At 39.1% G+C, this 144,179-nt stretch overlaps 5 protein-coding genes across 10 annotated transcripts; 2 read left to right on the top strand and 3 right to left on the bottom strand.

Annotated features, from left to right (window-relative positions):
• Positions 1 to 5,840: 5,840 nt before the first annotated feature.
• On the bottom strand, positions 5,841 to 8,295 carry fjx1 (four-jointed box kinase 1). The gene has a single exon (XM_080874870.1). It carries the CDS (start codon positions 7,878 to 7,880, stop codon positions 6,582 to 6,584), a length of 1,299 nt encoding a protein of 432 aa, XP_080730996.1. The 5' UTR covers positions 7,881 to 8,295; the 3' UTR covers positions 5,841 to 6,581.
• An 18,073-nt stretch (positions 8,296 to 26,368) lies between these two features.
• pamr1b (peptidase domain containing associated with muscle regeneration 1b) lies at positions 26,369 to 51,450 on the top strand. Of its 4 annotated transcripts, none has more exons than XM_080875173.1 (15): positions 30,534 to 30,939; positions 31,365 to 31,466; positions 36,497 to 36,673; positions 37,730 to 37,855; positions 38,396 to 38,510; positions 42,209 to 42,426; positions 43,105 to 43,212; positions 45,534 to 45,704; positions 45,880 to 46,071; positions 46,263 to 47,108; positions 47,201 to 47,377; positions 48,142 to 48,208; positions 48,361 to 48,590; positions 49,789 to 50,147; positions 50,220 to 51,449. In XM_080875173.1, exons 3-15 carry the CDS (start codon positions 36,544 to 36,546, stop codon positions 50,793 to 50,795), a joined length of 3,315 nt encoding a protein of 1,104 aa, XP_080731299.1. In that variant the 5' UTR covers positions 30,534 to 30,939; positions 31,365 to 31,466; positions 36,497 to 36,543; the 3' UTR covers positions 50,796 to 51,449. The 4 variants fall into 4 exon arrangements, with proteins under 4 accessions (XP_080731296.1, XP_080731299.1, XP_080731297.1 ...); XM_080875171.1 differs by having other exon boundaries at positions 31,365 to 31,481; XM_080875170.1 differs by lacking the exons at positions 30,534 to 30,939; positions 31,365 to 31,466 and adding an exon at positions 26,369 to 26,543 and having other exon boundaries at positions 50,220 to 51,450.
• A 10,066-nt stretch (positions 51,451 to 61,516) lies between these two features.
• LOC308391566 (excitatory amino acid transporter 2-like) lies at positions 61,517 to 90,442 on the top strand. Of its 3 annotated transcripts, none has more exons than XM_080874214.1 (11): positions 61,517 to 61,756; positions 76,989 to 77,128; positions 78,881 to 79,033; positions 79,284 to 79,534; positions 81,155 to 81,302; positions 81,914 to 82,040; positions 82,266 to 82,499; positions 82,593 to 82,787; positions 83,510 to 83,644; positions 83,781 to 84,045; positions 86,510 to 90,442. In XM_080874214.1, exons 2-11 carry the CDS (start codon positions 76,999 to 77,001, stop codon positions 86,579 to 86,581), a joined length of 1,710 nt encoding a protein of 569 aa, XP_080730340.1. In that variant the 5' UTR covers positions 61,517 to 61,756; positions 76,989 to 76,998; the 3' UTR covers positions 86,582 to 90,442. The 3 variants fall into 3 exon arrangements, with proteins under 3 accessions (XP_080730340.1, XP_080730341.1, XP_080730339.1); XM_080874215.1 differs by lacking the exon at positions 61,517 to 61,756 and adding an exon at positions 74,371 to 74,628 and having other exon boundaries at positions 83,781 to 83,969; XM_080874213.1 differs by lacking the exon at positions 61,517 to 61,756 and adding an exon at positions 74,371 to 74,628.
• Positions 90,443 to 92,858: 2,416 nt separating this feature from the next.
• cd44b (CD44 molecule (IN blood group) b) lies at positions 92,859 to 104,704 on the bottom strand. Its single transcript, XM_080875255.1, has 8 exons — positions 104,355 to 104,704; positions 98,032 to 98,197; positions 97,490 to 97,632; positions 97,310 to 97,369; positions 95,710 to 96,006; positions 94,924 to 94,998; positions 94,714 to 94,792; positions 92,859 to 94,588 (listed from the first exon to the last, which is right to left on the bottom strand). The coding sequence occupies exons 1-8, from the start codon at positions 104,425 to 104,427 to the stop codon at positions 94,396 to 94,398; spliced, it is 1,086 nt and encodes a 361-aa protein (XP_080731381.1). The 5' UTR covers positions 104,428 to 104,704; the 3' UTR covers positions 92,859 to 94,395.
• Positions 104,705 to 111,454: 6,750 nt separating this feature from the next.
• On the bottom strand, positions 111,455 to 143,771 carry pdhx (pyruvate dehydrogenase complex component X). The gene is made up of 11 exons (XM_080868817.1): positions 143,608 to 143,771; positions 139,175 to 139,258; positions 137,003 to 137,103; positions 132,150 to 132,358; positions 130,800 to 130,898; positions 124,612 to 124,777; positions 124,005 to 124,152; positions 121,882 to 121,940; positions 119,356 to 119,514; positions 113,176 to 113,240; positions 111,455 to 112,347 (listed from the first exon to the last, which is right to left on the bottom strand). The coding sequence occupies exons 1-11, from the start codon at positions 143,741 to 143,743 to the stop codon at positions 112,092 to 112,094; spliced, it is 1,482 nt and encodes a 493-aa protein (XP_080724943.1). The 5' UTR covers positions 143,744 to 143,771; the 3' UTR covers positions 111,455 to 112,091.
• Positions 143,772 to 144,179: the final 408 nt, after the last annotated feature.

Below are 144,179 nucleotides of genomic sequence, written 5' to 3'. Positions count from 1 at the left end.
AGTTCTTGAAATTGTCTGTCAGAGCAACACGATGTTGAAAAGATCTGCTTTAGTAGAGTGGGATACAGGTAGGAGAACTGAGTAGTGACAATGAAAAAGAGGAGACAAAAAAAGTTTCACAATTCATTTACATTGTGCTTGATTTGAAAAGAGTTTAAAGAAACCAAATTTTCTTTGGATAATTCAATATAGTGATGCCTTTAAGTGATACTGCTGTCAAGGACACAGAGAAGTTAATATCTGTAAGAGACATGATTGCTTTGCTTGCGTAAAGAGTGTTTGGTGGTATTAAAGAGTAAAAAAATCAGAATTTATGCAAAAAACATAAAAACTTTCTGAAAGAAAATCGGCCCCAGGCAGTTATAAGAGCAAAACTAGAAGTGATAATAAGCATAGTAAACAGAATAAGAGAGTGAAATGTTCTCACAGCTGATCTGGCTGTACCAGATGGCCAGGAGCACTACATAACCTACAGTGTAATTTTTCTTTCGCTCAGGCATGTCCAATCTTGTGCAAATGACAATGATACCGCAGAGTCAGCCATAAACCTCCCCTAATGTTTGTCTCCAGTGAGCTCTTCCCTCTTCCCCCATGTAAAGAGACACGCAAGCACCTGGATGCAACCCAAAAATGGCTGCTTGAATCTTATACCTGTCTTCAACGGCACATGGCTGAGTGCTTTCCTCTTCTTTCTATACTTATGTTGACCTATCTACTCAGCTGATTGACTGTCATGACATTTTCTCACAGTTAGCTTTAATCATTTCATTGTAACGGTGGACCATTATGGGATGAGGCAAGCCGCTGCATAAGCGAACAGAAAAGCCCACTATGGTGGCACAAAGCCCAATTTACATAGAAATGGCCAGATTACTGAGCCCAGCACAGGCAATAAGTGCTATAATTCAAAATGACTACTGTGAGTAGCCAAGTTCAGATCTCCGACAGGGTATAGCCTCCAGCTAACACTAACATTCAGAGAGCAAGTGGTCAGCAAGCAGGAAGGAATGTGTTGTTTCAGCAGGTTGTGGGTATTTTGTCATCAAGTATCACACGTCCTCGTGCCCTTCTGCGTATCGATTCTCCCTGTGCTTCAGGCATGGCAACTGTAAAGCCCTTATGGCAAGGTCACAACACATTAAAATACTCAACTGACAAAAAGTACACAAAGTAAAAAAGAAACGGCTACTTTAGGAGTAAGTATGCGCTTTAAAGTCTGAACAATAAGATACAAAGTTTGTTTGACGTGTTTCAGCATTTACATACAGCTTTGCAGAATTAGAAAAAGTCATCCCTCCCATTCAAAACATATGTCCAGCTTGCTAATTAGTCCGGTGCTGGGGTTGATTCATAGCCTCCCCATTTATAGCATTTGCACAGAAATATCTTAATTATGGTCAAAGCCTGAGCTAGGCTAATGCACATTCACTAACAAAATGATAGATTATCACCCCATGGATATGATCAGTTATTCCTTCCTAGCAAGAGATTGGGGTGGAAAGAAGTCATTTCCATGAGCATACTAATTCACATTTACATAGAGATAGAGATGAATCCAGATGCAAATGAGAAAAGCTGCATGTTACTTAAAACTGGTCCGCTTTCTGTACTGACAAGCTTCACTAATATCGACTTTTATCAAGGATGTTGATCAAATGCTATGCAAGAGGGGAGAAGCAAAACAGTTCAACACAACAAGGCCCCCTACAAGGGAGCCAATGTCATGCCAAAGTAAACGAAAGAGATTAGAAATCTTAAGTTTCACTTCCTGGTTCGAAATTAAAACAAAACTCGCTAAAATGCTGGCATAAAGCATCATGGTGAAACTAGTTTAATTGCTTTTTTCCCATTTTGCACATCTGCTAAGTGAAGAAGGGAAGAAACGTTTATGATAAATGTGCTGTAGATATGTTGGACAGTAGACTTTCCTGCCTGTTCTCATATCTGTAGACATAGTGTTTATGATATCAAATAGAAATGTTGAACATGAAATCAACTCAAGCTTATGACTGTCTGCAGGCTACGGTGTGACATTCTGGAGACAGAGCTTGATGAGCGCAGCATGACAAACAGGATGGATTTAAGTGCTGAAATTAATCAGGATTTATTTTTACGTATCCTATGACTAGCGTGAAGCAAATCGCATTAAGGGAAAATAGAGGGAAACCAAATTGAGGCTAAACAGTTCTTGTTTCTAAAACTTTTAACGGATTATTTGCAGATCTGCATCTGTGTTCTGTAGGCTACAACATTGCTCCAAGCCTTATACTATCATTATATATAGACAATGACTTGTCTATATTTCTGTCTACGTAAACTATTGAGATCAAAGATTTGACTTAGGGTTTGTCATCACAGATTGAGGGGGAAAAAAGATGTTTGCAGTAGCGGTAACACACTTCTGTGATTGAAAAAAACAAGTTCGCTGTAATCTCTTCGACAATCTGCACGGGTGGCAGCTGCGGGAGAGTACAGAGATGACTGGAAAGGGACAAAGAATCCTTGTCTTTCAGCACCTGGGAGCCTAAAGCTCAATAGCGGTCAATGGCAGTGGTAATGTATTTTAAAAGTGTGGAAAAACAACAAGCAGGATCAGTAAACTTTAGTAAGTAGTAGTAGTAGCAGTGTGCAGCCACCATGGAGACACCAGGGATCACCTCAAATTGTAAGTCAGTGCCTTGGTCAAGGGCACAGTGGCAGAAGAAATTAACCTGGCATGGTTTTAATGGTGGGAAAACCTGGACAGAGGGGTTATAGCTTGGATCTGAGGTCTCATGAATTGTTACCCAAAGAACTTCAAAATCATAGAGCAAATTAAGACATTTTTAACTAGTGATAAAACTAGCAAATGTTCAACATAACATAAAATAATATTTAACTTTTACTTCAGTTAATTTGCACATTCTCAGGTATTTGACATATTTTTTCTCCATGATGCATGTGCATTCCCCTTCTCGCCTTAGTTTGTTTCTCATTACTTTCTGCTGTACAAGAATGCACAAAGCCTTTGGCCTCGCACTTCCAGCCCTGGATTGGACAAATTCAGTCTTTGTGCCAGCTCTTCAGGCACACCACAGCCTGCATGTCCAGTGCTTGCATTGTCAAAGGCCCTCGAGTCGTTGCCCCAACCCCCCCCCCCAGTTTAACCATCATGGCCCGAATCCACTCAGCTGTGACTAAGTGACTCTTCCTGAGTTTCATAATGAAATCATTCAGTCATGCGCAGGAAGTTCCTTGTACTGTGTAGCTGTGAAACAATGCAAGTTGTGTTCTTCCACTCACGGGCCACCAGTCAGTTTGTCACCTAGTGTCTGGGAAAATGCTCTTTTTTTGGCACGGTCTGACAAAAGCAGTCCTGTTTTCTTGAAATAAATAAAATAGAAAAAACATCTAAAGTCTATTAAATAACTCCAGAAGTCAGTATCTGATATGTTACGCCTTGTTTTTACTCTTAAATGCACAGCTCAACAAGTGTAGAAACAACAAGCAAATTTACAGGGTAGTGTGTGCCAGAATATTTCTTGGCAGGTGTTGTCATAGTCTTGTTGTCACCATAGGTTCGCCAGGCAGTTGGCTGAGAATTTGGAGGAGTCACTCCTCTTGGCCAAAAGAAAAATTTAATCTTAAATCTTATTAAACCAGCACAGTCACATCATTTTACTCTTTCTTTAATGTATATGGACTCAGCAGACAAGATACAGTAAAAGGTTTATTTGTGAGATTTAGAAGAGCTGATAAGTAGATTTTCCTTTTAGTTAATAAGATTGTGGCTGTATAGCCTCCTGACGCCAAACTGACTAGACTCTCACTTACCTTACAGCAAGAAAGCAACAATAATTAGCATCTACTGAAATGTCTTTCTGTTCCTAATAAAATGTAGCATGCTGTAATTTATTTTTAAAAAAAAAAGATGAAAAAGGATCTGAGTCAACGTTGACAGCGGTTTGTGTACACAGCTGGGACGCTTCAGTGCCTGAGAAGTGTCTGTGTGTGCCGGTGTGTCCGTGGAGATGATCCTCCCTCAGCTCCTCAGGAATGTTTGAAATTTGCACAAAGAAGAACAAGATTGGCTCGAGTACCTGGGGTCTGTGCTCGGGCGTGCTGTTAGCCCCTGGCTGTCTGTACTTACACAGAAAAAAAACGAACACATCTGCAGGAAACAGAAGAAAACTGACACGTATTAACTTGTAAGTAAAATAATCTGCTGCACTGATGCCACAAGCTAGGACGGATTCCATTCATTACACAACTACACAAACTTATCTGTATGAAGATTTTGTTGGTGTTGGGTGGGGAAAAAAGACCTCATGAAGTCTGTGTGGTTATCTGAAATAAGCAAGGCAGTAAGAGTGAAGGAAGAACATATGTGAACAGTTAAGGGTGTTTCAACAACCTCTTTGAAATACCCCATTAGTGTGATTACAGCTGGCAGGAAACCCGGGTTAAAAAATGACTTTCTTGTGCAAAGGAATCCACAAAAAAACTAATCAGGAAAATGAAACTTTCATTTTCAATTTAGGTAATAAATGAAGCTGACAGTGATGTTAAGAGCAAAGACAGATGCACAAAAAGATGGGCATGGTGTGGATGGAATACGGAAGGGGAAATCATGCGAGGCAAGAAAGGAGGAAAGGTCACAAGTCTGTCTTCGACATGCAGACCTTAGCTTTGCATTGTTTTTAATCCCCAGAGCCTGCAGCCGGTTGTAAATCTCTTTGCAGTGTTTGGTATTAACAGACATGCCTGGAGCACCATACCCAGCTGCAAGTGTAGATTTTGCAAGGGCCTTGAAACACATGTTCCTATTTTAACTGAAAAGGCAGCACATTAACATGACCTTCTTTCGCCTACACACCAGTCAGTGCACATATTGATCCCCAAGTCCCTATTACAGCTGAAGCACAGCAGAATGCCTCCAGTTACACCTATTTACACCTTTGCTGCCTGTCTCCCTTTATGCAGTGACCTAGCAGGCAGAAGAACAATTCACTGAAACATGCCGTAAACCATGAAATAAAGTATAAGTACAAAGATCGAGCCACTATTTTACAAGGTGCATTCATCTCTCTTCGTGGAGTCGCGCAAACAGTTTGTGGCATGTCCTGGAGTTGAACATATATAAAGAAATTTTAAAAGAAACCAGATGGGCTCTAGGATAGCAAAAGGCTGGAAAGAATTAGTCTGTCAAAAGTTTGATCACTGTCTTTCCCTTAGATGTGCTCATAAGTCTGGAACCAGAGATCAGACACAGAAGTAGGCCTGTAGTGGAACGAATAAGAAAAGTATGGCTCTATAAGGTTCAAATTAAAAAAAATTATGTGCTGATGTAAAGTGACAGCACAAACTATACAGCGAAATAACGCAGCTGGCCTTGAGGTTTTTCTCTTGAAAACCTTTCACGGTTACATTTCCAACCCATAAAAAGCCGTAAACAAGTCTCTCCACTGAGGGCAAAACACTCATTAACAGCACATGCAGCACATGCAACCAGTAAGGCAGACTGCTTATAGGTTGACCAATTTATATTATGCGAAAAATATTCTGCAATATACGGTATAGCTATGAAATGTCATAATATAGTTAGGGAACAGCAAATTCCTTTTCAAATGATGTCAAATAATGTCACTCGTCTCCTTCAGTTCATCATTCTGGGTGAGATTATAAAGGGGATTAGAGACGCCTGTTGTAGCGTGCCTGTGGCTGACAGAATGGCTCCTGGGGAAGTGTGCCAGTGCAAGATGTTTCTACAGTACAATGAGAGCACTGTATGGGAAAGTACAGAGGCAACAGAGGCTTCAAAAACAAGGAAAAAAGAAAAAAAAACAGCACTCCACACAAAATAGGTAAATATTTGATGCGTTCTAATAAGGCAGTTAAGAACAAACTGCATACAAAATACGCATTAACAGAGAAGTTAAATTACAGCATATTTATAAAAAAAAACAAGAGTTTTTTGGAATGTTAAAAAGCACATTAAATTAGTTTAGCATCAAATTTCCAAAACAGGTTGGCAGACAGTATTTACATCAGACAAATGCACAAATGAATATGCTCCACCTGTGAAATTAAGGCTAAGTACGCTATCCAAACACAATTACAAGAGTGCAGGTGCTGGCAATGTGTGTGCAAAAGATCTTCTCTAAAAGAGCGAGCTGAACGTCAACAGAAATACAATATTCAAGAGTCAACTTACATTAAGGCTTAGGAGTTTATCATTGGGATTATTGAACACAAATCAACAATCCAAACCGCACATGAAGGGGTAGTTTATGATACCCACCACGCATAGTCTACTCTTTACATTTAGTCATATTCAGGTGAACATCAGAGGGGTGAAGTAAAGACAGGGTCATTCTTCACAGTGAGGCGAACAGTGAACATCTCAGCTTATAAACGTGTCAAACTGATTCATTGATAAACTAGGAAACACATTCTATTCACAGGAGGTAGTTCAGCTGGATATTCAAGACATTTTTTTCTGTGTAATGCGCATCAGCTTAGCACAGGTGTGCCAGCTGCGTTTGCAAAGCTCATTACTGTGCAGGCAGACAACAAATCCATCACCTGTGCATGCTGAATGTTCACAGCTGGCCGTATTTTCCTTTGCAATGCACAATGTGTGTATATAATCTGTCTATCCTGTCCTGGAGAACACCGGCGTGCTCATCTGAGAGAAATCCTAATTCCTGAGACAAAGGCTCGCTGTCTCTGTAGAGCTCCAGCAGCCTTTGCCTGGAGTCTCTGCGCGTGTGCAGCTCTGCCACGCGCTGCGTGGTCCTTTTTCTAAACACGCACACAGAGCTCAGGACTGTATTGTGATATTTCTCCCACATGTTTAACACTCGAAACCCGTGCACTAATCCGGCCTCGTTGTCTATGAATACGAGGTCACCGCGAGGGGTTTTCAGGAGATTGTTCGTGTCTCTCTCCATTACACGGGAGTCCCACTGCAGACTAAACAAATTGCTGACGAGCCTGTCAAAGTTTGCCGTCAGGTAGTCTAATACGATCAGGTCTGTCCACTGCATCAGCTCCAGCAGCTCCACCGCTGTCTTGTTCCAGAGCTCCTTGAGCGCAGGATGCAGCCCGCTGCTCTCCTGTCTCAGCGGCGCAGGTGTGATGACCCCTGTCAGGTTGGAGATCCACTGAGTTAGAGAAACCACGGCTCGGTCATTCCACTGTAAACCATCTATCCGCGTCCTCACACTTTCCCATTGCTCACTGTCACTGTCCAGCTGGGACAGTACGAGAGGGGGCAGGTTTGTGATGCCAAGCAAACGTGCAAGGTAATAAGTCAAAGTTTCACCCTGCACCTGGTCCGCGTTTATCCCGTAACGCACACAAGCTTTGGTCCCGTCTGCAAACGTGGCAAGCTGATTGGATATCCTGCCGCATCCCGGCTCCAGCTTCACCACCCGGTACGTCCTCGCTTTCTTTTGCCAAGCCAGAGCATATTCCTCCGTGAATCCCGCAGGAAGGGTATCTTCCAGCCATTCGTTCCAAAATATTCCGTCTTCCAATGGGGACAACTTGACCGGGCCCTCCCGCGGGGCTGACCTCTTGTTATCCCCATTCATATTGTAATCTCGATTTCCTGCAGAGACAGGTTGATTGGTGAGGTTGAGGCGAGTCTTTAGTCTGTCTCCAAAGTGCAGTCTCTGTGCCGCTGGGACAGCAAGCAATGCACGGAAAGTTTTGGCTGAAAGGTCCACTGGGAGAGCTTGGTGAAAGGACCCTGCACCTGGTACTGAGAACCTCCGTTTGTGTCGCTCCAAACGATCCTCCAGTGCGCTCCAGACGTAGAAAACACTTGCGAGGGCGCACAGGAGGAGCAGAGAAAACAAGTTCGCTGAAAGAACCCTCATGGTGACGGCCACCATTCCTCTTGGCACACAGTACTCCAGCAGATTTTAATAAGATACAGGCAGAAAAAAAATTCTCCGATCCGCAGTTGAGCTGGAGCGGCTTTGTGCGGTGCGCTTTCTGTCCTCTACACGCCCGAAGCCCTGCGGCTCAAAGGCGTACTGGGTAAGATCACAAGGAGAAGAGGGTCTCCGAAACTGTGTGAAGCTCATCTCCCGTCCTGTTCACACGCCTTGTCATATTCCTACTCTGTGGGAAAAAAATGAGCGCATTTCGCTTCACCCCGATAGCCGCTATTGGACGTTCTCCGTTACAGTCCACTGGCGTCGTAAGGGCTTTCTGTGCGTTCACGCCACACTCTTTCCCATCTGCCTTTATCTCTCCACCGGGCGCTGGGTGAGTTTGATTTGTGGTGGAGTCGGTTAGCAGAGACACACTAGGCGGTGAGACACGTGACTTTAATCCCGAGATGGTGGGCGGATCGTGGGAAGGAGGGTTCCAAGAGGAGCGGAGCAAGTGCACCGCTGTGCGTTTTATGTGTTTGTGTGATGTCAGACGATTGTGTGTTATTACAAAAAAGGTAGCCATTATGATAATTGATATCCAGAGTATAAATACTCCGCATTTTAATACATTCGTATTCCGTATGCTGTGCTTGCATCGGCGAGGCAGACAAGAATGGAGTCCAGGCGAGAGAGTTTGCAGACCTCACTCTTTTTGCATAGCATTTTTCACTGTTTTCGAATTTATCTTCTAATTTATGTCCGTTAAGGAGTCATTATGAATAAGAGAAACCACTAAGTCGTGTCATCATATTTTACTTTGTTGTTTTACTTTGTATTTTTCAGCAGATTTCAGATTAAAGTCAAGGCAGTACTGAATTTCAGCTTTAACGCTTTTTTTTTGGAGTATCTATATCTACATTGGCCACAAGACTCTTTGTTCCAGAGCATACAAACTAAGCAACAATATATGAACAAATAAACCAAATGATCTGATCAGGATGATTTGATTGCCTCTCTGCCAAGAGCCAGAGTAACACAAAAAGCAGATACTTAAACGAAAAGCCTGGCAAAGGATTCAGTATATTCCAATTTATTGACTCAAGCAGTTTGTTGGGAGCCAAATGCAGTCTCCTTCTTTAAGAACAATGCAATCACAAGTAATAAACAATTTGAGCCTATTTTTTACATTCTGTTTTAATTCAATTGTGCTACAGTTCCCCCAGTTTCTATAACATACAGTTTTAACAATATTCCCTTAAGAGAAGGCCAAGTCCTTATTAGCAGATGAGACTTGCTCAGTTATGCATAGCAGATACAAATACACTATTCCAGTATTTTTAATAATTTCCACTCTTGATGAATATTTAAAAAGAGCACAGTTATTTCAATTTGTGCTGCTAAGCATTTGACCATTCTCCTATGAACACCAAAGGCACACTAAAGTGAACCCCTGCTTGTTTGCTCTTTGTTCATGGTTTTTGTTAAACCAGATGTAACATAAACTCCTTTATACACTTCTCCCTCACTAATATTCTCTCTCATTAACATCCCACTGCAACCTATACCATTCCACTCATGTTCTCACTCTCTGTATCTTGAACCTTGGTTTCCTAATCAAATTAATTGGGTCATTTTTATAGCAACATGCTGGCATGCTAAATCGCCTGAGTCGAAAAGACAGCCACGGACAAGAATACTCAATTACAGCCAGTAAACTTGATGTCCACTAATGTATGCTCGAAATGCCCAGAGCGCTTAAACTCTTATCTCCACTGACATTCATATTATATCATAGCTTGAACAGAGAAATAGTGAATTACAAAATAATAAAATAAATAAATCTAATTTATCTTTTATAATCCTATATAGAAGAAAAACTCCTACAGACAGGCAGGCGAAATGATTCTGATTGGGACATGCTTCTTGTGTGCTTTCATTAACATCAGCAGGATAATTTCCTTTCTGAGAGCATGTTTGATTCTGCATTGCAGCTTGATGGAGCAGTGTGGAGAGAGACTGAAAAACCTCTCGATTCTGTGCAAGCAAAGAGGAAATAATGAATGCAACAGTCTCAATAAATGGTTGTGTAGCGGTGAGTGGTACGAGGCTGTTTTTTCTGACATGTTGACAAAAGAGTCACTCCTGGTAAAAGTGAGGCTTTTCCACCTGCTGTGTAGAACAAATTAGCCTTTCTTAATTGCATGCCGCCAATTGCTCGAGATTGCAGATAGTTAGGGCACTCAGCAGGTTTGCTAAATATATACAACTTTATAATTACGTTGAAAGGGTACCTTGAAGTAGTTTGAAATATCTCTCTCTTTGATCTCCAGTCATAACAATCCTTCACCACCTTGCCACTTCCCTTCAGTTCCACGTGAAAAGTGAGTAACAGCAAGATTTAAGACTTTCAGTGTCTAGACATAGAAAATGAAGAAGGCTTAAGTGCATTGCTGGAATTCTGTCTGATGGCTGTTACTTAAAAGGAGTGTGGACTAACAGTAATGGCTGGCTCTTGGTGTCGCTTTTCCCGAGCACAAGTGTGGGCATGTTCACATATCAAACCTATCTGTTTTCTTGCTATGTGTTATCTGCAGGTCACCTAACCCCTATGTCTCTCTCCTCATTACACCCCCATCCCCCACCCTCTTCCACACACACGCACACACAGACATCCCACTGCTGTCATGCCCCCTGCTGCTGCATTCCTCCCACACCAGTCTCGGGGGGGCTGTAACTTATGGAAACCTTTTCTCCCCTTGGTCATGGCTGTCCGTAGTCAAGTGCCGCAGTGACACGGGAGAGCTCAGACCGTCTGTCATTCTGTCTGCAGCAACACAGTACACCCATCACTAGTCGCCTGACAACGCCACAGCTGTGATACAATCTCGTGGTGCCTGTGTGGTGCCTGTCTGCCAGCGCAGATGGACGCAGGGAGGGAAAGGAGATATTAAGGGACGGAGACAGTGGAAGAGAGAGTGCAGTGAGCTTCTATCACTTCCCCCGTAGTCTTAGGTTGTTCATGCTGAGTAATAACTCATGGGTCCCTTGACACTTTGTGGCACTCTGTTTCCTGGACTGAATAATGAATGTGCAGGACTTCCATTAGTGTTGAAAGCTACGATTATTTCACTAGGCCTTACAATTACTCATGCTCTGGGATTTGGGGACAGGGCGGAGGAGATCCATGGGGATGAATTTGTGTCTCCTGGTTTATGTATGTGCAGAGATGTCTGCATGTGGATGTATGCTTACAAGTGTTTATTCTAAAGAAGAGAGTGGAGCAGATAATACCAAGGGGATTAGAGGCTCACGTGATTATGTAATGTATATGTATATGTGAGGTGTCAATACTAGCTTTGAATCCAGGAGGAGGCACATTTTTATCTGTTCAAGAAACCCAACATGGTCTTCTCTTTCTCTCCCATCACATTAATATAGAATATTTTTGCAGAGTATTGTAATGAATACTTCAGAGAGACATAACACATTTATTTTATGTACTGGAGACACAGATCTTCTCAGTACTTGGTTCAAGTAATGCTTTGGAATTCTGCATACATTGCCCAAAATTGATTTTATCGTCAGCAGATTATCCTGACTTCAATTAGCCGGCAGATGTTGCTGGTCTTAATTCTCGGCTAGAGTCTTCCCAGAATCATGCCATTTTTAAAAGCAGTTTCACTCGTGGTTTCATTTAGACAGAAGTACAGGGAGTGAGCAGAAACAAGTAGCCTGTGCAGAATCAAACTGAAGCTGTTGCTACAACAAGCGATCCACTGCATTGCTGAACATGGCACACAGCCACCAAACGGCTGCCTTTTTTCCACTATTCACTGCAGTTTCGCTAGCCTGCCTTTGCCAATTTCCTGATACACAGGCCCAAGGTTTTTAAAAGAGTGGTTGGTTGCCATTTGCTAATAATGAATGGGTTATTGTTAATAAATGCTGAATTTATCCAGTAGTCACAGAAGAAAAGATGGTTGGGTTATTCATGTACTGCACCCTCGTCTCCGCCCGGCTTCCATGCAGCAGAAGTTAGAGAGGGGAGATTTGAACGAGCAGAGGAGTGGGCCATTGAAATTCAGCGCTACACAAGGGAGACCCTCTTACAAGAGTGAAATCAGGAGGGGAGGAAGGAGATGTACTGTGGAGCCACTTGATTAAAGAATCAGTGTCCAATCTCCTGGATTACACCCTCTGACCTGCCATGCCAAATCCCCTATTAAATAAGTCAAGAATTGAATTCTTTTTCTTTCCTTTCTGCTAACTGGCTTATTGACTCAAGTGTGCTCAGTGCCTTGTGGTGAGGTCCGCCTTTCAATTGGCTAAAAGGAGGGTTTAAAAACATCTGATCATTATTTACAAAGTCATGACTTTCCAAGCCTTGGTATTTTTTCAGATGAAATGCATGTGATGCTGCGATCTGGTTCCCCTCCCCTCCCCAGTGCTCGAGGGGGTCATATGGTCAGTTAAGATTAGAGATGGAGGTTGAATGTCTTCCTAGCATTTCAGCGAAAAATTTAGCAGCTTCAAATTTAATGGGCAAACAGCGTGAAGTGCTTGCTCTCATATCACACTGGAATGAATCTGCTGCATGTGTGAGGGAAGAGTGCAGCGGTCTAAATGCATCTTCTCTCCTAACTCCTCCCCACCCTCCCAGGATTTCAAACCAGTTTAAAGCAACCACTAATGAAAAACATGGGACCTTTTCAGCTGTTTGTACTCCAGATAGAGTACAAACAGTGTTTTCAATTACTTATTTAAGCTCAAATTCAAAGGCTAAAGTCCACAGGACAGTGCAGATCTGTAATGTTATTAATTTACCATATGGAGCACACTGCAAACACACATACACACTTACACAGTAACTATAGCTTGCACATTTATTTCATCTTGTCACTTCAAAATACACATTAGATGTAGCAGCTGGACATTGGGCAGAAAGAAAAATTGCAATATGCTACCAATGTGTGAGGTTGCCACAGATCTGCTGATCACAAACTGCCAGATTCAATGAAGGCACATTAGGCACATACTTTAGTTGAATACAAACCTTGTGGTCAGTAACATCTGAAAAAGCTTCTGTTATTTCAACCTTATGTTTTGCGTTTCCCAGTGGTAGTCTTGTTTTTATGGTTCCTCAGCTGTAGTAATAGTACTGTTGGGGCATTAAGAGAGGGAAAAGGCCAAATACCCAGGCACGAGCTTGACCCCTTTGCATTTTGACCTTTTTTTTTCTACCCATGAGGCTGGTAGTGTTGACAGGACGCTAGTGGGGGAGGGTAGGCAAACAAGCCACATGGAAAAGGCTAGCAGGCAAGTGCTGCAAGGCCAACAAGACTATGGAAAACCTTTCTCAAAGCTGGCTCAGTCCTCTGCTCTAAATTAGCATGCATTATAGGCTGTTTGCAACTTGACTCAAAGGACTGGCTGGTTTTGTGAGACTTTTCACAGCACAGGATGTCTAAATCAGGAATAATCCCTTTACTGTTATCTTGTAATCTTTGTTCTATATTTTTACATGTGCTGCATCAACAACTATTTGGTAGAACTGAAAGAGATGTTAGATAGTTTTTGTCATTTTAAACTACGAAGAGAAGGCTCAAAATGCTGGCAATTTTCTCTGAAGCTGGCTATGGAGTGAAAGCCTGATCATTTATGGCTGTGGCCTTGCAGAGCGAGTCTTTTCCACAGGCCTTGATGCTCAGTGTATTTTACTTGCCTATGCTTCACTGCTGCTGGGAATCACTAATGTAGCTGATAGCACCCACCACTGATAGATTTGTGTCCCTCAGGACAGGTTTGTATCACTGCTGGCTGTCAGCACATACATTATGTGGTTTAAAGAAGAATGATCACTGCTATTAACAACAAAGCAGGCCCAATTGAATAATTTAGCACAGTGGGTATTCACAGTGGCTCGCTGCTGATAAAGAAGTGGAGAACTGATCAAACAGCTCTCACGCAAGGCTTGGAAATAAAAATAAGAAAATAAGATCAGAGTAATTAGTTGAGGTGCCCCGTTCCAGTCCAGTGCCTAGTGCTTACATCCCTCTCGCTCTGACATTTAGTCAAAATTGTGATTCTGCTTTTCTGCCTGCAATGGCAAATCAATATGTTCCATAACAGATGGAAGTAGGAATGATGGGATGTGTTTTCTGTGTAATGCAAAAGCTGATGTTGGTTCTTCTTCTCTCCTTGATCTGGTTTTTGTGATGTTGCTGCAGAAGTTACAATAAAATAAAAAATAAATAAATAGAATAAAACACCCTACATTTCCTGTTAGCCTATTATGGGCTACTTGAGATTGATCTCATCTTCTTGGAGAAGAAATAAATAGATTTGCAGGCTCTGACTCCCTCTAGAGGCCCTGATGATTAACAGCAACACACACATTTTTGTGATGGACATTAATTATTTTGTACTCATATTTATATCAACACACTAACATGCTGTTGCTAAGAATTCAAGTGCTTTAAAAAATATATCAGTTTACTGCTGAGTTCAGTATTGGCTTGGTGTTCTGGGGGGTTTGGCTTACTTTTGCAGCTGCTTCTGTCTTAAAATGTATTCATAAATTAATTTTAAACACTTTTTCAGTGACACAGTGGCATTCTACCAATAAGTTAAGTCTCATCCACACTGGTGACTCAATTTGCACAATTTAGACATCTGAAATGTCCTTTTCTATGGTCATGCTTTGAGATTATTTGCAGCATTTTTGTCAATTTGCTGTCACAGTCACAACCGAGTAAGTGATGAGAAAACAATATATTTGCATCAACATCAGACGGCTCAGTCAGACCACAGCCGATGTTGCACGCTCTGTGCTTCAGCTGCCTGCACTGTAAGAGCTTAGACATCCGCATGAGCAACACATGATGTAACAGGTCTGTAAGGATAACTTTAGGGAGAAACAGATCCTCAGCTATCAGCAGGGTTTATCAGGATCATGGTGCTTTTTTTGATTAAAGTCTTAAAAGTCTTAAAATATTTTGATCCAAGATCAATGATAGATAAGTGATCTTCTGATATTTTACTCATTTAGATCTAGCCTTTTAACATTATGGAGTTTTCTCTCCAAAGTTTGCAGTGAGAGACAACACATGTGAAGATCAAAGGTCTTTTGAAGTTAAATAGTAGAATGACACCAACAGTTACAAGTGCAGAGGTACGAACGTTAGAAAATAGAAGTGCAATTTCATTTTTTTCAGCAACTTACACACGTTTTCACACTTTTTGTTCTTTGTTAGATTCATTTTTAGATTTTAGATGTGTTAATTATGCCTCATTGTTCTCACAGATCCTTTGTTTTTTTTTAATTGACCAGGCTCTCTCTCTCGCAAGCACAGTCTGTCTCTTTCTGTTATGTCAGTTTTATTACAAATATAATACAGATGCTCCAAATGTGCCTTGCTTTTTATTTAAATAATGGTGGCCTTGAAATCATTTCATATTCTTCATATTTTACTAGGATAATGTGAAATACGTGCAGTAATTTTTTGGAAGATGTGCAAACATAAGTAGAAATACAGTATATACTGAAAACAAAAAACAGTTTGTACAATTCTAACAAGCTTGAAAGTCAATATTTGGTATTGCCACCTTCATTCTTCAACACAGCGAGAACTCTCTGAGTTCAGGCCTGAGGTGTGTTGTTATTTATTTAGGAATAGTTCTGCAGGCTTCTTGATGAATATTCCAAAGCTCTTCCTTGGATACTGGCTGCCTTTGATTCCATTTTCAGTCAAAATCCCACACTTTTTGTACAATGTTGAGGTGCACTTTCTGGGGAAGCCATTATGTGTTTTTCTACCCAGGTATGCAGGTATGTTTGGGATGACTGTAATGTTAAAAACATATGAAGCTGTTGTCAATCAATCCATGATAGTACTTTTAACTTTTAATAGTACTTTTAATTCCACCAGTTTCATAATTTAATGAATTCTCACAAGATCCCCAACACCAAAATGGTAAAATGGTAAATGCCCTGTATTTGTATAGCGCTTTACTAGTCCCTAAGGACCCCAAAGCGCTTTACACACTCAGTCATCCACCCCTTCACACACACATTCACACACTGGTGATGGCAAGGTACATTGTAGCCACAGCCACCCTAGGGCGCACTGACAGAGGCGAGGCTGCCGGACACTGGCGCCACCGGGCCCTCTGACCACCACCAGTAGGCAACGGGTGAAGTGTCTTGCCCAAGGACACAACGACAGAGACTAGCTGAAATGCTGTCCCAAAATATGACAGAGTCTCCACCATGTTATATAGATACATGCAGACAGTTACTGCTGTGCCTCTCTCTTGATGACCTCCAAATGTATTAATTTGGAGTCAACATGACTGATTTTCAGTCAGGTTTTTCTAGAACTTTGTATAGCTCAGCCCTTTATCCCTGTTCATTCATCTGCATATTCAGTTTTAATTCTCTGAGTGGAGAATGGAGAGCCTATTGTTCCCCACTCCTCCAGTTTCCGAAGGTTTTTTCTTCTTCTTTTTTAAGGACTTATTTGACACAATTTTTTTTCTTATGTTTTATGTATATAGATTTTTATTTACTAGGTCTTTGGGAATAACATTCATTGTCCAAAAATTCTATTAGATGATTTAACTAAAGAAATCGGAAACGCTATGAGTTTTTTTATGTTTAGGTTATAGTCTGTTAGTAACATACAATTTAAAATAGTTTATTTTTCTAAGTTGTCTGTTACGTGTAGACACGGCACTAGTTCATCTCCTGAATTACTACATTGTAACTGAACGTACACACTGAATATACACACACTTTTCCCTCGAGTACAAGCATGCTGTGCACTTTCCTGTCTGGCCACACGAGGCCGCTGCACACATGTATCTCAAGAAACTGATTTAAAGAACACAGTTGCTCTTTAAGCTATTGTGCTCCTTATTTATTTATTTATTTTGCAAAGATAAGTATAGAAAAAGAGTGGACATGTCCATACACTACCAGTCAAAGTTTGGGCATGCCTTCTCATTTAATGGTTTTTCTTTATTTTGACTACTTTCTACATTGACAACATCAAATATATGAATATATATATTACTAAATATATGGAATTGTGTAGCAAAAAAAAAAAAGATAAATAACTCTAAATTGTTTTATATTTTAGATTCCTCAAAGTAGCCACCCTTTGTTTTGTTGACAGCGCTACAAACCCTTGGCCTTCTCTCAATGAGCTTCATGATGTAGTCACCTGATATAGTTTTCACTTGACAGGTGTGCCTGTCAGGGTTCATTTGTGGAATTACTTACCTTCTTAATGGGTTGGGACCATCAGTTGTGTTGTTTAAAGGTCAGGTTGGTACACAGCTGATGGCCCTATTTGACAACTGTTAGAATTCATATTATGTCAAGAACCAATGATCAAAGTAAAGAGAAATGACAGTTCGTTATTACTTTAAGAACTGAAGGTTAGTCAGTCCAGAACATTGCAAAACTGGCTCACATGAGGACTGCCCCAGGAAAGGAAGACAAAGAGTCACCTCTGCTGCTGAGGAAAAATTCATCCGAGTCATCAGCCTCAGAAATCACAAGTTAACAGCACCTCAGATCGGAGCCCAGATAAATGCCACACAGAGTTCCAGTAGCAGACACATCTCTACATCAACTGTTCAGAGGAGACTGTGTGAATCTTGCCTTGATGGTCAAATAGCTGCTAAGAAACCACTAGTAAGGAAAAGCAACAAGCAGAAGAGATTTGTTTGGGCAAAGAAACACAAGGAATGGACATTAGACCAGTGGAAATCTGTGCTTTGGTCTCATAAGTTCAAATTTGAGATCTTTGGTTCCACCTCTTTATGCAATGCAGAAAAGGTGAACAGATGAACTCTACATGCATGGTTTCGCCATGAAACATGGAGGAGGAGGTGTGATGGGGATGCCTTGCTGTTGGGAATTTATTCAAAACTGATAGCACACTGAACCAAGGTGGCTACCACAGTATCCTACAGCAACGTGCCATCCCATCCCATTTGCATTTAGTTGGACAATCATTTATTTTTCAAAAGGACAATGACCCCAAACACACCTCCATGCTGTGTAAGGACTATTTGACCAAGGAGGAGAGTGATGGAGTGCTGTGCCAGATAGACCTGGCCTCCAGAGTCACCTCACCTAAACCCAATCAAGAGCAAAAGGGCCAACAAGTGTTCAGCATCTCTGGGAACTTCTTCAAGACTGTTGAAAAACCATTTCAGGTGACGACCTAATGAAACTCATCGAGATATGCCAAGAGTGTGCAAAGCAGTAATTAAAGCAAAGGGTGGCTTTTTTGAAGAATCTAAAATATAAAACATGTTTTGAGTTATTTCACACTTTTTGTTTACTACATAATTCCATATGTGTTCATTCTTAGTTTTGATGCCTTCAGTGAAAATCTACAAAGTAAATAGACATGAAAAAAAAAAACATTAAATGAAAAGGTGTGTATATATGTATATTGTATGAAAGAACAATGGCAACAAGAACACTTCTTCTTGTGTATGATTTTGGGAATGGGATGTTGCTAATGGATCCTTTGGGCTAGGTGTTGGAGTGGGTGGGCCCTCTTTGGATCAGGCTTGTTCCAGCACATCAGAAATTTGGTGCATTTGAAAGCCGGGTCAACGCCTTGTGCTCTGTGTCATGTTCTTGGGTGCTTCGGAGCACTTTCTGGGACGTGGCATGGTTCATTAACCTGCCGAAGGAGACTGCTCCCATTAAGGTGTGCTGTTGCTATTGTTTGTGATGTGCTTGGACTGCAACAGTGATTAGGTGGATGAAAGTCATAATTTATGGTTTAATAGTAGAATATCTGTGTGTAAGCACAGAGATAATATTTTTCTCCCTATGCTAAATCTCTTTAAGTGTGCTCTTGCATGATACATGGTAGGTTCATATTTAGCTCAGTGAAAAAAGATACCAACCTGGTCCACTGTTATGATGATGGCTGCGAAGCAACAAACCCGCCCATAAAACATAATGCCAAATTAATACCTCTATAAATACACACGACAGATCAAGTGTTGAGAGTGCATAGCTTCATGTCCATACCTCACCCCCTGACTGGTAGCACCTGTTTCTTTTTCCCAATAAGAGGTTATATTTTATAAAAATCTAAATTCCTCTTGTCAGTTGTTCCTTTCCTTATATAAAATCCAAATTATGCCACTGAGAAGATGTTGACATCACGAGCTCCTGTCTGGAGACTCTTCAAGCACTATAACCAATGGAAACCGACAACAAAACACTGAGAGATCAGAAGGAAAAACTGCTCTCTAAGCAGCAAAGCTGGAGAGGAGGTGCTGTTAAATGTTGGGCTGTCTCTTAATGGGTTCTGGGTTGCTGTGGTTCACTTTAAAGTAGCTTAGTGGTTCCAATTGTGGTGTCTCATGCTGACCTCATTCAGCCTCACATTTTGAGTCTGGCCTCTCCTTTCTCTTGCCTCCCCTGTATCTCGCTGACCAAATTATTTCCACCGTAGTGGCATAGACTTGGTGCTCCACTGAGTGCACTGACAGGAAGGGGATAAAAACAGAAACCTTGTTTCCATGGCACACCAAAACAAACTCTCAGCGTGAGACAGTTGTGTGGCTATTATTTAGTGGCAATGACACGACAAAGGTCACTCCAGGGAAACACAGATGAAGGGAAGGAAATGCAGTTGTCTAATGCAAAAGGCAGAGATGTCAGAGAGACTTCAAAATTCCCACTTGGAGCCCAGAATAGATTCCTTCCTTCGGCATGCCAAACTTTCCTTCTTTCTCTCCTTGCATGTCCCTCTGAGATTTCCATTATATGATTTCTTTTAATTTATTTATTTTTCTTTATCCCAGCTCTCCAAGCAGGAGAGCTTTGTCTGCAATTACTGGATAAGCTTCCAGTGCTACTGCCACCAGCTCCGGTTGTTCTTCCCCATTCAATAATTCAGTTGTCACGACATGAAACTATGATCAGAAGAGAGCGTCTTCAGCCTTCCTATAAACTTAACCGGACAGGATTTATGATCTTGAGAGCCATTTAGATGATGGTGCACGGCCCTTTGAGAGACAACTCCCTCTCAGAGCGCAGAAAGACAAGGTGACCTTGTGGAAACCTAGTCAGCTAAAGATTTATTATTAAAAAGAAGCATCTTTGCTTTAGTAATTAAAATGAGGGATGAGGTGATCTGATTGATAGAATTCTGTAAGTTATTAAAAAAAGAGGGGAATAAGGATAATAATAAAAATTAATGCTTAGTATCACACAAGCACACACTATATTCACATAATATAAATCTAATGACATGTAACACATCCAAGGACATGAATGGGCTCAGCCAAAGCCAAAGCTTATTAAGGCTGCACCAGATTTTCCCTTATTTGAGCATATACAGCATCTGGTTTCAAGTTTTTAAATCTTGAATAAATAGTTAAAGATCGAAAGAGTATGTTTAATGCTGCTTTATAAGTAATTACTAGCAGATTTTATATTCTGCTCTGCGTGAGTTAGCACAGAAAGCTGAGGCTTGCAGATATTTTTCATATGCCACAATTTAGATGGTGTTGTTTTCCATTAAAATAAATTGCTTCTTTTAAAAACATCACCAGTACGGCTCAGCTTTGTTCTCGTTCAGTAAAACAAAAAAAATCAACACCACCCCCCCCCCCCCCCCCCCCCCCCCCCCCCCCCCCCACATATGGGAACATATGCATATGCTCAGACAGGCATCCACCTTTCCAGCATTCTGTCTATAGATGACTCTAAGTGTGCTGTAATGGTATTAACTTTAATGTAGTTCCTTGCTATTACAAATATCCCACAGATGGATCTTTTGTTCTGGGATTAATAAGATGAAATCCAAGTCTTTGTCATTTACAGACAGAGCAGCTATAGCTGTATAACGTCACTGGGTGGAGACTAAAGAGGGCAGATTTAGAGCTTCATGTAAAGTCGTGTGTAAATGTTGACCTGAAATATGGATTCAAGTAAATCAAAAACAGACCGTGACAATTTGGAGAGTGACTTAAACGCAACAAGTAAGAATGTGTGAGTCAAAGGTATGTTAGATGTGTCTAACATAGCTTGTATGCATTTCAGTCATGGAAAATGCTGAAGTATGAATCAGACTTTGACAGACATTAAAGCACTGAATCTGGTATGACACACATGTAGTTGATCAGATATTAGAGTATTGGCTTTATGGACTTCATGCAAGCAGAGAGTGAAATCAGGAAAATGTACACATAAGCATATATAAATGGGTAGGGCACTTCATTCATTCAAAATGCTAACTAATCCATCCATCCATCCTCTTAGTAATAATATCCATGGGTTACTTTTCACCTATTCTTTAGCTGAATATATATTATATAAAAAAAGGAAATGATCGATAAGTGAAAAGAACAGAAATGGCACTGCTCCTTCACAGCAGCTGTGAAGAGTAGAGTGCTTAACATTAAAAGAGTTCACAAAAAGTTCAGCAAATACATGAGAGTGTATTTTTAAAAGGTCATGTCCTCAAACTGTTCTGCTGCGTTAAGTTACTAAACTGCACCTTATTATTACATTCTACTGGAAAACATTGTCACTAGCTTTGCGTAAAAGCTCCTACTGGCATCTTGGCCTACCTGCGAAGCAGATGGCTTAAATTCCACATACTGAAAGTAAGGTAATGGACATGGCAGGCTGGGACATGATAAGGCCAGACAGTTAATTGTTGGGGGGATGGGAGGGCTGTCTTTGTCCACTGCGTAACCATAGAAATGAAATGTGATGTCATGATTAAATCAGCTCATATTAAAACCACATGTCTCCGTAGTCAGACACCTTCCTAATGTCTGACCTCACGAGAACCCTCAGACCTCAAACACAAGTTAATGCTACTGTTAATAAACCAATTAGACACCAGTCTGAGACTGAACTTTTACAAATAACATTGAACAGATTTAGTAACATAACTGCAGCCAACATGGGAATTCTCGTAATGCCCCCTAGAAAAAGCACCCCCATTACACTGCTTCCTTTATGTACTTGGTAATGAGATTTTTCTATGTGCTGTGGGCATTCATAAACAACAATCACTGTGGAGCTACCTGAGAAAAATGCAGCTCAGAATAAACTTAGGTCATGAGAAATTGTTTACTTTTGTGAAAATGCCTTGACTACAGTAACATGACGGATGGAGCAGGCTTCTGTTTGTCAGGCAGTGTGACCAAAATGAAATTAAACATATCACCTTATCAAATTTTATTTTATTTTATTTTTTACTGAAAGTTTTTCAGTGGTTTCAGACTCCAAAACGTTTATACAGGATATAGCACAGAAGGAAACATTTTAAATGTTTTCTACTGCACTGTAAACCCAAACACTCAGAGTACTTTTAAGTAATGTAACTTTTTAAAAACAGTCTTACCAACTCAATTAGCTTAAGTTTATCTTACATTTTCTTTCATTTGAGTTAGTTCAATTTATTATTTTTGATCAATTTCAAATATTTTGCATATTAAGTACCTACTACTTAAAAAATATTATTACTCATAAACATAAACAATCATAAACAAACATAAAAGATATTTGTCTTTGATCTGATATAACAGCTGACATTATTTAGCTTCTGAGAAAAGCCAACAGAGTAAAAGTAAAATGTTCTTGTCTTTTATCGGTTGCTCACAGGTTGTTGCACTAATATTATGCATAAAGTTTAACAAATTCTTTTTGCTCTTTTTGGTTGATTTTATTTCTTTGTGAAATATTACATAAATAAAATAAAAAAACATTACAAAATCTGCATTATTTTCAAGCTGTAAAAACAATCAACTGGCCTTTAGATTTTTAATTTTGTTCATGTCCAGTCACATATGAAGATCCGCCCTGCACGTGGTTTGATTTTGAAATGTGAGCAAGTGGGATTAAAGACTCATTGAAAAGCCAGAAACACCAGCTGTCAGGTGGCTCAGTCTTCATCACTGTTGACCAATAATGACATCGTTTGTATCACAGTAAATATTCTAATTTTCTTTAGATTTGTCTTTTTTCCAAGCCATTATGGTGAAAAGCAAAGCAAAGCAGTTCTCATTCTCATACGGTTAGCAAACAGTTAATAAGCTAACATGGAATAAGCTAATGAAGCTGCTTCACTAAATTAGCTGACTGAGTTAGCAGCGGTAGCTGAGACAGACTACTAAATCTACTTTGCCACTATCCCTCCTCTGCACATATCTAAACCATCTCAGCCCGTTTACTTGTCACTTGGATTCGGTGGACACAGAACAGGTTACTGTCTAGAACACAGATAATCTGTTTATCTGTTACCTACCCATATATAGTTTGTTCTAAAAAACAAAACAAAAAACTACAAAAATACAGAGTTATAACTAAAATAATACACAGCTTTCAAACATAACTCTTGCTGGGTGAGTCTTAAACACACAAAAGTGTTATAATGATTTGCAGAATCAGTATTATTCAGTATTAGACTTGAGTTATTTTCTTTATGTAAAAAAATAGTAATTTAAATACCACATCTAGTGTGTGCTCTCTAGAGAGAGAAGACTGCAGCTGTAGTAGGTCTCTACAATCAAAGCCTTGGGTTTCACATAATAAACTATTATGCATCTGGATAAACAGAAGAGGGGTGGTGGAAGGTGGATAGAAACTGCACTCAGGCAAATACATTTCCTTTTACTCTCTTCTCCTGCTTTCCTCCTTCTGCTACTTTTCCCTCTTCATCCCACTGCCGTTATACTTTTTTCTTCACAAACTATTTCCATTTCAGTCTTTATTCAGTTTTCCTACCAAAGAAATACATAGACTACAGTTTGTGTGCACTCTGTGGTTTAAGCCCTGCTGTTTCAGGAAACTGCCAGAGATATTTGATTCACTTTCTCTGAGTTGTTTGATCTGTGCTCCCCAAGGGCTCTCACATGCAGCTTTCCATGTGGGAAAAGAACAACAAATGAATTAATTCCAGTGTCACATCCAGCAGAAATAAACACACCCACCCAGCAGACCCAAATAGATACAAAATAAAAGCAATGGTAAACAGACACAAAAAATGTTTTCATTGGCTACCTTTCTGTTGTTTTCAAGTGTCAAATAAGGGTATTTGCAACCTGATTTAAATAAAGTTTATTTAAGTAATCCTGTAAAAAACAAATTACAACCTTACTGATTTTATAGGAAGCAAGAGAATAAGTAACAACAAGGTTTTGCTAATCAAATACACTCCATTAATTAAACATCAGCAAGTGTGACCACCTCTGTAAAAGTAGAGGTTTTGGCAGTTTGCTGGTCTGGACCATTGAAGTGTGTTAACACAATGTTACAGTCTTACCAGGAGTAGATTTCCTGGCAAATTCACCCCAAGGTCAGACCGTGCAAAGCTCAGAAACGGCAAAAAACCCAAGAACTACATTTCAGACTCCACAGGCATCAATTACTATGTTAAATGTTGAAGTTCATTGTAGTGCAATTAGAAGAAGCCTGAAGAAGTATGCTTTATTTGGAAGGGTGGCCAGAAGGAAGCCTCTTGTCTCTCAAAAGAACATGCAAGCATGGCTTCAGTTTACAAAGTTGAGTTTGAACAAACCACTAAACTTCTGGGACAAAGTCCTTTAACCAGATGAGACAAAAGTAGAGATGCCTGGCTCATCCAAGTAACTTGGGTTAACTCTGAAGAAGGCAGTTCACTTCTAACTGAGGTATATTGTCATTATACTGTGAACCTAACCTGCTCCAGAGTAGGCTCTGTTCCAGATGGGAAATAACCTTCAGTTCTCCAGATAATAGCATCACCATTCCTGTAAGATCTCTTTTGTAAGTATCTGCACCTATACTGTATTTGCATACCTCATATCAAATTTGTATGTACACCAAGCCTATTTTTGAAACCTGTTTTTATATTTAAACTTTACTCTCAAACTGCAGAGGATAGTAAACCTTGATGCTTAAATGTATCCAAAAATAAAGATTTAAAAGCTCTAATCATCGCAGAAATAAACAACGGCGCCAAGAGGGCACTCAGTGATAAAATAAGTAATTCATTAAAATGTTTATTGAACAGGTCTGTACGTTAAATAATCAGATTATTAATTTTCAGTAGCATTAATGTGTCTTTTTGCAACATTGTCGCATTTTGCTCTTTTTTATTTATCTCAATTTTATCATCATCTAACAATGTCTCTGACAGTAGTTGGAGTAGGTGGCACTCAAAGGTATAATTTTGTGTTGAAGAAGAGTCGTATAAACTGTCAGACATTAGACGTTGCTAACACCACCCATTTCATATGAATGCGCAGGGCCAACTTAGCACATTAGTAACGAGCTTGATGTGATTGTTTTTCCTGATTGCTAATGTTAAGGTAAGTGAATCCTGATAACAGAAAGATAACCTGAGTGTCACTGAATTGGTAGTACAGGCCCAGGGAACCTTGTAGTCACTGAGTTGACCATTAACTCTTCTGTATTCCACAGAAACACACCAGCAAATCTGGAGGAGAATTTCTGTAAGAAAAAGTCCAGACCTCAACCTGTGTAAAATGCTGTGGTGGGACATTAAGACAGCTGCACATTAACAAATGTCCACAAACCTTAATAAAAGTAACAATGGAAGTGGAGACAGCTTCGGCAAACAAGCACAGGTGAAGGCAATTAATACAATCAAACACTGGAGGAAGTAAAACTGAATACAAGAGGTGGGATACAAAAGACTATCAAAATAAAACCAGGAGTGAGAATAGCACTAAAGAGGAAATGTAGATGCATAAATTAAAACTAGGGGAACTGACACATGATAAGACTGAAAACACTCAGGAAACAAATGCAAATGGTACTAAAATATAATCAGAATTGAAAACTCAAAATGTTAGGAATAACTGAGAATGTAAAACCAAACAACACATGAAACTAAGAACAGTAGACTCCGAATAATTTCAACAATCAGAAAGTTTAAAGTATGGAATGTGTAACAAGATTTATCCTGCCCAAAAACAGTATTAATATGGGCCCAATATTCCAAACAACATAGAAATGGGATGCTTGTGTTTGGAATATTTAGGGTATTATTGTGTCACAGAAGTGAAATTTCCCTTCAATCACATCCTCACACTCACAATCCCACACTCCCTGTTTTTCCCATTTATTTAGGTGTGATAATAATGACATCAACATTTTTTAAGCCTGAGCCTGAGTGAAGCTGACATCAATTGTAGCACATAACTGATCACTACTTTGTTTGTCACATTTCATGCCACCAGAAAGAGCAAAACACGCTCACTTTCATTCATGAGCAGTGACGTCATCTCCCAAGTGCGGCGAGGGGAGTTTTCAGGAGACCACTGGTAGTGGAACTCCTTGCAAGGCTGGGCTGAAACCTGAAGCCTAAGAGAAGTGAGAGAGGGAAATTGAGGAAGAAAGAAAGTTAAGAGAAAAAGAGAGAGAGAAGAATGGAGGGAGGGGGAGGAATGAAGGGCAGAGAGAAGGTGATGTCAGCTGAGTTCAGAAAGTAAACAGAGTTCCAGACTGAAGCATGCTTTCTGCGGGACGGAGATTGCAGCTGGGGAAAACCTATGGGGGTATCCAAACAATCCCCTGGATCACCATCTTTGTCTTTGGGAAGGGGCACTGGCTTCTCTTCATCTCTGTCTTCATTTCCATCTCCTTGCCCCAAGGGACAGCCTGGCCCTACGGTAAAGAATGGCAATTAATTTACCTTCACCACTCTTCCGTTTTACTCCCTCTCCTATCTCTGTGTTTGGCGCAGCCTCTTGGCTCTTTGTTCTTAAAAAGCCGGCATCAGCACTCTTGCCATCCCCTCTTCCTTTCCGAGTGCAGCGGCGCTCAGCAACATTTGTTGAACAGTGACAGAGAGCAACCCAGTGATTTATACCGTTTTTTTAGGCAAGCAAAGAAAAACACAGCTGATCAGCTTGTGTAATGTTTGTTTTTAAAGTTCTTGTTATGAAATACAGAGGAAGGCACTGTCCTGTGTGGCTTTGTTTATTGTCTCATAAAAAATGGGAAACTCTAGGAGTCTTCATATATTTTCCTTCTCACTGTGGTTGTTGTTTTGTTACTAAATAAAAACAAAACAAAACAAGAGTTGCATGTTGCCACACATTCCTTGTGGTGAAGGGAGACTGTTGCAGTTCTAATAGAGCAGCTGAATCTTGCCAACATTTTCTCCTTTGTGCAAAAGCTTCCCTTTAACGTGTTATCTGAGGGAGTTCTCCTAGAGACTGAGATTTACTCTGCGTGTTTACCCTTGAACTGCTGCAGGAAGACATGAGTCATGTTTGAGACAATCATGCTGACCGTGGTAATGTGTATACCATACGCCGTCTCCAAGGCTCCGAAACCAAACCTCTGCCCTCTGTTTGATTCTTCGTTGCGTGGCTCATGCAGTAAAACACTCCCTTCAATTTGTAATATTGGTAAATGTGGCAAAGGGCTTGGCAGAGTGCAACTGCATTCTGCTGTAGTGATTAAAAGAGTTTCCACTGACTGATTTACCAACTTTGTTGTTGTCAGTCAGCTGAATCATTGTCAGCACGGCCTGTTATATAATCGTGTCTAATCAGCTGATGAGAGATGTTTTCTACTGAGAAACCTAAAATAATTTCAAGATTTTTGCATGCAAGTCCTGTCTTTGTGGTTTGTTTACACTCATGCTCGCATGCGTGCGTGAGTGTATTTTTTATTTTCGCATGTTTTGGCGTTCCCTCTGAATGTTTCTGAATTGTGCAAGGCTTCCTGTTTAGGATCTTCTGCCCACCAAACACCCTCCCCTTACTGTGTGTTAAGCTAAAACATACAACATTTAAGAGCTTCTGAGTACTGGGCAGTAGGACATAATGGTGAAAGCAAGCAGTTGTAAAACTCATATTAGTGTGTGTGTGTGTGTGTAGGGGTGGGGGTGTGGTGGGGGGGATATGGCACAAACTTCAAATTACATGATGAAAAACACTGGCCTCTGGCTTTGGAAAATTAGTGTGACATGTCAGATTCAAGTTTCATAGTTAAATGCTTAAAACAAATGTGCACACCTCAGACTCCATTCACCACAGTTGATGACAGGATTGGGCTATAGTGCACGAGTTGTGCTACAAACTACCAATTACATCATGCTGGAAAAGGTCAAACTACAACAAAACTACCCCAAGGAGTCCAATTTTAGAAAACTATTTGGAAAAAGGAGAATATCCATCTATTCGTAAGTGCGTGTTCAAAACGTGTCACTGTCGGCTATTAAGTGGTTCTTTCTCAGGCTGAGATGGGCAAGTTTGGGGAGCAAATGAGCAACACCCACCCTTTTTGCACATGTACCATACAGTGTGTGTGGTAGTGGTTGCCTGACAACTGTATTGCCTGTGCATGCCTTCACAGCTGTCTGGATAAAAGAATAAAAGCAGTGGGGCTTGTCAGAGAGGGCTAAATTAGATTAGGTAAGTAATGGTCAAATCTTTTTTTGTAGTTGCAGTAAAAAAAAAAGGACTAACTGTATAGTTATAAATGTCTTTGAACTTTCAGGAAACTACTGTTGATAATAGAATAATAGTGTATTTCTTTGGGGTTGTGGTTTCCAATTATAGGAAAGTTTATTCAAAGCTATTTCCAGAATGACCACTGGGATCAGCACTCCAGGATCAGGATGTATTCAAGGTCACAGCGACCACAGAGCTCCCCAGGGAGTTTCCTTGTTCCATGATAGCTTAATGCATCCAACCTCAAAATACAAAAAAGACAGCTGCTGTGGGCAGTAAGGAAATGAATTACACAGTCACAAATACTGTACATACACATACACTCACAGCTGAAGTAGAAACAACAGTTATTACCGTGTGAAATAAGCTCCATTTTGTCAAGAGGAAACTAACTATTTACTCTAATACTGTCACCCTTAAACACAATCAGCACATTCTATCTTCTTTACATTTTCTCAAATGTTAAACTATTCTATTAAAAAAAAATCTGTCAAAACATGAGAGTAAAGATATACCATGTATAACAGATGTGACTAACCCATATTATTATGCAATGATTTTCCTAAGCATGTCAGATTCATCCTGAAGTTCCCAACTGGTGTCCCGTCTGTATTGTGGTCCTGCTTGGTTTAGAATGAAAACAGAGTGAAGCAAGACTCAAGCTGATAAGAGTTCCAGAGTAGTAAACAAAAGAAAAAAATAGACAGTAATTGGCTTAAATTCCACAGCTAGCATTGTGCCCAGTTGCATCTATGATAGTGTCTTGAGATCAGATTAAATCTTTATTGGATAAGTTATCTGAAACTCTGAAGGCAGCAATTAATTTGTTCATGTCAACGAGAGTATAAAAAAGTGCTGCAAGAAACGCTTTTAATGCAACAAATGCAGATGCTTTTATTTTTAGCTCAAGTCAAAGGAAAATGCTTCCAAAACCATGGAACAGTTTAAGAGCAGATGGGGTTTCTGACAGAGGTGTGGACTCGAGTCACATGACTTGGACTCGAGTCACATGACTTGGACTCGAGTCACATGACTTGGACTCGAGTCACATGACTTGGACTCGAGTCACATGACTTGGACTCGAGTCACATGACTTGGACTCGAGTCACATGACTTGGACTCGAGTCACATGACTTGGACTCGAGTCACATGACTTGGACTCGAGTCACATGACTTGGACTCGAGTCACATGACTTGGACTCGAGTCACATGACTTGGACTCGAGTCACATGACTTGGACTCGAGTCAGACTCGAGTCATTAATTTTATGACTTTAGACTTGACTTGAAAAAATGTTCTAAGACTTGTGACTTGACTTGGACTTTTACACCAATGACTTGGGACTTGAATTGGACTTGAACCGGTTTACTTGAAAAGACTTGATATTTTACCCCAAATATAAAATTTAACATGCATATTATATAGAGATTGAAAATGTGACGTCATTCACGGGTAGAACCGCAAAGGATTCTGGGAACTCGTGGCAAGCGGTACTAGCGCACGCAGGCTTTCAATTAAAATCAGTTATACAGCGATAAAAAGAAACACAAAAATGTCAAGAAGCTGTTGTATTATTAACTGCAATAGCCGGTCGCATGACAGCCACGGGAAGCCGACGGGTAAAGAGATCGGTTGTTATCGGATTACGTCGTTGAAGAGAAATTGTTCAAGCCATGTTTCCGAAGTAACAAAGAGGCGACTGGATTGCAGCCATTCAAAGATCAAATATAACGTCCCAGAACCCTCCAGCTCACAGGTTAGTCTGCTCCAAGCATTTCCACGAAGGTCAGTGTTTTTTAGTAGTTAATACGTTATTTTCATAACATAATTGGTGATATAGGTTACAAGCAAGTCTGGCGCTGAACAGAAATTGTCGCGCTATGCTCCTTTATTTATTGTGCATAAATAGTGAATTGTCCTGACACAATATTGCGTTTCGCTTCTGTTATTATGGTACATTGACAAAAACATATGCTTTTATTCACAGGATAAAACAGGTTTTTTGTATCACTAATTGCCCAGTACGATTACAGCATACAATATTGTTGTCACTGCTACATTTCTGTGATGCTACCAGAAATTATTTCCACTACTAATTAATTACCGTTGAGCTCAAAGGTCCTATTAATAAACGGTTAAGGAATGTGTATTTATGACGACGATTTGTGAGACTGGTAAACTTATGATACTGTAAAGTGTAGAAGTAAATTTAAATCTATTTTGATATACAAAGAGGTGTTTACAAAGGTTATAAAGCTAGTTATGTAGCTATTTGGTGGTTACGTGTTTTGATATTTACATGTTTACATGTTTGAATGTTTAGACATGCATGTTCAAACCAGTAATAAGTATGTGTTATATCTACCTGGTTGTTTTCCCTGTTTTGATCTGAGTATAAGATTTCCTGGCTTCTGAGAGGCCAGTGAAGTATTCATGAGGGCGGCACACAGGAAGTGTGGGTTGTTGTTGCAGGGTGCTAAAAGTAAAGAGGCTGCTAAAAAGTTATCCGTCTCCGTCTTGCTGTTCCTAATTATTCAGAGAGATTCCCAACCATCTAGTGAACCCTCACGTTACATCTGATCAAAACAGGGAAAACAACCAGGTAGATATAACACATACTTATTACTGGTTTGAACATGCATGTCTAAACATTCAAACATGTAAACATGTAAATATCAAAACACGTAACCACCAAATAGCTACATAACTAGCTTTATAACCTTTGTAAACACCTCTTTGTATATCAAAATAGATTTAAATTTACTTCTACACTTTACATTTTACACTTTACACTTTACTCATGCCATAGCACTTTTTCCTGAGGTGGGCATTTTTTCATACGCCAGTAGGGTGGTTTCTGACCCTTAGCTTTCCAGCCAATGACTTCTGACAGTACAGGATCTTTTTGTTGTTCACTTTTGAGATCATCTTCAGGCAGCTCAAGCACAAATGTGGATGAAACAGATAGCGCTGCACACTGCAGTCGTGGATCAGGAAGGTCATTGCATGGAATGTGTTTTTGGTCAGTACTGCAGGGACTACGGTTGGGCGGGCCTGCAGGACCTTTCACATTGGCTTAGGGCAACGCACCTGATAATGCAGTCAACTGTGGAATCTGGGGCTGTACAGGTATGTCACCAGCAGGTGAGTTGGTTCCACCTTTAGGAACAGGTGCTTTGTACGGCCTGAGACAATTGTAGTGAACAATTTGAGTCTTGTCTGATTGGTCCAGGAGGTAGCGAATCCTGTACGTGACACCAGGGTTTTCTCCATCTGTTCCAAGGCACTCCAATATCTCAAAGGGGCCCTTCCAATGTGGAGCAAGTTTCTGCTTTGCTGTAGTGGGGTCATTTAACCACACCAAGTCACCCGGAACATAAGGAGTGTGTTTGATGCCCCTATCATACAATTGTTTCTGCTGGTTGTGGGCACAATCTCTGTTCCATGCAGCAGTGCTGAAGGCAGACTGAAGTCTCTGAGTCAACTGGGTGACGTAGTCAGCAGGAGAAGCAGAAGTAGATGATGCTGACATGTTGGTAGGCAACAGCATATTAGCAGGCATCCGTGCCTCATGTCCATGTGTGAGAAAAAATGGCGTAAACCCCGTGGTAGAGTGAGGACTGGTGTTGTAAGCCAAAGCAACTTGATTGAGGCAGTCATCCCATTCGCCAGGCTGCTGAAGGAGTAACTTAGCTAACTGGTCAATAAGTGTTCGATTGAACCTCTCGACCATCCCGTCGCATTGAGGGTGATATGGGCTGGTCCGTGTCTTCTGGATGCCTAGCAGCTGACACAGATGTTTCACCAGGTCAGATTCAAACTGACGTCCTTGGTCCGTGTGTAGCATTTCAGGGACGCCGTGCTGACAGATGAAGTTGTCAAACAGGCATTTTGCAACTGTTGTGGCACGTTGGTCTGCGATAGCATAGAGATTGACATATTTCGAGAAATAGTCTTGAACAACGAGCACGTACCTGTTGCCACGACTCGTAATGGGGAGTTCAAGTATGTCAGCTGCCACCTTTTGAAATGGCTCCGCAGCAACAATTGTTTTCATTGGAGCTCTGTGATGAGGTGTGGGATTCCGTCTGGCATCACATGGAGTGCATTGTGTGCACCATATTCTGATGTCACGTGACATGAATGGCCAGTAATATAGCTGCTGAGCACGTTTCAGGACCTTATCTGCTGATAGGTGACCGGACACTGGGTTGCCATGCAGCAGCTGTAGGACAGTGTCTTTTAAAGATTCAGGAACAACCAACTGATGCAACACTGACTTTTGGGACGGGTTGAAAGCTTTACGACAGAGTAAGCCATTGTGAAAGGTAAGTCTAGAGTAGGGTGGTTTCTGACCCTTAGCTTTCCAGCCAATGACTTTTGACAGTACATAAAAAGTTATCCGTCTCCGTCTTGCTGTTCCTAATTATTCAGAGAGATTCCCAACCATCTAGTGAACCCTCACGTTACAATACGTACGATGGTCTTTCGTTCGACACGGTGCGTTTCAAGGTCCTGCACCCATCTGTCGGTAAACTGTACCTGGGCTTGTTGCAGTGACCGGAAGTTACTAAACTTCATGAGTGTGTGCACTCACTCCAAGAACCGTATGATTATAAATATGCATATAAATATGCTACGATGAGATAGCTGACTTCATCTAACTAGCAAATGTTGTCCAGGCTATGTTGGTGATACAGTTTTTTTTAATGTGTATGATATTTTTGTCATGCGATTTTAAAGCCGGTCCTACAACCGCATCCAAGAATAACATGCAGCTTATCTCAGAACTGTCGGTGAAAACTATTCTTGGAGCTAGGTTTAATTGAGCTGCATTTTAAAGAGGTGCAATTTCACAATTTGTGTATATTTTCTAAGTTCACTATTTTGTCATGTGTTGAGAAAAACACAGATTTTAAAATTACATGGTCTAATATTTACATTTAGCATAACTGCAACATTATTTTTTCGTTTGTTTTTTTTTTAAAGACTCGAAAGGACTTGAAATTCAAAGTTTCAGACTTGTGACTTGACTCGGACTTTTACACCAGTGACTTGAGACTGGACTCTGACTTGCCTGACATTACTTGAGACTTGACTTGAGACTTGAGGATAAAGACTTGAGACTTACTTGAGACTTGCAAAACAATGACTTGGTCCCACCTCTGGTTTCTGAGTCACTTGCGAGCCATCAGTCTTGCTGGTTCTGCATTTTAAAATCTGTGAATATATTTTTAATATAAAACATAGAATGAAACTGAACAATATCATCACAGTTATATATTTTCTAAGTGGCAATAATCACAGGTTGTTGTGGATAAGCCTCAGGTAAGTATGCCAGCAGGGCATTAAGTCCAGACGCAAGGTCACAGGAAGGCTTTCTACCCCTGATCTTACTGCTGTCACTGTAAGGATACACATAAATACAGTGAGCAGCAGAGTCAGCTTCCTTGAAAATGCAAAGCACTTGAAAGTGCCATATGACGCATAAAGTTATGACTGTTTATTGTTATAACTATTACTATTTTTATTTCTGTAGCATCGCTAAATGTTGGAGAGTACATTTAAGAGCCTAACATATGGGATGGAAAAGACAAATTAAAATGTCTTTCTATGTCTGCATATCTTCTGTCACAGAAAATGCTAGTTATGCACAGGGAAAATATGTAACAATGTAGAAATGTTCGAAAATACCATAATACATATTTGGCACGCTGGATGAAAATTGTGGAAGGCAGCCTTAAAGCATTACACAAAAGCAAACCTTGTTTTCAGATAGATTTCTTCTGAGCCTTCCTACCCTCTCTGACAACTACTGTCATCACCTACAGTTTGTGATTAGAGACTAGGGGTAGATAAAATAACCACAGTCTTGGGTTTAATTATAGGGGTCTTTGCATGTTGCAACATGCATTGCTTGTGTTTGTGTAAAACAGCTAGAGGAGACAGGATTATGCAATGGAAGACATTAGTAAAACCCTTCCAAACCTGTTCAGACCTTCCTAAACTGCTGTTAAAAAATAAAAAAACACATTAAATTTTTACTCTTGAGTCTTTGGTTCCCTGCTAAAATGAACAAATTCATCTCAGAGCCATGTAAAAAAATAGCTTTGCTAAATGCATCTTAAAGAAAGGACATAGCAGTCCAGAAAAATATCGATGCTTTCCAGCATGTGTCCTACCGCCGCGGGAGATTCCTCGGAGTCATGGTTCAGTGAAAACATAACAGCCTTATCAACAGAGCTGGAGGTCAGCAAACTGAATTCAGTCACAGTGTATAAACACTGAAAACATGGCTGCCCGAGTTTAGTTTCCTCAAGTAGGCACAGAAAGAACACAGCTTATGGAAATCTGGGAACCGATCCTGTCATAAATGCATGCACAGTGATGTCACTGGACTGCTGAGGTGAGAGGGAGTAATGTTTTCCAGACTTGGCTGAAGAAATAAAAAAATATTTTTGTTGTATTCCACTGTAAATGATTGTATTCTTGTGAAAGTGCGCTAAGGGCAGATGACGGACGTTTCTACAGTATATCAAAGGCAAGACAAATGGCAGTGATCCATGTAATGACATTACCAAGACCACTCATAAGTGCTTCTGTGTCTTTTATGTTTATGTCCTGTGAATCAGATTTCATGGTCTTTTTGGCCACTGTCCTTAACATGAAAGCAGAAAAGCTGTCCTGTAAGAGGGAGTGATAGTGTCAGCAACTCTTAATCTACACGTGGCAGGCATTAAACTTTGACAAATCCCAGTGTATGAATTTTGTGGTCTCACATTTGGTCAAAAGAAATCCACAAACATGTCAGTCTGAGAGGAAAGAAGGAGACTTTTTCTTTTTCCCCCTTTTCTATTTTTTTCTTTTTGTCTCTGGGTGACAGTCCAAGTTAAACAAAGAAGATCACGCATAAACATCAGCTTTGATTTACAAGGACAGTGTTGAAGGGATGGAACTTGGCATTCTTTCCTCAAGAAAGCTTTATTGGTAGCTGGAGTGGTAACACAATCAAAGGACTGATTGAAAATGAGCCCAGTGGCCCAAACATTTTTATTATCTTTGTTTTTAGATCTGTAGCAGTTTAAGTAGGCCTCAGAAGACCATGTTCTTTCAGGACTTTTGAACATCCTTTCACTTCTAATACACAAATCCAGCTGAGCCCATATACTAAAACATAAAAGAGTCAAAAAACTGCAATGGCTTTATAAAGATGAAACTCTGTCCTTTAAAAACGTCCGCTGGGATTCCACTGCCCAACCTGCTTTCTGTTTGATTAATATCACCATGTATGCCATATCTCTTCTAGTTGGAGAGGAAGCCAGACCGGTGATGGACAGAGCGACATTTTATGATATCATTAGAGAAAAGAAAGTAGAGACGAGTCTAAACATCTGTGCTTCTTGCCTCTCGACTGCCAGCCACTGAGAGATTAAACACTTGTAGTTGCTTTTGTGTGTCTGTGCACTTAGGTCTGTGTATTAGAGTCCCGGTTTGACATATAAACAACAATTAGAGCCAGTGTTCAGCTATCACTTTATAAATAAAAAGTCAGTGATTGAGAGCAAAGAAGCTATTATGACTGCAGGCTGGGGAGAGGGCACAAAATGTTGTAGTGACAATGTGCCAAGTTTAAAGTGCAGCTTTGGTTTGTTCTCCACATCTGCCACAAGAGAATTTCCACTTGTCTGTTTCAGCATTTAAATCCACTATTACATAATCATAACCGCTCTAACTCAAAGGTCTTTGAATCAGTGTTTTCCAGTCCAATAAAACGTCACATTTATTAGGTAAAAACTTTACAAAGAAGAAGGCTGTTGTTTACACTGGAGTTAATATATCACTTTCTGATTAATGATTTGGTATTGTTTTCCATGACAGTGATTTAACCATTTTGGCATGTCGTCTGACGTAATAACACACAGTGGTGGTAAACTGCTGAGACTTTTGTGGTTTCCTAAAAAGGAGCGAGAAACCGTGTGACAGTGGAAATAACTAGAGAGACAGTGGCTCAAATAAACACTAAACTGAATCCTTCCAGTAACCCTTTTCTGCTCACATTTTGCAAAAAGGTGAACTATTAATTTTGACTCATCGTCACTGCTAATGAAATGAAGGTTACACAAACAAATTGCTTTTTGCTGAGATATCGTCTTCTTTAGATTACAGGCACTTGTACAACCACTGTCCAGGTCCGGAGTGGAATGTTATGTGCAGAGGATGCTGCGAGTATGATGTGATTCGCTGTAAGTGTCCCCTCCAAGGGACTCCAGTAGGCTATGCAGTACCCTGTTGCCGGAATGCCATCAACGAGTGTGATCCCTGCATTATCCACCCAGGTAAAACCAATGTCATTCTGATTAAATAATACTATGAATCTAATAAAATCTTGAATTATTTCTTTTCACTGAAAGAAGCTGTTAAAATATCGAGCATTGCCTTATAAGTATGCATCTGTTGGAGCGACCTTCGTGAATATCTTGAGTATCTGCCATGTTGTTTGTGCAAGACCAAGTGCTATCTATCATCTGTGCAGCTGTTTGCACTGTAGCATGACAGCGTGACAGAAAGACTGAAAAGAACTTCTGTATTTGTGTGTAAAATAATTTGTTTCCAGGCTAGCTTCACACTGGCTTCTTCTCTTGACTGACTGGCAGAATCCTCTGAAAGCTGACAGGATTCAGGAGTGAATGAGCACACTCAAAGCTTTGATTTGTGAATGAAATCAGACTAGAGCCTTTTGTTTTTTATTCACATAGATGAGTTTGCATTTGCTGCAGCTCCAAATCCTCTTTTTTCCTTACATGCCATTTGCCTGTAGAGGTATGTCATGCCTTTTTTCATAGTTCAAGCATGCAGAGTTTTTCCTTTATGGGGAAGAAAGCAGCTGTTCAGAATTAAATGGATGCCTGTACATTACTTTTTAACTGTTGAACACACACAAAAACTGTTCCAACCTCAGCGTACGACCATAAATCTCCACATGCACATCCCCGGCCCGTGCGTTGTTAAAATCCATGCCTCCGCTTGGGTCAGATGTTGCTCTTCACAACCCCATGGACGGGACAGCTTCTTAAGTGAAAATCCAGCCTCAAAGAAAACTGTTTCAACAGGTTTTCTCCACATTTCTATTTCAGGAAGCAGCGATATGTTTTCACATTCTATTGCAGTGAAAGAGGACCTTAACGAGTTCAGCAGAGTTGATGCAAAGGGAACATTTTAGGGGTTGGTGGGTTTGTTAAAATTCAACAATACAGCATAAGCCATTCAGATAAAGGCTTCTTTATTCTTACATACAAACACATCTTCGGGAGATAATTAATGTTATTTGCTTTCATTTATCCACCTTTATCTTCTACTTTACTGTAGTTTTGTTTCTGGCTCTCGTCTTTCAGGTTGCAGCATATTTGAGAACTGTAAACGCTGCAACAATGGGACATGGGGCCCCAGGGATGATTTCTTCATTAATGGCAAATACTGCGCAGAATGTCGACCTGGCTGGTCTGGTGGAGACTGCATGAGTAAGTTTTTTCATCCTTCCCATTAACAGATCCTACGGCTTCACTCTAAATCATTTGTTTTACTTTAAGTGAAATGAATACCACGTACTATATGGTTTTTCCATCTCTGCTGATTTATCTCCATCTTGGGAAAGCTGTGCCAACTTGGAATGCAGTCATGCCCAGGAGGTTTTCCATAAGGAGCTAAATGACAAGTCAGGAATCCTATAGAACTATTTAAGATGTTAGTTTTGGACACTGGGTCTAGCTTTTAAATGCAAATATTCTACCAGCGGGCACAACAAACATACATTTAATTAAAAGCAGAAACCTTCCAAAGCTGCTGAATGCCTTTGTTCAACTTGTGTGTGTGTGTGTTGTGATCATCCTTATTTATGTTGCTTGTAGGCTCTCTGCAGTGACTTTGAAAGTCTAAATGCAATTACTGTTGTCTTAATGCTAAGCAAAGCATTTGAAAGTGGCTCTTCAAAACAATAATTAAAGCAACTGAAGTAGCTGCCCAAATCAATATTTTCAAAATTAACTTTCTGTGTTTTCCAGAGTGTGGAGGGGTGATCCATAAACGACAGGGCCACTTGGTCCTGGAGAGCTACCCCAACAATGCTAGGTGTGAGTGGACCATACAGGTGGACAGGCCATTTACTATTGAACTCAGGTAAGATATTAAGATACTTTCCTCTGTAGGTAGTTACTGGTGTTCATTTTCCTCTGTGTTATTTTAGAATAGTTAGTAGTACCTTTGTTATAGAACTATGCAAAAGCCTTAAGCTACTCTTCTTTGTATTTTGTGGCTAAGTTCTTCAGGCTTTCTGATGATCATTTCAATGTTTTCTTTTGACATTGGCTACTTTTTCATTTTTTCGGTCCAGTCACTCGACCTAACTATTTTCAGTTCAATTCAGTTTTTATTTATACAACAACATTCTCCTCAAGGCACTTTACATTGTCCCTATAGACCCTATGATAATACATACAGAGAAAAACCCAACAATCATATGAGAGTGGTGACAGTGGGAAGGAAAAACTCCCTTTTAACAGGAAGAAACCTCCGGCAGAACCAGGCTCAGGGAGGGGCGGGGCCATCTGCTGCGACCATTTGGGGAGAGAGAAGGAAGACAGGATAGAAGACATGCTGCGGAAGAGAGACAGGGATTAATTTTCACAGGAATGTTTTTATGAATCATTCAAGTATAAAAAGGCACCAGATTCGAGAGATGCGTCTGGTGCCTTTCTCAAGTTGTCTGTTATGTGTTTATCTATAACAGACAACTTAGCAAAGAAAACATTTTAAATCGTATCTTATGGCACCTACTAGCAACCTGCTGCAAAAACACACAACTGGTTTATTTAATTGAATATATGAAAAATGTCAAAGATAACACAGTTTTCCAGTCATAAGCTAGAGCTTCTGAACCAACTATAGTTGGTTTAGAAGTTGGTTCATTGAGAATCAACTATGAGATGTTTACAGAAAACCTGGCAAACCTCAGCATGATGCAGTGTGTCCTAAAAAATGAGGAAACTGGACAAGTGGAGGGCAGCAAAAGAAGTGGCAGGCCTAAAAAGAAATCTCTCTGCAGCAGATGAAAAGTATCTGGAAAGTCCATGTCTTAAGGGATAAGAACAAATCCACTAAAGACCAGACACGTGCAACAGAATGTGGAAAACATCTGACTGGCAATTGTTTTGAGCATTTTTCCTAAACAGAATCAATACAGTAAAATCATACCTGGATAAAACACAAAGAAACACTATTAGTCACAGATTGGCCCAGACCTCAATTTTATTGCTGCAATGTGATCATCTTGACAGAGAAAGGTAGCCAACATCAAAAAAAAAAAAATATGAATAAAATAAAAGCTTTCAAGTGTCTTTCAAGAAGCCTGGAGAACTACTCTCATTGTTTTTGCCTTATACACTGTATTTCCTTATACGCTTGTACAAATTTCAATAAATTGCAGCACCTATTTTCCATTTTTCTAGCCACTTAAAGGGTGGCTCGAGACTTTTTCAGATAGGTTGTGATTATATTTTGTGATGGCAGTCTTATTCATCTGAAATAATGACCTGTAAATCCACCGGTGGCCCTGGTTTTAGCTTCACTTCCATAAATACTGTATCTGATAAATATAGTGACATTTTTTTCGTGAAGATGCTAATATGTTGATTTTAAGCAGTTAAAATTTGTATGATGTGCCAACATTAGTGCCAAGCACAGTAATACATTTTAAATGAAATTCTTTAGAATTGATGATTGTTGGTGGGTCATAATTACCCTTCCTAGAGACAGCCTGCAGCAGTGCTACAATAATAAATTTAAGGGCTCAAAAGCAAAGGTGTTAAATAGCAAACAACAAAACAAAAAACAATGACCCAGTTATTATGAATAATTTTCAGATTGTCAACAGTAGTGAAGTGCTTCCTACCTGAAAGTCCTTGGAAAACCATCCTACTGTTGCACACCAGCTTGTAAAAAAATAATTAATATCAATTTAACCATTGATTATAAATACAGAAAAGCTTTGAGTCTGTCAAGTCAAGTCTGATTGGCTCTCAATCCTCAGTTATCTTCATTGTCCATCTGCAGTAAATATTATCAACTGGCCTGGTTAAGTCAAATTTCCACTCAGCTGGAAGATGTATGTTGAGGATTGATGGCAAAGAGTTTGGAGGTTTGGAAACCATAACACCATTTTTTTTTGGTAAGATTATGGCCTCTCAGTCCTGTGATAAATTTCTATTTCTGTTATTTTCTCCATTACACATACAGATTTTATGGGCAAGTGTTTGTGCAGGTTTTTAGAAGAACAAAAGCTCCATACAGCTAGGTTCAGACCGAGCATGCAGTTCCTGATGTCTGGGCTTGAAGTGTGTGTGAAAGAGACTTAATGATTGCAAGGATTTTTTTTAAAGCTATGTATGAAGTGCTTCATTAAAATTTACAGCCATGATGCATGTGACAAACTAAAGAGAAGGGCCAAATCCTTCTTGAAGGGCAATATAAGTGCAGCCATTGTCACATTTTAATAACTTTAACCAAAGTGCGTTTCTATTTTTAAACCGACTGTTGGAAAATGTGTTTCTGCCTGACCAACTTAGTAATTTCCTCTCTGAAAAAAACAAACAAACAAAACAGTATGTTGATTTGAAATGGAATGGGTTACACTGTTTATTAGCAATACATCCTGCCTATTACAATAATGAAATGGCACTGATATATGCAAATAATGAGCATTCACAATACACTGAACTTTACTATTTCAAACATTCTTTAGAGGTTTCAAGGCTCACCCAAACCACAAAGTTAATAATAGGCATCTCATTTGATTTGCTTTTGCCTGTATCTGACATGACCTCTAGTGATCCCTTTACTTTAAAATCTTTTTTTAGTTATTATGCATGAACACAAAGATGAAAACACAAAAATAAATTTTAAAACTAGCCTAAAGATAATTCAAAGCAAATGCCACAGTGATTCTACTGTATAAAAATGAACAGGAAGAAATGTAGGCTGTGAGCTCATTGCTGCCTCTGCTGCCTATTGAAGTTCAGGCTCTGGCTGCTGGGCTGGGGTCAGCACGCACTCAGCTTTATCATCAGTCTGGGTTCTTGACTAGCTTTGTGTTAGCATGCTGTCTGTACAGAAGCTCGCAAAGAGCTGAAGTTCTGTTAGCAGTACAATGCAGTTGCTTCTGCCCTGGATGTGGTTTGCACTTTATTTTTGTTGCACTCTGGTCCTGATATCAGCTGACTGTAGCAAAAATGTGCAGGGAGAAAAAAGCATGTTTGGTTGATTTTTCTTCTTTCTATCTGCCGGGCATGCAAATAACTGAAGAAGATTTTTCACACAAGATTGTAACACAAGTAGCAAGATTTGTAACTGTAATGTGATTACTGAATTCAGTACAGCAATGCGTTAAATTACTGTATTTATGAAAAGTTAAATGTAAAACACAGTAATGTGTTACTTTGGAAAACGTTAAATCCAACACTGGCTACAACAAAGCTTTTTAATCTGACTTAGCTGTATCTGACAACAAAAAACAAAACAAAAACAGTTCAGAAATCTAGCTTTCTAAATGCTGTGCTACCTTGTAAATATAAGATTCAGTGAGATCGAAAGGAAAACCATTAAGAACTGTAATTATTTTGTTAACTTTATTCACATCATCAGCATCATGTGGACACAAATAGCATCAAGACAAAAATAATGAATAGCAAATTTTAAGTCTAATGTTGAAGCAAATCCCGACCCTTGATTGGATATGCAGTAGAGAATAGATGGTTGGATAGCCTTGGGTCATTTGTTCTACTCTCTGCCATTTCAATCTGCCACGATTCTTGTATTTGCAGGTTCATGATGCTGAGTCTGGAGTTTCACCATTCTTGTCATTATGACTATGTGGAAGTCCGAGATGGAGACAGTATCCACTCGCGTGTTATCGGTAGATACTGTGGGAATAACAGACCTGCACCAGTTCACAGCTCTGGCAACAGTTTGCATGTTCTCTTTGTGTCTGATGGTTACAAGAATTTTGATGGATTCTTTGCCACTTTCCAAGAGAACTCAGGTAGGTTACATAACAAAGTAATATCTCTTCTACTATAAGAACAGTGCTTTTCTCCTTTGCTTTAAAGTACCCTTGCCAATGTACCATACTTCCCAGCTGCAAATCTTAAGCCCTCTTAAATGAGTCGTCATGAAAGAAAACTATTTTCTTTAAACCTAAAACAAAATCTTGATATTTAGATTGACCTGGAATCTTTGCTTTTGTATAGGGAATAGATAAGAAGTTGTTTATAAACCCTTCATGAACAATGGGGTTCTTTGGAATCACAACAAATACAAACAAGAAAGACGTTTCCATGGTATTTAGTGTCCAGTACCTAATAAAAGCTCCTAATAGTGCATGACTAGCACCTACATTTTCTGGCAAAAGACTTTGTCATGAGTGTTGAGTCTGTTAACAGCCTGTTTACAAACCAAAATGCCCTCACGTCACAGAAATGCCCTCGTTCTCAAGGTCTAGAACTCAAAAACAGACACACACACATGTTACCAATGCCTAAGCCAGATGTAGTAAAAGTAAACAGTGGGCTTTAGAAATGAAGTTTTAATTATTTCAGCTTTGAGTATGATTCCTGGATGTAGCCTGACGTCTGCAGCCACACATTTCAGCTTTCTATGTTTTTATTTTGATAAAGACAGTCTTTCTGTTTGTACCCTAATGTTGTCTGTATGTTCACAGCTTGCAGCTCTTCCCCTTGCCTGCATGATGGGACATGTATCCTAGACAGTTCTTACTCTTACCACTGTGCCTGTCTGGCTGGCTACACAGGCAAGAGGTGTGAAAATGGTGAGTCTGTAACATAATAGGGGACTTTGGTGAGCAAAATACTGATATTTTGGAGAAAATATATTAAAGTTGGAAATTAAAATAAAATCCATGCATGTTTTAATCACAGGAAAGACTAAACCAGTCTATTTTCCATCTTATGAGGCATTGGAAAGACATGCGTCTTAATGTACTGAGGCTTACAAAATCCCTAAATTATTTCAGTAATTTTCATCTGAAAATCGGCACGCCTAGTCACAACAAATTTACAGAGAATTGATTTCTTCCCTGAGGCTTTTCTTTACTGTTGTTGCTGCCCCAAAGCAGGCAGTGATTCATTTTCACAAGGGAGAGGTTTGTGGTCTGGACTGAGATCAGGCCAGCTGCCTGCTACAGTCATACGGTCAGGACTGTCTGTGTTCATATGTGTTGATTTCAAGTTTCACTGGAAGAAACAGCAAAACCCAAATGGCCACCTAACACATATAGATGTGCAAAATTAAGCAATTTTCTTCTGTTGACAGATAAATAGGGTAAATGACAAGAAACTAACTGAGGAAAGAAGGCAGCAAGAGGAAGTGGACAAGGAGAAGAAACACAGAATAGGTTTTGTCGAGTGGTTATTGTCAAGACATTTTGTTACTGTACTGCCACTTTATACCACCTAAGTTACCAAACCTTAAGTTTGCCTACAAGGCACTACAAGGTCTTTTAGTTATAGATGTCTGGTGTGTTTTTGTATTCAATACACCTCTTTTAAGATTCTGCAAAAGCAGACTTGGTGAATTCCACATTTTTTCCTTTGGTGTTGTTTTTCAGGGCTACATTCAAGTCCATAAAACTAATGGTGAAACAATTCGACTTATATAACAACAGAGAGTATTTTCCACTGGAGGAGACACCCATTTTTTTTAAAAAAAAAGGCTGTTTGATTTCACACAGCATGCATTCATCTGTATTCTCACGAGGAATCCTCAGCTGTTAATTTGAATGGAAAAGAGCTGCAGCAACGTTAATGCCTTACATTTTGTGGTGATAATGTAGTCTGTATTTCTGCCTGAGTCAGATGGAGAATTTCAAATATGAACCTGACCTTAGCCATATTTTATGCCTTCTGTAATCACCCTGTCATCTGTCGAAAGCTAAAAACTCATTTGGTACGAGACAGTGTGACACTTTATCATAAAAAACAGGAAATGCTTTCTCTTCTTTTTCTTTTCCCTCTCAGCGTCAGTTGAATTTATCTTTGACAATAATCAGTTTCAGTATGCAGTAAGTAACTCAGTTTCCAGAGAACTTGTGAAAGAAACGATGATTTACTTACAGTACATGTTGTGATGTGTAATATGTTAGCATTCCACTCTAATGACTCCACATTTATTTTGATTTGTCTTTGAAAACATTCGTATATAAAAGACATGGGAAAAGAGCAACAATGCACACGGCACCTCTGGGCACTTCATGGTTTTTTATACATATTCAAAAGAGGTCAGCTACAGTTTATTTCTCTACTTTTGGTTTGCCAAACGCATTCCTTATCCCCTAAAAGACTGAAGGTTGGAAATGCCGTTCAGTTATAAAGATTATAGGGAGGGTTCTTTGGTTTGGAGCTTAAAAACCACAGACAGTGCCTTTCATGGATCTGATCCCACTTAAAGTCAACAACATAACAAATCTCCCAAGACAGCCTCATAGAGATATGATAACTGTTGTCTTAACACATGCTTTGCGAACCCATTCGCAGGCCTTTATCACAACATTTGTGTGCATATGTGCAGCTGTGCTTAATGATTAAGGATTACAGTGCACATGCAGAAGAGTTTTCCCCAGACTGTTTTATTTTTGCAAGAGGTTCTTCTATGGGACAGTTGCACACAGTATTCCACAAACACATTACCAGTCTCTACTATCCGACTTCCTAAAAATCTCTTTTACGGCAGTGGAAAATTGAACATTTTGACTAAAAGGGCTTTTATTGCATCTATTTCTTCCTTATTTACAAGCCATGTGTTAAAGTCATGCTGTTAACTGTTCGCACTTTGCGATGATGAGTGAAATTATTTATTAATGAGTCTCTGAGGTAGCAGGCAGTGCTTTTAAATCTCAGGAAACTTTTGAATTAGAAAAATTGAGTCTTTGCTTTATGGACTACCTGTCTGACCTGTAAATAGATAGGAAAAGAAAGAACTTGCTGAAACTGTTTGTGGGGTCTCAACTGATTGTTGAGGTATGTTTGAGATGCCTCCTATGCGTTGTAATTTTGATGACTGGACATTTAGTTCGGAAAAAGGGAAACTTTGTGTGTATATAAATAAACCCCACATGTCTGTATTTCTCGTCAGTGGTGGGCTGCCGCAGGCCTCCGGTGCCCACCCACGGATCTACAGAGGGTCTGTTTCATCACTCTGGTGCACGCATCACTTTTCGTTGTGACCCTGGGTTTGAGCTGAAGGGGTTTCGTCATGCCATCTGCCTGAGTGACGGAACATGGAGTGCGCCTGCTCCAGACTGTGGTAGGATAATAATACAAATAGGTTTTTTCCCTCTTCAAAATAATTACAATTTCATATCTGGGAAAGTCATACAGTATGCGTGTCTTTAGCTTGCATCTGGATGCCATACATATTGCCTCAAAAATGGTTTAGCTCATGGAAAATAAATATGATTTTTTTTCCTTTCTTCCTTCAGTTCCAGTGGAAAGAGTCTGTGCTCTGCCACCCAAGCCAGCCAATGGGGACCACTTCTTGGTTTATGGGCCCAATGATGTTCTCATCGCCTTACAGTACTTGTGCCACCAGCCATATGAACTCAGTGGGGGCTCTCAGAGAACCTGCCTCCCCAATAACACCTGGAGTGGGACTTCTCCTGTTTGCATTAAAGGTTGGAAAATATGTCTTAATAACTGTAGACTGGAGATGGATGAGTCATTTTGGGGTTTTTTTAATAGTAAGCTGTTAATAGATGAGAGAAAATGACTCAATGCCTTAGAGCTATTCATTGTACAGGCCAATGTACAATGAATAGCTATGACTATGAGCTCTTAATAATCTCTTTTATGTTTTTCTTCACAGTGAATAACACTCTTAATGAAGCAGAAAAGGACAAAGTAAAAGAAAAGGGCAAAGAGACAGATATTTACAGTAACAAAGATAAAAGTAAAACTAAAGAGAAAGAAGAAGAGAACACAACTAGCGAAAACGAAAGTGTTGCCGGAAAAGATGTAAACACTGAGCAGGAGAACACAACAGCAGTCGACGGGGAAGATAAATATAATGGGACCACTCCTGGGAAAACTGTGGTTGAGGGCAGGAATGAAGGAGAGGTAGATGAGAGAAATACTGGCCCAGAGAAGCCATCTGGAGGTGGGGAAGATAAAGTGACTAGCGAAAGCCCAGATAACAGCCTAGATTACATGGTTGAAGAGAAAGAACCAAAACAACCTGAAAAAAAAGAAGACACAAACTTTGACAAGGGAAAGACAGATGTTACAGAGGTCCCTGTGACAAAAGACAAAGGACAGGAAGAAAGTGAAAGAAAAGAAAAACAGGTGAATGGGAAAAGAGATCCTGACAAAGTGGGCCCCAATGACACCAAGCTCAGGACGGTCATATCTGAGGGTGAAAACACAGTGGAAATGCCTGAACTGGAAATGACAAAGAACAACACTGTTTCACATGATACCGAGAGCACAAGTAAAGAAAATAATACCATAGGGTCTCTACCGCCAGGGAGGAAAATAATTCCAACTCGTGTCAACATCACCCTGTACAGAGCCGAAAGTGGGAAACCGAAGGAAAAATCAACAACTGCGAAGGATGAAAAGGAGAAGGATTCAACTGAGAAAACAAAGGAGGTGGAAAGAGAGAAGAAAGAAAAAGAGAAAGAAAGGGAGCGAGAAGACAACCAAAGCTTCACCGGTAAGAGAACCAATGACGACACTATGAATAATTGAGTGAATGATTATCTGCTTTTATTTGGCCTTCACTCTCACCCACTCTCTGTTGTCCAGAAAAAAGCTGCCCAACTCTACCTCGCCTTTACCATGGCTACCACCAGGTGGTGCCAGGTTTGGAGCCTGAAACAGTAGAGTTCAAGTGCAATCAATCTTATGCGCTCAGTGGTGATGACCGACGCACATGCCAGCCGGATGGCACATGGAGTGGCAAACAGCCCCTCTGTGTCAGAGGTACCAGTGCCTGCTTTGCCTTTTTATGGAATTAATTATTAAGATTTTGTTGTTTGGAGATTTGTGAAAAAAATTTTTTTTAAGCATATACAAACAGCATTTTTTCTTTCTTTTTTTACTGGACTGGTGTGTAGGTTTCAGACATATTGAAGCATTAGAGGACACTGTAGTGTTTGAGAACAAAATGAACAGTTAATAGATGGTTGTGGATGTTATATCAGTCTATTAAAGTTGTAGATATACAGGCTTGTATGTCAATAATCTGAAACTGCTGAATAAACGCTAATGCTAAATGTTATTAATGAAAGGGTTCTGGCAGTAAAATGATCCATCAGGGCTAGAGCTGTAAATATTAATTAGTTCTTAATAGATTTTGGCCTGGGTGCCCTGTAGCTCTTTGCCAAGAGGTAAGTGGAGAAACTGTCCACTGGCACAGCTTTAATGAATAAATTAAAGAAACAAGCACAGCCAAAGTAGGCCATGTGAAACAGCATGCAAAACATGCCTCTATTAATACAATTTAAAGGCTTTTAGGTGAAAAGCATTTAGAAATGAATTTCTAAGAAGATGGTTTAACATTGTGGGAAAAGCTCCTATTTTATTTTTGGCTAAGTGTTACATATACAGATAGATTCCACATGCATCTTTAGCAGAAAAAATACTGCAACCAGCAGCCGGTTGGCTTGCATGTAGTGTCACTTTTCCGAATTTTTTGTGCATATTTCATATGAATGGGTTTTTTAAACATATTTGTTTATTTGCAGCATGTCGTGAGCCCAAAGTCTCAGAGCTGGTGAAACAAAAAGTTCTGCCCCCTCAGGTACCATCCAGGTATGATTATTAAAACATCATCTTATATAGAATAACTGACAACCAGAAATATATAGTATTGTGTAGGTATGTATGCCATTTAGCTGAAGAATTAATATTAAGGACTCATATAATGCATTTACTACATACCTTTGGCATATTTTCCCCCTCAGAAAGACACCCGTGCACAAGCTCTACTCCTCAGTCATGGGCCAGCAGCCACAGTTGCACAGTCCCACTAAAGCCCCCCTGGTGCTTTCGCAGTTGCCCCAGGGTTTCCATCATCTTTACACACATATAGAATATGAGTGTGCATCTCAGTACTACCACCACTTTGGCAGTCCACGTCGGACTTGCTTGAAGACAGGGAAATGGAGCGGGCGCCATGTCTCCTGTTCACCAGGTGAGGGCAGCAGAGGACCACTAGTTGTCAGACATTTTTAATACAGTGATTTACACCCACATAACAATCCTGTGCAGACATTAAAAATGATGATGTGGTAACTTAGACATAGCGTTTTGATGGCAATTTATATAATGAAGTAATATTTGATGATCATATACAAAAGCACCTTCTAAAAGCATTCTTGTCTCTAATTGCTGACATTGATTAAAGCATTTTTGCACAGCCTTTTTACTCCTCAGTGAAAGCTTGCTAAGAAGCTAAGCTCAAATTCATAAGCTGGTATGTACAGCACAGCTGTGACATCGGTGCAATGACAGAATTTTCAATAAAAGACGTCAGATGTAGCACTAATGCCTCTTGTTTCCATAAACAGTTAGAGTGGAGAAGACTATAACAGCAAAGTTAAAACACAGCTGATGTAATGTTGCTATCTACACATTATTATTTCATCATATTAAACAGTGAAGATGAGCTGGTTATATTAAATATATATATATGTATCATGCATTATTAAAGTTGTTAATATTTCTAGCTGTTAATTAAATACTGAATATAGTGAATATACGCCTATATAAACAACTTATTATCTTACTATTCAAGATTATTACTCTTTATTTTCTTTACTGCATTCTTAAATTGAATTCCCTCTCTATGGGATATGAGATTTGTACGGTAACAATCACAAAATGGACTGCCCTTTTTTAAAACAACTTTCCTTATTACTAATGTGAAAAAAAGCAATGTTGTGAGCACTGTTAAATAAAACACATCAATAAATACTGGAGGAAGGTTCATTTTTATATGGTGCTATATGGTACTGAGCTAAGAAACAACACCAGATCAATGAATAAAATCCTTGAATAGTCTGCTTCTTTGGTCTGATTTTGTAATTCTGGTGAATTGGTATTAGTGTTTAGTGTTTAAGTGTATACAGACAAGGTACCATTCTATGTTATGTGCAAATTGTGTACTTAAAGATGACGTTTTCTCACTTCTTCTTTCAGGGAGTCACATTTCACATGGCTCTGTAGCCTTTAAGTGTTTTATATTCTGCTCCATCAATGCTACTACTTTAAATAAAAGCAGTCCCACAGCTCAAAATGTTGACTTAACCTCAGTGCAATTTCAATTTCTCCTGTCTTGTTTTTCCTGCTGTCCCGTTGATAATGGTCTCACCTCTCATCCTCTTTGGCAGTGTGTGGGAAGCATCCAACCTTTGACACAGAGAGGCCAGAAGAGGCTCACTGGCCTTGGCTGGCTGCCATCTACCGCCGCTCCACCAAGGGTACAGAGACCAAGGTGACCAAGGCAGACAGCCAGACAGGGTCCCTGAAGAAGGATGGTGGAGCAGGAACTGGCAAACACAATCAGGCTTTTCACTGGCAGCTGGTCTGCAGTGCAGCTCTGGTTAACCAAAGGGTTCTGGTCGTAGCTGCTCACTGTGTGACAGATCTGGGCAAGGTTTTTCCCCTGGACACTGCCACAATAAAGGTGGTTGTGGGGAAGCACTATCGTGATGATGACAGGGAAACCAAAGGTGTTCAACACCTGCGGGTAAGCACTTGGAAGTCTTGTTATTCACACAATCCCTTTTGATAAAACTAAGCATGTCTTTTCTCCTTTCAGGTGGCCTCCATTGTTATTCATCCAAACTATGACCCCAATATTCTTGACTCTGACATTGCTGTGATCAAATTACTGGACAAGGCAAGGATTGGAGAAAAAGTCCTGCCTCTGTGCCTGTCAGAAAACCAGGAAGAAGATTTGACATCAACTCAAGGACTTGTGACGGGCTGGTCTCCAATGCCCGAGTCAAGTTTAGGCCCTGATGAGAAGGCTAGGGTTGGGCTCGTTCACCTTGCTGATGTAGTCCCATGTGAGCAGCAATATGCTCGTAATGGTGTGCCAGTCAGTGTAACAGACAATATGCTGTGTGCCAGCCAAAAGCCCGACTATGGACCATCTAACATATGTCCCTCTGACACTGGGGGAATTCTTGTCCTCCCTGCCCTCTCTGAGAATCAAGTCAATGATAACCGAAAGCCTGGTTATACACAGGCGCAAGGGGAGAGCAAAAGGCTGTGGAGACTCCTGGGACTGGTGAGCTTTGGCTATGACCAAGGGGAGTGTGATCCTGACCTCTACACAGTCTACACACATGTAGCCAGCTTTAAAGACTGGATTGAGAGCAATATGAAATAAACATCTTACAGTCCTCTCCTCTGCTTAATCTCTATTTTAGTGAATTCATTCTGTCTAATCTATTTTTATGCACAAGGGCATTTTCCTACTAAACGCAGAACCAACACTGGACATCACAGTGCTCAAACTGAAGGGGGTGCTAGCACATTAGATGTGCTGATGCATCGGTCCTTTATCTGAAGACTTTAGTGTTCAGGTCTTTCAACCTGAGATTAAACACTTGAAACTGATAAGAAAATCATTCATCTGAGTATTTGACTGTTAATGGTTTAGACTGTAACCTCTGTTATGTATATATGTTGTAATGTACTGAATTATTATATCAATTCAAGTGACTCCAGAGATGTACATATTTTATTGAAAGAGAAAAATCATGACATTTTTATTAAAGGAAAGGTTGGTGTGGTGAAGCTTATGAGACTGGTTATTCTTATCCTTTCACACGGTGTAAAAGTCTTTATGACAAATATATTCCATAGACAGATTCGGGTACATTGAAAAAGCACCTTATATTTGCTTCATGAAGTACACAATGGAATGAATCTGGGTCAGAGCAGCACCATTTTCACAACCATAAACATAACAAGTTATTCACAGATCATTTCCCAAATCAATTACCTCCATTGTGACTTTTCTCCATTATACAACTTCCAAGTGAGTTTGCATAGAGAAAAGACCTGCAGCTTATAATGAGTTAGAAAACGGGACAGTAAGCAATGCATTACTGTAGTTTTATTCCATTTATGCACACGGTGAAGCTGGTGAAACACTGCAGTCTTACAGCATAGACAAAAATGACCTGAGCTTTCATTTCCAGCTGGCTGCAATTGCTTTGTGTCATTCCACCCAATATAATGTTTTAGCAAACACGTTTGTGTTTAGTATAACATCTACTTATTACTTTTCAAAAACTATTTGGCCTTTTACAGTTCAACAGGAGATATTAATAATGCAAGGTCACAACTGGAATGCCGAACTGGTGGAATTCCCTTTTTCTCTTCACAGGAACATCTTCTATCAAAGACTTTCTGTTTTCTCTTCAACCATTTACCAAAGCTGAACAACAGCTTAGCAATAGTCCCATGTTTCCCAGAGGACAGTCCTATCCACTTGTGCTGGGAGACCGTCTGTTCACAGGCCCTTGTAAGCTCACAGGGCATCATCAATAGAGAGACAGGCAACGTTGAACCATAAGCTGACTGGCCTGGGAACAGAGGTGTAGCTCTGAACAAAGTACTGGGATAATGATGAGAAAATGCTACCATGAGAAAATAGTTTACACTGGAGAGCCGGAGGGGTAAAATACTTAACACCAGACTTAAAGAAAATGTTTAGGTGTTGATCCAGTTTCCCAGTTAGGCTGATGAGCTTTCTGTGCTTGCTTCTCAGCATGAGAGGAAGCCTTTGAGCTGAAAAGGATGCCCACATACTCCACTGTTAGCATTGTTGTCATAACAAAATGGGACTTCTTCTGTAATGTCCAGAAATGTCTTCTGCATTTACAGTTCAAGCTTTGCTCCTCACATTTTTCTCATAGACCTCCCTAGCTCTCAGTCGTAAAGCTTATTTGCTGGTACTAAAGGTAAATTTGAAAAATGTTTGTCAATGTTTAAAACAAATCTTGCTAATGTTACACTATTATTAATTAAACCGTAATTTCCACCTGTATTTATGATTTACTCAGTCTAAACTGCAGTGTCCACACACTACAACAGTTACATGTCAGTCAGTGCAAACATTGAACTTCTGTGTTTTTTGTTATTGTATCTGTAACAATAATAGATGCATAAAGATGGAAAGCTGAATTGCGCTTACTTGTCTTATTGACTCAATGTTGCACTTCACAACTTACCATGCTATCTCTATCAAATCTTATTTCAGCTTCAGCCTAAATGGTCAATACAATACTGTGTACAGGGTAGTTAACAAATCATTGTATTTAAAGCATGATACAAATAAATAAAAATAAATTACTTAAACTGTTCCATAAACTAGCTAATATGTCATTCCTTGAGGTCACACTGAAGTCACAGTCGAGTAATCTTGGGTAACAGATTTGTGCAGAAATATCTGTACGTGAAAACCAAGCAGCTTAAGAAATTCTTAATGTAAGACCCAGACTGAGACAAGTTAAAAGGACAGGGTGGGAAGGCTGAGAGGACAAGAGACATTCAAAGGAAAAAAATTTAATTCCAAGCTCTCGTCCACTTTCCTTTAAGATTTTAAGGACACAACAGTACTCCATCCTGAGATATGCTAAGTTTTCAAATAATAGATTATTAGGAATCACATCACTCATGCAAAAATAATATTTTATGTTGGACTAATTGTGTCATCATTAGCATTTTTCATAGATTTGGCTGAAGCAACATTGGTTCATTCCTTGAGTTAGGAACCTTTTCAATAGTACATTATTGAAGCAGCATGTTTTCATCGTGACAGAGAACGGAAAAAAAGTCAGCAAAAAGGCTCTCTTCAAAAAACTTGGAAACGATTCATATACTTTAAGGAAGTACAAGAAAGCCTGCTTAAGAGAGTTTAGGCTGTGTCAAGAAAAAAGATAACCATACCAAATATGACTCGGGATAATCAATTTTTGGGCCATTCCTAATGCTGAGTAAGCCTTTGAGTTTGTTTATTTTCTATAAGGTATATTGCACTCACAATCACACCTATGGACAAGTTAACCTGACATGCATATCTTTGACTAAAGGAGAAACCTTGAATACCTGGAGATAACTGGCAATGCCACACAGATGGGCATTAGCTGGCTAGTGAGTTTAAGCCAGGAATCCCTTACTCTATGCACTGTCATGCCTTCCTACATTACATAGGTATAACTCAAATAAATGGCATTCCTAGAAACCAACAGCCCACAGCTAGTAGAAGTGGGGCTAATTTCAAAAGGAAGAATACCATATTGCAGATAATCTACATGATGCATGTGTGAAAGATTGGTGAGTTTCTTGCGGTAAGCCCCTCGATTGTCAATATCATCAATGGCTCTCCCAAAGAGACAAGCTTCTTATTATTTTTCTCAAAGCTATCACCCTGTCCATACCGCTCATTCTGTTCCTGTCAGCAGTGCTGCTCATCAGACACCCCAGACACATTTTCTTTTCTTGTCTGCTCTCTCTTTTTTATATCTACACAATAGAAGAGATAATACTGATACAGTCTTGGTGTAACTTTGATGGTTTTCTGGTTTACATTGAATTTTCCAGCAGATCCCTCTTTTTGATCTTCAGTTTTCCCTAAACTTTTCAATTTGAAGATGTGAAAAGCGAAACATTAAAATTAAGACTACCTGTGTTAAAAATCAAAAATGTATTTCTGTTATTTCCATTCAATTAGTCTTTACTTTTCCACATCCATGGTGGCAAAGCTGCAAATAGAATTTGTAGAGACTAATTAGTGCTGCTCACACAAATGCCTTTCTGTTTCCAAGCTAGTGGGCTGCTGCATACACACCGAAAGGGTCCCTCAACTGAAAACATGCAATCATTGTATTGAGTCATGTGTGCAGAAGTGTGGAGCACTTTTTCAAATCAGTTGAAAAAGTGCTCCACCAACCCCTCATACCTGACAATTCTTGGTCAGCACTCTGCGTTTGGGATTTTTCTTGCATTACGCCACATGCACTTATTTGTTGCTTAACCTCTTAAGCCTCAAGCCTAACTCATCTCCTGCCTTTTCCCCCCGTATCAGGGAGCATTGGGGCTTAAGAGGTTAATAAGCTTTAAATGCAAAGACCATATTTATCTAAATGTACAGTAACTTCAATGATAATTCAGTGTGATCTATCACATGCTGTCAGAGAAACAGTAACCTTAAGCACTGCTTCATCACTATGTCCCCACTCAAACTAGAGTATTCCCTAACAGATCAGCTTAAAGGGGATTTATGGATTTCAAGGGCTTTGAACTGACAGGAAACAGCATGCAAACAGCACTCTCATGAGTCAAATCCCACTCTTTAAAGATCAGTCCATTGATCGCAAACTCATCTCAAAGGTATTTTGTAGCCAGTGAATTTTGAAAGTTCATTGGCTTTGAAAACAAACTTGTTACAAAGCCAGTTTTTGACATCATGTTTGAAATATGCTACTTGTACTCGATCAGGCAAGCCAGACCTATGGAGGGGTGAAAAGCCTTCTCTCATAGAGTCCTGTTGAAGCTGAGCAAAGAAAAAAAAATCTAAATAAAAAAAAAAACAACCCTAAAAATTGTACATGAAAGCAAGAAATCTTGATAAATAAACAGAAAGACAGAGTTTAAGAAAAATCTGTTTTCAAATTCCAGAGTGAGAAAGGTTGCTGTTTGACAGTCCCACAGAATCATTAATAGCCCATGGTCTGGAACACTGTAACTATACGTCTTTATCAGCTACACTGAGGCAAAAACATTAAATTGAGGATGTGTCACGATGCCTTGTGAAAGTAAAATATTGACCTACTTACTTTATATTTCTATAATGTCTTGTCTTTCAATGGAATCAATAGGAGAATTTTATTTTAGCATTTCTGACATTTTAACTCTTTATTCCTTTCAGAAAAAGGTCTCACACCACCTTGCATAATCAAAACATTTAGAAAGGTAGAATTGTTTATGCTGTCTGGGTTAAGTCTGAGATGAGTTATTTAACTTCTTTAACTATGTTGTAACTTTAGAGGTTTATTTTAGCATTGAAAATCAGTGTGGGAGATATCACTTTTACAACACTGTGCCCAAACTGGAATGGTTCATGAATAATTGGAAACTTGACACCTTTGTGGGCTTTAACCTCCTAGGACCTGGCGTCCACATATGTGGACATCACATTTTGGGTTATTTACACCAAAATACTAAATTTTGCTCTACAAGGACCTGATATCCACTTACGAGGACATTATACTGCTACTGTTCTATCAAAATTTTAAACGAATATCTTCATATGTGGCTCTCATTTTTCTTAGAAACAAAAATTAGGTAAAAAAAAATCTGGTAATTCTTTGTTTTTACATTCATCAGGTCCCAATCAGCCCAAATATCAAAGATAAATTAAAAATGCATGCCGTGAAAGAGTTCGGGTCTTAGGAGGTTAAAGCAGTTCAATCAGGTCATCTCAGTATAGAAACAATGTTAGTGAAGGTCACAAATGATATTCGTATGGCCTCTTATCTTTGTGTTTGTCCTGCTAGACCTCAGCACAGCATTCAATACTGTTGATCTTGATTTTTTCTTACAACCATTAGAGCATACCATAGATATTAAAGCTATTACATTGCAGTTGTTTGAATTATATCTGAGACTCAAATTTGTTCATGCAAATGGCAAGGCAAGGCAAGGCAAGGCAAGGCAAGGCAAGGCAAGGCAAGGCAAGGCAAGTTTATTTGTATAGCACAATTCAACAACAAGGTGATTCAAAGTGCTTTACAGAGACATTAGAAACAAGAACAAATAAAAAGCATGATTTAAAATTGATTAAAACAAGCAAATAAACTAACTAACTAATTAACAAACAAACAAACAAACAAACAAACAAACAAACAAACAAACAAACAAACAAACAAAACAGTATATAAAATCAAAACAGATAAAATCAGAACAGTAGATAAAATCAGTAGTTAAATGTAAGTTTTGAAATTTAAGCTTAAAGTGTGGATTTGGTGCTTTATTCAAATGCAGCTGAGAACAGGTGAGTCTTCAACCTGGATTTAAATAAACTGAGTGTTTCAGCTGATCTGAGGCTTTCTGGGAGTTTGTTCCAGATATAAGGAGCATAAAAGCTGAATGCAGCTTCTCCGTGTCTGGTTCTGACTCTGGGAACTGATAAAAGACCGGATCCAGATGACCTGAGGGATCTGGAAGGTTCATACTGGGTCAGGAGGTCATTGATGTATTTTGGTCCTAAACCATTCAGAGCTTTATAGACCAGCATCAGAACTTTAAAGTCTATCCTCTGACGGACAGGCAGCCAGTGTAAAGACCTCAGAGCTGGACTGATGTGGTCCACTTTTTTGGTCTTAGTGAGGACTCGAGCAGCAGAGTTCTGAATGAGCTGTAGTTGTCTGACTGATTTTTTAGGTAGACCTGTAAAGATGCTGTTACAGTAATCAAGCCTACTAAAGAATGAATGCATGGACTAGTTTTTCCAGGTCCTGTTGAGACATCAGATCTTTTATCCTTGACATATTCTTGAGGTGATAGTAAGCTGACTTTGTTATTGTCTTAATGTGTTTTTCTAAGTTTAGGTCTGCATCCATCACTACACCCAAATTTCTCGCCTGGTTTCTGGTTTTTAGATGTATAGATTGAAGTTCTCTGGTGACCTGTAATCGTTTTTCTTTGGCGCCAAAGACTATTACCTCAGTTTTGTTTTTGTTTAGCTGGAGAAAATTGTGGCACAACCAGTCATTGATTTCCTCAATGCATTTACCAAGAGCCTGTACAGGGCCTCGGTCTCCTGGTGACATTGTGATATATATTTGTGTGTCATCTGCATAGCTGTGATAGTTTATTTTGTTGTTGTTTATAATCTGTGCCAGTGGGAGCATGTAGATGTTAAACAGAAGGGGTCCCAAGATGGAACCTTGGGGAACTCCACATGTGATACTTGTCTGCTCAGATGTGAAGTTACCTATTGATACAAAGTATTTCCTGTTTTCTACGTATGTTTTGAACCAGTTTAGTACAGTTCCTGAAAGACCTGTCCAGTTCTCCAGTCGTTTGAGTAATATGTTGTGGTCAACTGTATCAAATGCTGCACTGAGATCCAGTAAAACTAGGACTGACATTTTTTCCACTGTCTGTATTCAGACATATGTCATTAAACACTTTGGTCAGAGCGGTTTCAGTGCTGTGGTTCTGTCTAAAACCTGACTGGAAGGCATCGTAGCAATTATTCTGTTTTAAGAAGTAACTGAGCTGTTGAGAAACTGCTTTTTCAATGATCTTACTTAAAAACGGGAGATTTGAGATCGGCCTGTAGTTGTTCATTTGTGTCTTGTCAAGATTGTCCTTTTTCAGTATAGGTTTGATTACAGCAGTTTTTAGTGATTCTGGAAACACACCTGATAATAAAGAAAAGTTGACGATCTGTAACAGGTCTGACTCCAAAGTCTTTGAGACCTTTTTGAAAAAACTTGTTGGCAGGACATCTAAACAGCAAGAGGAGGAGTTCAGTTGACCTAAGATGTCCTCCAGGTCTTTGCTGTTAATAGGTTGAAACTGTTTCATGGTGTTTAAACAGTTTTTTGGTGGACACAGTACATATCCTGGATCTGCTGTTGATGTACCAATTGCTTGTCTAATTTTTTGGATTTTTTCAGTGAAGAATTTGGCAAAGTCATTGCAGGCCATGGTCGAATGAAGTTCAGCTGCCACTGACACAGGAGGGTTTGTTAGCCTGTCAACTGTAGAAAATAAGACCCGAGCATTATGGCTGTTTTTAGTGATGATGTCAGAGAAGTAGGACCTCCTTGCATTCCTCAGTTGTAAATTATAATTGTGAAGTTTCTCTTTATAAATGTCATAATGAACCTGGAGGTTTGTTTTTCTCCATCTGCGCTCAGCTTTCCTACACTCTCTTTTTTCTTTTTTCACCAGTGTGGAGTTTCTCCATGGAGACTTTTTCCTTCCAGAGATAACCTTCACCTTAATGGGAGCAATAGTGTCCATTACATTTAACATGTTAGCATTGAAGCTATTGACGAGCTCATTGACTGACCCTCTGGGCAGGTCAGGTGTTAATGGGAAGACCTGGTTAAAAATTGCACTACTGTGTTCAGTTATACACCGTTTTGTGATCACTGTTGTTGATATATTTGTGTGGGCTGAGATTTTACTTTCAAAGAAAACACAGTAATGATCAGACAGGCCCACATCAGACACAGTAACCTTTGAAATGCTCAGGCTCTTGGAGATCAGTAGGTCGAGAGTGTGTCCTCTATTATGTGTGGCCTCTGTTACATGCTGAGTCAGCCCAAAGTTGCCCAGAGTGTTACTCAGGTCTTTAGTCCCTTTGTCCTGAGGGTTGTCCACATGAATGTTAAAATCCCCAGCAATAATTACACAGTCAAAATCAACACAGATCACAGACAGCAGTTCACTGAGGTCATTAAAAAAGTCTGTGCAGTATTTGGGAGGCCTGTAAACATTAAGAAACACAACTTTGGATGGGGCCTTCAGCTGTAAAGCCACATATTCAAAAGACTGAAAACTTCCAGGAGATAGCTGCTTACATTGAAATGATTCATTAAATAAGACAGCAACCCCTCCTCCTCTCCTGCTCACCCTGGCCTCACTGATAAAACTGTAGTTAGGAGGGGTCGTCTCGATGAGAACAGCTCCACTGTTATTTTGGTCCAACCAAGTTTCAGTTAAAAACATAAAATCAAGGCTGTGCTCAGTGATTAAATCATTAATTAAAAATGTTTTCCCAGCTAGAGATCTGATGTTTAATAAAGCCAACTTAAGTGTTTTAGAGGTATTACTTGTCCCCTCGTGTTTGGGAGCAGTCTGTGGCACACAAGGTATGTTTACTATGTTTAAAGATCTTTTAGAGTGCAGCTCTCTGTGTTTTGACCAGGCCACATGTCTCCTGTCACCTAAAAGTACAGAAATTTTAAAACCTTCTAGTAAACACGGTCCCAGCTTCTCCTGGGAAAAGTCATCACTGCCATAATCCTCACAGCCCGGACCCTTCACACATCACGCATCAGACTGCGGAGACAGGGCATGAAGAGGAACTAAGGGGGGCGAGGCTGGGCAATGTGACTTCGATTGCTCTGTTGAGGGTGGGGCTCGATGGCGAACCTTTGGCCACGCTGGTGGGGGGTTTATGGGGGACAAAAAGGGATTGGGACGGGGGGTAGATCTGAGCCCAGCATTGACCCGCTCCATCATCTCCTCAGTGAATTTCAGGTGTGGGGAGGAGGGAGAAAGGGAGGGGGAGGAGGGTGATGGCCTGTCAGGGGTTTGGGGGACTGGGGAAGGTCGTGGTCCCTTGTCCTGGTCGTTGGTGTTGTTGAGAGAGTTGGAGGCAAATAGGGACCCCTCTTCTTGCCTTAGATGTCTCTCCTTTCTGAGGCTCTTCCTCAGATGCCATGGATGTCTCTCCTTTCTGAGGCTCTTCCCGGGTGGGGGCAAATGGAGCTCCTCCTCAAGGTTTCTGCTGGGCTTTGTCTGTTCTTGGAGTACTGTTTGTTCCTCTTTATGAGATAACTCCTCGTTTATCTCAGCCTTGGCACCAAGCATGGATGGATGATGTATGGAATAAAACAAGTTGGAGGTGAACAGTTTCACCCCTGACTTGTTAAAATTAAATCCATTTGCTTTGAACAGATGCCTGCGTTCCCAAAAAATATTAAAGTTGTCGATAAAGTGCACTGAGTGGTCAGCACATGCTGATATAAGCCATTTATTCAGTGTAAACAACCTGCTGAATCTCTCGTCTCCTCCTCTGACCGGCGGTACAGGTCCACTGATGAATACAGCTGCATTCAGAGAGTTTACAGTATTTAATAATCCAGTAAAGTCCCGTTTCAGAACCTCCGACTGTTGTTTGGACACATCGTTTGACCCTGTATGCAGAACAATGTTTGTCACAGTTGGATATTCATCTGCAATTTGAAGAATTCTCTCCTTCAGGTTGTTGACCATATCGTTAGGAAAGCAGAGGACTTTAGTGTTCTTACCGCACATCCTTTGTACATCCTTTACGGCAGAGTCACCCACAATCAGAGTTTCAGGCCTAGCCTTTAGCTTTCCCTGTGGTGAGTCTTTCTCATATGCTAAGGTTCATTATGGAGTTCCACAGGGTTCCGTGCTAGAACCAGTTCTATTTACATTATACAGGCAGTATGAAGGCGAAATATACATCTTCACTTCTATGCAGATGATACCCAGATTTCATCCATGAAGCCAGATGACACACACTACTTTATATCCATCACCAGAATGAAGGCAGTATTTTTGATTTGGACTTCAGGGTAATCTTAAATGTATTATCCCACTCAGAATTAATGGACTACTTCTTTGCCAACAATTGATCATTGCAGTCATTTTCAAGAGAAAGAAAATGAGAGTTCATCGTGTACTCCATTGTAAAGATTGTATACTTTTTTTTCTCATACTACTACCGTATTAAATTTAATTTTAGCTTTGGGTTGAAGATTCTCTGCGTCATTCTTTGAATCTTACATGAAGCTAAATACTAACTAATAACACCTTCTTCTTACTTTAGACTTAGACTGGATATATATTTCACTTTTCTTTCATTTATCTAATAAATATGCTGCAAGTTAGACCGACAACATATAAAATGTAGTGCAGGTCTAATATAACCTCGAGCCTGTGTAAAAATAGGTAATAAAACCTCACATCACCAATAATGCCATTGGTGTAGATCAGAAAAATCCGCAGATCACCTCATGGCTATCAAAGAATGACTTAATTAGGACACTTTTTGAGGTTAGGTTGGTATTAGTGGGCTTCACTTTAAGGAAATCTAGCTCACTTAACCAATGTCCTTATGAGGAAGGTTTTGCGTGTCCTTGCCGGTAAATCGCGCGCGTGCTCCTATGCATACGTGTGAAAGAAAACTAGAGACTGAGTGGGGTAGAGAGGGTCACAGGGAGACACGGAGAGAAAAAGGGGTACGGTACAGGCTGCATCTTCAGCCAACGAGAGTTGGCATTCCCATGCAGAAGGAACAAAGAGGGGGGGAACGGGTGGAGGTGGGTGGGGGAGTAAAGCGCCGAAGAGTGAGGTGAGGCAGAGCTCATTCAGTGGGATCGTTGAGCTGCGGAGCTCCTCGGATTTTACTAACAGAAAATCCCTGTTTGGTCTGTGAAGCGCTCCTGTCTTGGAACGCGGTGCGCTCTGAATCTCGCGGTGGCAGCCCCTCTCTGAAGCTGATGAAATAAGGTCCTGTACGGGGACAGCACCAAAAACTTTTTTTCGCCGCGATTTGCTGCAAAGGTAAGACAATGATTGGCATTTATTTTAAACATGCAAATAGCATACGTAAACACAAACAGGTTGATTATTAACGAGTGAGTGGCTTTTCTTTGGCGTCACATCCAGTTGGTTGTTCATCACCACAACTTACAGGTAAACATAAGTAATTGCTTTGAGAAACGATTACAGGTGCACCTGATATACATGCTAGTAGGTAAACCATTTCAAAAAGCTAATTGGTTGACAGATTTCCATCTCTCCCCCTTTTCATTAACATTTTTGTTTGTTTGTTTGTTTGTTTTTACATTCATATCGCAGCTACTCCAAAGGTAAACTGACAACCTGCAGTGAAAAGTCCCACAAGGCCGACCGTCAACAATAAGCTTGAGCTGCAGATTAAATTGCAGCAGTGAAAAGGGCTAAATATGCTCATATTTCTCTTCGGATCGCGAAAATGCCAAATGTTAAATGAAAGTCGGTTGGACGAGATGTAGATAAACGATGTAAAGAAACATTACAGTGGACGGTTAAAAATAAACCCGGCTTTGCGATGGTCAACACTTTGATACCTAACATTTCTGGACACAATTCTGAGGATGGCCCGTGATTATTCTAATAATAATTATTCTAATTAACTGGCAGCTGAGCCAAAAACAGCACTCTGTGAAGGTGGCTGCCCTTGTTTTCCTTCATCCAAACGCGAAACGATTCCCATTTTATTATTGTTTAGAGAAATCCAGATGGGTTAAGCGCAAATCACATAGAAAAAGTAGATTTTATTGTAAATAGGTGCTGTGACATATTTTTTACAGTTCCATTATAAATTTTGGTTTGACACCAGGTGTAACTGCGTACTAATGAACAAACCGTGTTTTTCTTGTGTGGCCTGTGTAGTGATTCTGAAGATAAAGCCAACAAGTTGTAGCCTGTGTTGCAGCTTCTTATAAAGTATTTTATTGTGGAAAATCTATTCGTAGCCTCGTAGAGGTGTCATGTGTCGGCAGCCTCTTGCATTTACAAGACGACCATGCATTTGAGTAATATATGAACTCCTCCCTTAAAAAAAAACAAAAAACAAAAAACCCGAAAATATCTTATAGCGAGCTGTCGCCTCCCACCCCTTTCCCCCCTTCTTACCTTTGGATACAAACGCCACCCCATCTGAAACCAATCCTTGCAGCACTCTTCCTTATGATATTAAAAGGAATGCACATGGGCGTTGGGGTGTGAGCACACACAAACACACAGTTTTCCAATCGCACCATCAATGTCACCATGGAAACCAATTCTCTTGGCACTCTCAGTTGATCGCCTTCTGCATTAATCTTGGATGGTCTTGAAAACGGTTACAGGGTTGTTTATGGATGCTTCTGTCAAAAGCATGTTGATCAAACCTAGACAGGGTTTGGCGCTTCGCCTGAGTGCAGATAAGTCTATATGTTTGGGTTTAATGGGCATGTTTTCTTCCATCGGTGGGCCTTGTGAGAGGAACTGGCTGTACCATGAGGAGACATGATCGCTGAGGTCTTGACCTTCATTGTAATTGCTACGAGAATCTGTAAAGCAACTGTTCATGCAGCTGATCCATATTGGCAAACTATTGCACTGTGGCATTTTTCTGCCTTACATGACTGAACCTGACACACATTCAAGGCAAACCCACACATGCAGCTGGGGGAGGGAGGGGGGATCATTTATATTTGCAAGCATATTTGCAAACTGTCATGCAGTTTCACACTGTGAAGTGCAGCCATAGCATTTCACATAAATGAAAATTTGCATCCACATCAATGTTTGTATGATGCATATATTTAGCATCCACTTATACAGAAGAAATTAATTACACGTTTTGTAGGCACTGTATCTGTCAGTTCAATTTTGAATCTTCCTTTCCTGCATTTGTTAGGAATTAATTAGGATCAAAAACTAATTATTTCTAGGGTGTTTATGATTTTTTGTTACAAGACAGGAAAAGGAATTTTCTCTCTTTCTGTGCTTTTCAGCTTATAGAAATGGTCAAAGTAACACTGTTGAAAAGACAAATATTGCAACTTTAAAGACAATTTTGCAATGACTATCAAAAATGTAAAATTTTAATAAATATGTTTAAAATATGTTTTAACTCTCGGAAGTTTGGAAGCTCAAAACATGTAACAAAGGAGTTGCCAGTTGTCATGCATGTGCACGCACACACAAAAAACACGCAGTACAGACACACACATGCACATCAAAGTTCCTGCAGCATGGCCAATCTTGCTCTAGAAGTGAAACAAGTCAAAAGTGTATTTTGCCAAAGCTGTTATCCTTAACATCTGTCAAGTGCTACTTTAATTAGTGAAGACAACATTCGTTGCCCTCAGGGCAGGACAGATGTTTAGGTTAACACTCACATACACATACACGCTCACATTGTTGTGGAGAAACCGGCTGAAGGCAAATCATGGCGCCTTGTCAAAAAATCCATGCGTCGATTGACTGATATCTTCTTCAGGGACTATCCTCTTTAGTGCAAATTAAATTCCACCAATCAATCTCAATAGTTTTGAAACTTGATAAAGATCTGTTGTGCTTCAGAATTATTAGAGAAGGAATCCAGTAGATAGATTTTTTTAATGTACTCAGTTGACTGGGAACAGTGGACCAACTAAGCAGTCAGCAGTATTTAGACATGAACTGATTCAAAGAAAATTCAAGCTATGTGGTGGAATAAATAAAAACAAACAAAAACAAACAAACAAACAGGTGAAAAATCACCCACTGAAATCCAAAGCACTTTAGTTTTTGCCAGACAAACTGAGGTTTTACACTGTGAGAAGTGTGAGGTAGAGTGCGAGAGAGTTAACATGTGGGAGTAATAGGAAGATAAAATGCTGGGGAGGACAGAGAGTAATACATAGAAGTCTTTGTTTTTAAATTGATAAATGATGGAGTGGGTGAGCAAGGGAGAAGGTGGGGTTGTTTCCCCTCCTTGAGACCGAGATACATTTTTCTCTGAAAAATGTATCTCGAAGCACTTGTTACCTGTCTGGGGCTGGGCAAGTCAGACCTGTTCTCTTATCTGTTTGGAAAGGCTTGATTGAAGACACTGAGAACAAGTGTGATTTAGAATGGGATGAAAAAGGAGGTGGAGAACGTGATGAGAAATGTGGAAGAATGAAGGAAAACTGATGGTAGATGAAGAAAAAAGAAAGAGAGGAAACAGGTGAACTAGAGACCAGTCCACAGCAGGAGGACATCCACAGAGATGTGTACCTGTGTCCATGTGTGGTTGTGTGTCTCCATTCACCCAGCTTCTCTGTGGTCTCGCTGGCAGTCTGTGGCATCTAGTGCTTGAGTAATCCTCCTGGGAACATTCAAAAGCTGCCAAAGTGCCATCCAGCTCCTCTTTTCACTCTTTACCACCCGTGCTTGTCTATCGCTATCTCTCTATCTCTCTTTTTACACTCATTCAGCACTCCCCCTTTTCTTTCTCTAGCTGTTGCTTTTATTCCAGTCCTTCCAAATTACAGTAATATCACCCAATTTCATTTTTTTACTCAATTTTACTGTTTTTTTTTGCCAACTTTTCTCTCTGGGCTTTGAATCGTGATTTGTCTTTTTCTTGTAACTCTATCACAGCTGTGAGTCTTCCCAATATGGGGAAGAAGGTGATTCATCATCTGTTTTTTTTCCTTTCCCTCTTGTAGTTCTGCCTATAGAACCAATGTTTTGGTTCTCAGAGAGCTGGACAGTTAAGCCTTTCCCATGGGATGACCAAACAAAGAGCCCAGCTCCCTTCACTTCTGTATGACTGCACAGGAACACAATCATAGGCATTCACTAGCGGGACTGCTGCTGGGCAGCAAAATGATAGATCTCTGCTGGCCACGAATGAGGCACTTCTTCATTTTTGCAATAAGACACCAATATAAACTGCCCAATTAATCTCTGATGATGTGCAGGAGAAGAAGCAAAACCACCCACGTGGTGCCATTTAAGTTTACAGTTTATCTCATGTAATGTAAATTTTGTCTCAGAATAATATTTTGTACTGCTGGACTAGAATTCTCCTTAATGAGGGTTCTGACAGCAGAGGTAAAGAAAGACACCTTAACTCCATCATACAAAAACAATACAGTGAAAAAAGTTTACATTTATTTAAATATAGTAAAATTAATTGTACAGTATTATTAGAATTTCTGCCATCACAGCGTAAGGCCTCTGTATATGTGCTGGAAAGGTGCTCTATAGGCTACTCATAAACAGCAACAAAGTAAAATGGTGCTACTTTATGTACTTTTTTGTGCTTTGCAGGCTGGTACATTGCCTCATTGCTACACTATTGTGAAATAAAAAAATTGTAATAGTGGCTTATTAAAATTCATATCATGTAATTAGATGTCATTTTAGCCTTCTAGTGTAATTTAGTGCTTGCAATGTTCTTGGCCCTGTGGCCCATTACTAAACTATCTGAATTTTGGGTTTGGTCCCATCTGGTAGACATGGGTCAGAAGTTATTGTTAGATTATCAAGGATGCGTACTGAAAGTCTGCCAGTGCCATCACATTCTGAAAGTGACATAAATACAGATAAGTTTCCTCACATACTGACTTGATCTGCTCTGCCTATTATATGCAAATCTGCAGTTTTCGATTCCTGTTTTGACCTATATTCTGCATCATATTAGATAACTGCTCATAATTAATATTGGAGGTCACCACACTAGCTGGGGGGGGGGTGCGCACATGAGGTTTGAGTCAGCATTTACTGGTACAGCAAAGGCCTCATCCCTCCCACTCGCTTCATCACTGCCACTGTCCTCCTCCTTGCAAAAACTTCAAACCACCCACATCCCATTGGCACCTGCTACACTGCAATTCAGGTCAGCAGGGGGAGTCACAAAATTACTCCAATAGTGATTGGTAAAGGGAAGAAGAGGCAGGATAGATGGGGTCTCATTTTCTTTCTTTTTTTTTTCCTTCCTGGCACCAAAGACCATGCCACTATGAACAATCATCCCATTGTGTGGCGACAAAAGAAACATAATTGAAGCAGATTTAGAGCTCAAAACAAATAAAAGACTTCATCTGAACAGTGATTTATCGTGACAGATTCACACTGATTATCAGATGGAGCTCCTTTTGGTTTATACAACAGCTTTGTTAACTTGATGTCAGATGCCTTTGCATTTTGCAGAAAGTAGCATCCAATCACAAAAATGCTCTACTTTCAATAACAATAATAGAGCTATTCCATTAATCTGTAGATTGAGACTTTCAAAAACAGTTATGTGTAACTAAAAATATGCCAAAGGGCCTTCTAACTGTTAAAATACATTAATAACAAACATTTTTGTTTAACCTGTCTTTAGGTTTAGGAAAAGTCTCTCGTATCCCACTGGATGCTCCTTTTGCTGTTTACATTTGTCTACCTATCATTTCTATGTTTGATACTTGAAATCCATGTTTTGGAAATCAAATCTTACTGAAACTCAAAGGGGGAAAAACATAAAAATAACACAAAAACAACAAAGAAATTGTTTAATTGCCCATTTCACCCACTACCCCTCCCAGTCTCACCCACCTTCCTCTTCCTTTGCCCCTTTTTACTATTCCACAAATCCTCAATTAAGTGCGTAATGGGCCTCAGAGGCAGGTTTGTGTGCTTCTTTGTTCAGCCTTGGGGGATCGACTGGCATTAATGTTCCTCTTGAGTATGTAAATAGCCTGAGCTGTGGGAGCGCAAAGCAGAGCTGCTACTTGTCTACTTAATCGCAGCGAGCTCCATCACTTTCGGACATTTTAGGGAGCTGAAGCAAGACATGCATGAGAACTTCAGCACTAAATACAATACCCACACTTAGAAGAGTAACCTCAGCACCCATGTCCACCCCCCAATTCTTCCGGAACCCCCCCTTCTTTTTTTGCTCTCTCTCTCCTGATTCCCTCAGGACCCTTTACTCTCACCCTTTCTACCTAACTCCCCCCCAGACCTGGCAGTGGCCCTCACCCCTCCTACTTACACAACTCCCTGACCAATCCTTCCTCTGCATGTGTGCTGCTCCCCACTGCTCAGCCTATCCCATCTTGACAAGCTCCAGTCGATAGACCCTACAGTCTAGTTTTGTTTACTTCACCCACTTGTCCAGCGGAACACACAACAATTGTGTCCATTGCCTGTTTGTCAGCCCCCTTTTCAGAACTAAGAGAGGAGAAAGAGAGGGTGGGGGGGGGATGAAAAACAAAAATGGAGGCAACAATTAAGTTTTCCCTCCTCCCCATGAACCCTGTGCGAGCGGTTTCCCAGCTCTATATTCTGTGAACTAACTTGGAGGCCTGTAAAGTGGCCCATTATTCTAGTAGGGTTGGCGTGTTCCAAGAGCGGATTGCCTCAATGGCCGATGAGCACAGAGAGGGTTTTGTTAGCAGCGTTTGGCTCACCACATTATGCACTGGTTAATTAGGAGCTCTATCTATCTATCTATCTATCTATCTATCTATCTATCTATCTATCTATCTATCTATCTATCTATCTATCTATCTATCTATCTATCTATCTATCTATCTATCTATCTATCTATCTATCTATCTATCTATCTATCTATCTATCTATCTATCTATCTATCTATCTATCTATCTATCTATCTATCTATCTATCTATCTATCTATCTAGTCTTCTAGATATATAGACATATAACCTGAAATCAACGTCTACCATGTAACATTTATGGATTACACAGACCTGTTGGTACATTCCCACTGACATCTTTGGGAATCCTTGTTTCCTCGTCCTGAAATCCAAAGCAAGTTTACGATCTTCTCGCAGGCTACGATTTTTATGCATGTGGGATTTATGACAGTGGAAAATTGCTGAAAATTATTTTGCCCAGAGCCTATGATAATGATTGACTGCCACTATATGCTGGCTTCAATAATTAGGTTGTGGAAAAAGTCTATGAGAGAGTGCTCACCCTCTACGGCATTCCTTTGCTGCCTGTGACTGAATACATATTTACATAAGTTTGACAAAGTGTGCATGACTTTAAAGGAAAAAAGATGAACCAAAGAGTAGCAGGAGACTCCATGTGGCTTCACGTGTAAAAAGTGTTAGTAGTAAGCAACAGCTAGCTCCTGCTTTTCAGATTCAAAGACATGGCTCTGAAAGAAGAGCGATAGTAAAGTGCTTCTTTATCTTTACTAATTGTAAATTTGTAAAATTCTGTTTATTTCAAAAAATACCTAAAATACTCCAGTTCATGGAACCAGGACCAAAAAAGGCTCAAGATAATCTGCCTTGGCTGAAAATATCCTGTACTGTATCAGTATCTTGTATGTGTGTGAGGAAGAAAAGAAGAGAGAAACTTAGGTAGAGACAGAGACCGATGACAGGAAAACAGATATATGCTGAGACACTGAAAGTGAGCAGCTGACAGCTCGGTCACACTTCCCTGCTCTCCTGATACGCTTCCATATTGCGTCCCTGATGATGTGCATTTTCCTCTGGACACACACAAACATAGAATGTTCTTAGTAGATTATTACATTTTCAACTAATGAGCACATCTTACCGAAATGTGATTTTGCTAAGAACACTGTAACGGCCATGTGTACATACATCTATTTCAAGTTTTATATGCAGATAACATATGGCACATATCCAAGAAGTACAAGCATTTCATTTGGTTGCACAGATACTAGGCACTGGTTTCATTGTTGAAGACAGTTATACCTGCGGTATTATTATCTTACTGTTAGAGGTTAAAATGATTTCCATGCTGTTTTTAAGCAAAATTTAATATAGACTTCTAAAATTTTAACCAGACTTTTCTTGTTATTTAAATGATCCAATTCATATAACATATAAAAATCTACACAAAATATTTGTCTTTAGGACTGAGTCATATGCTAGCGTAGGTACAAAATGTGCACGTGGTATCTTGGCTGAGCTGGATGATGTAATGAGCTGTATGTGTGCAGGCATGCCCTTTCAGGCAACGCTGCAGGGTGGTGTGGGGAAATCAGGGTAATGGCTACTGTTTCAGGCTATGCTCAGTCCCTATAGGCTGCACTGTTTAATTAGAGAGAGAACATCCATCCTCCTTTGTCCTCTTATTGGCAAATCCAGACCCGGACTTTAACCCCCCTCACCCAGCCTTTGATTCATGGAACATGACCAGCAGACGTTTTCATTGTTGACAATGGCATTCCATATTCAAAAACAATTTTACGTGCATCCTGTCATTTTAATTCATTTCAATTTTAGAGTGTGTCAGGTGAGTCTAGTGATGTATGAAACATGATTTGCGCAGTAATCCAATTTCACAGGGCCAGCTGCCTAACACAGATGTCAGCTCGTCATGTGTCCACAGATAACGTGCTAACAAAAAAGCCCCTTGCCTACAGTAAATGTGGAGACATGCTGCTCTTCAAGTGATTACTCTCCCCTTCACCTTTGCTGTTTTCTTATTCACTTGCCATTCCTTTCCTTTGTCTCCATCCTTACCTCCATCAGTGACGCCCCCCGTTCCCTCGCCCTTCCCCCACTGCATTGTTATGGATCCATCTCGATGTGGCATTCTTGCCATTTAACCCCTCCCCTCTTCCCTGTCATCTGCCTCTCAGCCATGTAGCGGGTACATTATAGCTGTTTGTAGTAGGGGGTGGGGTTGTCCTGCCTTACTGGCTCATTTAATGAGCTCCGGTGGGGATCGGACCAACGGCATGAAAAGCTGTGTGTTGAAAAATGGGATGTTCTGTTAAACAGATGCGCCTCTGCTAATGATAGTGCTGTAGCCTCACTTCATATACAGCATGAACACAGAAACACTCTTAGGAGGTGGGAAATGTGTGTAACCCATCATCTGGGAGGTTTGGAGCGGTAGAGTGAGAGCATCTCAGGTGACTCTTCTTTTTTTGTGAACTTAGAAAAGAGTTGGAGAGTTGGATAGCTTGTAATGAAGGAGCGGTCACTACATAGCTGAAATTTTCACAGTTAAGAGTCTAAGAAGAATGTGAGTCATAAAAACTGAGACTTGGGTTATGAATGTGAGAGGTTTGAGAATAGCTGTTTGATGTTCGGCCTTTTTAAATAATAAAAATCATCCAACATACTCTGGGGTGTCACTACGTGTCCTGTAGCTCCAGCAGTAAAGAGGTTGGGTGAAATAGATACCATCAGACTAAATTCCCTGTCAGATATTATCCAGATGAATTGAAGTCACCTCATTCATTCCTGTGACAACCATGATTCTGCATAATGGGCCGTTAGGACTTAATTACAGTGGGACTTTTTCGCATGTGCGATCTATAGAGACTCCAACACAAGCTTCGGGATTCTCAGAGACTCTCTAATGACTGCCTCATTATGGACACAGAGTTGTGCTAAACAAAAGGAAACCTTAGGGAATGCTCCTTTATGCACTGCCAAGATGGCGATACACTGTGATTTTAAAATATAATGAGAAAAATGGGAAATTTGAAAAGAGAAAATCTGTCTTACAGCTACTGAATACAAGAAATTGAGAATTGTATCTCTCAGGAAGGACATTAATTGAAGAGGAGAGTCATCACTGTATTTGTTGGAAGCACTGAAAGACAAAACTGACAAGCTCCAGTCTGTGAATTCACGTAAAAATATTGGTACAATTATGACAAGTATGACTTTTTTGAGCTCCTTATAGTTTCAGTATGGGCAGTAACACCATGTGACAATCTCAGGGTCAGCTGTGGTAAGTACTTGGTAGTCTGTCAGTATTTGGGAGATCTGTGCTAAGACCGGAGGCTGGGTCACTGACCGTGGTACTGAATACCAGTGCTTAGGCCTACAAAGGCAGGATGCCCATATGTTTTTAAGGATACCCCTGTTATTGTCACCAGATCTGCAGCACTATATTGATAACAACACGCTTTACATTTCTGTTGCTTTTCTCTTATTTGACTGTGAGTAAAACTTCACAATTGCAGAAAAGTTTCCTCAGAATTTCCTTTAGAACACGTCACCTGCTTTCCAGTTAGTGATTAGTGACTTTGATGAATTTCAGCATAAATATATTTTATTCATGTTCACATACATTTACCTTTGTGTCTTTCTTGTGACTATAAGCTCACTGCAGGGTTAAATTTGAATAGGCCTAACACAACTTTTTAAGTGTCCCACTGAGTGACTGTACACCTACTCTCTTAAATTAACAGAATTGAGAAAATTTAGGATCACCAACACTAAAATGGGAATGTCAGAGGTGTAGCATGCTTTGGAAAACAACATTCAGAAACAGCTGAGACACACAAATATGTAAAAAGACGATGTATAAAGATATTATGCAGAAAATACATAATCTTTAAAAATGTTTATTTGTTGGAGAATAGCATACTGACTGTGGAAGGAAAGCACAGTGTCAGTTGTGATTTGGGATTTGATATTTAACACATGCAGTTTTGCATCAGTATTGTTTTATTGGAACTTCCACTGATTACTTTTCCCTCTGTGGACATCTCTATCGATACCTGTCCCTGAACATATTAATCCCAACCATGTAGGGATGCATAATCTAGAGGTGCAGTGTGATAAAGCCTCTCTTTCTTTAGAGTCCTGGAAATTATCTCCCTCTTCTTATGCACAGCACAACCTGGAGTGTTTGCTGAGAGCTTCCTTTTGAGGGGCTGGTGGTGGTCACAGCTCCTAGGCAGCCAGTATGTGTGAGCTCATTTCTTCCCACTGTAATGCAAGTGACTGTGAGGCCCAAAGGGGGCAGATATATCCGGAGCCTGGCCCTGCTCTAGTTGCCTTTATATCACAACATATTGTGATGCACCAATCAAGAGAATGGGGATCGGGCTCCTCGAGAGACCAGTGGGAAACGTGTATAATGGGCCGTCTGTGCTATCACATGGATGATAATAGCCTGAATTTGACCAGTAATCACACAACCAGCCTCTAATGCAAACTTCTTTAGTTATTAGGTAGACATATTTTATGACTGGCACCATATGTCCACACTTACCGCAGTAGCTCAAAAATTATGAAGCAGCACAAAACACCTCATGAAGTTTGTTTAAATTTTTTTTGAATGCATGAATTTGTATTTTCTTTTAGGAGATAAAGATAAAACTTAAATCTTTTGAGCCATACATTCTCTTTATAGGGTGTTTGTGCAGGCAGTGTGTTTGTATGCTATGTATGTGTGTGGCTGTGAGCTTCCTCCTTCCCCTTCATCCTCTTCTCTAAACCACAGAGTGTTGCCAGGACAACCCCTCGTGGTCCTTGCTGCATCGCAGCAGCCCTCAATGCCAGCGCTCAGGGAACCTCCTTGCACTGGGAAGGCTGCATAAAATTGGGATAATCGCCGTCGATTATGGGACACAATGAGCTGCTGCTTCTGAAAGATTCATTCATCCTGGAAAAAGAGACTGTGGAGGGGGGCAAGAGAAAGGGGCGCCTTGGTCCCTCCGCTGCTCTCCCACGGTGGGCACAGGCATGACATCAGTGGCCTGAAAGAACTGGCATTCTGGACATGCCCACTGAACTCCCCTCTTGCTATACCCTTGCACCCCCTCTCATCTGAACCCCCCCCCTCCTTTTCTTGCTCCTGCCAGTTTGGATGCAGCGCTTGGCCGGACGAGTTGGGGCCACTGCCACTGTTTGCGTGTGAAACAAAGCCCCTCAGAAGGAAGAGAGAGGAAGCAGAGAGCTTCACATGGTACCAGCCAAAAGCGGGGATGGCTGCCTCGGCCTTCCCCTCACAGGCCCCTCTTTTGGCTGAGAAGTGATGGTGCGACCCCAGTACCCCCTTCTCCCCTAGTGTCCCTCTTACTCCCCCTTGTAACCCCTTCTTCTCTGTCCTAGCCCCTTGCTCTCACCCCGAAACTGCACTCTTTTCGCGGGAGAGCCCTTTGAATGAGGATGACATGTTAAGGGATTTAGGATGAGTGATTTCTCATGACACAACCTTTACAGACAGAGATGGCATTCCTCTCGCTTTTGTTGTGTAGCTGGTCATTTGTTTGAAGAGGAAATAGCTTTCCAACACATTTCCCTAATTAGAATAATGTGATACTGCTCAATGCCATGTGAAGTCTCATGCTGCTGGGAGACTAGAGGGAAATCAGCGTGACAGCATCCTCACATGAATCACATAGGTCAATTGTGCTTTGGAGTTCAGTTTGGAGTTTTATTGACTATAGTCAATTAGATAGATAGATAGATAGATAGATAGATAGATAGATAGATAGATAGATAGATAGATAGATAGATAGATAGATAGATAGATAGATAGATAGATAGATAGATTGATTGATTAACCAGTGTATAATGTGGTGAACCACATATCCATCTGGTACTTGGATGTGTCTAGAAGCATGCTCTCTGTGGGGATTACAGTGTTTAGGGGATTTGAAACATAGGCTCTGATACTAGCTCCTCCTTCCATTTCTTCTTCTTAGTTATTTATTTACTTTTAGGTTTGTTGGCTGTGCGTCTGCGTATGATATGTGTGCACGTGTGAGATTCGTGAGTAGCTGGCCGTGGGTGTTGGTGGCAGTGGAGTCAAGGGGTAGGAGGTGGTGGTGGTGGAGGGGGGGTGGGCGGTGGGGGATGTAGCAGACATCAGGATGGGGCCATTCAGGTTGCTGTGTCTGTGACTAAGTCTGTCGTCTGGACTGTGTTGACTCGCTCCTCTCTGGATGCTGCGGAGGAGTTTGTGGACAGCTGAAAGCAGGTTGCCGTCAGCAGAGCAGAGGTGTTTTTAGCCACCGGCTGTACCTGGGATCTTATCTGCTGACATCAGGCAACATATTTGGATGGAGCACTTGCACGCCTGCTAACACTTTCTTGTGCCGACTCCCTCTTAAATACCAAAGACTGGAGATTTGATCCTGGTCAATGTATATAGCACTTACCTCAACTCCCCCAGAAATGAAGTAAGTACTATGTATTTCCATTCATATCATAAATATTTACTCCTTTTACTTTTTTTCTCTTTTTTTACTCCAGCCACTTATTGATTTTTAAGTTTTGTTTTTATATATAATGAAAAAAATATAGTTTTATAGTTTTCATTTTATTCACAACTCCAGTAACTCTTCATGGCTTTACAGTCCTGTAATGCAATTAATCTGACTAAGCTCTCAGCCAAGATTAACCGGTTTACAACATGATCCCATTAGTGACTGAGAGGAAGAAGCTGTTTGTGGGTGTGTGGGCTTGTACAGGTCTGAAGGTCTGAAATATGGTTTTGTACTGAACATTTAGTAAAATCTGATTATACTGAAACAAAAGTAACTTTTTAACATTTACACTTCCTGAAACAAGATGCCCAGTCCCATCTGATTGTGGACTTAAGTGTGAAGCTTCTCAGAATTATTTGTTAGGGCACAGTAATTAATTCGAAGCTCATGAAATGTTAATAACAAGAAGGATGTTCCATCCAACAAAATGACTCTATAACACAAAAACACCTTGCTATTTCCTCCTGGTGCAAATTGATAATAAATAATGCAGCTGCTGCAGTGGCTGTAACTCTTAGCTATATTTTTTCACATTCATCCATCACTGGGTCACACAAACCTGCTCTCTCATTTGTCTCTGACTTGGTGAGAGAAGTGTTAATGAGAGGATTATGGCAGAGTATCGCCTGCTTCCTCTCATAGTGCTAAAAATAATGACAGGGAGAGAAAAAGGGGGACATTCAATTAGCAGCACTCATCTCTCCCGTGGAATAGGATTTTTATATAATGGTAATTTTTTAATTTCTGGGGTTTTATGAATTCCTCGAGTTTTTATCTAAAGTATGCAATCACGCCACAATAGAGTGCAATGTGGCTGCTACTTGCCTGCTGTTTGCGTGTATTTTCTGTATTTCACACGTAGAAATTAATAAGAGGAGCTAGGAATCATCCATCTGTGTGCCTGGAAGGTGACCAGGTGGTCTTGTTATAGTCTTTCAACATCACAATGCACACACAATGGGGGAGGTGCGTGTAACTTAGAAAGTGTGTGTTTTATGTGGAATTGTATGCATACACAAAAAACTAAAACCTAAAAAATCATAATAATAACAAGGCTGGCTGTGAGGTTCCTCTCCCAAAACAACCTCTTGATTCAAGCTCTCTGTTGCATTTGGTAAAAGCTTTAGCTTTGACAAAGAAAGAAAAAAAATACTTGACATCATCATTAATATCTCCAAATAACATAATCTTCACCACTGAAGCTTCCATTTGTGTTTTTTAGACTGTGAACCCCACGGCAAGGGGGAAGGTGAGGGTCACTTTATTTCATTTTTTCTGTTCTTGGTTGTCCATCACACCAGAATTTGTAATGGGCTCATTGAATAGCAACAAAGTCCATAAGCAGACAAAAGATATATCAAGCCAAGCTAGTTAATTGTGTATATTTTTTCTTTAACTTGATGCTGAGGGATTAGCATAAAGCTATAGTGCCTGTTATTTTCTCTTTTCTTACACATACCTAACTGTCACATAACAGACACAGCTGGCTCCCTTCTCATTAAACAAATGCATTAACACCTCAGTGGGACTACAGAAAGCTACTCAGGGCTGCTCATTATGGAAAATTGTGTTTTATTCAACACAAAGCTGCTCTCAAAGCATTACCTGTGAATGTGAAAACTGAAATGATAACTGAGAGATAGAAAGATCAAGTCTAAACAGATATATTATTTGATAGTTAGGCATTTTTTGTCTCGTACTCTTTTTTTTTCAGTGCAACAACATTGTAAAATTAAGGCTCTGTTTAATCTGTGCATTGTAACAATTCCTGAAAAGTCTACCAACATTTTCCACAATTAATTTTATTTTATCAGAAAAAAGGTTTCATAGTTTCTGCAAAAATCTAACAAAAGTCTGCTCTGAGAAAATTGGGGCTACACAATCACCCTTCAGTAAACTGAGATGAGATACCCCAAAGGACTGTGATTTCAGAAGCAGCAGCTTGTAGTCAGCTTGCTTCTTTTGGAATGCTCTCTTAACCATGAACAAACAGTGTTCGAGTGACAGCTTGGCAACGCTTGAATGCTAAACATTTTTCATCACACAGTGTTTTGATTTGAGCTATAAACAGTTTTCAAAGGCTCCTGTATGTTGTTGTGGAATCAACAGTCTTCTTTCTCACAGTGACTGTCACATGACAGAATATGACCACAGCATGATCACCACAGCATGGTCATCAAAAATGTTCTGTGGTCAAGTGTGTACTTTTCACATTGTCTGACTTGATGGCTTTGATTTTAACAAAAATCACTTGTTCTTTCTTCATATCACAGTGCCAACAGTATGCCTAAACAAGTGGAGGTGAGGATGCACGAGAGTCACCTGGAGCCCATTGAGGCCAGGCCCCAGTCGAAATGTGCCCTAATCTGCTCCAAAATGTTCAAGAACCTTCTTCTCACTCTCACTGTCCTTGGTAAGCCCCCTCACGCTGTTTTTTCGTTCTTTCAATTACTTATTATTATTATTATTATGTTTTGGTTTTGTTTTTTTTTTATCTCGAGAGCCTAATAAAAAGTAAGGAGGGCTAAACACAGATACTAACTACCACTGAGTTCAATCTTATGCTAGCTCAATTATATGTGCGGAGGAGATGCCATCTGTGCTCAGACAGAAAGATGACTGAGTGTTCTGAACTTTCCCAATTCTGTGCCACCTGTTGCTATCAAAAGCTGTGCTGTACTGGACATAAAAACAGCCTCTGGTGATGCATGAAAAGTGCTGTCATCTTACCACATGCTGATTAGGGTCCAAAGAAAAAAAGTTTTTAATAAAGGAAGAGATGTAAGGTCTTAAATTAGATTTGTTTAAACTGTAGTTCTTTCTGATGGTTTGTTTTTATGTCGGCTCTCCCAGTCATACAGTCTATAATTACAGGACTCTTTAAACTGTAAATTAAAAAATATGTGTACATTTGACTTATTCAGTTACTGCATTGCACTTGTATGGATGTGGGCTTGTGTGAGCATGCGTACTGTGTACATCCAATGGCACCCGGCTGGACGCTCACAAAGCAAGTGAGCCAGCATGATCATTGATCATCTGTCACTTGGCAGATGAAACCTTGAAAGGGAACTTGCAATTGCTCCAAAGGGAAAGCACAGGAAATCAAGTGCCATCCAAAACCATCGGGTGTGCAGAATCCACTGGATGCTGTTAGACTGAGGGATAGATTAAAGCGCTGAAGACAACTTAGGTTTAAAAAAAAAACAAACAAAAAAAAAACGCTGGAGGCCTTGTGATCAGTTTGTGTTATGAAACAATATATTGGGCTGTGTTATCTTTGGCAGCGGAAGTGCAGCCCCAGGAGGATGTTGGAGTTTTGTCTTGCCTAAGACAGACAGACACAGAGGCCAACCACCAGGCCTGGTAGGCAGGGGAGTGGGGGGTGGGAGCATACAGAGGTCAGCTTTACTTAATGGCAGGAACAGTGTGTGGCAGGAAAAGAGCTGTTGGTTAGAAGAGACATTGTGGCTTTAAGGGTCAACAACGATTTTGTTTGAGAATAGAGGATCTTTCAAATGTCACAATATTCAGGCTATTAAAGAATGGAGATCAGAGGAAAGGTAAGGTTGCACACGCAAAAAAGATAATGTGAAAATAATCCAAGTATCTCAGTGAGACAAAATTTGTGCCTGAGATTAGAGTGAAACATATCTTTTTATCCATCATTTATTGAAGCTTTTGAAAAAATAAAAATTTTAAAAGAGTTTGCTGAGATGACAGATGCTTCACCAGTGAGTCGGACATGCTGCTCCTCCTCTCTGCTTCAAAGGAATCTGATTTTAATCCTCCACGAGCTTTGCTCACTGTCAGCAGGTTTGCATTTTATCTTCACAACCCATTGCCCTCCCTAAGTGTCCAGCAGATCCCTTCTCACCAAACAACTGAAATTATAAGGCTGGAAGCTAAGATGTTACTAAGATGTTAATACGATGTCTTTGACAACAAATCATTTGAGAATTATTTATTTCATAGTTTGAATTGATACTATTTTCAAGTAGCAAATGATTAAAATCATAGCATTTTGTTATAGTTTATTTGCATGTAATATCTGACTTACTTAAAGTTGGCTTGGCCACTTTGTTTCTGTATTTCACGTTGTTTCTCTCACACAATTTCATATTTTGGGATTTTACACCTTTTTATTTTTCTTGTTGCACTTCAGGTGTGATCTTGGGGGCTGTATCAGGGATGCTGCTTCGTGTTGCTTCCCCAATCCACCCAGACATTGTCATGGTGATTGCTTTTCCTGGAGACATCCTAATGAGGATGCTGAAGATGTTGATCCTGCCACTCATTATCTCCAGTTTAATCACAGGTGCAGTGTAATTTATCACACTCAAATATATTAGGAATTTTAAGTTCTTGATTTACACCTTTTGCTGCTCTAATACACTAAAATAGACTTGGTGAAAAAGTCATAATGCAATAAGAAAATACCCTTATATAATCTACTAATTGTCTTTGCATAGCACAGCCTTCATGTCTTGCAGCATTGAGTCAACATTTCCATTGGATACGTCCTAGCAATTAACAGGCAAACATGATCTTGCTTGCTTTGGGTGCAGGTCTAGCCGGTCTTGATGCCAAATCTAGCGGTCGCCTGGGCACCAGAGCTATGGTCTACTACATGACAACCACAATTATTGCTGCTATCCTGGGAGTTATCCTGGTGTTAGCCATCCACCCTGGCAACCCCAAACTGAAGGAGAATCTTGGCGAGGGCGAGAAAAATGATGATGTGTCTAGTCTGGATGCCTTCTTTGATCTGATCAGGAACCTTTTCCCAGAGAATCTTGTGCAGGCTTGTTTCCAACAGGTAACAGATTAAAAGGATTTATTCACAGTTTGAAAATCTTTGTGAGATATCTGAACACATGAATGCCATCCCATCACTTGTTAGGGAATATTACATAAAGTCATAGAAAATAAACTTGTGTATTGGGACATGTGTAGGCTTACATTCATAAAGTGTTCGGAAGAGGCTACCAACAGAGAACTACAGGGGTTGATGCCTGATAAACCAAAACAATTGCACACACAATACAAATTTTATTTATATAATGCCAAATCAAAACAACAGTTGCCCCAATGCTATTATATTGTAAAGTAAATAGCTTTCAATAATAGAAAGGAAACATAGAAAATTCAAGCAACCCCTCCTCGAGCAAGTGCTTTGGGGACAGTGGGAAGAAAAAACTACCCTTTAACAGGAAGAAGCAGAATCAGGCTCAGGGAGAGGCAGCCATCTGTTGGAAGAGAGCCAGAGATTAATAACTAATTAATTACTAATGGTTAAATGCAGAGTGGTGTATAAACATATAATGAGTGAAAAAGGTTATTGAAGAAGAAACACATCATGGGAATCCCCCAGCAGCCTAGAGCTAGAGGATTCAGGGTCTCCTGATCCAGCCCTAAAAATATACTTTATCAAAATGAGAAGTTTTAAGCCTTATCTTAAAAGAAGAAAAGTGTCTATCTGCTAAATCCAAATTTAGAGCTGATTCCACAGAAGAGGGGCCTGAAAGGTGAAGACTATACCTCTCATTCTACTTTCAAATACTAAAGGAACAACTAGTAGGCTCGCGGTCTAGAGCAAAGTGCTCTAATGTGATGTTATTGTACTATAAGGTCATTAAGATAAGATTATCCAAGACCTTGTACATTATAAGAAAGATATTAAATCTGATTCTAGATTTAACAGAGAGCCAATGAAGAGAAGTCAGTGTAGAAGATATATCTTGCTATATATATATATGTTGCTATATATCTTCCTAGTCCCTGTCAATACTCTTGTTGCAGCATTTTGAATCAACTAAAGGCTTTTTTAGGACATTCGAATAATAACGAACAAATCCAGCCTAGAAGTAATAAATGAATGAACAGTTTTTCAACATCACTTTGAGACATGTTTCTAATTTTAGAGATATGCTTCAAGTGGGAAAAAAAAGTCCTACATAATTGTTTAATATATGCATTGAATATCCTGGTAAAAAACAATTCCAAGAATTGGTGGTCAAGGTAATGCTATCCAGAGTGAGAATTTGCTTACTCTGGATAGCACTATGTCTTTAAGACATACCTGCAGTTTAACTAACTGGTGTGTGTTATGGTGTATGTTCATGGACAGATAAAGTTTAGTATCATCTGTATAGTAGTGAAAATGTTTGCCAATGCCTTCTGATGATACTGCCTAAGGGAAGCATGTATAATGTTAACAGAATTGGTCCTAGCATGGAACCCTGTGGAACTCCATAGTTAACCTTAGTGTGTGAAGAGGACTCTCCATTTACACGAGCAAACTGGAGTCTTTTAGAGAGATCTGATTCAGAACCACTGCAGTGCATTACCTTTAATACCACAAAAGAATTCTTAAAGAAAAATATTTTAAATGTCATTAGCTCATTAATATTTATGCTTAATGCTTAATTTCTTTCAGATTCAGACAGTCACAAAGAAGGTGGAGGTGGTTATTGAGGAGGATGTCAATGCCACCACTATGGAGGGCCTAGTGGCTAACATTACAAAGGAGCCTCAGTACATCATCAAAAAGTCACTGCAGTTCAAAAGTGGCATGAATGTTTTGGGTATGTAAAACTCACTGCAACTGAAAACACAGTAATATAGCTGCAGTATGTGGCCTAGTAACATTAAGCAATATTACGAATGGTGCTAAGCGCTAACATCAGCATGCTAAAATGAAGACAATGATGAAGCTAAGATGCAAATGCTAAGCTGGTAGCAGGTAACAGAACATGTATACATGTTGAGAACATTCATCATCTTAGCCAGCTTAGCCATCACCATCACAGCATTTGCTAACTAGCGCAATACACAGAAATACAGATCGCTGCCTGATGGAAATGTTCTGAATGTTTTGCAGTTGAGACATTTCCATCGAAACCACAATGCAAAGAGAACAAGTCGGGGAATAATCAAAGTCATTTAGATTAATTCCCTCGGCCCCATATTGATTTAATATCATGGAAAATAGATGTTCAGGTATTTCAGATATTCCAGTCATACTCTAGAGTCATGCCTGGGAATCGGTTTTGAATGTTGCAAATATCTGGACAGGCCTATTGGTTTTTAAATGGAAACCCTATCATCTTATAAGAATTCCCTGATGCTGGACACATCTCACCCTTCAGCACTGGTGGCATTCAAAATGTGACACATTTATGATTTTTTGTCACAGGTCTGATTGGTTTCTTTATTGCATTTGGCATCTGCATGGGCAAGATGGGAGAGAAGGCCAGGCTCATGATTGAATTCTTCAATATCCTCAATGAGATTGTGATGAAACTTGTCATCATGATCATGTGGTTAGTGTCACTCAAGATTCCCATTGACTCATTTTAAAACTCATTTAAGTCATTTGAATCAGAAATGACTTAATTTAATGTGTTTGTTGTTCATTCCAAGTTATTTGTCAAGTAACTGTAATGCTTTAAAAGATAAAGGCTTGCTTGTAATAGGAAGATTTTATGAGGGTTAACTAATTTAATATGTTGCTAAATGATTAAACATATACTTTTTCTTCTCATCAGGTACTCTCCTTTTGGTATTGCCTGTTTGATTTGTGGCAAGATCATTTCCATTAAGGATCTGGAGGTCGTGGCTAGGCAGCTGGGCATGTACATGGTGACAGTGATCATTGGCCTCATTATCCACGGAGCAATTTTCCTCCCCAGCATTTACTTCGTTATCACCAGGAAAAACCCCTTCACCTTCTTCCTGGGCATCTTCCAGGCCTGGATTACTGCTCTGGGGACAGCCTCCAGGTTAGCATCAGAATGGAAAAGGAATTGCTGTCTTAATATTTGTGCAAATTATTATACATTTATAATCCAACTTGTTTTGCTTTTCCCTTCCAGTGCTGGTACACTACCTGTCACCTTCCGTTGTCTGGAAGAGAATTTGGGTATTGACAAAAGAGTCACTCGTTTTGTGCTCCCAGTCGGTGCCACCATCAACATGGATGGAACTGCTCTGTATGAGGCTGTGGCTGCCATTTTCATTGCCCAGATGAACGGTGTCAACCTTGACCCTGGTCAAATTATCACTGTCAGGTCAGAAAAAACATGGCTTTGCACTTAATATTTAACATCCCATCCTAGCTTACATATATATAAGAATGGGTTTTAGAAATGGGGTCCTACAGAATGGCTGCATATGTGTGCAGTTCTTCCATTGAAGCTATTCTTAGTCACCAAAGTAAGACTTGCAGTTCCCACTGTTTAAATTGTTTAAACTGAGATAAATGCAGCTCCCACAGTTAGATCATTACAATAAAGACAAACTCAGCAGAAGTGTTGTGGCATTTAGTGGTGAGCTGAAAAGAAATTTAGAGTACAGCAAATTAAGCACCCAGAGGAAGCAGCCATATGCCCCAGTCCCTTGTCTCATGCTAAGGAGGAAGCTAAGCAAGAATTACCAGTCACTCGCTGTTTTCATCGCAACAATCTTTCCAAAATACTCTTATAATCCAGTGATCTGCACATAGATGACATTGACTCTGACATTTTTATTGGATATAAATCCATGGACCTTCAAATTAAATATCCAATCTCTCTTTCATCTCTGTGAGCCTCTGTTCATAAAGATGAAGAACCTACTCGGGTGCGCCTCAGCCTAAGCACAGCAGAAACTGAGTGCCTCCTTTTAACTGTGAGATGCAGAGGATGTAATGTTCATTGGTGTTTGGGGAAGTGCATCAGGGTGTGAAGAATGAGGTTAGGCAAGTGGTTTTGGAGAATGTTATTGAGTGCCGCTTTCCCATATCTTCACCCAGTCTGACAGCCACCTTGGCCAGTGTCGGGGCCGCCAGTATTCCCAGTGCTGGCCTGGTGACTATGTTGCTGATCCTAACTGCTGTAGGCCTGCCAACCCAAGATATCAGTCTCCTGGTTGCTGTCGACTGGCTGCTGTGAGTTTGATAAAAGAAAAAATTATATTGTGGTTACACTGTACAAGGTAATTTTGCCTTTGCTTTTGTATTAGGGTTTTTCAAACCCTTTACTAGCATGCAAAGCCATCTTTCATGCTGATTTGTGTCTCATCAGTGATCGATTCAGGACCTCAGTGAACGTGGTGGGTGACTCCTACGGTGCAGGCATCGTGTACCACATGTCGAAGGCAGAGCTGGATGAGCTGGATGCACACACGGCAAAGTCGGACGACATTGAAATGATGACAAAGACCCAGTCTTATTACGATGACATGAAGAACCACCACGAAAATAATTCCAACCAGTGCGTCTTAACCGCTACCGATACCACAACTGCTAGCGCCACTGCTAACAATTCTGTTGTAGTAGATGAATGCAAGGTACATTTAATGCTTACAAACATAGAGACCTGTATATAACCCTCTCTCGTGTTGCATGCTCACCCTGCACCTTGCTTGAATCTGTTTGAGTTTTAAGCATTGCGTCTTTGTTTACATCATTGTAAATACACCCGCTGTTATTTTATTTCAGAAGTGAAGCAATGGAACAATAGTTGGATGTATGCATGTGTTCATTTCTCTGGAATAGCAGCTTTGCTGTTGAAAAACAACAACAAAAAATTATAGTTTATGTCAAAATATTATTCAGCATCGGTACATATGAATAAAGGATCAAATTTCTCTCCCTCAACAGCTAGCCTAATCTGATTACTGGAGCCAATTGGGGGTCGGCTCCAGTTCAAAAGGCAGAGCAGGATAATCCTCATTATGACACAGAGGAATTATTTACCAGCCACCTTTATCAAAACTTCAGAATACATGTATTAATAAACACTTTAAAGAAATGTCTTTTGACATAATTTTAAATATTGCTTATGTTCAAATTATTGTCCAGTATGGCGTGTTTTGCTTTTTCTTAGAATACAGCAGATTTTAACTGTTAAATGGGAACATTTCCAAAGGTTTCCCATTTTCTGTAGGATTTTAAGATACAGAAATGAAGTGCTAGAGCTAATTAGCAGTTCATATGTTCCCTACACACCAACTACGAAACTGTCAGTGAGTCATTCCCTACAAGGGTTTTTTTTTTTTTTTTTTTTTTTTGCATTTTGACACCATCTATTTCTGTCCAGTGTGAGAAATATTCTGTGAAATCTAGAGGGGAGAAGGAGCTCCGGAAATGTAAAACATTTTAAATCCAATATCTGAATGTATTCCAGTCTTTTAGAATATTATATGTAAGTTCATAATGCTTGTTCTCTGACACACACAGACGGGCGGCAAAGGCCTACTGATGAGCCTATTCATTTATTAAAGGATGAAGGGCGTTACCTAGCAACGCTGGTAATCTGTCGCACAAGCAATCTGCCCATGGCAAAAAGTTATATCCTCCTTTCTCAGACTTGCTTTATTAATGGACACTTACATATGAATGTTAAACAAAACCTTGCTGCTTCCAGTACCTTCCACACCACTTTTCCCTGTTTTCTGTTCTGCTTTGCCTCACATACATTTCTAACCCATTTCAAGTCCAATGAAACGTCGTAGATGCTTGCAGAATAGCTAAAACGTAACTATGCATTCATTTGGTAGTGTTCTTTCCTTTTTTGTGTTATTTGTATATTCTGAATTTAAAATGTATTCATTTGTCTTTTTTTTACTGCCTCTTAAGTTGGTTTTCATCATAAATTTGTGGTCTATTCCCAGGTCATTAAAAGAAACTGTCTAACTCATGTTAGGACTACCACGAGCATGCATGGACATCAGTGGTTTTCCTGCAGTTCCAGTGTTCCTTATTGCAAAATAGCAATTCTGTCTTTGTAGGTTTCAAGTGCTAAAGAGGGCTGTAGTCAACCAAAGAAAATCTCCATTAACTGAAATTGGTTCTACCCTAAAACCTATTCATTGGTCTTGGGGAGAATAATCTTTCTAAATCAGCTCCACTGTACTGAGTGCATTTTGCCTTATTAGCCAAAATTATTTATAGCTAAACAAAAATGTTATTAAACAAAACATTGTTTAAATTATTCCAAACTCTTCATTTTGTACTAAAATAAAAACAACAGATTTGCAGTCAACCAGCATATACCAGTGTGCATCCACACAAACCATATTAACTGGTGATCCCAGGACAAAAATGCAAACAAGCAACATGCTCTGACCAATAGGTTTGACACCTCTCCGATTGTAATATAATTCTACTGTATTGATGAAAGTGAAAGATTCATATTTGCTTTGGTCTTGGTGAATATGGTCTGGCTTTGTTGGTCTTACTGCAACTGGCAGATGTTGGTCCCAAACCTTTTGCTTTAATGCACATACCAGTTACAATTTCTAACATGCACATACTTATAGTCTCAAGCATTTAACATGAAAGATGTGTGAAAAATTTAGCCTTAATAAAAATGAATCCACACTGCCGACCTTTTTGACAGGTATTACAGAGCTAATGCTGAGCAAATGTTAAAAAGCTACTCTTTTCAAAGTCTCTATCCAAAGTGATCCTAACTGTAAGTTTTTGCTCCAACCATTAAAAATGAGGGAATAGTATTGGAACGACATTCTCCTTATGAAAGTAACATCAATTAGAAAACTAGTAATTATTTGGTCAGTTAACTAGTTGTTCTGGAGACTACAGCCCTACAAAGCGCTATAGCTAAAAGTAGTCAAATTTAAATAAGAATGTTGTATACAACATTTTAGTTTATAGACATCATATAACAATGCAGTAGTTGATCTGATGCATTATAAGCTTTAAGAATGTGGTGTTATTCTAAGGTCTTTTGACCAGAATTTTCTTTTTTTCTTGGATCCACTGTTTAGATCTTCTGCTAACTTCTTACAGGTAACCTCAGCCACTAATGGCTCTGCTGCGGAGTGCACGCTTGTTGAGGAGGAACCATGGAAACATGAATAATGGCAGCACAGAGATCCCCTGCTTCTGGGCTCCACAAGCTTTCCTGTCTGGTGATATACAAGAATGAATGAAAAATCACATGAACAGAACTACTAATTGTTCTTTTTTATGTAGCTTACATTTCTTTTCTTTTTAAAAAAAATTTAGTCCCTATAAAATTTTAACTGTCTATCTGACTGATATATATGATACTAATTCACTTAATTGTGAAATGATAACATAGGCATACCTCACATGTTAGAGCGCAGTTACGTCCTGTATAGCAGACACTTGCACAACATACTTCAAGACTTGGAGGGTGAAGGAAGGGAGGAAAACAATGGTTAGATAAGCTATTCTTAGCAATACATCCTGGTCCCTTATTTGTATGAGGAGCGAAGAAGCGGAGATGCACTGAGTGTCTTACAAGTTTCTTAAAGGTGACACGTTATTATAGTGTCAAAGACAAGTGGGAGTTGGAACATTATTCACGACAGCAATGCAATTTGTAATGAAATCCCCTTCTTTCCATCCCTGTCAGTACTATCACAATGTGTGCACACGGCCACTGCTTTTTGTTTTCATCCCAGCCTCTCATCTAAGAACAAAAGTGTCTCTAAAGTGCTTCTTACTGCAATTATAGTTACCCAATATTACTCAGTATCCCTGTGGACCAGAAAACTGATAAAGGGTTCAGTGAGAACAATAGTGAACAGGAAAAACATGCTGAGCCTCAAAGCACCCAATGGTTTTATTTTATTTTATTTTGTCTACTGTGTAGAAAGGGGATCTTTTTCTTTGTGTCACGCATTCAGTGATATTTAAAGCTAATTTGTGTGTGTGATAGAGAGAGAGAGTGCTAAGGTCAAAACATGACCAAGTCAATTAAAGGGACCAAACAGGCAGAAAATCAATCAGCTCACAGAGGCCTTTGAACTGTCACCATGACATCCATTTTCTTAAACTATCCATTTATAGCACAACAAGAGATAAAACCTCAAAATCTAAAGCGTTGCCCTAAAATTACAATGTATAGAGTATCGGTTTTCACCAAAAATAGTAATTCTTTAATACCAATGAAAAAGACATTTCAATAGTTTAAAACTAAATGTAAATCTAAATGGCATACCTACATAACATATTGAATAAAATATATTGAAAATATATATTTTTTAAAGCACAAATCGGGCCAGAATGTGAGTGCAGACAATAATCTTTCCAACTTAAAAAAGAAACTACTTTAAAATAAGTGAGATCAAAAGATACTCAGGCTTGTCATGTTTACTCTTACAGGGAAACATATTTTAATCCTAAAATGTTTACTTGTTTGTAAGACCAGTGTTTCCTTGAGAATGGCCTCTTAAGAGCACAACTTTAAAAGCTTTGTCTATGAAAAATGACAGCAAAAGTCTTTGTCAAAAGAAAGTTATTCTATAATATATGAAAATACAGTGAGCACACGTTTATTATTTCAAACTACATTCCAGTGGCTGAGTGAGCCTGTGAACCAGTGTACTAGAAAGCACAGTTATTACTAAACACTGGCATAGCACAAAAGGTGAACAGCTAGAAACGTTTATAAAAAGAAATTGAGAAGGAAGAGCGGCTCGGCTGTCAGATGGATTCTTGGCTTACACGAACAGAGACAGATCCTCTCTGGGAACACCTGCCAGCTTCTTGTTTTAGCCAGATCTAAAAAGGTAAACAATATATTTTTGCCACCAGAGCTCAAGACTGTTTCTACAAACCCTAAATGCTGCAGCTGTTTATCCATAAAGTGGGAAGGTAGTTGATGAAACCAGAATATGAGAACGGACACGCACAGTTATATGCCAGGATGTTCCAGTTATCAGGTAATACACATATAATCATCTCATAGAACTAAATGATTAAAAACACTATATGGCAAATACACAAACAAAGCAGGAATGCTGTCTGTTATCGTTTTCTGGGTGCATGTGTGAGGGAGGTGAAGCTGATGTCAATGTGAATTTGATTTCTTTGCACTGTATTCTTCTCTCCTCTCTTGTTTCTTTTCATCCGTGCTGAATGACCTTGCCTTGAAGGTGTTCGATTCAAACAAATGCCAATTAAAGTAACAGTAGGAAACTTAACACAACATCTAGTGCAGCGCTCTGTCATTTGTCTACTTTTATACATCACGATGAGCGTGCAGCGTTCTGCTCAACATACTGCATAGACTGATGTATATATGCACCATCTTCACACTTTTCTCCAAATGCACACGTAACAAAAATGCAAAAATAAGTAAACAAACAAACACACGGAAGGTCAGTACATTTGTAATTGTTATGAGTGAGTACAGCACTGACACTCTAACCTCTTATGATCTTCACAACACACACAAACACACACATACACATACATATCTTTATATACATATACAGTGAGTAGCCGACAGTGTCACCGATGGGGATTGTGTGTTGGACCAATATTATGTTCAAACTCACGGTTTTAGAAGCATGAATTAAAATAATATGATAATTATTTTTTGCACCACTATCTTAAAAGCATGATGTTTTGAAGTGCCTCCTTGCACTTTGTGTACATATTGTAGGTAACAGATGCTTTTTGTTTGTTTGGGGTTTTTTTTCCAGGGGATGTGGGGGTATCAAAATGGTACGTAGAAATATAGTTTCATTGCTGTGACATTTATAAATGTAATCCTCTAGAGAGAAAAAAATCATCCATGTCACGAGTAAAATTAGATTAGACAAAATGTATAGAGAGGAAAATATGTCATAAATTGCTTGTTCTTTTTTATTCTCTAATACCTGTTAACTAGCTGTTTTAATTAACTGTCACATTCCAGCATATAAATATCTTTTTTTAATCTAATGTAAGTGTTTTGAATGTTTCCTCCATGAAGATATAAGCAGTGTGAATTCATTTTCATTGTACATACATAAATATATAATTGTTCTGTTCAGTGACAATGCAGAATTCTCTGGAAATTATAGTAATCCTGCAAAAAAAAAAAAAAAAAAAAAATTCTATTTGCATGAAGAAGAGAAAGAAAAAGACTGAGAAAGAGTGAGATGAGATAAAAATAGGCATGAGGAAGTTTCTGGTTTGATGAGGGGGTCAACACGAGTTATTTGGGTGGGAAATTATTATTATAAAGGTTAGTGATAAGACACAAAAACAGGGGAAAAGGTCATATTTGCTCTGTGTGTAGGACAGTGATGAATCAAACATAGCCTAAGAGTTGATATAAGAGAAAGCTCAAACTTCAATTGTATTCAAATGCCTGTTACAGGATACAGCAACATTCCTCAGGTGACTCATCTAAACACATTTTGTCTTTACAAAGGAAAAAAACTGGTTTAGTCTCAGACATGTTTGTTTACCTGGTGCATTTGAAGACATGGACATCTATATCATTTAGATTCCATGTTAGCATTTCCATAAATCACATCTTCACACATTTGAACTCTGTCATGTCATCAGTCTAGGATGTTTTTAGGAATACTACTTAGTAAGCTGCCTTCACTTGACTTGCCTTTTTACTTTCTGCACAGAAATGATATGCACGCACAAACACCTGGAATCGCTTACCTAAATGGTACTGACTACATGGAAAATAATTGGCACAGCAAAGAGCCAGTATATCTTGAAGCCTGTGCTTTTCTCCTGAAATGTTTTTTTGAAGAAACTCATACACTGAGCTGATAACCTGTTACACTCCTGCCTACAATGTGCTTTGAAGAATTTACTTTTCTAGGCCTTCCCTCTTTGTAAAGCTGTTGTTATCTTGATGTAAAGGCAGAGGTTATGTGTGGGTGAAATTCACTGTTGAGAAAAAAAAATGAATTCTTTTCTCAGTTTATGGTATACATAAAAATCTGTTTCTACATATCAATAAGTGTTGTACCTTTGGTGTACATATACAAATATAACTAATAAATGTTGATTGATAACTAAATTGCAGCTGTTTTGAGACTTTCTTTCTTTCTTTGTTTTACAACAATTTTTGCACAAAAAAGAAATACATGTATGCTATATTGTGTTTAGTTTTTATTAACTAGTTGTTTTAGTGTAGTATTACTGTATAAACATTTCTAGTAGATTTTATCTTTTATTATTTTTGATTAAGAAGGTAAGGGAGAAAACAGACAGTGAAGTATTTACTGCTTGTTTAAGCTACTCTATCCCATTGTGCTATTAATATTGATCGTATTAATCTTCATTAAGGCAACAAACGGTACACATTTTGTTTAGGTGGTGAACTTGCTAAAGAAAAAAAAGGAACGGATTTGTTGACCCCATTATGCATTGTGAACAAACTCCAAAGCGTCATTGCTTCTAAGCTAATGTGGGAATCCATCAGATAGCCTACTGAATTAGCCTCTGGGCAACTGGTGATTCTGTCGGGCTTCCAGTATAACTAGCTGATGTCTGGAGCCAAGATTTCAATTTATGCCAGTTTTTATCTTCCAGCTGAATACAGATAAATGTGATAAAAGCTAATGAAAAGCTAAATCATTGGCAGAAGATTATTGGTGGCAGTCCCACATCCCAATAGTCTTTATAGACATTAGTTCCATATTGGGTTTTACATAGAGAAATGTTGTATGTTCCTTTATAAGTAAGTCATTGCTTTTGAAAATTGGCCATTAAATAGAGTGACAGTAAATTTCTGTGGCTTTTTTTTTTTTGTTGAAATATAGAGAATTAAACACATAAAATATGACATTTGTGTTGCAGAATGTGGCACAATTCCTCTTTCTGTTCTTAAATATTGGGTGAATTTAAAAAAAGAGAATGCACCTGATTAAGGCTAGAAATGGTTTACTACAAATAAACATAGACTGTATATAAAAGATGAACACTTTCCCCTCTTTTCAATGTTTTTTCTTTTTGCATATTCGTTACATTTACATGATTCAGATCATCAAACAAGTTTTGATATTAGATAAAATATAAGATAACCCAAGTAACTATAAAATGCCATTTATAAATTATAAGTTCATGTCTTCAGGAGGAAAAACTATCCTACCTGGCCCTATGCATAATCAATAATTGCCCCATAACCTAAAAACTCGTGCCACCAACATGAAACTCCAATCAAGTATTTGTGATAACTAGCAAACTTTTTCACATCTTCACCTTTGAACTCTCCCACGGATGCCATTCTTCCACTGCCTTTCTTAAAGTTGACTCATGAATGCTGACCTTAACTGAGAGAAGTAAGTTCTTTAGATGTTGTTCTGGATTCTTTTGTGACCTTCAGGATTAGTTGTCTGTTTTGGAGGAATTCTGGTAGGCTGGCCACTCCTGGGAAGGTTCACTAAAGTTTTCTCCATTTGTGGAGAATGCCTCTAATCAGGGTTCCCTGGAGTCCCAGAGCCTTAGAAATTGCTTTGTAACACATTCCAGACTGCTAGATGGGTTATTCCATCTCAATCAGCAAATTTTTAGAACATTTTCTGCTCGACCTTCTCCACTTTGCATAAAAATCATAAAACAAGTTGCTGTGAAATTTTACTTTTCAAGGACTATAAAGATAAAAGCCTGAAATTTTCATTGGCCTGTATCAGTATTTCTAATGGGAAAAGACACTAAAAAATTATTTGCTGGCTGGGTAAATAAAATATGAAAAAAGTAATCAAGTTGTTCTGTCTAGTATTTGAACCTAGACTAATAAAAAGATATTACATGTACAGGTAGGTTTGAATAGTATATTTTTTTTACCCCTTAAAAAAGAAATCATTGTTTAAAAACGACATTTAATATTTACTCAAACTATTTTTGTCTGTTATTAACATTTTCTTTATGATCTAAAACATGCAAGTGTAACAAATATGCAAAAAAAAAAAAAAATGAAATCAGGATGGGGCAAATACTTTATACAACACTGTAAATAGATGAACCACCCCTTGCTAACTATTAAAACTAATTCTGATTCAAGGGCTTCTCCATTATCCATCAGTGTCAGTGAATTAGACAGTGTACTGTGCAATAAATGCATGGAAAAAAAAACAGTAATACTTCTCTGTTGTCATTGTGACTACACTGCTTGCATTTTAATCCAGGAAAGAATCCTTCTCTGCCTTTCAGAATGGCCGTCTTTTTCTCTTTCTGACTTCTGTGTAAACATGTTCTCTCGTCACAGTGCTGGTACCATGGAAACTTCTCTTCCTGTTATGCAGCGCAGTGTAACCACTTGCATTTCCTTTCTGGCTACACCGATCGATTGCTCCCCTTGTCACTACACAAAAAGCAACAGCAATTACAGAGGGAACACCCCATTCCAGCAAATCTGTTTATGTACACATTTATTATTTAATTCAAGACTTTAGAAATTATTTCAATGACATGCGTTATTCTGTCATAAAGCTGGCTACTCTAATACATTTGCTACTTCTCTTCAAAGCAAATCATTTTAGAGAAAAAAGGAGGAATTCACAAACCTAAATCAGTTTACAATTCAAAAAAAGGTTGGCGGACAGGAATTGATCTCGATAGGAAACAATGTATATTTTAGCTTTGAGAAGGTCAGTAGAAAAGAATGCAGCATTTGGTTTACATGTTTGAGCAACTGGCACATCAGGCTTGAGCAAAGCACATAAGTGTCATCATTACAAACCCCTCTCTTGGGAACACATAGACAGTATTGTTGCAGTCTTTTTCTCTTGAAACAACCTTTCACATACAATACAAGCATATGTTATTATGTGCAATTTGGTTCAGTATACAAAGACAAGCACCTGTCACTTGTGTGGCAAATTTGGCATTGGAAATGGTTAATGTGCTATAGATAGAGTCAAATTGTTTCTTTTGTGCTGTCCTTTAGCCCCAATGAATGTACACACTGTGTATATAGTATGGTTACATCTTTACTATGATTCTTCTTATCCTCAGGATAACATCAAAGTATCCTCATATTTGCAACTCAGTATAAATGTACATTATTTTAACTGACTTCAGTGATGCATAAATTTTGGATGCCTTAAATTATGACTATTGCAAAATCACAATTGTTTCATAATTGCATCCTCAGTGTTTTTTTTTTTTTAGATATAGCTTCTAATTAAATGACCCTTGGAAACCTCCTTAAAACAGGTACTAAACCCTTACTATAAAAAAACAAAACAAAACAAAAACACACATGGAGCTATTGCTAAATCATTTTCAACATACATACTTTATATACAGAGATCAAGAAAAAGCTGCATAAATTAAGGTAGTGACATCCCCAGTTTTCTTGAACATGGAAAATAACTTTTCAGTTCTCAGGAAATGTTTGAAATATACACAAGCCATTAACAATAGCAAAGAAAATAAATTAAATACTTGGGGGGCTGGTGGCTTAACATTGTTGATGTAAGTTAAAGAAGATAAATCAGTTCGCATTGCTGATTTCATCTTTTCCATTTAGGCTGAATTGCAAATTTTGGGATCCATCTTATCTAAAAGAGGTGAACATTATCTAAATTTGCTGTCACTCCTCATGCCCCCTATAAACACTTGCGCCTGTGGCTTTATCATCAATAAAGCATACAAATGTACAAACGCGAAAACTAACAAAAAATACATTTACAACCCCTGAGCAACATTCAGTCTGTGCTACCAGACAAAATGTTGCCCGTAAAAGACATGGTCCTACCTAGAATCAGCTGCTTCAGACCCACTGGAGTACTGAAGCCAAGCCTCAGCTAGACAGTCTCTGTAACACCCTTCAGTGCTTGCCACCAAAAGCAATTTTATCCCCTTGAAACTGGAGCCCCTGCCCCCACCCATCTACTGTCTCGATCATCTCCTCACTTTGACACTCCTCCTCTAACTGACTATCGTCTTCATGCGCTCATCCCTCATGCCAGCTGCTCTTTATCTGTCGACTCTCCCAGAGTGATGACAGTGAACTCCTCTGTGTTGCCGTTCTCCTGGACCTTCTCCTTGCTCATGAGGGTCACCATTTCCTGGTTCTGGGAGCCAGATGCTGCTGCTCCATTGCCTTCACCTGTGTCTTTTGTGATCATCAGGGTTTGCGTCTTGCCGCATAAGCTGCCAAAACACATTTAGATACATATATAATTAATGTCAGTTTTTGCAATGCCTCACTGTATATAGAGGGGTGTTTTACTAGGTCTTAATTGTCAGTCCTATTATGATGGTAATCCAAGTCATACCTTTTTCTCTTGGCGACAGCTGCACATAGAAGAATAATAATGATGACTGCCAAAATCACTAGAATAATAACAATCCAATCTAGAAGGAGACATAAAAGTTAGGATTAAAAGGGGTAAAAATTACTGTCAGTCCAGAGTGTAAATAGGATTGCATAGTATTACATAGCTGCAATGACTCTTTATATGGTATATGTGAAATAATTTGCTTACTTGAGTCACTGCCGCTCTGTGACTTAGGTTTTTCAGTAGAAACTGCCATGCGGCCTTTGCCATCTTTTGGGGGCGCTGATATCAACAAAACAAGAGATATTCAGTTTATATCATCCTAAAATAAACCATTTATTGGCATATAGATGTCTCAAAAATAAATATATCTTAAATATTACCATTCCCATTTAATTTCCTTTTCTCTCTGAGTGGACCAGACTGGTGTGCATTACTAGATACTACAAACTGCAAAAATATCAATAAAGCTGCTTCCCCCTCTGCATTATCTCTCCCAAAGTGTCACTTATAATACTGTTATTAGGCCTTTAATAAAACTTATTTGAGTTAAGGTGTCAGTGCCTTCAGCAAATTAAATTGTACAACTCAAACTAACACAAGGGGGCATCCTAAGTTCTAAAACTTACTTTAGCCATCCCCAGACCTGTTGCATGAGATGTCATCATGGTGCATTATGACAGTATTTTTCTATGTTAAGTTATAAAATTATAAACAATTTGACATTATTGAAATTAAACATTATCATTTTTCATTATTCTATCTTTGGAATATACAAAAATAGAAGAATGTAGGGCAAATAACACATGACCTGAGTTCAGTACAGTCTCTAGGAGAAATCGGCCTTGTATACTATGGCAAAGCATTATACTGTCATTATATTTTATCAGTATAGATTATCAAAATCATGAAGAGTACATCTCAATCCTGAACTGAACTGCATTCATATAAAAATCTCTTTGTTCTGAGTTTTGTGCTGTGTGTTTTTCTTACATTTTGTTGTGGAAGAATATTCGTCGTTTGTCTCATCCCCAAGAGGAGTTTGCATTTCCTTAGTTGTTGAAACTGTTGTAAACTGTTCCAACTCGTTCGACACCCCCCCTGATCCACTGTCGATTTCTGCAGGACTGGAAGTGGACTGGACTGGAAATATACTCATACTGATGGTCTCAGTCTCTTCAGTAGTCTCTGCATCAGGACCTTTAAATAAATCCTCTGTAGTATTAAAAGTTGAGAGAGTTGTGTCCGTCTCATTTTCAAGAGCTTGAGGTGTAGTTGTCATCGTTTTAACTGTGGTTGATGTTGGGTTTTCAGGATGCAGGGAGGAATCAGAAAAGAAAGATTCATGCATGGTTTAATGGTTATAACGAAACACAAGTTTTACATTTGATAATATACTATATTACTTTGATAATATTGACTATTAATGGACATCAAAAGTAACTTAAAGTGACTTAGCAAGAAGCAAGAAGAATATTCGTTTTGTTTCAAGGATTTCAATTTTCTTTGCTTACAGTTTTTCAAATAATTATGCAATGCTACAAAATGATCTTTCATGTTAATGATATCCCACATTCACACATGTATCCTGCCTCTCATTCTATAGGAGCTGGGATGGTCTCAAGCTCCTTAGTGCCTTTAACTGGATAAGTGGAAAAATTGGTGAATGATTGGATGCTAATGATATATGCCAAAATGTATTGTGACAATTAAAGGCATTCTATTCTATTGTTCTGTTTCACTACATCCCAAAAGTGCTCTATTGGACTGAGATCCGGTGACTGGTGACCTCGTTGCCATGCTTAGGAACCAGATTAAGATGATTAACAACATGCTACGTTATCCTGCTGGAAACAGGCATCAGAAGATCTGTATACTGTGGTCATAAAAGAATGGACATGGGCAGCAAAAACACTCAGGTAGCCTGTGGTGTTTAAATAATATTCAATTGGTACCAAAGGACCCAGAGTGCCAAGAAAATATCAGGGGTGGAACATGGGGTGTTCTTCTGCTTCTGTAGCCCATCTGTTTCTAGGTGAACAGTTGTACCTAATTAAATAGTTCTTGAGTTCATCGTACATTCCAGATACAGATTATCATACAAGGCAATAATGATTTAGCCTTCACCATTATCATTACTAATATGACTTTGGTCATTATACACTATATTGTCAAAAGTATTCACTTGTCTACATACATATGAACTTGAGTGACATCCCACCCTTATTCCATAGGCATGCTTTAAATCTCAGTGCTCTTCTGTCATTCTGCCTTTCAGACTTTGATTAATCCAACCCGCCTCCTCCCAATCTCCTCCTCACCCTGGTCACTCAGAACAACACCTCACCACCTCATTTTCATCTTCATCACCACCAGCTTCTACACTCTGAGGGTTCCTCTCCTAATTCCTTTCACCAATGGGATTCTGCTCTGCTGTGATGGATCATCGGAGGCTAATCACCAAATTTCTTAATTAAATTCTGTATCATAAAAAATGTTCACGTTCACTTTTTGCAAATAACCTCTCCTTATTAAACTATGGATGCCAGATGTATTAAAGCAAGGAGAGAGGGAATGGGTTTACTTTGCTTACCTGGTGGATTTTTGATTTTTTTCAAATCAAATTCTTTGGTGCAGTTCCTCTTTGATCCAGCTGAAAACATCACCAAAAAGCCAAGTTCAATTAAATCTAGACTGAAAATTTACAAGACAATTTGTATGCTATTGTTTGACTGCAGCTGGGTAACAGCTTAATTCATTTTGGTAAAGTTACCATTTTCATCAAAGCAGTAGACATCATATTTCTCATCAGGCTGTACTTTTGGATTTATAATTAAACCAATCATGTTCCCTGCACAATTGTCGTGGCGCTCGTGTCTAAGGATGGCGATGCTCATATTGCTGATCCAGCCGTTCCTAAACAGATACAATAATATTGTTAGTAATATTCTGATATTAAAATGATTGTACATTTGTTAATGGTGGATGCACTCTATCAAATTAAATCATGCTAAAACACATCCCACAACTAATAGAAATGATGGGAAGGTGGTTTCCTCAACTGAAGGATGGTCAATGGTGGTAACTTCTATTTGTGCACATTTTAGCTAAAGGGACACACACACACAAAAAAACAAAAAAACAAGAGGACCCAAAAGCATCACATGATTTAAATTAGGGTCAATATTGCAAAATCAAAACCAAAAATGAAAAAAAAAATCTCCAAAAAGGGGGAATCCGAGAAGGAAGAAAATAAATTTAGCTCGTAACCGTGAATACAAATACACATTTTTAGAAAAATGCTTGTTGATGCACCTGCAGGTTTGCATAGATGCATTATAGGCCTCCTGGACTTGTTCTAGGGTTGCAATGGTGCTCGTCTGTTGCTCACACACTTTTTCAGCCATGTCAAAGTCCAAAGAGTGACGCTCCTTTCCTTCAGCCCGGAAAACTCCAGCAATGCTGCAGGTTCGGGCAGTCACTACAGGGAGAAACAGAAAAAAAAATTGAATCGGTTTTACTGGTTTGATCTCTATTCACTACACAGGCCACTTGCAGTAACACATAGAGAAGACTTGTTATTTGGGTGAAGGGATTTGGAGAAAATTACAGCAAATCAAACAGAATCGCAATTCAACATGTAGTGATAATAATAATAAACTACTAAGACTAACAATACTTACACTACTGATAATAATGATAATATAATACATACTTATCATGACTAAGGTAGTACAAACAACCACAACTATAGATTTTAGCTTAAGAGTTCACACATCACAATGTATGCTTCCCACGCCTGGAAAGTACACAAAACAAAACAAAAACATCATTAAGTAACCGCTTCGTTAAAAGAACACTTTTTTGGCATAAACATGCTTTATGTCCTTACAGTGAATCCACAAAAAAGTAAGTGTCACAGAGTGCCACACACTATGTGTTCTGTGTCATGTGAGGTAATTTATATAAGTTAGTCTACAGCAAAATGAAGCAAACTTTGTGATGCTGACATGCAAACTAGGGTTAGCAAATGAGCAATGAGCTAACAGAAGTTTGTGTACACATAGCTACTCCTGTCATAGAGCCACAGGTGCACGGTGTACACACACACACACACACACACACACACACACACACACACACACACACACACACACACACACACACACACACACACAATGTAACCGTTGGTATTGGCAAAAAATCAATTTTAGAATTTAAGCACCTGGAGATTTTCTTGCTTGTTTAAATTTGTTGCCATGGTAGGTTTCACAATGCCTTAATCACACATCACACAGGAAAATGATGCACATGATTTACTATCTTAACTTCCTGCAGTCAAGTGTGAAAGCGTAAAACTGATCATACTGTTGCTCCTTGTTCCTTCCTTCAGAGCAAATGGGTCTCTTGGAGGAGAAATATGCAATAACCAAAGTTAGCTGATCAGAAACTTGTTGAAACTGTTCCACAAAACTAAAAATGACACCACACCTTCCTTGTTAGTTGGAGTAAAAAAGTAAAAAGGTAAAAACAGACAAACCAGAAAATCTTCTCTATAGTGAAAATCAGTAAAATACTCTGGATAGACTCTAAAACACTCTTTGGCAACACAAAATGCAACTTTAAAAAATGTCTTTATACAGCAATACAATTCTCCTGCAATCAATACAACATGAAATAAACCAGATCACATTTTAGCTGTAGTACAGGGGTTTCCAACTCCAGGCCTCAAAGCCTGGTGTCCTGCAGGATTTAGATCTCACCCTGGGTCAGCACATCTGAATCAAAGATTAGTTCATTACCAGGCCTCTGGAGACCCTAAAGACATGTTGAAGAGCAATTTAGCCATTTAAATTACTGTGTTGGATCAAGGACACATCTAAAACCTGCTGGACAGCGTCCCTTGAGGCCTAGAGTTGAACACCTCTGCTGTACTATGAAAAAATTAATGAAGTTGTTTATTTAGAGGCAGTAAAGAATAATTGTAAGGATTTCTGAGACTTATATTGCAGTATATAAACAGAAAAAGACATACTACCAGGAAATATTTAAGGTACATAAATTCTTCAAAATGTATCGAAAAGCATCATGTGAAACCTCATCAACCATATCTTGATGATTATTAATTGAAATAAATTAATAATCAATCAAGCTTTATCTTTCATAGTGACGTGAGTGCACAGATTAACAGCATCTCAAACATAATACTTGATGCAGTGCTTAATGTAGCAGCAATAATCATAAATCAGATTCCTATTCTATTTTATGTTTTATCAGTGAAGCAAAATGTGATGTCTGCATCTGCAAATCATTTGGAGTAAACTGCCCATAAGTAGCCTAATGTCAATACGTTCAATGATTAGGGAGTATATCTGCAAACATTAACCAGCATTAAACTATAAAGTTATATAACTCATAAATCATTTTCATTAAAACAACTTGATTCTAAGCCATGCTTGATAAGAGAACATGTTAATCATTCAATTTTTCATGTAACTGTACTGTAAAGAGTTACCAAAAAGACAAATATTAATTTTGCTTTAGTGTAATCTTCCTTTTCTCCATTCCAAACATTGAGATGCATATAAAAATGTTATTTTTAATTTGATAGCATGCTCATCTCCTTGAAATAAAGACAGGAGTCTTATAAACCGCCGGATATGATTAAAAAATAGGTCCACCTACTTTCCACTGGCTGTTATGAGTAAACAGAGCACTAGCAACAAACGGAAGTTGAGATCTCTGCTGTTATAAGCAGTTAGGCAAAAAACAAAAGGCAGTGCAACTTTTATTGCAGAGCAATTTCTGATCTTTGCCCTCGCTAACTCCCTCGCCACCACCACTTTTTTATCTCTCACTTTCACACATATGCACACACACCTGAAAGAACTTCAACGTTTGCTGCCACACTGTGTTTCTCGCAAAAACACACAACTGCCCTGCCCAGAGAGATCAAAGCGGGCATGGCTCTGTGCGATGAAAAAGAGGCTGACATGAATCTTAGAAGTAATCATTAGTATGCAGAGAGAACAGTCATGGGTGTTTTTATACAGCCCAGAAACCTGTTGTGCCAAGGCACTGACTCTCCCAAAGGCTCTATTGTCACCTAATGGAGTTGAAACCAAGGAGACTGAGAAGTCTGTAGATACAAAGCCTAAGAGAAAGAGAGCTTTAGCACAGCTTCTTGCCAAAACCTCCAGCTGCTGTAGAAGTAATTGACAAGCCTGACTCTCAACCCTCACTTTTTTCCTGCTCTCTCTCATTCTGTCTTGTTTTCTTTCATTACTCTCTGCTTGTCTTTTCTAGGGCAGCAATAAAGTACAATTTGCCCCCTGCGCACAGGTGCGCAAACAGACAAGCGCATCACAGACACACGTGCGCAGGAACAGTCACTGATAATTTCTTCTTGGTTTCACGTGGCACGCCATGGAAAACAGGAACACACACACACGGGTTGTGTTTATTTTTATTCTCTTATCCACATTTTCTGAGGTGCACCTTACTGAAAAGGGAAGCAGCAAAGTCGTGCAGTGGTTAGCGCTGGCACTTCACAACAAGAACACTGTGGTTAGCTGGGGGCTTTCTGTGTGGAGTGTACATGTCCAAATTTGTGCACGACAGGTTGATTTGTGATTCTATACTGGCCGTAGTTTTCTTTTGTCAGGCCCGTGACACACTGGCGGTGTGTCCTGAGTTTACCTTTCCTCTCACTCTGTGACAGCTGAGATAGGCTCCAGCCTCCTGTGATCCTAAGTGAGATAAGTAATGAAACCTTGCACATAAAGTATGACTCACAACATTTCTAAAAATATTAATTTATACGTGGGAATTCAATGCTTGAACAGAAAATCAGCTGCACGTGTCCCACAACCACATTAACATTCATTTTATTCATCAGCTATTTGTGAGAGAGGGTCCTTCAGGTCATAGCTCCCACAATGCTCCAGTATCCTACATTCTCACACTAAAGTGAAGTTGCTCTGTAAGCAGATGTGTCTTTCCCTCCATTCCTCACACCAAAAGTCCAATGGGCCAGTGGGACAGGTGAAACACAAGCTCTTATGAAAATATGCCTGTGTGCATGCACACACACAAACACATCAAGGTCACAAGGACTGTTATTATCTGACTTTCACTCTAAACTGTCATTTCCTTTCCCACCTCCAGGCTTCCTGCACCACCTACCCAATTCATTTTCCTTTTCTCAACAAAAATACCATATTTATCAGATTTATCAACTCTGTCAGATGTACTTTCTTACCCTTTCACAGCCTTTTTCTAAACTTTAAATCTAAATAAAAAAACAAATAAATAAAGTTGAATAGTAAAGTTAAAAAAGTGGAAGTACCACATTATCTCTTGCAGACGTCCTTTTGATTGGCTGACAAAGGTATAAACCATCAAACTGATACATTTACAAGAGGAAAGATCAATTTGAAACACATTTTCATGAATACCAACATTTTTATTTTTCATTCAAGAGTTTTACTTGAGCTTTTTTCAAGAGCTTTCTGTTACTCCTGAAAAAAAACAACCTTTGTCTCACATTATGGGAAGTAAGTGGAAGTCACTTCTTAGCTTACAAACTGTATGATGTAACAGGGAAATTCATTTAGCTTCCTCTAAAAGTCAAGAAATAACTGTCATCAGTTATTCTTTTTGTTTTAATGAAATGTTAGCCTAGCTTCACTCAGCAAACAAGAATCACATCAACCTTATTTCCTAATTTTGCAAAGGCATAACTTACTTTATCTCTCAAAATCTCGGATTCGAGTATTATTCACATTTCCATTTCCTGTGTGGTACAAGTTTCAGCTGAACCACAGATTACCAGAACTTTTTCTAAGAAAGCATGCTTGTAACACAGACTTTGATGCATAAAAGAAAGACAAAGAGCAGAGGTCACATACTAATAGGAAGGTTGAAACATGCAAAACAGGAAAAAAAAGGTGAGCAACTCTAAAACTTATAACAAACTGTAATGATGCATGGACACGGAAACTCATTCATACCAGAGGTTATATTGGTGGAAGAGACACGTGTCTGGTGGTACTCAGAGCCTACAGATTACAAGCCCTCTTTGTGAGTGCCTGCACTGGAGCTTTGACCATCCTTCACCTCAAAACCTAACACAAGTACGGCAGCAGGGGTTTCTAATCCAAAGAGGCAAATACTCAGCCACAATCCACTTTAGGCCAAGACCATGTACATTATGGAGACTGATCTTGCTCTTTAACAAAGGCTACAGTGTTTCTCTAACTGAGTGCCTTATTGTTTCATTAGGATCAATTATCGATCTTTACCTATTGATAGATATTTACGAATGATCACATATGAAAGATTTCACACACTCTCACCGCTGGATGAATTATTGGAAAGTAGCAATAGATTTGATTCAATTTAAATATGGGTCTTACTGCATCCCTGGCAAAAGGCCGTGCAGTTATATATTAATTTAAACTGATCAAATAAATTACATGAATTGCTGGGTAAAAAATTAATATGACAGCCTTTAGGGCATTTGCAGCCGTTACTACGGACTATTTATATGATATATTACTTATAAATCTTCACAGAACCATTTCCTGAAGCCACGTAATAACTATCTTTAAAACTATCTAGATATCTTGTGGATGTCTGGGGTGGTCACTGGTCCACAAGACCTGCTCTCATTTCTGTGCTTGTGGCAAAAAAGATGTTGTCTGGATCAGGATGAGTAGTAACCACTGCAGGACACTTAAGTTTCCAGACACCAATTACTCTGACACTCAGACGCTGAGATACAGACGCAGACACACATGCACGCAGCTACACAATCCACAACGAGTCTTGAGGGGCAAACACATGTTGAAGCACTATGGGGGAAAGTGGATCCACCCCCCTCCTCCTTCCTACATGCACTTGACTTCACATACATGAGCGATTCAGGTAGGTAGACTCATATTTGCCTTTAAATCCGGGTCAAATTCATGGCTTGGTGTTGATTGTTCTCTGGTGCAGTGCCAAAGGCAGTCTCTATGAACAACCTCACCACCAGCTCCTGAGAGAATAAGCCAGACAAGCCCCAGACCTGTTTGATTCTGTACCAGCTTCACCTCCTGAGATATACCGCTCCAAGCAACAAATCCAATCAAAACCTTACACAGAAATAGCATGTGTGACAGAGACAAAGAAAAAAAGAGACAGACAGAGAGACATTGCCAGGGTGATTACATCCTTTGTGTTAGAGGATGTAGCATTAAGCGTGGCAGCAAAGAAAAAAAAATCTCCTTCTGCTTCTACTTTAAAGCTAAACTGGTCATCCAAAACCACGATAAGGTTCACTTGCCAGCGTGCGAACAGAGAGTGAGCAAGAGCGCCTATCTCCTTTGTGTCTATCAGGAGTCTCGGACTGCCAGACTGTCTGTGCTGGTGTTGCTCACACTGTCTCGCCGGCATCTACACATGCATTCTACAAGCAGCAGAGCAGAGTCTCTTTCTTTTAAGTGGTGTCTTTTTCCACAGAGTAATAACAGTGTCTGGTTAAAATCTTTTCAGAAATTCCTGCTGCCTGAGAGACCGGTACAATTTAGGCAAAATAAGAAAAATAAATCCCCATACAAAGCGAAATCCACTGGGAAAAGGCACAATCTCCTCACCTTGAATTTCTGACCTGGAGGAGGCCAGTAATCCCAACATGACCCCCAAGATAAGCGTCCACATCCTGGGCATTGCGATTGCTGATGAGCTGGGTGAGTAGCAGTAAAGGTGTTTAACAGTTCTCCTGTGGTCCCGTCTTCTTTCAGCCAGGAGTGACGGTTGGTGTGTGTGTGTGTGTTTGTGCGTGTGGGTGTGTGTCAGAGTAAAAGAGAGCAAATGAGTAAGAGAACAGAAAAGAGAGACAGAGAGGAAACCTGGTGCTGTGGAGGAGAGTTGCTGTGAGTGTCTGGTAGCTGGTGGAGCTGACTCAGATTTTACCCCAACTTTTCGATTCTCTGCCTGAGAGACCAGTGGCACACCACATAGAAGAGTGATTCATTTGAGCACACACCCTTGTGCCTCTCCCACACTTGCCCCACCCCCCTGCTGCCCCACCTCACACAGACTCCCCCTCTCTTCCTCTCACTTGCTTCCCGTTTCTACAGTTTGCAATGAATAAGATGAACGTCATCTCTTCTTCTGTCTGGCTGCTTATCCTCTCCCTGCTTCCCTACCGCTCCGCTGCCTTGTCTCCTAGCACCCCCCCCCCCCCCCCCCCAACTTCCCCTTTTCATGTTCTTGACGGTTTTAAAAGAGCCCATCTGTTTTCTCTTTAATCCTCACTCTATTGTCATCAGATTTTTTTGCTTCCTTTTTTGTCTTGTGCTCCTTTGCACTTTTTCTGTCTCTATGTCTATTTTTTTTTTTGCCTGCGTGACCAATTATAAGAGGTCAAATCCATTTCACAGACACACCTCATCATCAGCTTCAACTTCTTACTGCACCTTTATCTCTCTGTGTGTGTGTCCGACATCTGCCTTGAACATTGCAAACACTTCAAAGATACAGATCCATCAATGAAAATGTGTTCAAGACACAACTTTATTAAAAATCTGCATACAGAAAGCACCTTGAAACTTTTCACTTTTCATGCAATGGTGCCTGTTAACGCAGAACAATGTGTGGTGCTATCTCAACAACTAGAGGTTTCACTACCATCATGAGAAACCTGTCTCAAATCTATCTTTAGGTTTAACATTTCACTTCATCAGGATGATGGATAAAGCCACCTCAGATTACCGGAATCTCCCCAGTGACACATCTTGTGATTTTGCATGTGATTGCGCAATATCTCAAGTAAACAGTGCGGTGAGAAAGCACAAGTGACTGTCTGTGTTCCCGGGAGTTCCATATCAACCATAAAGTATGTCTAATGGCTCAGCATGGCCAGTACCTCTGTAGTCATGGGAACAGAATTCAAATAATAAGTGACCTGGCCCTTCAGTTGAAAACCGTTATTAGTGCATTACTTTATTACTTTAGCTTTTATATCTTACATCTCAGCATTTTCCCACTCATTTAAATCACAATTTCCCTCACAGTTGACTTGCAGACTCTTTTACATATGCTTTTCAATGTGAAACTCCTTACATGCTTTAGCGGTCCAACACAGGAAGTGTAAGGTTACCATTGCACCAAGGTTAAGTGTCAACAGCTCTAGTAAGGGTGCAAGTAAGCAACAGTTGGCACAGCAGCACGGTGTACTGAGTAAAATGCTCACCAATCATTCCAACGTGCCTGAAATAAAACTCTACATCTTAACCAGCTCATTATTCGTACCGTCATTGTACAAAAAACACAGACCATTGTAAGCACCTGTGAGTTATTCTCGCATTCGAGAACCATTTAAAGTTTCATCTGAAATACTGACTTGGAGACAGCATTAACTCAAAAGTTAAGAGATTACTAAAGAAGTTCCTAGGAGTTGGCTGACATACCAAAAATGTGAGCATCGTGCCTGAGTAGGGAGATCCCCATTCGGAATTGTCCCATAGTTCAAGTTAAGTGAAAAAGGAGACTGAGGTGCAAAAGAAAACATACAGTAAACATCACTATCACGATCACCCTGTGCTTCGAACCCATAGTTCATGGCCATTCATGTAATAGGTTTTGAAATATCTTTGTAATTGGCAATTAAGCTGAGTGATTAACCAACTGGATGTTGCCATCCCTAGAGTCAAGTGTCCAACATATGCAAAAGCACAGAATACACCAAGGACACACAAATATCTGCTTCAAAGTCTTAATTATAATCTCTAAACGACATCTCATGATTTGTATTAAATGATTTGTATAGGTATAATCTCATGATTTGTATATGATTAGCATGTAAGAGAAGCATCAATTGGACTTATTTTTGAGCAATGCTACTGCTACATCTGATGGAGAAAAGCTGAGAACTGAGCCCATCCTTGAATATATATATATAAATTAAATTATTAAGTTATTAAGTTTTTGCTGCTTATCTATGCAAAAAATAAATAAACAAATGTAACTAGGTATCTGAGTTATTCACACTCCTACATCACAAATATAGCTTACTTCCTGTTTTACTGTTGCCATAGTGACATGACAGTTTATCCTACAAGACAGAATGCAAGTAAACATGTTTGCAATACTAGAAACCATAAAAACCCCTATTTATTTCAACTTCCTTTTTTACACCTCATAACACAGATGCATTTCCTGCCTTTCCTAGTGTGATTAGTATATCTTGCTCTTAACCTTTGACTGGAAATGGGCTATACTGACATTTAAAAAATGAAACATCACTCAAATAATCTGAAAAAGGTCCCCCCCCCCAAAGAAAGAAAGAAAGAAAGAAAAAGAACAGGAGAAACAATGACAACAAGCTTCTGAAGACCAAATGTTTGTATAGAATGATCAAGAGCTGTCTAGCATGTTTCCTTCTCAGCACAATGTCTGCCCCAGTCTCACAGGAGAAACAACAATGATTTAAACTGAAATGATGATCCACTGCTTTAATGAATAGTTGGGTCAATGAGTAACATTTGCCACGACTGCTGAAGCCTCTCTTAAACAGCTGTACATACACAGTCCCATATAAGCTAGACTGAGCCAAGGAGAGGCTAACTTGGTCAACACTCCAGCACAATGGAATGCACAAAACTCTCAATCACCGTCAGTTTATACAAGTAAAATAAACTTGCTCTTCCTAGTTGAACCCATCGTGTTTAAGAGCTCGTATGAACATGAAAATGGGCTAATGACTAAGTGGGTCATATTTCCCATTCAACCGTGATTTAGGTTGTAAACCCTATTCATAACCACATAGGCTGCAATGATGGCTTGAAAAATAACAAATTGCAGATAACCTTCAAGGGTTATCATGTGGCTATTGCTGGTGTATGGCAGTGAAAAGAAAAGCAAAGAACACAAAGGAACACTGGGGGATACAATATATGAGTAAATCCCTAATTAAACATCAGACTCCTGAGTCACTGATTATAAAAAAAAGGAACTTTCCCATGATGTTAACTAAATGAGATCACACACATATGCTGACACCGTGTTTGGGAATCCTTGTGGTAATTTAGGCTGCATATTGGCAACTCCTTAGAATTCCTTTTAGGCAGCGTGCCTTTTTCCTTTCGACCAGAGCCGTTACTGGAATTTGAGCTAAAAGAGACTGCAAGATGTCCAAATAAGTGCAGAGCAGTGAGACAAACATTCAACATTCACAGTCTAAACATGTGATGAATATGAGTGATGTAAAGTATGTGGTGTAGTGAGGCTGTACAGTATGACGACCACAGGAACTCTTTCTATATTTGTGTGTGTTGTCTCAGCATGATGAAGCTCATCTCCTGGTTGCCTGGAGCTGAACTCTGTCAAATAATAAAAAGCAACTTGCCAATAACTTGCCAATTCTGCAGTCAAAAGGGCCCTTCATCCCTGGTACCACCACTTTGTAATATGTTGAACCAATTTTTGTACAGCTTATTTTGACACTAAGGTTCTGTCGGTCTCATTTATCAATATTGCTTTTATATATTTAGTATTTTCTTAGTTATCCCCTTGAAACTGTTGAATATTTGTACAAATTATCTGCGAGTGACAAAAATAGCAAGTTTGTGTTTTTACCCAATTCTCCCCAAAACAACTATTCTTTGCCTTTGTCTAATAAACTTAATAAAGTTAGGAGGTTGCTAGGACTGTGTCCTCATTGTGTATCTCTGGCCGAGCTCTGCCTCACACTGCAGAGTGTCGAGCTGAGTGAGCTCTCCCAGCATCACGGGACCATGACTGGACCGCTTCAAAAGGCTGGGCTTTGCAACAACAACAAAGCAAGGGCCTTGCTTCTGTTTGGGTGCTGGGACAGCAGAGACCGTGTTTGGATAGTGAGTGTCACAGCATACTGTAAAGCCAAATGGAATGTCCTGTGTCACCTGTACCCTCAGTTTGCATAAAGATAAGCCTCAGTAAGTCTCATTTGAAATGTTTGCAGATATCTCTCGGTTTCAAGGAACGCTACATGTGTTTCCTTTCAGAAGAAACAAACAGGATGCTTTAAGCTCAGCAGCAACTTACGCCTTTCGAAAGAAATGAGATCAAGTTCTAAATGTGGCATAACTCAGAAAAAAGAAGGGGAAGTATAGAGTAGTAGTGTTACAGCTGGGTTAAGCAAACAAAACGTATCATATTTAAAAGAGGATTGAATAAAGAAGTCCTGGTCGTAAGGGGAAATGGGGAGACCAGAGGAAATCCTGTCAACAATGGTTGAACAAACTTGAGCATGAGATAATGTGGATGAGAGCAACCCTCTTGCCAGCTGCGGTGATTAGCCTGCCTGCTTGTACAATGTAAATCTGCACTGCATGTGGCCCTCCCTATATAAATGACCAGAATAAAGCAGGCAATAGAATAGTGCATTACAGAAGATGTAACCTTAACGGTTTGCTTTAAATCATGGTTTCTGTTAAAAAAATGTAAAAAAAAAAGTCTTAATTTATACTTCCAATAATTATCTATTTCTTGACTTGATGAAGAAATCTACATCTCCAGGATTGAATGGCTTGGGGAAAGAGTGGGATTCAAACTGAAGAGACTGCAGTTCCCCCTATGCCTTTTTTTTTCTAATATAAACAAGATCTGGTCCCAATCCCTCATTATATGCAGCTGAAAACCCTCAAACATGGAATTCAGCCATTACAGCTTTTGGACCAACACATTTTTTGGACCAAGTGCCTGAAGGACATCCAAGAGGTGCACACTTGTTCTCTTTGGTCTCCATAGCAACTGCCTCCAGCACTCAGTACCATGCTGTGTGTCCATTGGCCTGACCTACACATATGCCTGAGCCCCTGTATTATCTTCAAGACCCTGAAAACTGTTCAGCAAAACCTTAGTGGGAACAAATCTAATTCTTGCTGTCAATGCAGTTCCCTTATCCAGCTGTTACATATAATAAGATCGTTGGGCAGAGATTGGCGGGGTGGCTATCAGAGGACTAAATGTCAAACTGTGCAAAGAAAGCCAAGGAAATGTCAGACTCTGTTTTGCTGCAGAGCTGATATCTCGAAGTGTGTTGTTCAGCTGCTTTAATTAACAGATCCAGCAGTTGTCAAACTGATCGCAATCTGCAATAGCATGAAGGCCGAACACAGCAAGATTTCCCCTCATTGACATTCAGTTCTGTAACAGTGAGGCACATATAAAAAGATACATCATAACATTATAGCCCAATTTATCAATGCATTCATTCTATACAAATATTTGTATAGATGCTGGTGCTTTTTATGGATCAGTTGTGCTGCATTGGACTTGATATTTAATGATCTGTAAAGGCACATCATCTCTTCTCAGCATACGGGTAAATTGTGCATAGTGATAAATACTCAGCAGTGAGATCAGCACAGATGACATGCAAAACTATTTATATTCATCATCATTCATACATTAAAAAGTAATGGAGATGAAGAATGGGTTCGACTGAGGCTGAAATACTATCAGATGTGGTGATATAGTATTCAGTTCCCTAATAACCTAAATGTAACTGACAAAACTAAATTAGTCAATAGTGTTTGTATATTAGTCCTGCATGTCATTTATTTCTGTTGTTTTACTATTTATGTTTCCTGCACAGTTGGTGTGGAGCACCCACAATTTTATGGTACATGTACATAATAACAATAGGCCACTCTATTCTAATGTTGACTGTCACGACTAGTACATCTCTGTGAGAATGTTGATGAAAAGTAAAGTTTATATCCACATGCTGAAACAAGAAATGTTAACAACTACCACTTTATCTAATACTCTCTTTGTGCTTAAGTGCATTTTCTGTTGCCTTGGTAACTAATGAAAGGGAGTGTGTGTGCAGAGGTGAGCATAGTGGATAAAACAGTTGGGCTATGCCAACCAACCCCCTGTTCCTAAGTACCCCTTTCTGTGTCTATGTCTCCCTCTCAATCTGATGCCACAGCAACCATAGCACGAAATGTCCTTGCTTGTTATTAGGAAAAGGTTGTAAAGGGCCGGAAGACTTGCAGTGAAGGAAAAATGAGAAAGGAAAGGCTGGTATTAGAGTTTGTGTTCACTGTTCTCCTGAATCCTCCATTAGTTATGCCACGATAGGTGTAGGCTGCTGGGAATCCCCCAGCAGCCTACACCTTGTCGCTATATAAATAAAATTGAATTCCCCCCCCCCTCTGTCTTTAATCCTGGCCATAGCAACATCAAATCAAGTCTGCTTTGGTACCGTTGCAACCTGCCTATTCCACAACTCACCTCGGGTAATTTACATTCAGACTTAAAATCTATCTGAATTCAGCTGAACAGGTGCAAGGCAACCGTTTTTTTTGGTTTTTTTTTAACCCTTTCAAGGCTGATAGTGGATAAAATGGAAATCTAACCCACAGTGGATGTTTGAAACCACAGCTTTTTTCCTCCTGCTTTAAAAATATTAGAATATGCTTTTGCATATTTAGGATAAGCTTTGTCTTACTGGTAGTATATAAAGAGACAGCTGTTCTTCCCACGCTTAAAGCAAAGATAAGCATCTGCCATCAGAACCTGACCTGTACACTCAACCCAGCAAATTATCCTAATTGGCTTTTAAAAAATAATTACTATGTAATCTCTTTGGATTCTAATTATACAGAAACACACACTTGTGTAATCCAGTTTGTGAATCTGCTACTTTCTGAAAATCTGGAAAAAACATTAATGACACACACACACAAACATTTTAAGACTGAACAATGTGTTTTATTGGCAACCTTGATTTGTATACAGCTGAATTTGAAGGACTTGTTCTCCAGTGTAGTTTATTTTAAATAAGTTAAAACATATTAATAGGAAAATTAATAATAAATCAATTAGATTCTTACATTTTGTAACAGAAACCATTTTACGTGGGTTTTGCAATCTAAATGGAAATTATACTGCCAGTTGTATTGTTCAGTAATGTATAGCTTTGTTGTAGAAATGTATAGTGAAGTTTTGAGAGAACTATTTGCATGTTTACCAACAGTGACATCGAGCAGATACACTTGACTGCGAAACAGCAGTTGAGCTGGACTTGAAACACTTTATGTACACAACACTAGTGTGGCAGAATAATATTTTTCTTGGTAATTTGGCACCAAGAATGTTCCTCCACTCTAGCTGAGTCCCCATAACTCCTCCATCACAAAGCCTGGTTGATCATCAGTCAGAAGTAGTCCAAAAAATGAACTTTTAATTATGTACAATTCTAACTCTGTAAGCCTTAATTGGAAACCAACCGTTTAAGAGCTCTCTGGCTGTGAAAACCATGAGCCAGGCTTTGTCATGTAGGTGTTTCTTCCTATATCTATAAAGTGCCTTTTATAAAGCTCTCTCCGTTTGTTTTTTCACACCAGGGCCATGCGTTGTGGTTTTTCTAGGTTGGCTCGAAATTTATCAAGAAACCGTGATGCTAATTCGTCGTCCACTAGTCTCCCGTCACTGGACAACGTAATTGTCATCAGCTGCTTGGTGCATAGGGTCTGATCATCCTCACAGAGGTGCAGTTCAGCCCTGGACGTCCCAACAGCAAGGATACATGCCTGAGGCGGGTTAATCACAGCACTGAAGCCACTGATTCCAAACATCCCTAGGTTAGATATACTGTGGGATAAAAAGAGAAAAAGATAGCACGCATATTAGCACGTCAAAGTTAGCTGAAGATAATAAAAGGTCAAGACGATAAATAAAAACTAAGCAGGCATTAGTGGCTATAAAACAAATTTATTTAGGTTAAGAAAAAAAAGAAAAAAAAGAAAAAAGAATATTATCACTTTTAATGAATGACTTTTTGTCAACATCTGATAGACAGCTGCTAAAATAAAACGCTAAGCAGTTAAGATTACTACAGCAAAATTCAGCTCAAGAACTGCCCCTAAATATTGTGCAAAAATGACCTGAGGGCTTTCTGATGTTTGCATTAATGGGAGTTCTGGTTCAGGGGAATGGAAAAACTAATATAGGTGAAGGATATAGACATAATGTATATCCTCAGGAGGACGAAGAAAGTGGTCTCCGTAGGAATCCATTGCTTCTGCCTGACACAGAAACCCCATTTGTTTCTAAATGACACCATTAATTCTAATGAGTTAAAAAGCCCCCCTCCTTCACACTTCTGCAATTGATGAACAGTAACTGATGGTCTTTGTCGCCCAAGAACACATTCAGCTCAGGCTCACACGAAATGTAGAATATGCATAATATATTGGCTCACTGTGAAACCAGATTTTAATCATAAATGCGGAAATGTATAATGGCTTATTCTTATAACTGAGTTTCAAAGGAACATTGGGGAAATAGTATTAATAGATCACAGGAACCACTTTTTGACACATTACAAAAAAGTCTATTGAATAGCAATTAACTGAGACAGCAGTACTAAAAATAAAAAGGAAAACCTGGTAAAAATACTGACTATAATAATGACTTTACCTAAATGAGCCTCCCTGGTATTCCTCAGGAAGCAGTTTCCCATCTCGAGCCTTCTGGGCCAGAGCCTATAAAAACACAAGATGGATATTCTTAAAGAAATAAATACATTTGATGTATAAAATAGATCAAATACACAATAGCCAGAATACATGTGTGATATACACAACAGACTTGGAAATGTAGATAAAACCATAAGCATGTGCAGTACTAATTAACTGTTAGTTATTGTACAGTCTGCAACACAAAATACAGAAAAGAATGTTTTCCTAATAAGGTTCAGCTCCTCACAAATGCAACTAGAAAAATTTGCATTTCCTGCGAAAATGCTGTGTGGATGCCTTAACGCGTAAGACGTCTGCTGAAAAAAGCTGAAAAAGTTAAAAAAATTGCAAAAAGTTGTCTGGCGGTGAAGAAACTGAAAATTTTGCAGAAAACAGGTGAAGAAGCAGAATTTTTTTGCTGAAAAGTGGTGAAAAGCAAAAAATTCTACTGAAAGGGGTAAAGACGGAGAAATTTTTGCTGAAAAGTGGTGGGAAAAAAAGTGTAGCCCTGAGCAGGATTCGAACCTGGCCCTTTTGGTCTCAAGGTAGCCACTTGTCTCACTAAGGCAAGCTCATTCTCACAAAGAAGAGGTGGAGAGACTGACAGTTTTGATGAAATGAGCAGAAGCTGCTGAGAATTGTGCTGATAAGAGGTGAAAAGGCTGAAAATTTTGCAGAAAAGAGGTCAATCAGCAGAATTCTGCTGAAAAGAGGTTTTTGCTGAAAACGGCTGAAAAAGATTGGAGAGACTGACAATTCTGCTAAAATGAGCAGAAGCTGCTGAGAATTGTTATGAAAAGAGGTGAAAAGGCTGAAAATTCTGCAAAAAAAGAAGTGAATCAGCAGAATTTCTGCTGAAAAGAGGTAAAGAAGCAGAAAGTTGTGCTGAAAAGAGATGAATCAGCAGAATTTCTGCTCAAAGGAGGTTTTTTTCTTAAAACAGCTGAGATTTATGCTGATAAGAGGTGAAAAGGCTGAAAATTTTTGCAGCAGAGGTGAATAAGCAGAATTTCTGCTGAAAAGAGGTGAATGAGCAGAATTCTGCTGAAAAGAGCAGAAGCTGCTGAGAATTATGCTGATAAGAGGTGAAATGTTTGAAGATTTGGCAGAAAAATATGTCTGTGAAGGTTCTCAGTCATCCAGGTCATCTTAGTCAAAGGAGCTTGCAAAGAAAAGCGTCTGGACTTCTTTAAGTTGCTTGAAAACGTTTCACCTCTCATCCGAGAAGCTTCTTCAGTTCTCCACCATTTGACCTTAGAACTGAAGAAGCTTCTCGGATGAGAGGTGAAACGTCTTCAAGTAACTTAAAGAAGTCCAGACGCTTTTCTTTGCAAGCTCCTTTGACAATTTGGCAGAAAAGAGGTAAATCAGTAGAATTTCATCTCATACTCATCTCACTGAGCCAAACTGGTTCTCATATACCTGAAAAAAGGTGAAAAAGCTGAAAATTCTTATTAAAAACAGCAGAAGAGGCCGAGAAAACACTGAACTTTCTGGTGAAAAGAGGCAGAACAACCTGGTTCTGCTCAATTTCAGTCCACCAATCAGAGGTACTGCTTCTGTCTGCTTCATCAGGCTGTGTACTTGTATGTATTTCTGCCATGGAGCGTTAACAAGAATCTGAGATCCATATTAGAAAAGCTGCCAAAATCATAAAATGTTGCCGAATTGTAATAAATTATCAATATGAATTACAGGTCTGTGATAGTGTATTAATTTGTAGTGGAAGAAAACACGTGGACAAGGTGGAATTGAACCCACGACCTTTGGGCTTCAGACCCGTGTCATTACCAACTGCGCCACTGGGAAAGAGCCCGGGGCGCCTGGAAAACAGGGTGATGAGCAGTCAGAATTAGATCGCGGTAAGAGGCGAAAAACGCCGTTTTTTGGAGTTACAAAACGTCGTGTAACTCAATAACTAGGTGGGATAGAAGCATAATTCTTGTACTGGGTGAATCAGCGGACTTTGGTTTACTTTGACTGCGATTTTCATAGCTCTTTGTAACTCCGTCGCGGAGATATGACGAGAGAAGAAACGGATTCATTTTCGGAGTTTGAAAAATGAAAGGAGGACAGATTTCCACCCCTCAAACAAACGTAATTTATGGCTCAACGGTAAGATGACTGTAAAAACTGCTTAGACCGTGAGTGTCAGCACTGTCTGAAGATGAATTGGCACAAGCCCCATGTCTTAACTTCGCTTCGTTAAGGAGAAATGACGATTTGAAAATGCCTTCAGTTTCAGTATTTCAGCTCTGAGTTTCACAACCTCCCCATAGACTTTGAATGGGGAGTTTTGAGACCTTGTGTCACTTCGAGGCAAATTGTGAAAAAACCGTAACTCACACAATAATTATAGTGACACTGTCTTAAAGCCAGCAAAAATACCTACATTTTGATGTATAATTTGTGGGGGGTGAGTGGAAATTGAGCAAGTAGCAAGAAGTTGTTCAGACATGAAGAGAAAATTCAGAACGGACGAGCACTCACTCTGAGTTAATTGCATAGCAACCATAACAACGCATGTATTTTGTGAAAAATCACAAAGCTGCAACTGAAAACTTAAAGAGGCATTAAATGAAAACGGTAACAGATATGAAAAAGCTGAAACACACAGGAATAGCCCAATCATTTGAGAACGTTTTAAAGTTTGAATGGTGTTTCTATGTGAAAGTATGAGCATGTAGTTAAGTTTCAAAAACAAGAAAGTTTTAGCAGAATTTCTGAAGTTTTCCATTCATTTCAATGGGACAAATTAAAGGAAAAAAGTGTAATATTTTAAATAGTATAATAGCAATAAACACCAAAAGATATAGCCGGAAAGAGCAGAACAGTTTAGAGTTTGAACTGAGAAAATCGGCTGAAAACTGAGGGAGTAGTTAAGGTGCAAAAAACGTACGGAAGCGACAAGAATAAAGGATAAAGAATAAAGAGAAACAGGAACTCAATGCCCTTGAGGGCATCCACACAACTAATGAAAATAATATTAAAATCAATGTCTGACATTGAAAAAAACGAAAAGACAGAATAAAGAAACGCAAATGGAATTCAAAACTGAAATTGCACTTTTAAAATGTTCACCATGGTCCTCACAGAAATAAATTACTATCCTAATGTGCATGGGTAAATTAAAGAAACGGGAATGAAAAGCACCCAGAACTGCAGATGAGGCATCTGGTAATACATTAGTTCAGCTAGGTTATGCGAATCCTTGCTCTCTCACAGCATGAATGCTGTCTGAAAAGCTTGGAGAAACCCAATATAACTGAGAAACAAAGCGTGAAAAAGGTATTGTTTCTAGTGCAAACACATGGCTCATTCAACCTTCTCAAAGAAGGATGGTGATATCAAGCAGTAAAACATTATAAAAGTACATGCTCCACATTATACCACAGACTGTGTTGAAATAATGAAGAGCTTATTGTTAAAATGTAGCACTGAACTTATCTTCTTCTAAGTTATTGGCTTATTTGAATAGAAATGTTCTTAAAAGGTTAATGGTGGGATATAACCATCACGGAAACTTGAGAGTGACTCACAAGACACAATAGAGTATGGTCGGTACAATTATGATAAGAGCCCTAAGTGCAAAAACAGTCATGTTCCTCTGCATCAAATCAACGGCCAGCAGTGCTCTATTCAGACATTGTGTTAATTTTAATTCGAGACCTATGAAAACCAGCAAATGCACATTTACCTCAAAGCAGCAGCACAAATAAATTGAATAGCTGTGGGTGGTAAAGAGCATTTTGAAGGCTTAGGTGGAGTGACATGTGTGCAGTGTTACTACTCATGCTTTAAAGCAGCTGTTGTGTATGCAAGTATGTTAGTACTGAAACATTCTGATCTGGCATCTGAACAACTGACAAATATTACATTATTTGAACTAAAATAATCAAAATAGGTTAAGACAATCACTATAAAAGTAATACATTGTCTTCTGGGAGTCACAACAAATCATTAGCAATATAATTAGAAAGAACAGAACACTTTGACCACTTTAATTTTAGTTCTCTAAAGAAAAAAAAACAAACGAAAACAATTGTTTTTCAATATAATGAAAAAGGAAGGAACGCAAAAAGGAACAAAAGATAAAAAAGGAACTGTTTGTGATGCAAAAGTGTTTAACAAACATAGCAGCGCTTCTGGTCTGAGCTGGACCACCACGGCAGCCAGTGGAGACAAACTATATAATAATACATGTACATATTTCAAAGCAAGCAGCTATGTGTATTCAATAGGTTGATGAAAAATGTAAAATTGTATTGTGTACACAACTGTTTACACATATTCACCTCTGGTTTTGGTAGTCAAAGTCAAAGTGAAAGTCAACACAAACAGAAGCACCCGATCTTGAGCAATCACATTTGTTGCAAAAACTGATCACATGGGTTTAGGCAGTTACAGTAATAGTATGTCTAAAACCTAATCACACACCCACTGCTAAATCCAACCACCTGCTGACTATCACTGGCATACACAGATATGCACCGTGAATCAAACGTACTTTCACCCCTCTCAAGTTTAAATTAGCACTCTTGCATGAACAAATGCTATTATACTAATACGGTTTCCACCACTGTCACTGCAACAGCTAAGGTTACATGTGCTGACACTGAGCTGTGATGTCGATAATGTGCAAGCAACACTGTGTCATTAGAGCCATAAGTGTTCTAAAAGTCAGCTCTACTTCTTGATTATGGAAAGAGTTTTGCATTTTCAGGTTTTATGACTGGTAGCTGATGAATCCAACATCAATGTGTACAAAGATAAGACAGTCATAAAAACAGGCTCTGAACTTTAGGGAATTTTACATGTCAAACATTATATTTTTTATTATCATCGTCTATTTCAAAGTCATTTATAATTCATCGATTTGTGATGCATGCGTCTTTGATAGAAGTGTGTGGCTCTTTTCATTAAGTATCTTTTTGGTGCTTTACATTTTCAGAGCAACCTTGGAAACAAATTATTGTTCCCAGGTGTTTATGAGAAAGCAAAAAATGAAACAAAAAAAAAAAAAAGACCATTTTTACTTCATATACCATATCTAATCGATCTCTTCTCCAGATATCAAAAATCAAATTCCAAATCTACTGGCCTTTATATTAGATATAAAGTGCTTCTCCTTTTCAGTTGATTAACTTTGTACAACACTTGGGAGATATCAGGTTCATCTGGTTAGTTAGCTCTGCTATCTGCTGACTTGATGCTAACTTAACTTCAAATACTGTTTTAGCCACCACCACTGAGCTGGTGCGTAGGTTGCCCAGAGTGCTAATTTGGACTTTTCCATGCAGTACTTTTTGCTTTGCATTTATTTATTTTTATCAAAGCAAGAAAAGAAGAAATATTCTGTTCAGGAAACATCATCTTTCAAGGGGTTTTCCAAGCTCCAGAGTACACAATGGTCAAAAACCATCTGCCCATGTTCCCAGATTTTGTTTCAGAACTAACCACCACATGGAGAAAACAACGTCTGCACGTGGCACTGCACTCTATGGATTTTGAGATTCTCCGTTTTCTCACTTCCCCCCTATGAGGAATAGAGGAGCTTGTCTTGTGTCTGGTGTGTGTGCTACGTACCTTCACTGACAGCACTCCGAATATGACCAGTTGTTTATTTGCTATGTTAATTCAGCTAGAGGTAAAGGACTGTCTAAACAGGGGTTGCCCCACTGAACCTCCACTGAACCTAGCACCAAAGGTTTGCCTTTGCCTCAGGGAGTGACAGCATAGTCCACCAGGGCAACCTCATGAGCCCTATTTAAGGAGGTTTCTGTGAATGATATTTGTATTGTAGCTAGTAAGTCATTACCACACTCTTGTTCAGATCTATTACTGGTGCTCTGACACTGGTTCAGTGGCTACTCTACAGGGCGTGTACATATACTCCATAATGTATTTGTTGTGATGAGTGAATCAACTCCAAGGAAACACAATGTTATTACTACAACTTCTGTTCCCTGAAGGAGTGGAAATGAGGATTGAATGATGCTACTCTGAATTAATTAAGTTCCAGCCAGAATCTGTTAGGGTCCAGTCAAGTCTAAATCTCACATTAACTCATAGCATGTCAGAACAATGATTACACATAGTTGTTTTTTGCCTTCAACTCTTTTATTTTCCAGTTCTTTACCTTAGCATTAGATGAGATCTCCTGGACTCCTTTGTTTGCAGCATCCTTGATGATTGGAGTAATGAGACCTTTGTCTGTCGCCACAGCAATAGAAATATGCACTGAATCAAGTGCACGGGCTCCATCACCAGACCACGTCACATTCACTTCTGGCATTTCCTAGGAAACAGGAGTCAAAGGTCACCTCATGTCCTCATGTTATCAGGGATAAATCAAGACAAAAAGAGATAAGCTCTCTTCAGTTGAGGTGTGTTAAGCTGCTTCCTTATTTCTACAGAGGTTGCTACGGATCCACATATTTGATTTGGCACAGATTTTACACTCACTTACACTCTCACTCTTGATGCAGCCCTCCTACTTTATCTGGGCTTGTGACTGGCACTAGAAGACCATTAGTTTGTGATCCCCTGAGGCTGAATTTGTATCTCCTCCTGCTCTAAACTGGGAATCTTTTGAGTGTTTTTAACAAATACTCATCAGAAGTGGAGCCCCTATAATAAAATATTAGTGGTAATGCAAATGAGCTTGACATTTGAGAGGTACACAAATACATTAGACCAACAGTAAAACACAGTGAATGTGACAGTGCCTGTGTTGCTTTGGTAGCTTTTGCAATCAGAATTAAGATATGAATTCACTATTGTGCCAAACACATTTTGCTTTTTCAAGATTTCCCCTTGTGGGACTAATAAAGGTATCTTATCTTATTAGCTCTATAATCTAAGGAGCTTGGAAAGAAAATCGTCTAGACTTCTTTAAGTTGCTTGAAAATGTTTCACCTTTCATCCGAGAAGCTTCTTCAGTTCTAAGATCAAACGGGTGAGAGTCCCAGATTTAAGCCCCATGGGAGTGTCACCCCAAGAGGGACAATGGACCCCCTAATGATCCTCTACCCAATTACACGAGCCTAAGTGTGAAAACGGGTGTAGGTCACTATCCGCCAATGTTTTGGGTGAGCTCATTGTGAAACCTGGCCCCACCCTATCATCTGATTTCCTGAGGTCAAATGGCCCAGGATGTGAGTGGGCGTTAAGGCATCTGGGAAGGGATCTCAAAGCTGGATTATAGATGGCAGACAGTTAAGTGTCGTAAGCCACCGCCTCTGTTCAAAGATGGTCGTTCACAGTGGACATAGATGGCTCTTTCACTCCTCTTTCAAACCATCAGTCTTCTCTGTCCAAAATATGAACATTGGCATCCTTGAAAGGGTGACCTTTGTCCTTTAGATGCAGATGGACAGTCAAGTCTTGTCTCGTGGAGGTGGCTCTGCTATGTTGTGCCAAGCGTTTATGAAGTGGCTGTTTGGTCTCTCCAATATGGAGGTCTGAGCATTCCTCGCTACACTGTACAGCATACAGTACATTGTTAAGTTTCTGTTTAGGTTTGTGTTTAGATGGCAGACACCAACTGTCTGCAATCTACAATCCAGTGTTGAGATCCCTTCCCAGATGCCTTAACGCCCACTCATATCCTGGGTCATCTGACCTCAGGAAATCATATGATAGGGTGGGGCTAGGTTTCACAATGAGCTCACCCAAAACATTGGCTGATTGTGACCTACACCTACCATTTTCACACTTCGGCTCGTGTAATTAGGTAGAGGATCATAAGGGGGTCCATTGTCCCTCTTGGGGTGACACTCCCATGGGGCTTAAATCTGGGACTCTCACCCATTTGTTCTTAGAACTGAAGAAGCTTCTCGGATGAGAGGTGAAACATCTTCAAGCAACTTAAATAAGTCCAGACGCTTTTCTTTCCAAGCTCCTTAGACTACAATGACCTGGATGACTGAGAACCTGCACAGACATTAGCTCTATAAATTCTCTGTAGGTTCCTTTCGTTGAGGGTTCATCTTTTTATTTCTTCATTTCTATTCGTGTTATTAAAGTTATTACATATTATGTGGCATAGAATATGACAACATCTAAGGCACGACAGGAAGTCATAATAAAAGGATAGAGTGCAAACAGAAGTGCATTTATCACCAATTGGCGCACCTGTAAGAAAAAAAAAAAAACAATCATCTGGAACACAAAAATTCAAAACTGGGTACATAAATCAACATTCTTCTTGTGGGGGGAGTGTGTGTGTGACAGAGAGAGAAAGGGAGAGAGAGTGTCGAGTGGAAGTGTGTAGATGTGTGTGTCTTTGCCATGAAATTTACTTGAAAATGAGGATGGGAAGTGGCAATAATGTGACACAATATTTTATATTAGTATAATAAAATAGTATTTTAGAGTGTAAAATAAGTAAGTCATTATATTCTTATGAAATGTTGCTGGAATAACTACATTACCAGGAGGGCCACATCGTCCACAACGTCCTATGCCTTGCACATATTCTTTAAATCTAACAACACATCTTAGACACATGTGTCCAAATGGTTTATTGAGCACTGGAAGAGATTAAAGTTATGGATAACACTGCAATGTTCTAAAAAATACAGGGTTAGAGATGAACAGATGACCCATCTTTAGCAATTACACACACTGAAGGAACAAATGACAACAAATGAGGAGTACTTACTCTGAGTGTAACAGCTGCTGCCTTGATGATGAAGTCATTAACAGACACTTTAATCTGTTCTGAAAGGACAAAGGAGGATTTATGAGAATAACCTAATCTCTGCTTATTATTATCAGATCTAAGCCAAGCGGAAAGCTGGATAAGCTAAAAACCTATGGTTCCAAATGCCAAGGCACAGTGAAAGTCGAGTATCTTGTACAAGACCTGCAATGTTTCAGTTATCAAAAAACATTCAGTTAAAGAGGGGAAATTCTAAATGAATTAATTTCCATGTAAACAAACTGCAAGTGCATGACATTACACATGCTATTGCATAGGGAAAAATGCAATATATTGTTGTTGTTCACTCCAGCTGATCAGAAGAGGCCCCTCTATGCCAAACTCACTGATGCGAATTTGCTTCATTCCCTGCTTGATGTGTAACACACATTGGGGCAGTCAGGCTTGGCATCAGAGCCAACTTTTACTAGTGGCCAATAATGCAGTACCAGACAGTTCTGAATGCTGTGAGCAGTATGATTAATGAGCTAACCGTGAAATCGCACTGGTCGAGAACAATGAGAGTCCACAAAAACAACCGGTGAGAGAATCCCTCCGTACACACACAACCTTGCTAATAGGTCTGGAATGGCCATCCCATTTCCTCTATCACAGAGACAGGACCCAAAGAGATTTACTGTTTGTTTGACTGTGCTGAAAAGTTGAGCTAAATAAGGCCAATTACGTGACACAGCATTAAACTAAGTGTTTTAAAATTGGAATCTGACATAGTACTCTTACTTAATCAACATGAAAAAATGTCCTGAAGTAGTCACAGGATCCATTTAGAAAATCAAGCCATTAAGGATAGATATTTTTCTTTTTATGTGCAAAAGTGAATGGTTTGTGGTGGAAACTGTCCTTCAAATTACACACCCAAAATTCTGTTTCACAAGCAGTAGCTGTTTGCTCAATAACCGTTGTTAGGGAAGGTTGTGAAGCTGAGGAAGTAATGACCACACTGCTAGTTTCAACCAATGCTTCATTTGATATTAGAATTGCATCAGACTTACAGTATTCAATGTGTATAGTGTGTATTTTTTTTTTAAAAAATTATAAGATTGTAACAATCTATCTTCCCTGTGGTATTCACTGCCCCTACATTTACTGTTAAACCCACATTTATTCCTTGGCTTTCAGTTCTGACTACCTTTATTTTGTCATTTCTTACTCAAGTTTTCTCATTTTATACTTCAGTTCTTAAATGTCACTTGATTATTTGAAATGCACAACACTTTGGTCAACGGCTATTGGTTTAAATGTGCTATATAAATAAATTTGACTTGTATTTAGAGGCCTTTAATAGCATTTTTTTAAAATTCAGTAATACTGTCATTTATCACATGGTACACAACAACAGATTAAACATGTTTAAGTATTAATACTATGCTGTAGAAAATTAAGAAATGGCTTTGGTAGACATGGCTCTTTCCTAGATCTCATCAGTAGAAGTCAGCCCTGTGAATCCAACTTCAGCCATTCACAAATCCCCTCTTAAGAATCCATACAGCATGTGCACACTCATCATGCTGAGTAAGTAAAATGTGGCAAGTACACAAAACATAGTGATACTGTTGATGCTTAACAAAAAGCACAGCAAACAGAAATAAAGTTACAAGTTGTGCCCTTTGTCAAGAAACTGACTGCAATTCCTTTTTGGATTTAGTTTGTCTAAATTACTTCTCTTTATGATGCCATACTGTCTCTGTGATACTGAGCATAGGGCTCTATTGCAGCCATAGATATACTGCAGGTCTTGCTTGTGGGGTACTGCTTCATGGATAGGCATTTAAACTTCACAATTGGCTAAATCATTTGCCAAGTACAATAATTTACCTGTCCATAAAACAAATGTCACCACCCCTGTGGAACACAGATGTGTGTATTGATTTGAAACACAGGAACGGACATGAACTACGAGCTGAATGCTTGAATGAAGCGTCACATTAATCTTCTGAAATCCACAACTTCACAGATAAGCTGTCTTACAAATGTACCTGTCAGTATGCATTAAGGGAGATACCACTTGCAGGACAACAACAGTGTTAATAAAAAGACAAGTTTTTTCATTTCATTGTTTTTACCTTTGGCCAGATCTTTGCGGAGTTGCACGACAGCAGCCATGTCACAGTCGATGGATGCATATGAATGGGGGATGGTGGTCTTTGACTGGGTAAGCCTTTGAGCAATCACACGACGGACATTTGAAGCTGGAACCTCAGTGAAAGTTCCCTGGAGATATGAAGGAGGAAGAAGGGGAGGTAAATAATTCAGTGAAGGATAAAAAAAAAAAAAGACATTTTGAGAGAGCCAACACTGATATGGTGGACACATCTTCACTGCTGTGTCTGCTAATGACTCCAAAAACCCATGAAATGAATAAATGTTGACGGCAGCCTTGATAGTTAATGGCTGGTTAAAAAGAATCCTCAATCTTTGAGATGAACAGGCAATACCTTACGGGATACCACTAACTATACCAAATGAAACTGATAAATATCTACAGCAGCAATGTAAAAGTTAACCATGCAGAAATAGTGATTGAGATGAGACAATCCCATTACATCCTCTTAGCCAAAAGCGACAAATCCCCAAATGACTGAATGATATCTGGCAGTTTCTTAGTACGACCCGAAATAGAAACTGCGCCATGTAAGAGTATTTTTGAGAGGATGTGTGAGGAGTGATCACCGGTGCTCCTGGTTTTCCCGGTACAGACAATGGAGGTATGTTTGGTCTGCTTCCTGGAGGTAGAGGACTGGCTGCTGGAGCAGAGATGGGACTTGGAGGAGTTGAGGCTACCACAGATGGCACTGCTTTGGGAGCAGGAGATGCTTTCAGAAGATTCAGTGCATCCCTGTTAAGAAAAAAAAGGGACCATTTTAACATTAAATGTGAGAAAGACACTTTTAGAAGAAAAAAAAACCAAAAAAACAAACTACATCCACGAACCTCCACTGAAGCTGGAAGCACCATATTCAACACCTTTTTGTCCAACAAATACACTATCCTGCCTCTGAACATGACCAAACCATCTCAGCCTTATCTCTTTCTTCTTTCTAAAGTATGAAGCCATACTACTGCTCACTGATCATTGCCGCTCCTCTTAGCCTAGCTTCAACAGCAATCCTAGTGATTTTCCATTCACTGAGGCCACCTGGAAGAGTGTCAAAACTGTTTTGGATGCAGGGAAAACCAGACACCTCAAACTAGGCACAATAAACACATTGGACTGGGTCAGAAGTTTGTCAAATACTACTCAGGATAAAACTTTATATAAAATTATCAATATTTATGATTGCACCACATGACAATCCAAATAGACAATGAAAACATGCTTCGTTTGAAGAAAAACAAAAAAAAAAAAAAAACATGATTATTTTTCAGCTTTAGTTGACTCAGTCTTTGTTGAACTGCACCTGATTTTCAGTTCCAGCCTGTTAAAGAGATAACAGACATCATTTATTACTTCTAATAACCCTTTTCTTTTTCATTTATCAAATGACCTAATTTTTTTATGTAAAAAACAAATCAAAATATTTTCTTCTTCATGAAAAAGTGCTCCAATGCCATTATCTCTGCCTTGACTGTTATTAACACAATTTCATCTGTGTGAAACAACACTTACATAACTAAAGTTAGTATAAAAATGCATTATTCATCCACATCGTTCTATTTGCCCTACAAGTAACAGTCATCTGGTTTTTGTTTGTGTCAGATTTCTGGAAAGGTAACATTCAGTTTCTTCTGGAGAAAAGGAGTCATGAGAATCGTCCGTTATTCTCAAACACCATCGGCACGGGTAGGATCCGGTGCCAACTGCAGGAAAGCTTATTCAAAACCTTTGGTCTAAGTGGACTTCCCTCTAGCATAGTGAGTCATGGACAGCCTGACTTTAACCAGAAAAAAAAAAACAAAAAACAAAACAAAACACTACATCCATGAACCTCCTCTGGAGTTGGAAGAACCGTTTTCAACACCTTTTGTCCAACATATACACTATCCTGCCTCTGAACATGACCAAACCATCTCAGCCTTATCTCTTTCTTCTTTAAAGGAAGTATGAAGCCATACTGCTGCTCACTGATCATCACCTCTCCTCTTAGCCTAGCTTCAACAACTCTTTCCCATAAACTCACAGTATGGCTCATCAACTTAAAATAAATAAATAAATAAAAATATGCTTGAGTAAATATAAGTTAAAAAAAAAAGGAAATAAAGTTAAAAGTAAGAGTCATCTGGTTATTGTTTTTGTGAGCTTTTTGGAAAGGTAACATTCAGTTTCTTCTGGAGAAAAGGAGTCATGAGAATCATCCGTTAGTCACAAACACCATCAGCACGGGTAGGATCCGGTGCCAACTGCAGGAAAGCTTATTCAAAACCTTTGGTCTAAGTGGACTTCCCTCTAGCATAGTGAGTCATGAACAGCCAGACTTTAACCATGAAAAAAACACTATCAAATGCTGTATACTAATTATTTTGATGTAACACTGCATTCACATTAAAGAACTGTTTGTATACAACTTGCAAGTCATCCTGCACCAACTTGATACAACATAATAACACAGTCCCTTCATTAAGGCTCATAGTTCACCCTTTAAAGTTAAGGATTACAATCACGCTATCTCGAGGAGTCATTTGAACAAGCAGATGTAAAATGTGGATGTGGAATTGTCACTATGGTAACCCAGGAAATGAAAATTTCCAACATGTGGCTAATGTGCTAAAGCAAGCAAAAGCTAAAGCAATTTATTCAAATAGCATTTCCTTAGACAAGAGTGCCTGGTTTACAAAAGTTAACAAACAGCACGAGAAACTAGAATTAATAAAAACTTAATTCTGAAAAGGACAAACAATAAAATCCATGTAATAACTGAAGGCATTTAAAGGCAGGATGAAAAAAATGTAAATATAGCTTTAAATCAAGTTGCTGTTTTGGGCCTTTTAGTCAAAATTGAATGGTTCCACATTAGTCTCCAGGCCATAGGTCCTGCCACATGCCTTCAGCAGCCCTCCAATTTACAGGCCTTGCAGCTCTGTTTCAAACTGAAAAAAAAAGTCTCAATACGTTTGTTCTGCAAGGCTTTTGTGGGCAATATCAGACAATCAAGACAGCCGATTAAATTGGACAACTTGTGAAACTTGAGGTAATAATATTACCTTAAACACAGAATCTTTACTCTATAATTACATCAATCACTGAGCATGATATGGACATTTTTCTCTAACAGCCTACAGTTTCATAAAGGTTGTAGAGAAAGTGATTGAAGATATTAAAGACTGCTATGCTAAGAACTAAAATGGGAAGAGAAAGGCAATAAAAGAGAGGAGGTACTAAGAAAACCACTCTGGATAATTTTGATCCTACTAGTAAGAGCTGGAAGGAGCAGGTATCAGGTGTACTTGTTTCTAGCTCTTTAGTTCTAGTTCATCGGATATGTAAGGGGTCTTTTGTCTGGACCAGCTGCCTCTCACCCCTAGCATAGCGCTAGGAATAGCCAAAGCCCCACAGCTGCCAATTTGTTCCGTCTGGCACATTCACTCCTCCCTTTCTCTTACCTATAAAAGTATGTGTTTGTGGAGGGAAAGGGGCAGTTTGCAAGTCCCTCAGCTAACCACAAAGGATGACAGAGAGTGTTTATTGATTACAGAGGGCTATCAATTTCAATACCACAAAGTATTATGAAAGTCCCATATAAGAATCAATAAAGCCTTTATGTTCTTGAATAAATTCAAGTCAAGTCAACAGCAACCTGGAGGGGCCACTAAAAGATGACACCGCAGATACCTCTTTTTTTTTTTTTTTTTTTTTTTAAATGTGGCTTTCTGCCATGCCTTTTTCAGACCAACCATTTATATCATTACTGACAGCCAAGGAAAAGGAGCTGTGGAAAGACTAGGAGAAGGTGACCAGAATATTAAAAAGGCACAGAAGCAGCACTCACATGCACGCATGAAAAGACAAGTCTGAACACACTGCAGGGATCATGAATTTAAAATAAACAAACAAAAAGAAATCAATGCTTTTAAATTCAGAGGGAATCAAAATGATGTATTACAAAAAATAAGTGTAGTGTAGTCTGACTAGCGTTTTCTTAATGATTTCAGCTTTAAAAAATAACATCAGTGCAGAAGCACACATTAAACAGCACATTTCCACTACAAAACTCAGAAATAAAACAACAATATTATTAACAATATTATTGTTTAGAATATTGTTTACAATTCAGGGTGTAACAAAAAGGGTGTAGATTTACATCTAGGTGTTAACAAGATCAAAAAGGGGTTAAATTTAAAAGTATAGGCCTCCCAAACTAAAGATACTTCAAATGCACAGCAATGTGAAAGCTTCAGAATTACTGGCTATCCTTTTCACTAATGCAATCAAAATGAACATAAATGATATCTCCCCTGGATTATCACAGGGTTAATATATTCCTGTTGTGAAACTATAGCAAACACAGCTGGTGCTGGTTTTTAATTAGCTGTCACAGCATTGGACGAGTCAATCGTTGTTAATGACAATGGTGATAAAAATGGTGAAAAAGAGCAAAAAATGCATTTGCCTTTACACTTTCTGTTTTAAAGCTCTGCTTTTGATTATTGACCAGTACTTACACAGTACTTTTCTAATCTATTTCAGCACTCAAAGTGCTTTCTTACTATAAGCCTCAATTACCTGTTCACACACAATCACGTTTTTCTAAAAAGTGCGTTTTAAGCTAACATTCACACACTCACGCTTTAATGGATACATCACGGGAAACTCGTGCAGAATATATTGCCAACACACCGACTTTCTGACAGTTACACAACGTGCTCTACGTTCTACGCCACAACTGGCTAGCACTGAAATTGAATGCGAATTTGTGTCTGTTTTTACTCAAGAAAGTACAAAGCTTATGTCAAAGCGATATGAAAACATTTGGTTTTAGTCTCCCTAAATATTTATTCATTTCCTAAATATATACCAAATACTTGGAATATGCCTTTCTGTGATACTGCTCCAACCAAAAAAAGTCACTGATGGGAAGTAAAGGGCTAAAAACATAAGCAAAGAAACCACTTGTTAAACATTTCCTCTAGCTGGTAAATCCCACGACAATGAGTAGGGAAATTGTAAGTCTGGTAAGTCAAACTGGCCGGGCCTCCCAAGCTTTTACTGATATTATCACTAAGTAAACAACATAGTATGCCTCTGTACCAATATTTTGTATCACCCCTGGCAGTGACAGCCTTGCCTGCAGAGTTTTAGTAGATACCAGCTAGGTAATGCCTTAGAAATAAAGCTTTGTATTTGTAGCTTTTTGCTTGTTTGCTTTGATTTTCTGGTTGCTCTTTGAAGAGCACATTGTTCAATAACAGAGGGATGGTTAGCCTTTTAATTTTTAATTAAAAGAGTCCCTCTTCCTTTGATATGTTTTCAGCCTCAGCCTTTCCTTTCTGAGGATCAGCTTAAGTTTCATCAAGTGAATATTCCGCTAAAGCATTCAAGCAAATCTGGAGCCCAGCTGAAGGTTTAAAGAGGAGGTCTCTGAGCAACCACATGAAATACAATTAAAACTGCATCACTAATCGAACAATTTAAAACCTTGAAATGTTGACACACAAAACACCCAGCATGTTTATGCTTATAACCTAGAAAATTAATGTAGATTTGTATTAAAAATACATATCTAAATGTACCTAGTGTAGAACAGCATATCGTACTTGCTTGTTTGTTGTTAAGAAACATTTACATATGATTTTTAGTTTGCGATCAAGATGTACATCTACAGAACGGGATTGCTAAAACAAAACAAGTGCCTAACAGGTTTTCTAGGCTTTCTTGCAGCCTTAAACTCACTTGTTAATAAAATTGGTGACATGTTGAAAACATTTAACGTAAATCACAGTGGTGAAATTATGAGAAGGTTTATCTTATGAGAAAAGAAAAACCCACCCTAGTTCTAGGAGTAATCATTCTTTACAGCATTTAGTTTAAAAGACTTCGTGCATACTTCCCTTACTGTCTAACACATACACACCCTTGAAAGCATATGGTCTGTATTTCTATGGTCACCAGTGTGTCCCAGAGACTGGGTTGCTATGGCAACAGAAGTTTCTTAATGAGATCCCTCAGCAGGGTGTTAGTTGGGTAACGAGAGCATTCAATCAAGTCCCCACTGACAGCAGGTAGCCATTAGATCCTTGTCTGTTTGCCACTTTCTGTTGCATGAAGATTTAAATACCTGATACTTTAAACCATGTTAGAGAAATTTCTCCAACATTACTGTCCACATTGACCTGTTCTTCTAACATCTCCTTCCTTTAGAGATTCTGCAATATTATGGTGACTGATTACCATACCAAACAATCCTTTTTAAGCTGATACACCACTAACAGTGTAAACAAACAGAGTACAGTGCATGCAAAAACTGAGACTGATAATTTTACTTTAAACTCTTGACCTTTCAGACTGACCTGCATATGATTATGTCTAGCATCTGAATCTATAGAGATTTTAGCAAACATAATAATCATTGGCCATCTCAAGGTTTGTGTGCAAACACTCAAACAACTGTAAGTCAAAGATTAAAACATAAGCTATAAGGGTATTATGTGACCTTCAACAAAAATAAGAAAAAAAAAAGTCTTAAATTTGCCACCATAAATAAGCCTGACAGCTTGTTTGCACTTTTTACAACCTCCAGCATAACTGATGCACAGATGTTTATTATTATAGGAAGGTATATATCCCATATGCTTGCCTTAAGCATGATATATCTTGCAAAAAAAAAGAAAAAGACAAAAGAAAGTTAAGCCAGTTAAGTGAAAAAACAAACAAACAAACAAACAAACAAACAAAAAAAAACAACTTGTGTCATTTAGGCACTTACTCCTTTGTGATTATTCCTCTAGGGCCTGTGGGTGTGGCCAGTTTTGGATCCAAACCATGAGTGTCCAGAATGTGTCGTGCTGCTGGGCTCAGACGTAACCTGGAAAAGAAAACGAGAGAGTGGCAAAACTTTTAGTTTTAAAGACCTCATCTGGTAGCTTCAAGGTAGTTGCAGAGAAACTTCAAATGAGTTTTACATGGGACAGCTTACCCAATACCATGTGGTGACACTGAACTCCATTGCTTAACTATAAAGACTAGTGTAATTTAACATCTTTCTTCTGACATATCAGTCAATGTTTTTTCGTTTCTAGCACAAAAACATGAACAGATAAAGAAATTTCTCTAACATTTATTACGTCCAGTTATTCATGAGTCCCTGAGCGCGCTCTGCTCAAAAGAGCTGGTTGTTCTGTTTCTGCATACAGACGTGTGCTGCCAACAGGGAATTTGTAGAGTCCCATCTGGTGGATAAACTATGGAAGATCACCAGTAATATGACGACTGAATTGTGTTTTTCCCCATATTTTTTTTTTTTTACTTTTTACTTGTTCATTTATCAGATTTTGTAAAGGCCAATACTGATGTATCAGCTAATACATAATACCGTTTGGGCTCTATAGACACAGTCAGTTATATGGTTGACTTAACTAGTGCAACAATGTACACGATAACTTTAGTGAAATCAAAAAAAAAAATCTTCACATCTAAAAATATTTATACTGAAAAAAATAATGCATAAAAAAGTCTTTAACTGTCAATGTTGTTTTCCACTCTAGATCTCCACTCTAGATATATCCATGCTTAACCTTTTGGCCCTGCCACAGTGATGTTACCAAAGTTCAAATCTGAATATGAGAATGTGCTCAGCAAAAAATGTTTGCAAAACAAGTTCCGTTTGTCAGGGAGTGGTTCCTTTTCCTTTTACAACAGTATTTATTGTGTAAATAGAGACATTCTGAAATGTGAACAGAAAAAGATCATCTCATTCAGCATATTACATGGTGGTAGATACTGCAAAATCCAATCCGACCAGCACAATGTGCTCTAAACAAGAAAAGATAACCTCATTCATTCATTCATTCATTATGTATCTTAAGGCTACGGAATCTCTTTATCTACTTTTGATCAAATTGGAGTGCTAAAAACCACAATGGCCTACTGTGTAAGCACATTTAGCGCATGGAAAAACTCGTCATGTAACCAATAGGGGTCAAAAAGGATTGTTCTGTAGAGTGAATAAAGGTCTATGGACTCTACATCAGATTTATTAAACTACATATTTGACAGATGTCATTTGATTAAGCAAAACAAACGAACAAAAAAACAAAAGCATGAAAGTGACACTCACGGTCCTGATGTGACTGGTTTTGGTGCAGAAGGTGGAGAGGGAGCAGAAGAGGTCACAACCGAGGTAGCAACTGCTTTTGTAGCAGGTGTAGCTTCAGATGGAGGTGCAGCATCTGAAGAGGGGATCTCTACTTGTTTCCAGTCCTGCCCTTCCTCCACCATGAGAGCAATGAGAGTGCCAAGGCGCACGTTGCGACTACCCTCTTCCATCTGTAGAGAGAGGGAGGTGTACTAATAAAATTGGTTCAATAATTTCATAATTACAGCGGAGACTGCTAGAACACAGGTGAAGGGCTATTTTGAAATAGATAAAGGGGAAGGTGAAAGTGGGAAAGTGACATTCATCACTCAACCTGTGGTAACTGAACAGATGAACCTGCCAGGAATTATCAGAGGATCCCTTGAAAATGACGCCACTTTCTCAGTGACAACAACATCTACTGGAATAGGTTCGTCGAGGATGTGTCTTATGCTCTTCAAAGCTGTCAACCATTGATTTACCATGTTCTTATGAAGTAATCCAAATCCAGAGCAAGCTTTTTCCTACTCTCCCGCGCCTGTGTAAGGTGTTGTTCCTCACATATTGATCAGTCTAAATGAAAGGCCAAAGCTTAACATATTGTGCTCAACTACTGCATTGGATCTCATTTCAAACCATATGTCCTTATTGAGCTGCCCCTAAACATGTAGCACAATATGATGAGGAGGACAATCAGGAGGATGAAGAACTACCCATGTTGTTGTACTTAAATATCCAACAAAACCACAGGTAAGTTAAGGGAAAAAAAAATAAAAAAAATCTGACCAAATGCAAAAAAGAAAGATGAACAATAAATAGTCATTAAAGAAAATTAAAAATTATAATAATTAAATAATGCAATCTATGATCATAATGCCAACATTGTAAACATAATCCACCCCTCTCCTTTAGGCTTGCAAAATCAAAGTAGGATTAACAAAAAAAAGTAATATTAACTCACATCTACTAATCTGCCCCGTATGATAAAACATTAAAGTTTCATTTAAAACAAAGTTTTAAAGGAAAACATAATCCTTAAATGACAGGTTAAAAATGCATTTTATTTTTTTTGGCATTATATAAGTGTGCATTAAGCCTATGCGTGACTTATTCTTCATATTTAGTGACCCCACAGTGCCCTTGCTGGCCAGTGGGAGGTGAAAGATGAGGTAATAGGTAAAGAGGTTTTCCAATAAATATGTTGTTCTGCAAATTTCCACAGATATTCATCTTCAATCATGAAAAGGATTTTTCCATGCAAACAAAAACACACAACTTACAATGTGTAGGCTAAATAAAAGAACATAATGTATCAAGACAGAAACACAAATTCATTCATTCATTCATTCATTTGGATAACCCTCCCAAAATTCTTGTGTGTGTAACAGATTGAAACTGTTCTAGGAAACACACCAGCAAGATTTGCAGTCTAGTACAACAGTTCTGTGGTAGTTGGCTATGGCTTGGTTAATGCTGTTTTGTAGCCAGTCCACCAACTCCCCTATGTCAACCAACAAAAATAATTTCTTAAGTGATAGTAAATGCTGCTTAATATTTCTTTCAATTTTACATTATGCAGAAGCACACAACCAGCACTGCTGATCGCATTCAAGCGCTAATAATCAGTAAGTGTTACAGTGTATCATGTGCACGCACACACATAAAATACTACCATTGCCAAAGCACTTAAGTGGATCTTTGAAGTAAAAATCACATGCCATGTTCACAGCAGGCATTATAGATATTTGCATAAACAGGTGCTTCGTGCACTGCGGTGGTGTGGCACTCAACACTGCCATCAAATAGTTACGGAACACCAAAACCTATGGGAAGTGCAAATTATGTTTCTAACCTCATCTACATAAAGTTAAGGTAACCGAAAAAAATCCATCTCCACTGGAAGCAAGTTAAATTCTAAATCTTTGCTGCTTTTATATCCTCATGTCATCTTTATGACCCACAAATCTCTGCAATCAAAGAAATACTGCTGTTGTGACTTATTAAAGAAATGGTATGGAAAGTTGCAGTGGTCAGGCGTGGACAGTTATTTTGTGGCTAATTTTTCTATTACACATATTTGGAGGCATACATATATTTTTTATTTCAGACCACATTTGGGAATAACCATATTTAATAAATCACTTTGTATAACTCATACGTCCCAGGTGGAAAATTTATTGCAATCTGCACCATTATTTGAAGCTTAAAGAGCCTGTCAGGTAAGTCATTTGAATCTAATGCGACTGTGACAGTTTCTACTAATAGAGATTGCATAATTGCCACAGGGAGGTTTCCCACAGCTGTGAGAGTGCACTCACATGTATACGTTTTATCCCCAATATCACAAATCAAGTTTTATTATCCAGGCTATTTTTCTTCGTTTTAGTTACTTCTCTTTTGCATGGCACCTGTGTAAAAAACAAAGTAGGCTATCTGCGAAAAAAGTGAAGCACGTGGCAATAATGTCTACAGCTTACAATGGTGCAGCAATTTAGGATTTTGCAGACACTCACTATTCTTACTGCCCAGTGAAAGAAGGTATAAATTTTACATAGAGCCCTTAAGAGACCTCTCATGAAACCTTCAGCACGGCTAAAGATATTACAAAACCAGACCATTTATGAGGCTTAACGTTCAACATAATATTTTTATACAACAATACAAGCCCTTTGAGACTTTCAACAGCTTATTGACAATAATCTCAAAATAACAGTTGTTAGATGCTATACCTGTACAACGTTTTACATACGTTACCTGATAACAACCATTTCAGGTCTGTTTTTAAATTGTTATAGTCTATACTGGCATACACAGTGTACAGAAGAAGATGAACACAAAGCTCAGAAGGACCCTCTGATTATACAGTGTATGAGCAGTTTACTTGGAAAAGGAACACAAAAATAACAGAGAAAATGAGACAGTTTTGTTTAGTTAGTAAGGCAAGGTTTGCTCCTGATCAATAGAGCATGATAGATAATGTAAAAAGAGGATGGCAGTTATATCTTTGACTTATCAAACAGACTGACAGTCGAATTTAAGCTCTTTCACATAAAATCACACATGTGGAGGGGTGATAAATGACAAACTTGACAGGTTAGCGCTGCAGAATGTTTGGACATCCTTATCAATTCATTGATTCATGAATCTTCCTCTAAATCTTTCCTGCAATTTACTTTTGGTCTTAATCACCAACTAATCAACTTTTAAATACCATCTGTCACCTTTTAATTAATTTCTAGACAAGGCCTCTTTTATTTCAATTTGCTGAACACAGGGGACCAACATGAATTTATCTTCAAAAATATTTGTTAGTTCACGAGTCGATGGGTCATTGTACGCTTGACTAAGTTTAGGATTGAAGTGCGAGGGTCAGGGTAGAGCAAAGCAGTAAGTGCTTAATAAGATGCAGTAATCCACGGTGCTAGTGTTCAATATCATAACACGAGCAGGATCCATGACTGATGGCTGGAAATTGGTAGTGTGCCATAGCAGTACTTGACCCCCATAAATAAACCCTGTGGTGCACAAGTTTCATGTCTGCTTTAGTCTGTACAGGATTGCACCAGCTGCAGGTAATTATTGTAGTCTATATATTAGAAACCCACTGTGTGTTTGGAGAGCCACAATTACACTTCTAAGGTGTTAATGCACTCTGACCCTGACAAAGTGCCATATTGTTTTGGCACTTTAAGACCAAAACACAAAACTCTGAAATGGCGCCAAAGTCTGCTGGTTTTTCCAATACACATGTTCTTTGTCACAGACCGAGAGAACGAAAGCTTGGGGGCTTATCTAATGCAGACCATCATTCTCCTCCAGCTAAAGCCCCTACCCCCAATTCTTCGATGGTTGCTATGGAAACTACTTCATCCCCACAGTGGCTAAGACAAGGATGGAGTAAAGTGAATGTGAAAAAGTGCAACCAAATGAAAACATAAATATATTTCTAACTAAAAAAAATTAGTGTATCGTATACTCTGAATTGTCAGTATATCTGTGTATATATTTGTGAGTACATCTGCTTGCGAGAACTGGCTGCATATTTGTTTTTGTTGTGGTTTCAAATACATTGCCTAATTGAACCCTCTTGCTCCCAGGCGTCATTACAACTTGAGCATGTCCAAAATTACATAGCCAGAGAACATGTTGTATAATAATTACATAAGGCACTCTTTATGACATGAAAGAATATTTTGGCTTTTGTGCATTTACAGGAACATACACAGAAAATACCCAACCACTATTCCTAATTTTTTTTTTTTTTTTTAAATTAAGGCAAATCTTGCTGAAATTATAAGGAAATTACCTCAGATTCCCCTTGCACAAATTCATTAAATCACAAATATGTATTAATAAAGCAATAGAGATAAAATATTTTCATCATTCTTAGAGAAAAAAAAAAAACATGTGGTGTAGTACTGATGAAAGACAACTGATTGCTTGGTCTTTGACAGCCTATTAAAAATTCATACAGCTACCAGACTTGGGGGATGGAAAGAAAGAAATATTTGTCAGTAAAGTGTCTGTGAAGGTTCTCAGTCACCTTGTCAAAGCTTTGCTGTCACTGGAAAGAGGAAGCTATTTAACAAGCACAGCCAATTAGCAAAATCAATGAAGGAGCCTTGAAAGATGATGATATCCTGCGTTATTTAAATGATTCCGTAACATAACATTAAGAACTGCACACACATCTAAACACATCCTCAGACCTTCCACTTAATAACTTATCTAAGAAAAAAGTACCCAAGGCCCAAGGATGCCTGCTCTTTGTAAATAAATTCACATTTCTATTAATCTCTGTCAGAACAGCACCATGTGTGTTTTTGCTCACTCACCAATATCTTCGCCAAGACGCCGTCATCATTAGATTCCATGGTAACCACAGCCTTGTCAGTCTCAATCTCGCAAAGGGCATCACCTGCTGCAACTGCCTCACCTGAAGATGTAAACAAACACATCTGAGAACTTTCAGATAATAAATTAAAATAAATACTTGTTTGGTATTTCAACACCAAATTTTATATTTTCTGGGAGTGTTTCGGACCTTTGTGGAAGTGCAGCTTATTCATTCTATCATGAATGCATGAGTCACAATCATCAGTAGCACTTTGAATCGCACTTTATACACAAAGAGAACAAATTTGTTGCATAAAGAGTGAATCTTCTTATTGGCTGTGTGATAACAGGAAGTGGTAGGAACAGATAAGGTTTATAAAACGTAGTTCATTTTTGTGTTGCGCTATGGTTTCCTAAAGGCTGGGGCCTGAAAAAGGGTTACCCAAATTTGATATCTGGTCACATTTTAATCAGCTGTGAGATGATAGATAATATGGCAATGTAGCAAATTTTGAAAACAGGATGCCTAAAAAAATATTTTGCAAAATTGCAAATAATTTTCTAAATGTATAGGATTTATTACAGGTAGGATGAGGTGTAGGAAGAAAAAAACAAAACAAAAACAAAACAGGGTAGGTTAAGGTGGAAAGAAATGGGGGAAAGGTTGGAAGAGCAGAGGGAGTATTGATTTTGGAAGCCCCTGAGAGTTAATGCAGATTGGATTGGTATGAGGTTTTAACACCACATGACCCCTGGGGTGAGGTGCAATGTGTAGAAATAAAGATTAAAAAAGGTGACCCTGGACATTTTCACCTTTGCTCTACTCGAGTGCAATGGACATGATGACAAAACTAGCCTTGTGCCTTGCTGAAGAATTCATCTACCACCATTCAAGTTTCAGCATGTTTTTTTCAGGACATTATGATGTCATAGTCAATGTGACCTTTTAAATATAAATGTAATCGCCTAATCATTTACCCTCTTAAACACTGTGTACTGTCATAATTGGGACTTTATTCTAGGAGTTATGAACAGAGTGAGTGTGATCCTCAATCATCAAAATCTAATTAGTTGATCTGTCTAATCAAGCAAACATCTATGCCAAGTCCACCGAAATTTAAACCTTTTCACTGGCTACAATGGTATATAGAAAGATAAGCTTAAAATCTATTAACAACAACCAGGACTGTCAGTGATGCAGAGGCAACAAAGTACACAAATCCAGCTTATCCAATTTCTCAAATTTATATAGGTTTAGTGTAGCATGGTGCTGCACTGGTTAGCACTGTTTTGAATGGCTGGCTTTGAATCCTTCAAAATCCAAATATTGACTTTCAAGCTTGTTAGAATTGTACAAATATAGCACACCTCATATAGAGTTTTTGGAGACGTCTACATCACTGTTATTTCTGCACACTACTGTAAACAATATAGTAGACACGGTTTTAATGTTGTGGCTCACTTAAGAATACCTGTAAAAATAAATTCCCCTAAATTGAATCTTCTCACTACTGTTTCAATGTTTTGCTGAAAAAAAAAAAATGATAAAGGATTCATTTGACCCTTTCAGGTGGATCCTGTTCAAATACCAGTTCAAGCAGCAGTTGATTAATTGAACATATTATCTTATGCAAATTGAGTGCTTTTAATCAGTCTCCCATAAACTCATTTTTAAAAAGCAAGAAAGTAGTAGTGTAGATATATTTTTCTCAAATAATTCATCTGTTTTTTCCCCACCTTTCTCACTCACTCACACACAAACAAACTCAAATCTAACCTCAAGTCACAGCACATAGCAACACAGCAGAGAAGCCAATCAGAATTCAGCATCTGGCCTCTTGATAAATGAGTGTGTGACTAAGGATCCTGGCTATGCAGAGTTGCTAAACAGTGACTGATAATGACTGCCATGGTCCTTGAGCCAATTAGCCACCAGAGGCCCTCAGGTGACCCATTTCTCAGGCCTCTCTCTGTTACTTTAAGAACTGGAAACCAACTGAGCACTACAGGGGAGGATATTACAAGTACAAGAAAAGTGAAGCATCTATCCCTTTGGATAACATATTAAAACGCAAAGAGGTTTAAAATCTGACAAAGAAGCTCAGTACAAATGTGTGATGAGTGTCTGTTAAATTTTCTAATAAAGTCTTCTGTCAACGTGCTTTCTTTACCTTCCTTCTTCAGCCATTTGACTATGTTTCCCTCTTCCATGGTAGGAGAGAGTGCGGGCATCTGCACTTTGAGTGGACTGACGCCTAGAGGAGAGAAAGAAAATAACATATGATTTTCGACGGCACATAATGTCAAGGGTTTCATTAGGTTTAAATTTAAAACAAAAATCCCCCCTTTCTTTCAGAATAGGAAAAAAATTAGCCCTTCCAGTAAGGTTTTGCAATTTCATCTAAAATATTTGAATGTCAAAATGCATCAAGTAACATGCTCAGAAGTAGCACTGAATAGTTCGAATAAAGCCCTTGGGGGTCCGTATGTTCAACTTGCAGCAGAGCACAAGAGACAGCGGTACCATGAAAATGTTGCCATGTCACTTATACAACTGTGCTCCTGGATGACACCACACCAGAAGATGCAAAGGCATTTGTATCATTGTGGTCCCCAACTGTCACCATCTGTAGTCACACAGAAGGCCAGAGTTCACACTAGAGCTTCAGGCTGCCAGAAGAAAACATAAATCCAAGATAACAGCTTTACTACATATGGTAGTAAAGCTGAAAGCAACAAAAATAAGGTTTAGAGCTCAAACACGGTACAACTTAAAATGAATAGCCCTTTGTTTTACACATTCTTTATGTTTACTGAACAACACACATATTACAGTCATTTATAATAGAATTTTTAATGCATGATACATATTTTAAAAAAGTTTCTGTTAGCAGTAAACAACATTAACCCAAACAGGTAAAAGAAAAACAAAAACTAAAAAAAAAAAAAAAAAAAAAAAAAAACTAAAAAAAAAAAAAAAAGCCCTTTCCATTTGACGCCACACTTTAAATTAATCTTACATAATAAAAGTCAGGCAGCCAAGTTAGTCAGTTATATAACTATAAATCTATATACATTTAATTTAAAAGAGAAATGAAAAATGTAAATAATTTGGGGATTCAATTATTCAAATTCTTGGTGTGTTAGTTTTTATTTATTGTAACATGGCCTTTGTTTCATGTTGCATGGTCTCTGGCCAAACTGTGTGCTGCTGCCACCTGCTGTATGTTCAGCAGTGGTGCAAAACTTCAGTGTGTAAGTCAAAGGAGCTTGCAAAGAAAAGCGTCTGGACTTCTTTAAGTTACTTGAAGACGTTTCACCTCTCATCCGAGAAGCTTCTTCAGTTCTAAGGTCAAATGGTGGAGAGTCCCACATATAAGCCTAGTGGGAGTTTCCCCCCACAGAGGGACAAAAGGACCCCCTGATGATCCTCTAATCGCCTGAGCCAAGGTGTGAAACTGGGTGTGGGTCCCAATCAGCCAGAGTTTCGGGTGAGTTCATTGTGAAACCTGGCCCCACCTTATCATGCGAATTCCTGAGGTCAGATGGCCCTGGATGAGAGTGGGCGTTAAGGCGTCTGGGAAGGGATCTCAAAACTGGATTATAGATGGCAGAGAGTTGGTGTCGTAAACCACCGCCTCTGTTCAAAGATGGTCGCTCACAGTGGACATAGATGGCTTCTTTCACTCCTCTTTCAAACCATCTGTCCTCTCTGTCCAAAATGTGAACATTGGCATCCTCGAAAGAGTGTCCTTTATCCTTAAGATGCAGATGGACTGCTGAGTCTTGTCCTGAGAACCTTCACAGACATATTCAGTGTGTAAGGAAGAGCTTGATGCACGCTCAATTATCCAGGTACGGTAAGTAAATCTCCAAAGGTTGATTCTATTCATCGGGACGTCCAGATGAACAGAATCAACCTTCAGAGATGTGTAAGGAAGAGTTGTGTATTTATATGGCATGCGTGTTGTTTCAGTACTCAAAAACAGAAAATCTGTCTGTTTACATTTTATCTTCTTCATGCTTAAAGTCCCAAAACATTTACTGGGCAGTTTTATTTCTGAATGAGATTCATTGACAAAGAATGACATCTGTGTAACTTTTCAAATTCATATACTCACACTGGATTTGGGACTGAACATTTTATTTTAATTACTGACATGTTTACATGTCACAACGGAAAAAAAAAATTAAGCGCAGGAATCATGGGCATATGGGCATATCATGGGCACAACAAGTTCCACCAGAACAGCTTCAGTGCATCTCTTCAAATCTGCAAATAGTGAAGTACCAGTGCCCTAAAGCGCCATCATCCTGGAGGAGCTAGTTTAAGGTTTCTCAATAAGATCCCTTTAAATAAAGTTCTGATTAGGGCTGCACGATTTTGCATAAAATGAGAATCACGATTTTTTGGCTTAGAATTGAGATCACGATTCTCTCACGATTTTCTTTTCCAGTATAAATATTTATTGCACTTATTAACTGCACATCGACTTCGTAACAGTTGAGACTGAACATAAAAACAAGAAATGTCTCACGTTTTGTTGTTGCCGCAAAATGTTGTACTGCTTGAAATTCCGTCTCCACCGTTGCTCGACACTGCGTGTATAGAGCAGCTAGTGCAACAATAGAAAAATAGTTGCAGGACGGCACTGTGTAGCGTTTGTCTAGGGTGTTGATCATTTTCCTAAATCCCTCGTTTTGCACAGTGTTGATGGGAGCCATATCTTTGGTCAGGTGATAAGTGATAGTAATTTCTTTGAGTTCGATGTGTATAGGAAAGCGCTGTATAAGGTTCCCGTCATTGGTGTTTGGGTGGTTGACCGGTGTTGTGCCAAAAAGTGATTGTCTGCCAAAAACTGATTTCCGGTATTTGCCAAAAAGCGATTGCTCATATTTAAAGTGCTATAAGTAACTTGTTGGGCTATAATATGTTAAACATATGTCAAATGCATCCCTTATGGATGACATAAAGTCATCTTGAGCCACAAACAACATTCGTGTAGCAAGATACAAGCCGCAATCAGTTTTTGGCAGCGACTTTTATATAACCTTTATTTATGCAGTAAAAAAAATCTCATTAACATTAAAAATGTATTTTGTAAGAGTAAGTTGCCCAACAGGACAGCAGAAATGGCAGCAAATATTACAATAGTTCTGTAAAAATATTTTAAGTGGGGATAAAGGACCGGATTGGTTATAATGTAAGTACAAGTTGTAAAGATACTTAAAAAACAGATAATTTTTTAATTCTTTATGTAACCCCTTTGTATCCCCTGTTCACCGAAGTCTATTTACGAACATACGTAAAGATATTACACATAAAAAATACACAGAAACACTGGAAATCACTTTTTGGCACAACACCGGAACGGATTTTCTCCTGTCACTTTCTCGTCATCCCTGACGTGCTCTCAGTTGTTTTTTTCCCTGCTAATTTTAGCATCACACGGCACGGCTTCTGTATCACGTGGTATAAGGCTCCGCCCTTGTCATTTGTTGAGCAGGAAGAGTGAGCGCTTGTTTTCATGCAGAGTACGTCCCGGATCAAAATGCGGTACAATCGTCGTCGTCTTATTTTTTTTATTTATTTATTTATTTTTTTAAATCGTTGTCATTTGGAAATGAGATCGCACATAAGTATGAATCGAGATCGCGATTTTCTAACGATTAATCGTGCAGCCCTAGTTCTGATACACCGCATTTACACTCTTGGAACTTTTTGGAGCCCTCTTTTGTCACACCAACCGTCTGCATCTTCTCCTTCACTACATCCTCTGTGGTCTTTCCTCTTTTCCTCCTGCCAAGCAGCTCCATATTCAAGACCTTTTGCCGAACATATCCATGATTCTTTCTTTGAACATATCCAAACCCTCTCAGTCTCGCCTCTTTAACTTAAAGCGCTCAATCTGGGCTCTGATATACTGAGTGTTAATCTTGTCCATTCTTTGCACTCCCAATGGAAATCTTAGCATCTCCAAATCTGCTTCCTGTCTTTTAGTCAGTGTCACTGTCTCCAGACCTTAAATCACAGCAGGTCTGGCTGCCATCATGTAAACCTTGCCTTTCACTCTTTCTACTATCACGTCTGACACTCAACTCCACCCTGCCCACACTCTCTTCACCTCTCTTATACACTGTTCATTGCTTTTGTTGTTTGACCTACGTGTTTAAACTCATCTACTATCACTCTTTCTCCTCCTTGCCGCTTCAGTGTTAGCACTTTTTGGAGCTAATACTCTTTTTTTTTTTTTTTTTTTAACATTTAATGATTCTGCTACAAATGTGACAGCTTTGATGACGCAAGTTCGTTTACAGGGAGAGAAACCAGACTGGTTGGAGACATGCAAGATAATCCAAGTGATTTAGAAAGCGGCATTAGCAGCTTTCCATACCGTTAACTGCAAAAAATAACCATTACATTTTTCGCTTAACACTCATGCCAACCCTCTGATTTACCAACACTCCTACTATTTGTCATGCCCTGACAAAACGAGAGCAAAGTAACGTTGCACCATTAAAGGGTAGTGACGATTGCAAATGCCAGCGATTGTCAGCACAGAAAGGGCAACAGCCATTTACCTGGTAAACTGTCAACACTTACCGAGTACCCATGGCGACTGAAAGAAGTGTCTGACTTGGTCTTGCCATTGGTGTGTCGACCTTAAACATTTATTAAAATTATTCAGTCTGAGGCCAAATAACATTCCCTGACGACCCAAACGCAAGGAGGCCGCCATGTTATCGTCCTCCGTCGGCAAGACGTGTCCATACAGATGCCTGACGACAAAAAAGGAGGGGGTGGGGTGAAGAAGGACAGAGCCGTTTTCTGCCATAAAATCCGTATTTTTAAAAGAAAAACATGAAGCACAGAAAAATCTTTAAACGCAAACACTGGACTAATGAAAAAAAAAGTTTACCCCGGTGACAAATGTATTATAAGCTCGTGTAGACATTAACGATCAGGCAACAAGAGTCTTACCTACATTGGTCCTTCAAGTGCCTTTACAATGTAGTTCTGTCGCTTTTAAATAGACTCAGTGAACTACTGCCCTCTGCTGTGAAGGTACTTTGTTTTTTTTTTTTTTTTTTTTTTTTCTTTTATTAGTAATATAAACATACAAACAAAATGCACCATATATTACAGATTCAGAGAATAAACATTTCTTACATATT

The sequence above is a fragment of the Rhamphochromis sp. 'chilingali' genome (genome assembly GCF_963969265.1).
Source record: "Rhamphochromis sp. 'chilingali' genome assembly, chromosome: 2".
Classification (NCBI taxonomy): domain Eukaryota; kingdom Metazoa; phylum Chordata; class Actinopteri; order Cichliformes; family Cichlidae; genus Rhamphochromis; species Rhamphochromis sp. 'chilingali'.
The sequence above is the reverse complement of the archived record's forward strand: the minus strand, read 5'-3'. Positions and strand labels throughout refer to the sequence as shown.

Coding starts and splice junctions, on each gene's coding strand:
- cd44b (XM_080875255.1), bottom strand. CDS start 104,427: ATGCCCAGGATGTGGACGCTTATCTTGGGGGTCATGTTGGGATTACTG. Junction 96,007..97,309: donor AAAAATCAAAAATCCACCAG/GTAAGCAAAGTA, acceptor CATCAACCACAG/TTAAAACGATGACAACTACA. Junction 94,999..95,709: donor ATATTCTTCCACAACAAAAT/GTAAGAAAAACA, acceptor TGTTGATATCAG/CGCCCCCAAAAGATGGCAAA.
- pdhx (XM_080868817.1), bottom strand. CDS start 143,743: ATGGCGGCCTCCTTGCGTTTGGGTCGTCAGGGAATGTTATTTGGCCTC. Junction 124,778..130,799: donor AGAGGAATAATCACAAAGGA/GTAAGTGCCTAA, acceptor TTTTCTTAACAG/GGATGCACTGAATCTTCTGA. Junction 112,348..113,175: donor TACCAGGGAGGCTCATTTAG/GTAAAGTCATTA, acceptor TTTATCCCACAG/TATATCTAACCTAGGGATGT.
- fjx1 (XM_080874870.1), bottom strand. CDS start 7,880: ATGGTGGCCGTCACCATGAGGGTTCTTTCAGCGAACTTGTTTTCTCTG.
- LOC308391566 (XM_080874213.1), top strand. CDS start 74,591: ATGTATATAGCACTTACCTCAACTCCCCCAGAAATGAA. Junction 79,535..81,154: donor TGCAGGCTTGTTTCCAACAG/GTAACAGATTAA, acceptor AATTTCTTTCAG/ATTCAGACAGTCACAAAGAA. Junction 84,046..86,509: donor TTGTAGTAGATGAATGCAAG/GTACATTTAATG, acceptor AACTTCTTACAG/GTAACCTCAGCCACTAATGG.
- pamr1b (XM_080875170.1), top strand. CDS start 26,384: ATGCTTTCTGCGGGACGGAGATTGCAGCTGGGGAAAACCTATGGGGGT. Junction 47,378..48,141: donor ACAGCCCCTCTGTGTCAGAG/GTACCAGTGCCT, acceptor GTTTATTTGCAG/CATGTCGTGAGCCCAAAGTC. Junction 50,148..50,219: donor AAGGTGTTCAACACCTGCGG/GTAAGCACTTGG, acceptor TTCTCCTTTCAG/GTGGCCTCCATTGTTATTCA.